This window comes from Balaenoptera acutorostrata, chromosome 7, assembly GCF_949987535.1.
Source record: "Balaenoptera acutorostrata chromosome 7, mBalAcu1.1, whole genome shotgun sequence".
NCBI lineage: Eukaryota > Metazoa > Chordata > Mammalia > Artiodactyla > Balaenopteridae > Balaenoptera > Balaenoptera acutorostrata.
Genome location: NC_080070.1, coordinates 59,674,912 through 59,807,469, shown reverse-complemented (window position 1 = coordinate 59,807,469; position 132,558 = coordinate 59,674,912). Strand labels below are relative to the sequence as shown.

The window sequence follows — 132,558 nt, the reverse complement described above, 5'->3', positions numbered from 1 at the left end:
GAAAGAAAGAAAGAAAACGAAAGAAAGCTGAATAAGCTATTAGCAAAATATCTTGATCAAGGAGCAGTGCTGGATTTTGTATAGTATTATTGACATACAATGTTTAAAGGCAATTACTATCACTTGTATTTATTAGCTGACATTTCAGTCTGCAGTGAGATGAAATCATTGACTTACAGCATACAAGTCGACTTGTGGTATACATGAGATTCATGTATAAGGAAGAATGGCTTGATGACTTTTTTGCTCCATCATTGGAGTCTCATGCTGTGAGAGGACTGATTTTCATTTAGGGAAAAATTATGTTGTGAGCTGTGTTGATGTGAAAAGTATATCCCTGAAATCACACTGGCTTAACACAATGAAAGTTTACTGCTCACTCATATCACAGTACAGTGCAACTATGTCAGCCTTCCTCCATCTTTTATGCTATATGATTTGGAATACATGATATCCAGGATTTCTATGGAAAAGGAAATTAAAGCTGAAAGGTCATGTTGGTTGTTTGTTTTTTTTTTTAATTTATTTATTTATTTATTCTTGGCTGCGTTGGGTCTTTGTTGCTGCGTGTGGGCTTTCTCTAGTTGTGTTCTCTAGTTGCTGCGAGCAGGGGCTACTCTTCGTTGCGGTGCACGGGCTTCTCATTGCGGTGGCTTCCCTTGTTGCAGAGTCTCGAGGTGTGCGGGCTTCAGTAGTTGTGGCTTGCGGGCTCTGGAGTGCAGGCTCAGCAGCTGTGGCGCATGGGCTTAGTTGCTCCGTGGCATGTGAGATCTTCCCGGACCAGGGCTCGAACCCATGTCCCCTGCATTGGCAGGTGGTTTCTCAACCACTGCACCACCAGGGAAGCCCATGTTGGTTGTTTTTAAGAGATGGGCTTGGAAATGGCATCTCTCACTCTTATCTACGCTCTGGTGGTTGGTAATGTCTTATTACCCAGACATAATTGCCATGGACGCTAGGAAATGTAGTCTTCCTGTGTACTCAGGAAGAAAAAGTGGTGAACACAAGCATTGTCCCACAGATGTGGACTGGACAAAACATGTGATTGGTGCTTGTGGACTAATAGCTGTATGTGAAAATGAAGGGCATAATTATGCAGATAAGTAGTTCTGCCATCCTCAATGACCTAAGTTGTCAGATAGTATTTTTAATTCAGTGGAATTAAAAACAAAAAAGAAAGTGCCTAGATATAATAATCGAGCTACATAAACACATTTTGGAGAAATGCTGCATTGAATTCTTGTAGAAAAATATATGATTTTAAGGTTACAGTCCCTTGTCTGCTATTTCCAAATCCAAAGGTCTCGATTTTTTTCACAGCTTCATAGAAAATCCATTTAATGATAGAATTTGACCTGAACAAAAATGAGGATACTTATATTATCCTTCTTAATCCTACTTGGTATGACTTTTTGCTATAGAAAGTTTAACATTTATTACAGGGTATTGCCCTTACCTTACTGAATATGTTATATAATATAAGGAACATACCTTACATTAATTGCACTTACAGAATCTTAAAACAATTGAGTATTAAAATATACCTGTTCTCAAGAGTTTTCAGTAATGTGTTGTGGACTTATGTTAGTAATTTTATAAATAATATATTTAATGACTTTTATATGACAAGCTTCTTTTTATTTACCTAAATTTGGGCATCCATGTGTGTGCCTAAAGCAAATTAAGTGCTAAAACAATGAGGTAAGATTGAGATAAATTGGTTTAACAGAATAATATATCCCGGTTCCTTTTTTTTCCCCAAACCATCTCAAAATTTCTTATTGGATTTAGTATCAGGTCATTTTATTCATTCATGCAGTGAATATTTATTTAGAACCTGTTATGTTCTAGGCACTGAATTACGTTTGGTAAATAAAACAGACATAATGTGTTATGAAAGACAATAAACAAAGTCTAGTACAATGTCTGGCACTAGTTGGCGCTAAATAAATATTTGTTGAAGGAATTAATCTAATGTCAATAAGTAAAGGCTGTGAAGGTTAAAGGAGTGTTGTAATAGGGACTGGAGAAGGGAGCTGCTTAGATTAAATGATCAGAATAGGTCTATCTTAAGAGAAAACACTTAAGATAAAATTGGAAAGATGATCACATGTCAGTCACCCTTAGCAATTTTGTCAGATGGAATAGCATGAGCGTGGACCCAAAACACCTTCTTGTGCCAGAAAATTTTTAAATGTCCAAAGAATAATGGAGGTTTACCAAAAGAATTCAGGAGCCAGCTAGAAGGGGCTCACACTGGCCAAATATAAGACAATTTGGGTAACAAAATAAGTATAGTAATGTATTATAAACTGTAGATAAGAGTCCCTGAATCTATACTGATATAAATGAATGAATGCATGCATGCATGAATGAATAAATGCTTCCTTACAGTAGGATATCAACTAATGTAGAAGATATGATGGAATTAGCAAATCATCATTTTGCAACCACCATGGAGAAAACTGTTTAACACAAGAATCATAAATAGATAATTAAGTAGGAACTAAGATCTGGGTACTAGATATTCTAGAGTGTCATTGCTTCTAAGTCCTCCCAATGAACAGAGCTAGAAAATATATAGATGTATATATGTATACACACACATCTTCTATCTCTACAGTAATATAGGATATTTACATAGACTCAAAATATCTCTGTACAGTGTAATGATTAATTACTGTTTTAGTTTCCTAAAGCTGCTATAATAAGATATCATAATCTGGGTGGCTTAAAACAACAGAATTTACTGTCTCACAGTTCTGGAAGCTAGCAGTCTGAAATCAACATGTCAGCAGGGCCCTGCTTTCTCTACAACCTTAGAGGAGAATCCTTCCTTGTCTTTTCCTAGTTTCTGGGGGTTTGCTGGGCATCTTGGCATTCCTTCGCTTGCAGTGGCAGCCCTTCTATCTCTGTCATCACATGGCCTTCTCTCCCTATGTGTCTGTGTCTCTGTATCTCTTCTATTCTTAAGGGCTGACTCTATTTCAGTGTGACTTCTTAACTATTACAACAACCTTATTTCCAAATAAATTAACTTCTGTGGTACTGGGAGTTAGGACTTCAACATATCCTTTTATTTCCCCATGTTTAATGTATTTATATTGCCAAAATACTTTCAAAGAAGGTAATGTTTTCAATTTACACCCTAACCTATGCAAAGACAGGTTGTCAAAGATGACAAAAGTAATAATATTCATCGCTGGTACTGGTGGTTCTATTTAATACTTCTTTGATTATCACTAAAGATGAACATTTTTTACATAGTGTTGTGGCCATCCTGTTTTTTCTTCTTACTGCGGTAACAAAAACTACACATAACGTCAAATTTACCATCTTAACCATATGTAAGTGTACAGTTCAGTAATGTTAACTGTATTCACGTTGTTGTGCAACAGATCTCTAGAACTTTGTCATCTTGCAAAATTGAAACTGTATACTTGTTAAACACTAATTTCTCCTCCCCCTTGTCTCAGTCCTTGGCATCTACCTTTCTACTTTCTGTTTCTATGATTTTTGACTACTTCAGCTACTTCATGTGAGTGGAATCATATAGGATCTGTCCTTTTATAACTGGCTTATTTCAATTAGCATAATGTCCTTGAAGTTCATCCATGTGGTAGCATATGACAGGATTTCCTTTTTTTAAGGTGGCGTAATATTTCATTGTGTATCTATATCACATTCCTTTATCCATTCATCTGTTGATAGACATTTGGTTTGCTTCTACCCCTTGGCTATTGTAAATAATGAAGCAGTGAACATGGGTGTGTAAATATCTCTTCAACATCCTGCTTTGATCAACATATCTTAACAATTACCTTGGCGAAAAACAGTAACTTTACTGTAAAGAAACCTGGAAAACACTACTTTAACCAAGCAATCAAAGGTGCCATCAGTAATGGGACAAGTTGATGCTACATGCCTCCTGTTGTAATGCATCAAACGAACCACCATTTCTGTGATATTTCTGCCAAAAATGCATATCCTAAATCAAACAAGAAGAAACATTTGATAATACCAAACTCAGAGACATTCTACAAAATAACTGGCCTTATTTTTCAAAAACATCAAGCTCATGGAGCTATAGACTGAGGAACTACAGATTAAAAGAAACTAGAGACATTACAACCAAATGCAATGTGTGACCTTGAGCTGGAATTCTCAGCTCTTTTAGAAATAAATTGTATACATAGAGAGATAGATATATAGATAGAAATAAAAAATCAAGTGTGATAAAATATTAACATTTGATAACTTTAAGTATATGGTACTAGTTGTACTATATTTAAAACGTTTTGCAAGTCTGAAATTATCTCAAAATAAAAATTCTTAAAAATAGCACTCTAACAAAAATATTAAGAATGGATAAAAGTGCAAGGAGTTAATGCAGAGGAAAGAAGAGCAACTTTTGAGAAATAGGATGAGGAAGAAAAAACGGATAGAACTATTTGTCTTTGAGAAATATTTTGTACATAAAATTGATAGGATTTGTTGATGGCTTGGAAATGTGGGGAAAGGAGGAATGAAAATAATTTCCAGAGTTATGGCCTTAGTTCCTGGGTATATTTTTGATCTATTTACTGAGTTTGAGAAGGCTGAGCAAAGAATATATATCAAGGATAAAACCAAGAATTTAGTTCTGAACTTTTTTTTTCCTAGTTACAAAGGCCAACTCTTACTAGGGCAAACAGCAAGGTAGACGTGCAATCTGAGGAATTTTCTATGCCATTTGCCAAATTTTCGTGTATATAAGTTTGTGGTAAGCCTCTGAAACAAATTTTATTGGCTCCAACAGACAGTATTAGTAAAACGTTAACTGGACATGTATACTAATGCGTGGTAATGTCTATATCAGTGCAGAGTGTTCAAAGGTTCTGTCATGGATACAGATAATGAAGTCCAGGGTTCTTGTTTCAGGTGAATGTGTAACACAGGGCTATCTTAGACAAACCTAAAGGAGAACAAACACATTTCAAAATACAGTTATGGCCTAACTTATCTGTGGTGATTCCTCATCCCTGAAAATTATTGAAAAATTGAAATGAATAATTAAAATTGCTTCCTCCTGTGTTTAGAGATCTGAATGTTGAGATTGTGAACTCCCAGGCCAAGCCAAATAGTCAGGGTCATTGAGATAGAAGAATTCTTTATTGACTGCACATGGAATTTCTAGTGAGACATAACAGTGTCATTGGTGCTACATCTTTATAGTTGATAATCATGGATTAGACATGTGAGGTCTTTCTTAAAATAGCTTGGATCTATTTTGTTGACAAATTCTGCATCAGAGTGACTCACAAGCCTACTTGGTGAGAAATATTCTATTTTGTGAGAAATGCCAAGTGCCTAAAAATTTTTAAATTGGATGGAAGATGTATCCTTCAACTAGATTATGCTAAGCAGCTTATGTCTTGATGTGTCATTTATCTACTGCTACAGTTCTGCTGTGTAACAAATTACCCCCAAAATAATAAGCATTTTTTAGCTCACTTTGGGTCAACCATTTAAGCTGGGTTTTATTAGAAGTTTCTTTCAGTCTCAGTTAAATTTCCTCATGTGTCGTGGAGTTGACTAACTACTGATCTAGGGTGGCCTCAACTGGTATGGTGGGAAAACGTGGTTTCCTCCAGGTTTATTTCATTTAATTGGGCTGGCATGGGCATGTTCTCATAGCATGGCAGAAACACAAAAGGGTTATCAGAAAATGTGCATCTTCTTTCAAGCCACTCTTTGTGACACCGTTGCTAATATGTCATTGATCAAAACAAGTAAACTGACTGAGCCCTAAATCAGAGTAGGAGAAGAATATAAGATTACAGGCATACTAAATATGGGGCAGCTATTAACTGGGGCCATTAATTCAATCAATCTACCATAGTCTGCACACTGGCCCTGATTGTTTATGTTCCTTCCACATGCAAAATACACTAAACCCCTTTCAAGACTCCAAATTCTCATCCAAACACAGCAACAGACTTAAAGTACAAGATTTTATGATCTACATCAAGTTCAGATGCTTCTCTTTGTGTATGGTCTCTCTTGATATGGAGACTTATACTAAACTATGAGTAATTTGCCTCATTCCCACAATTCCACATAGAATGATGAGATAGGTACTTGTTAAATAAATAGATACTTTTTAAAAGAGGGAAGCATTGGAGATGTATAACAGTCATTGATTTGTTTTCAATTGCTATATAGAAATTATCACAAACTTAACAGCTTAGAACAACACAAATGTGTTATCTCACAGTTTCCATGGGTCAAGTGTCTGGGTATGGATTAAGTGAGTCCTCTGTGTAGGGTCTCACCAGGCTGAAGTCAAGGTGTTGGCCTGAGCTATGATCTCATTTGAGACTCAGAGTGCTATTCCGAGCTCACTGGTTGTTGGAAGAATTCAATTCCTTGTGGTTATAGTACTGAAGTCCCTGCTCTCTTGGTGGCTATAGGCTGGAGACAATTCTCACTTCCTAGACATTGCTCTCAGTTCCTTGCCGTGTAGCCTCTTGCATAGTTCACAGCGTGGTATCTCCTTTTTCAAGGTCAGCAGGAGAATTTCTCTCATTTTGAATCTCTCCCTTTAGGAATGGTTCAGTCACTCTTTTAAGGGTTTACTTAATTAGGCCAGACTTGGGGACAATCATTTTAATGAACTCGAAGTCAACTGATTAATAACCTAATCACACCCTTTTCTTAGTCCCTTCTATACTCAATGAGAGGGGGTTATACAGGGTATAATTATACCAAAAGTTTGAATAGTGGAAGCTATCTCAGAATTCTGCCTATCACAGTCCTTCCTCTGATTCCCAAAGATTCACGTCCTTTCCAAACATTTGCCCCTTTCCTAGGGGCAATGTTCCCAGGAGTATCATCCTATTATGGCATCTGCTCAAAGTAAAAAAATCTCATCATCTAAGTTTGAATTTCATGATATTATCGGCTCGAAGTCCAAAACCTCATTGTCAAACATTATTTAAATCAGATGCAGATAAGGCTCCTGGATGTCATCTGTTAAGTGAAGTTCATGAAGTCTGATTTCTCTTAACCTGTGAACCTGTGATACTAAAGAACAAGTTTTTCCCCCCAACATACCTTGGCTACAATGGTGAGAGAAGTATAGGATAATAGTTATAAACATTCTGGTTCAAAAGGGGGAGAAAATGGTAGATAAGAAGGAAACATTGATCCATAACAGCTCTGAAATCCAGTTGGGCAACTGTTTTTTTCCTAGATTAGGTTTCAAGGCTTGGGAATAATCTTACGTGACTCTTGGTTCCATCCTCTGAGTCATTCTTTCTTTTTCATGAAAGGTAGCATGTATTATCATCCTGCTTCCTGCCAGTAGATTTTGGGGGTGGGTGAGAGGTATTAAACAACTTCCTTTAATTTGTACGTTTGTCATCATTTTCAGTCCCAGCTGGCAGAGTTTCCACTGGAATGATTTTCTCAAGAACTTAATGGGCTTTCCATGGATCTCACTGAGATCAACTTCAGTAGACAAAAGCCACATCTCTAGATTTTTTGGAGATAATTCCTTCTCTGTCTTTGCCTCCTGCTGAGATGGCAGAGGGACAGCACCTTTATGTTTCTTAGAGACCCTCTGGTTTGATTGGGAAGATCTGGGAGGCACACCCTTAATCTCTTGCCATGGTCATTCATGTGACTGAATAAATTAAATTTAAAAATTTTTATTTATTTATTTATTTATTTTAGGATAGCAAAGGGAGGCGGTGTACTGTGTAGGAGAGCACAAGACTTGGAAGTAGACACATGAGTTTAACTCTTTTTGTTTTTGGCCCACCCCGTCACTAGCTGTGTGAGCTTCTGTGAAATAGGCTGTGGGTCTCTGTGTCCTCAGCTGTAAAAGGGGCAGGATGAGCATCCTCTAGGGTGAGGAGGGAGGATGATTTCATGTAGTGGTTAAGAGTATAGACACTGGAACCTGGTTCCCTGAGCTCATATCCCAGCTCAGCCACCTATTAGCCATGTGACCTCAGTTTTCTTACCTGAAGGGACAAATTCCAACAAACAAAAGCCCAGGACCAGATGGCTTCACAGGCGAAATCTATCAAACATTTAGAGAAGAGCTAACACCTATCCTTCTCAAACTCTTCCAAAATATAGCAGAGGGAGGAACACTCCCAAACTCATTCTACGAGGCCACCATCACCCTGATACCAAAACCAGACAAAGATGTCACAAAAAAAGAAAACTGCAGGCCAATATCACTGATGAACATAGATGCAAAAATCCTCAACAAAATACTAGCAAACAGAATCCAACAGCACATTAAAAGGATCATACACTATGATCAAGTGGGGTTTATCCCAGGAATACAAGGATTCAATATATGCAAATCAAATCAATCAACGTGATACACCATATTACCAAACTGAAGGAGAAAAACCATATGATCATCTCAATAGATGCAGAAAAAGCTTTCGACAAAATTCAACACCAATTTATGATAAAAACTCTCCAGAAAGTAGGCATAGAGGGAACTTACCTCAACATAATAAAGGCCATGTATGACAAACCCACAGCCAACATTGTTCTCAATGGTGAAAAACTGAAAAAATTTCCTCTAAAATCAGTAACAAGACAAGGATGCCCACTCTCACCACTGTTATTCAACATAGTTTTGGAAGTTTTAGTCACAGCAATTAGAGAAGAAAAAGAAATAAAAGGAATCCAAATCAGAAAAGAAGAAGTAAAGCTGTCACTGTTTGCAGATGACATGATACTATACATACAGAATCCTAAAGATGCTACCAGAAAACTACTAGAGCTAATCAATGAATTTGGTAAAGTAGCAGGATACAAAATTAATGCACAGAAATCTCTTGCATTCCTATACACTAACGATGAAAAATCTGAAAGAGAAATTAAGGAAACACTCCTATTTACCATTGCAACAAAAAGAATAAAATACCTAGGAATAAACCTACCTAAGGAGACAAAAGACCTGTATGCAGAAAACCATAAGACACTGAGGAAAGAAATTAAAGATGATACAAATAGATGGAGAGATATACCATGTTCTTAGATTGGAAGAATCAACATTGTGAAAATGACTATACTACCCAAAGCAATCTACAGATTCAGTGCAATCCCTATCAAACTACCAATGGCATTTTTCACAGAACTAGAACAAAAAATCTCACAATTTGTATGGAAACGCAAAAGACCCTGAATAGCCAAAGCAATCTTGAGAAAGAAAAACAGAGCTGGAGGAATCAGGCTCCCTGACTTCAGACTATCCTACAGACTACAGTGATCAAGACAGTATGGTGGGGCTTCCCTGGTGGCGCAGTGGTTGAGAATCTGCCTGCTAATGCAGGGGACACGGGTTCGAGCCCTGGTCTGGGAAGATCCCACATGCCACGGAGCAGCTGGGCCCGTGAGCCACAATTGCTGAGCCTGCGCGTCTGGAGCCTGTGCCCCGCGACGGGAGGGGCTGCGATAGAGAAAGGCCCGCGCACCGCGATGAAGAGCGGTCCCCGCACCGCGATGAAGAGTGGCCCCCGCTTGCCGCAACTGGAGATAGCCCTCGCACGAACCAAAGACCCAACACAGCCAAAAATAAATAAATAAATAAATAAATAAATAAATAAGAAAATCCTTTAAAAAAAAAAAAAAGACAGTATGGTACTAGCACAAAAACAGAAGTACAGATCAATGGAACAGGATAGAAAGCCCAGAGATAAACCCACGCACATATGGTCACCTTATCTTTGATAAAGGAGGCAAGAATTATACAATGGAGAAAAGACAGCCTCTTCAATAAGTGGTGCTGGGAAAAACGGACAGCTACATGTAAAAGAATGAAATTAGAACACTTCCTAACACCATACACAAAAATAAACTCAAAATGGATTAAAGACCTAAATGTAAGGCCAGACACTATAAAACTCTTAGAGGAAAACATAGGCAGAACACTCTTGGACATAAATCACTGCAAGATCCTTTTTGATCCACCTCCTAGAGAGTTGGAAATAAAAACAAAAATAAACAAATGGGACCTAATGAAACTTAAAAGCTTTTGCACAGCAAAGGAAACCATAAACAAGATGAAAAGACAACCCTCAGAATGGGAGAAAATATTTGCAAACGAAGCAACTGCCAAAGGATTAATGTCCAAAATATACAAGCAGCTCAAACAGCTCTATATCAAAAACACAAACAACCCAATCCAAAAAGTCAGAAGATCTAAATAGACATTTCTCCAAAGAAGATATACAGATTGCCAACAAACACATGAAAGGCTGCTCAACATCACTAATCATTAGAGAAATGCAAATCAAAACTACAATGTGGTATCACCTCACACCAGTCAGAATGGCCATCAGCAAAAAATCTACAAATGATAAATGCTGGAGAGGGTGTGGAGAAAAGGGAACTGTTGGTGGGAATGTAAATTGATACAGCCACTATGGAGAACAGTATGGAGGTTCCTTAAAAAACTAAAAATAGAACTACCATATGACCCAGGAATCCCACTACTGGGCATATACCCTGAGAAAACCATAATTCAAAAAGAGACATGCACCACAATGTTCATTGCAGTTCTATTTACAATAGCCAGGACATGGAAGCAACCTAGGTGTCCATTGACAGATGAATGAATAAAGAAGATGTGGCACATATATACAATGGAATATTACTGAGCCATAAAAAGAAACGAAATTGAGTTATTTGTAGTGACGTGGATAAACCTAGAGTCTGTCATACTGAGTGAAGGAAGTCAGAAAGAGAAAAACAAATATCGTATAGTAACACATATATATGGAATGTTAAAAAAAAAAAAAAGGGTCTGATGAACCTAGGGGCAGGACAGGAATAAAGACGCAGATGTAGAGAATGGACTTGAGGACATGGGGAGGGGGAAGGGTAGCCTGGGACGAAGCGAGAGAGTAGCATTAACATATATACACTACCAAATGTAAAATAGATAGCTAGTGGGAAGCAGCTGCATAGCACAGGGAGATCAGCTCGGTGCTTTGTGACCACCTAGAGGGGTGGGATAGGGAGGGTGGGAGGGAGACACAAGAGGGAGGGGATATGGGGATATAAGTATACGTATAGCTGATTCACTTTGTTATACAGCAGAAATGAACACAACATTATAAAGCAATTATACTCCAATAAAGATGTTAAAAAAATCCAGAAGTCATAAAGGAAAAGACTGACAAAATCTTATATGTATATAAAACATCTACAAAGCAAAAACACCATAAGGAAAGCAAGAGACAGACTGAGAAAAAGTATCTGTATCTTATAGAAAAGGGCTACTCTCCCAAACGTGTAAAGAATTCCTTGAAGTCGGTAAGAAAAGGACCAACAATAGATAAATGAGCAAATAGTATAGGCAAAGTATTCACAGAAATGGAATTAGTAACTGCTTTTAAATATATGACAGGATGCAATCTGATAACACACTCCATCGGGGGTGTGGGCTGTAGGAGACAAGCACTGATGCATTGTTGGTTGGAAGTATAAATTGCTAGGATCCCTAAGGAAAGCAATCTTGCTGTAAATATGAAAATTAAAAATGCCTATACCCTATGACCCAGTAATCCCACATCTGGGAACTTATATATAGATTCATACTGGTGGAAAATGACCTTATAAATAAGTCTATTCACTGTAGTAGTATTTGTAATAGCAATTGGTTGGAACAAATTAATAAGAGAATGGTGGATCAATATGGGAATCAATAAAGGAATGGTAGATTGCTGTTGCCATATAACCCTATTCAGGAGTAATAAACAGTGGGGAAACTATACACTGATAGGGAAAGATCTCCAAGGAATATTGCTAAGTGAAAAAAAAAGTACAGAAACCTGGATAGGGTAGTATATTTTACGTTAAAGAAATGGGAATATATATTTCTTTGTGCTGTATAAAGGGACTTTGTAAGAATACATGAAAAGCTAGTGAAAGCGGCTACATGTACTGGGGGAGTAGCAGTCATGAGAATTAGGCAGATGACAGACTGTGGAGGAAAAATAAAACTTTTAATATTTTTTGATTTTTGAACCATCTAAATATGTTCCCTATTCAAAAATAAATACATGAAAATAAATAATGAACGAAGTTGACCTTGAGAGAAGATGCTAGAGGACACGGCTGGCACCAGTATACATTCCTATTTCTGTTATCTCCACATATCTCCCCTGGTATTTTAAAGACGAGCAGAATGCTGAGAGAGAGGCTTACCAATCCTCTGGTGTCTTCTTTCTGATCTCTCCTTATAACTCCATTGGTATTTTCAAAGCTAGCACCTTGCCAAAAATGAAGTGTACACATGCTTCATGCGGGAAGTGATGGGCAATTTTAATTTTTGTTCCAATAATATGCCTGTTCCTTTTACATGTCCCCACTCAGATAAAATTAGAACTCTGAGGAAAGAAAGATAACCACGGGTCTGGTAAAAGCAGGATATCAAAGGTTTAAATCTGTAGAAAAGAAAAAAAAAATTGGACGACTGCCATATGTTAGAAAAGAAAAATCAATCACAGCAATAAAGAGTAATAAAATAATATAAAACAGGATAGAAGTAGTAAGACTAAAATTACAGTTAGCAGAATAAATAGGAAAGTGTAAAACCCCTCTGGCAATATCTGGCGTACAGCTATTCTGTCTGGTTAATTCAGAGTGCAAATTTAAATAGTAACTGGCAGGGGACAGTGGGTTAAGGGAAACATTCTCTCTGCATCTTGAAAACCAGAAGAACCATCGTCGTGCCGCACCAGGATGAGCGGTGTGTGAGGGGTAGAGACCGGCCAAGGTGCTCCTCAGGAACAAACTTGGAATTTGCTCTTAATCACAAACAGATGGGACATTGAGGACCCAAGTTTCTGCTCCATATAGCACAGACTCAATAATTTTATTCTGTAGAATGTTTAAGGAAGGCGTAACCAAAAGCCCACTGTGGCACGTTGGAAAAAAAACAAAAAGGAAAAACCCAATAAAGCTCCCGTAGAATGACCTGCTTTGAGCACTGTTGCTTCCTGATGTACCCTCCAAGTTAAACTATTTATGTAATGTAGCCAAAGTAACGGAATGTAGTGATGTGCTACATGAAATCGTAAACTACAGACCAGCCATCAGTTGGAGGAAACCTTGCTTTAAAAAGATAAAATTGTAAAAGTTTTTTATATAAGAATATTAAAAACAGGTCTAGTCATTTTTAAAATATTTTTTCAATTTGCCTTTTAATTTATTTATGGCATTTCTTTTGACCAAGAGAAATACTTCTTTTTTATAAATGAGTATCCCAACCCTATGCATTTTGTTTTTTCTTCTTTTGGGTATATGTTTAAGCTATTCTTTCTGTATCAGAGATTAGATTAAAATTAAGTTGTATTTTTTCCCCTCCTTTCCTTGCTGATTTAAAATTCTGTGTTCACTATATTATGAATTGTCCTGTATATAAGACTCTATTCCCAACTTTTTCTTCTGCTCCTTTGATGTAGCCCGTGAATTTAGTTGTAATTTTCTGGGTTTCTTTATTACCGTTGAGTACAACTACTTCCCTCATTATTCTTTGTGGTGGCCACGGAGGTGTGCCGCTCAGATCTCCCCTCAAAACACATGAACCAGCATGGAAGAAGAGGAGTCACCATTTTGGAAGGGACAGAGGATCCGAATCAGCAATAGGAGGTGGGGCCGCTTTTACACAATGGCGGATGGAAAGAATGTGTGTGCAACCCAGCCTAATAAGAGTATGATTACCAAGAACGCAGACCCTTCCAGAAGGAGAGTTTGGATCACAACTCCAGGTAAGCCACGGAGAGCTGCATGGCTGGGGGCAAAAGGGATTTAGAATTGGCAGCGGAGGAGGGAGGTGTGAGCACCAGTTGTGGCCCGAAGGCTAACTGCAGATGCAAGGACTGTATTTTGTCCTATTCACCTCTCTTTTGAAAATTTATCTTTAGAAAAAGTGGCCCGTGGAAATCATGTAGGACAAATTTCCTGGAAATGTGTGGATATGGATTCATGTCCAACACCAGGGGTGAACTGTGATGGCTGTGGAGGTGCCCTGTTCACATCTCCCTTCAAGAGAGCCTGAGGTGAAGAAGGCCATAGTGGACAGTCTGCAGATACGGCACCTTTGCACCTGCCTCATTGTTCAGGCTGAGGTCTCCATCTCCCTGGGCTGCCCCCAGCCAACAACAAGCATGGTGGGTGTCCATTAGCAGAGCTATTCCCCTGACACAGGACTCCTCTGAATGGGTGATCCTTGCTCCCGGCCTCCTCAACAGCCTGCCTGAGACTTCTCAGGGTTTCATGCACTCCGCAGCTCCTCTTACCCAAATTTCTATCCTTTCCCCTTTCCTTTCACAGGTATCACAAATGCATCATGGTTTGAGGGAAAGAGATTAATAAAAATGACATAAATTTTGAGCTTGAACATTTTTATGTAAAAAATTATAATCAGTCAAAATAGAAGACAAATGGCAACCAGGGAAAGTATTGCAAAACTAGACAAAGGGTTGTCATCCTATTATACAATGAATGCTTACAGATTACCGAGAGAAAGGCAAGCTTTTAGTTCCATATGGTTAAAGGAAAAGAATAGGCACTTTATTAAGAAAAAAATTGAAAACTGAAAATAAATAATTATGACTTGATTCTCTTATCGGCCCAACCATCAAAAAAAAAAAAAAAAAAAAAACAACCCAACAAAAACACCTTCCCCCAAAGAATTCTTTAGCTATATATGAGTTTACCAGAGCTTAAATATGATCTTCTCAGAGAGGCCTTTTCTGACCTTTGTATGGAAGAGGCCTCTTTAACACTGACTCCTTTTAAAAAATATGGAAAAGGGAATAAGGAGGGAAGTAGTGTAACCTCCTATCTTGAGTGGTCTACTCAACACCTCCTCCAAGGGCCAGGTTCCTCTTACTCCTCTCTTCTCTGCCAAGGGTCACTCCTCACTTTGACACGGACTACGGATTGGGAATTCATGGGTTGGAGTTCCTCTAAAGATAATACTGCTATTTCTCTCAAGGCCCCTGTGTGTAGGGTGGGGGTTGAGCATGGGGCAGACCTTACTCTCCTTTCAGTCAACATCATATCAGGTCGTTAGGGTGTCTTAAATTTTTCTGAAGGGCCAGGAAAACTAAAGCCACAAGAAACAGAGGAATCTTCCTGAATCCTCCAGCATCCTCTGGGATACAGGAAAAAGGGGGCAGTTGAGACTACATTCTAGTGGGGAGACAGCATCTGATTTATGGTTTACACCTGGCCGGGGCCAGATGCTGTCAGGGCAGTAGCATAACGATGTTACAGTGAGAAACAAGTATCCACAGAAGAGGTCAAGCAAGTACCCACAGAAGAGGTCACTGCCCTTTCCTGAGGGCAAATGTGTACCAACATCTTGAGGCTGTGGCCTGGCATCTGGTCCTCAGAGCAGTAACCTCCAGAAGGGAAACAGAACTGGGAGTTAGGAAAGGAACCAGCACAGATACCACTAGAATTTTTGGTAATTAAAAAAAAAAAGAAACAGTATTGGCTGAGGAAGAAGAAATAATGTAGAGGGAACAGGAGGAGAACTCTCAGCCTTGTTTTTATGAAGCGTTAGACGGAGAGCTGTGAACGTTTTGTGGAACATTTTATGAGCTACACTGGGTATGCCTCTATTGCTATCCTGGGTGGTATGGTCTGAAGACAGTTATGACCACCACACTGCCTTGTTCGAAGAAAGGACATAGGATGGCTTACAGGGCTGGGCAAAGTATAGTCAGATAACATCATTTGAAGTAGATGAGAGGGAAAAAGGGGCCAAGAATGAGGCTAATATAGATAACGGAGACCAAAGTGACCTGTATTCTGGGATGGAGCACAAATTTAGCTCTAGTTTTTTATCAGCATATTTGAAAAGCCAACTCACAGTGTCCATAAGATAGTAGCAAATGAACTAACTGTTCAGGAGAAGCACAAACATCCACTGCTGAGGCCAGAATGAAATAACTCTTGAGAGTCCATATAAAGAGGCCATTGTGTAACGTAATCAACAACATTCTTACAGTGACATGATGATAAATTTCATGTAATGGTTTTGTAGAGTGTCCTGCAATGCTGACCAAGGGCTTCAAACCAGAGACAAATCCTGGGGGTACAGAAGGAGGATACTGCACCGGTGGTCTTTGCTGGGTGCTTGCCTGACTTAATTCTGAGGTACATTTTAAAGGATCTGAGGAAGTGGTAAAAACCAAGTCTTTAATATTCCTTTACACATTTGGCCCAAGCCAAACCCATAGCTGATAGATATTAGATAGCTGAAAGTTCAAAACTGATATCCTACACCTGGAGTTCTACTATTCCAGAGATCTAGGGAAAAAGTAGTAGCACAATAGGGTATCGAGTAAGTGTAGGAGCGACACCTTTTGGGATAATTTAAGAGTCTAATAATCAGGAGTTTCTGAGGGAGTACTCTAAAGCTTGGCCAAGATTCTCTTTAGAAAAGAAGAATGGAATATGTATTCTCAGACAGATGGGCCATTTAGGTTCCAAATTTCTGCTCAATATAACCTAGTCTTAATTAATATTAGTCTGGAAAATGTGTAAGAAAGGCAAACTAAATATAGTGGCCATTAAAATTAATCCTCTCCTCCCTTAACTCCCAAAAAACATCCATAGAAAGCCTAGCTTTGAGTACTCTGATTTCCTGATGTTCTTCCAGGTTAAATTGTTTGCGTAATGTACATCAAGGTATCTGAACGAAGTGACCTTCTGTCTAGAATTAATCAGGAACCAACTGAAATTTGGAAAATATCTTGGTTTTTCAAAACTTTAAGAGCTCTATATATACACAGGACATTAAATTTTTGTCAAATACTCATGTTCTAAAATTTTCTGGCTTGTATTTTTTCTATTAATATCTTTTGGCATATTGGTTTTAAATTTTTATGTAATGGGATGTAACAATTCTATTTTGTCTTTTGCTTCGTTCTTAGTAGATCTTTTCTCATCTTGAAATATTTACTTGTAATAGGGAAGAACCTTTGTATTCTATTACAAGTGAATCACTAAAGGGATGTTGCCTATAAGCTTAAATTATACATAATGGCCCATATCTGGGAACCCTGCCTCCCAGGTAATACGCATTTAGCTAAAATACCTTTGTTTATTAGCTCAAAGGAAACATCCTGACCAGGCCCACCTGTGAACAGCTGCAGGAAGGAATAAATTAACACCTGTCCTCTGGGTTCTGGCTGGAACCAGGACTTTAACCCCTCCCCTTTCAGTATAAAAGAAGCCTGAATTCTGACTTGGGGAAGATGGTTCTTTGGGACACTAGCCCACCATGTTCTCTGTCTGCTGGCGTTCCAAAAATTTCGCCATTCCTTGCCCCAAGAGCTCATCTCTTGACTTATTGGCCGGTCGTGCGGTGAGCAGCACAAGCTTGGACTTAGTTAACAAATTTTGACAAAGCTAGCCAGGAGCCTTGCTGCTGGTGGGCAGCAATCCCCAGTTGGGGAATTTTCAGGTAAGGCCCTAGCAGCTGCCAGGACCACTTGTCCTGAGGGTCTTCCCTTCAAAATTCCCCGAAATGGAACTGGCTGACCCAGGGCTTGGCAGTTGGAGTAAGGAATCGACATCTGGAAGCTGATGGGCTCAGTACAGTAGGGTAAGTCACTCTGGTTTGTACAGCCGGAAACTCTTTTTCCTCTATTTGGGGCTTTTTCCTCTGGAATGAGCCAATTTGTTTTGTATTTGAGTGAAGTACCCTGTTGGAGAGAGAAAATAGTTCTTGGACTTTTACCCGATTTGTGAACAAGTTTGTTTGTTTCTTTGAATGCTAGCATCTGTGTGCACCGTTTGTGTTTTGTTTGTCTTGTATTTCTGTCTTTAAAAAATGGGGAATGTTTTAACTATTCCTAAAGCAAGTTCTCTGAAGCACGTTTTGGATAAGTGATGTGATTACAGCTCTGAACCCATGACTGAGAGGAAGATTTTTTATTGTAACGATGTGTGGCCACAGTACCTGTTAGGATCTCCACAAGGGGTTCAGGCTGGGTTACCTTGGGACCCTGTGCACCATGTGCTGTCACCCTTGTTGTGTCAAGTACGTCGTTTGTGGTCTCCTGTGTTGTTGGTCTGGATCCAACAGCTCTCCAAGGAGTCACATTGCCTTGGGCTTAAGTTGATGTTTCTTGTGATATGTAAAACCCCGAGACCAAACTTGAGGGTTTGTTTAGGGTTTTCTGTTTGTTTTTCTGGTTTTTCATTTCATTTTGTCTTGGTACTGTTTCTCTATTTACAGACTGATGTCAATGGAGGAAAGGAGCAACAACAAAAAACCTGCCTGTTCTTGTCTGAAAGTGGGATATTCTCAGGGACAAAAAGTTTCCACTGGGTTCCTAAAATCACCATTCCAAAATTCAGCCTGGTTGGCTCATGTCAAGGGAAAAGGGCATTCTTTTAACGGTTGGAGGTGATCAATTGCTATTTATGGTTTTACGGTGGACTTTGAATGGCTCTATAGCTGTTCTGTGAGGGAGCGGGGAAGAATGATGATCCCCTGTGTGCAGCATTTGTGCTGTTACATCAGGGTGAGGAAAAGGCAGACAGTTGTCACCTTTATGGTAAAAGGAACCAAGGGAAAATCTGTCATACAGGACGAAAAGAAAGGGAATGAGGCTGAGGATATGTTGCCCCAACCTCTGGCGGAGTTGACTGTCCCAGCTGCTCCAGCCGTTATACTAATATATCCACCCCTTCCACCGCCTCCTGTTCCGACGCAGCCCCAGTTCCCGATGCTGGGGATCAGGAAGTGGTCAGACTGGCGCCACCTCCTTACAGGGGCAACTAGAAAATCCTGCGTTAGTTCCTTGGGCACAGGGACCTAGTCTGGTGTTCCCAGCTAAGACCTCCACAAGGCACTCAGTTTGAACCAGGAGCCACTTCTGGAGCAGGGCAATTTCCCTTGTGCCTATATCCTGTAGGAGGCCTTAATGCAGATGGCAACCAGCTGGGTTTCCATGGATCCGTAGTCCTTTCTCCACCTCAGACTTGTTTAACTGGAAAGATCGCAACCCTCCTTAGAGGGAGGATATGCTTACAGGAGATGAAAGAAGAATGGTGGTCATTGTTAAGGCCAGGGAAGAAGAGTACCATCTCCACCTAATAGACTCAAATGGTACACCTGAAGCCCACTTGGCAGTACCCACAGCTGAGCCAAATTGGGACCCCAGTGAGTGAGGAATGCTCTTATATGAGCTCTACCATAAGTGGATCTTGGCAGGGCTTTGGAAAGGGGTACCAAAGCAAGAGTTTGAACAAAACTCAAGAAATTCAGCAAAAACCAAATGAAGACTCCTCTTTTTTTTTTTTTTTTGAGAAAAGCCAGCATAAAAGCACTTGTATTGCAATAATAAAACTTGAAACATATGTAGTGCAGGGGGTGGGGATGGGGGTGGGGGAATAGGCATCAATTTCTCTCACCAAATCACTACACAGGGCAGCAAAGGTGAGAGGGGGGAAGGAGAGGCCAGGAAACTCTGAGATCAGCAGGGGGAGCTGAGCATTAAAAACCAGGAGATGCTGAAGCTGTGATGGCCAACATCACTTTCTTAAGACGACGGGATTTGTCATGATGGCTGGGCTTCCGTGGGTGTTAACTGTCTACAAACAGCATCCTCAATTTAACTTTCAATTACAGTTTTTAAAATTTAGAAAGTGGAGCTTGTATAGCTGTGAGATTACAAGAGTCCTGAATATCCATTAGAAAAATCACAGGATGGGGAAAAAAAAAAAAAAAAAGCCAGGCCATGAAGAAGGTTTCAGAGGTCCCTGATGGCCTGGGGACAGATACCTGTAGTGTCCACCATCTCAGTGAAAACGATCTGCTGTCAAAAGGCAGAGGGTTTAAGGGGAGGGCAGGGGTGGGGCAGTGGAGGCATTGGGCATCCCATTTTAGTTTTGGGTAGGGCTTCTAATTCAACCCAAGGACATCTCTCAACTTGGAGAATAATTCGGCCCTTAAAAGCACCTCAAATCTGGCATGGCTTTGCAGCGCAGCAGCAGCAAGAAGGTTTAATATATAAGAGATAAAACTTTCATCCAAAAAATAAAATAGATTCTTGCACACACCCCACCCCCACCCCATGCACCAATTCCTGTTCTAAAGTTAATCCATAACTTGTGCTGTTAATACTTGACAAATACTTAAGTGGAAACCTAGATCCAAACGACTGAAACTCAATCTTCACCCCAAAACGAAAACAAACTAAAATGAGTAACTTGAGGTTTATGGCATATAGTTCAGGTCAACGTACATGCGAGGAGAAAAGGGAAGAGCAAAGCCGGTGACAGAACACATTCAGTCAGGGAAGGTGTTTATACAAAGAGTGTAGTGGAACATCAGGAAAAGCTCCCTGCAGACTCACTGTGTGCCTCTGGAGGCACCAGATCCTTCCAGGGCACATCCAAGGATGGGGAGCCATTCCTGTCATTCCAGTTTTAGAGGCTCCACTGGCACCGTAGGCATAGTCTGGGGAGATAGCTTGGCTCTGTGACCCACACTCACCTGGGCAACCCCTTCTTCCCAGCCTCAGACCACCTCCTGCTTGCCCAGCACAAACTTAAAGGGCTTGTTTCTGTCCCGGGAGGAATCGAATTTCTTTCCATCTTCAAGCATCCCTGTGTCATGCACCATGCAGGTCTGGCTGCACTTCAGGAAGGTGCGCCGGACCCTGGGGGAGATGGTCTCCACCTGCGCTCCCACGGCAGCGGGGCGGCAGACACTGGGCGGGTGGCCGGCGTCACGGGCTGTGTGGACCGAGTGAGATGGCAGCGGTTCCACTGGTCTGCCTCTCTGAATTTCTGGAAAGGATTTATCAGGCCTACGGACGCTATACTGATGCAGATCCCAAGGCCCCTGAAAATATGAGAATGGTAAATTTGATCTTTTTTGGGGCAAAGTGCCTCAGATATCAGGAGAAATTTGCAAAAATTAAATGGTGCATTTGGAGTGAACACTTCTCAATTGGTAGATGTTGCTTTTAAAGTGTTCAACAACAGGGAACAATGACAGAAAAAGGAAATCGCAAAGTGAAATGCCACTTTTCTTTTTCTTTTTTCCTGTTACTTTTTAAAATTGAAGTACACTTGGTTTACAGTGTTGTAAATGTTTTCAGGTGTACAGCAGTGATTCAGTTATACTTCTATATATCTATTCTTTTTCAGATTCTTTTCCCTTGTAGGTTATTACAAAATATTAAGTATAGTTCCCTGTACTATACAGTAGGTCCTTGTTGGTTATCTGTTATATATAGTAGTGTGTATATGTTAATTCCATCCTCCTAATTTATCCCTCCCCCTCCCCTTTCCCTTTGGTAACCATAAGTTTGTTTTCTATGTCTGTGGGTCTATTTCTGTGTTGTATATAAGTTCATTTGCATCTTTTTTTTTCAGATTCTACATATAAGTGATATCATATGATATTTGTCTTTCTCTGTTTTACATCACGTAGTATGATAATCTCTAGGTCCTTCCATGTTGCCGCAAATGGCATTATTTCATTGTTTTTTTATGGCTGAGTAACAGTCCATTGTGTATATATATCACAACTACTTTATTCATTCATCTGTCAATGGGCATTTAGGTTGCTTCCATGTCCTGGCTATTGTAAATAGTGCTGCAGTGAACACTGGGGTGCATGTATCTTTTCGAATTATAGTTTTCTCAGGATATATGCCCAGGAGTGGGATTGCAGAATCATATGGTAGTTCTATTTTTAGTTTTTTAAGGAACCTCCATACTGTTCTCTACAGTGGCTATACCAATTTGCATTCCCACCAACAGTTGTAGGAGGGTTCTTTTTTTCTCCACACCCTCTCCAGCATTTATTATTTGTAGACTTTTCAATGATGGCCATTCTGACCAGTGTGAGGTGATGCCTCATTATAGTTTTGATTTGCATTTCTCTAAGACTTAGCAAATTTGAGCATGTTTTCATGTGCCTTTTGGCCATCTGTATATCTTCTTTGGCAAAATGTCTTTTTAGGTCTTCTGCCCATTTTTTTTTTTTGCAATTGACAAAGAAATTTAGTTATTTCTGAGATATACATTTTAAAGTAATAACTAGAATTATGACTTATAACATTATACCAGAACATATAAGGTTTTTAGAAATTTCATGTAACGTCTGAAACATTTATATTAACATATTTCCATACAAATAACCCAATGAAAGTTTAGTATTAGTTGTTTTGTTTGTTTTTTTATACTGCAGATTCTTATTAGGCATCAATTTTATACACATCAGTGTATACATGTCAATCCCAATCGCCCAATTCAGCACACCACCATCCCCACCCCACCACAGTTTTCCCCCCTTGGTGTCCATATGTCTGTTCTCTACATCTGTGTCTCAACTTCTGCCCTGCAAACTGGCTCACCTGTACCATTTTTCTAGGTTCCACATATATGCGTTAATATACGGTATTTGTTTTTCTCTTTCTGACTTACTTCACTCTGTATGACAGTCTCTAGATCCATTCACGTCTCAACAAATGACTCAATTTCGTTCCTTTTTATGGCTGAGTAATATTCCATTGTATATATGTGCCACAACTTCTTTATCCATTCGTCTGTTGCTGGGCATTTAGGTTGCTTCCATGACCTGGCTATTGTAAATAGTGCTGCAATGAACATTGGGGTGCATGTGTCTTTTTGAATTATCGTTTTCTCTGGGTATACGCCCAGTAGTGGGATTGCTGGATCATATGGTAAATCTATATTTAGTTTTTTAAGGAACCTCCATACTGTTCTCCATAGTGGCTGTATCAATTTACATTCCCACCAACAGTGCAAGAGGGTTCCCTTTTCTCCACACCCTCTCCAGCATTTGTTGTCTGTAGATTTTCTGATGATGCCCATTCTAATGGGTGTGAGGTGATACCTCATTGTAGTTTTGATTTGCATTTCTCTAATGATTAGTGATGTTGAGCAGCTTTTCATGTGCTTCTTGGCCATCTGTATGTCTTCTTTGGAGAAATGTCTATTTAGGTCTTCTGCCCATTTTTGGATTGGGTTGTTTGTTTCTTTAATATTGAGCTGAATGAGCTGTTTATATATTTTGGAGATTAATCCTTTGTCCATTGATTCGTTTGCAAATATTTTCTCCCATTCTGAGGGTTGTCTTTTCGTCTTGTTTATGGTTTCCTTTGCTGTGCAAAAGCTTTGAAGTTTCATTAGGTCCCATTTGTTTATTTTTGTTTTTATTTCCATTACTCTAGGAGGTGGATCAAAAAAGATCTTGCTGTGATTTATGTCAAAGAGTGTCCTTCCTATGTTTTCCTCTGATTTATAGTGTCCAGTCTTGCATTTAGGTCTCGAATCCATTTTGAGTTTATTTTTGTGTATGGTGTTAGGGAGTGTTCTGATTTCATTCTTTTACATGTAGCTGTCCAGTTTTCCCGGCACCACTTATTGAAGAGACTGTCTTTTCTGCATTGTATATCTTTGCCTCATTTGTCATAGATTAGTTGACATTTTTTGATTGGGTTTTCTTGTTTAGTTGTATGAGCTGCTTGTGTGTTTTGGAAATATATCATTTGCAAATATTTTCTCCCAGTCCACAGGTTGTCTTTTAGTTTTGTTTGTAGTTTCCTTTGCTGTGCAAAAGCTTATAAGCTTGATTAGGTCCCATTTGTTTATTTTTACTTTTATTTTTATTGTCTTTGGAGACTGACTGACCTAAGAAAACATTGGTATGATTTATGTCATAATGTTTTGCCTATGTTCTCTTCTAGGAGTTTTATGTTGTCATGTCTTATATTTAAGTCTTTAAGCCATTTTGAGTTTATTTTTGTATATGGTGTGAGGGTGTGTTCTAACTTCATTGATTTACCTGTGGCTGTCTAGCTTTTCCAACACCACTTGCTGAAGAGACCCTTTTTTCTCCATTGTCTATTCTTGCCACCTTTGTTGAAGATTAGTTGACTGTAGGTGTGTTGGTTTATTTCTGGGCTCTCTATTCTGTTCCATTGATCCATATGTCTGTTTTTGTCCAGTACAATGCTGTTTTGATTACTGTAGCTTTGTGCTATTGTCTGAAGTCTGGGAGGGTTATGCCTCCTGCTTTGTTCTTTTTCCTCAGGATTGCTTTGGTAGTTCTGGGTCTTTTACGGTTCCATGTAAATTTTAGTATCCTAGTTCTGTGAAAAACGTCATGGGTAATTTGCTAGAGCTCACATTAAATCTGTAGATTGCTTTGGGTAGTATGGCCAATTTAACAATATTATTTCTTCCAATCCAAGAGCATGGGATATCTTTCCATTTCTTGGAATTATCTTCAGTTTCCTTACTGTTTTACAGTTCTCAACATATAAATCTTTCCCCTCCTTGGTCAGGTTTATTCCTAAGTATTTTATTTTTTTGACGTGATTTTAAAAGGAATTTTTGTTTGTTTGTTTGTTTGTTTTACTTTCCCTTTCTGATATTTCATTGTTAGTGTAAAGAAATGCAACCGATTTCTGTATGTTAATCTTGTATCCTGCTACCTTGCTGAGTTTGTTTATCAGTTCTAGTAGTTTTTGTGTGGAGTCTTTAGGGTTTTCTATATATAATACCATGTCATCTGCATATAAGGACAATTTTACCTCTTCTCTTCCAGTTTGGATATGTTTTTATTTCTTGTCTGTTTGCTGTGACTAGGACTTCCAATATTATGTTGAATAGAAGTGATGAGAGTGGGCATCTTTGTCTTGTTCCAGATTTTAGCAAGAAGGCTTTCAGCTTTCCACCACTGAGTATTATGTTGGCTGTGGGTTTGTTATAAATGGCCTTTATTATGTTGAGATATGTTCCCTCTATAAGGAGGGAAGAGCTTTTTTTTTTTCTTTAATCATAAATGGATGTTGAATTTTATCAAATGCTTTTTCTGCATCTATTGAGATAATCATGTGGTTTTTTGTCTTTTCTTTTGTTGATGTGGGGTAGCACATTGATTTATGTTGAACCATCCTTGTGGCGCTGGGATGAATCCAACTTGATTGTGGTGTATGATTTTTATGTGTTGTTGGATTTGGTTTGCTAATAGTTTGTTGAGAATTTTTGCATCTATATTCATCAAAGATATTGGCTTGTAATTTTCTTTTTTGGTATTGGTTGTCTGGTTTTTGTATCAGGGTGATGGTGGCTTCATAGAATGACTTTGGGAGTGTTCCCTCTTCAATCTTTAGGAAGAGTTCGAGAAGGCTCAGCATAAGTTCTTTGTATGTTTAGTAGAATTCCCCAGTGAAGCCATCTGGTCCTGGACTTTTGTTTACAGGGAGTTTTTTTTTTTTTTTTTTAAACTACAGATTGTATTTCACTTCTAGTGATAGATCTGTTCAAATTATCTATTTCTTTTTGATTCAGTTTTGATGAGCTGTGTGTTTCTAGAAACTTATCCATTTCTCCTAGACTGTCCGACTTCTTGGCATATAATTGTTCAAAATTTTTCATAGTATTCTGTTATTTCTCTTTTTTTTTGTATTTCTATGGTATCGGTTATTTCTCCTCTTTCATTTCTTACTTTGTTTATTTGGGTCCTCTTTTCTTCTTGGTGAGTCTGGCCAGAGGTTTGTCGATTTTTGTTTACCCTTTCAAGGAACTAGCTCTTGATTTTATGGATTTTTTTTCTATTTTTAAATCTCTATTTTATTTCCTCTCTGATTTTTATTTCCTTCCTTTTGTTTACTTTAGAAAAGGAGTGACAAAACCTAATTCTTTTAGGTGGTAGCTTAGGTTGTTTACTTGAGATTTTTCTTGTTTTTTGAAGAATGCCTGCATTGCTATTAACTTCCCTCTTAGGACTGCTTTTGCTGCATCCCATAGGCTTTTTATTGTTGTGTTTTCATTGTAATTTGTCTAAAGGTATTTTTACATTTCCTCTTTGATTTCATCACTGAGCCATTGGTTTTTTTAGTAGCATGTTGTTTGGTTTCCATGTAATTATTTTTTTCCTCATTTATCTTTCTGTGGTTGATTTCTAGTTTCATGCCATTGTGTTCAGAAAAGATGCTTGAAATAATTTCTATCCTTAATTTGTTGAGGCTTGTTTTGTGTCCTAGTATGTGGTCAATCCTAGAGAATGTTTCATATGCATTTGAAAAGAATGTGTATATATCCAAAAAAATCTGAAATGTCTTAATTGATATTTTTAAGTCTAACTATTCTATTGTGTAATTTAATATCTTTGTTGCCTTATGGGTTTTCTGTCTGGAAGATCTGTCCATTGATGTGAGTAGGGTGTTAAAGTCTCCTATATTATTGTATTCCTGTCAACTTCTCCCTTTATGTTTGTTAATCTTGCTGGATAGAGTATTAATAAATATTATCATTTAGAATAGAAAGTGAGGATTTCTCAGACAAGCAAGAATTAAAAGAATACAACAATACTAAACATATCCTAAAGGACATATTGAAAGGTCTTCTCTAAATAGAAAAGAAGCAAGAACCTATAGGAAAGAGAAAATAACAATTGGAAAGTAAATCACTTAAATAAGCCAGTATACATATTTAAAAAGAAAATCAAAAAAGTTTTTGTGGAAGCAATGATAACTACAATGAAGAGCAAAAGGAAAACATGAAAATGTAAAAGAGGACAGCAAAATCATAAAATGTGGGGGAGGAGAGTAAGAAAATGTACTTTTTTTTTTTTAGAATGTGTTTGAGCCTATAGGACTACCAGTCTAAAGCAAATAGATATAGTAATGGGTTAACATACTTGAAAAACAGGGTTACCACAAATCAAAAACATACAATAGATTCACAAAAACTGAAAAGAAAACACAAGCATAATACAAAAGAAAACCATCAAACCACAAAAGGGAAAACAAAGAAAGGAACAAAGAAGAAATACAAAATCAACTGGAAAACAAGATATATATTTATTGCCATTTTAAATCTATCAGTAATTACTTTAAATGTCAATAGACTAAATGCTCCAATCAAGAGTGGCAGATTTGATTAAAAAAAATAAAACAGGAGCCTACAATATGCTGCTTACAAGAGACCCACTTTAGGGCAAAGGACACTCATAGATTGAAGGTGAGGGGGTAGAAAAAGATATTTCAGGCAAACAAATGACAAGAAAGCGGGGGTAGCGACACTCATATCAGACAAAATAGACTTTAAAACAAAGGCCGTAAAGAAAGATAAAGAAGGACACTATAATGATAAAAGGATCAATACAAGAAGAGGATATTACATTCATTAACATATGCACCCAACATAGGAGCACCTAAATACATACAACAAATATTAACAGAAATGCCACTCTTCTGGTAGTGGCATTGGATTCCTGGGAGGTGAGTAACCTGAAGAGAGGTAAGCCACCACTGGGGAAGGAACAATGCGCTTACTGTAAGGAGGAAGGACATTGGATTGCCATAGGCTAAAACATAAGAACAATAAAAGATGGGAGCCTCTCATATGGTAGAAAGAGAGAGACACTCTGATGAATGAAGAGGCCCAGGGGCTCCCTTGGACTTGAGGCACCTAATTCCAATTTCACGATAGGAGTCCTGGGGAATGAGCTGATTGACTTTCTGATAGATACGGGTGTAACATACTCTGTGGTAGACATCAAAGTGGCACAGAAAACATCTCAATCCGTTCTGGTCATGGGAGTATCTGGAGGAGTACGAAATCATTCATTCTTACAACCTCTAGAATGCCAACTAGGGGACCTCACCCCGAAACAAAAATTCTTATATATGTCAGAGTTTCCAATCCCTCTTTTGGGCCAAGATCTCCTTTGTAGAAAAGGACAAAGAGAGGGCCAAAGAATGGGCTTTCACTCTTGATCACACCTTGCTTGGCTGGAAATGTAGTGCACGAGGAATTGTTTTGATCCCTGAGACACTCTTGGACACTGTGCTGCAGCACATTCATAATAGTACCCATTATGAGAGAGATGCCACCTTACAACGGACTAAAAAGTATATAATGGGGTCTAACCTACAAAAGATCATCCAGCAAGTCACTCAAAGTTGTATGATTTGTGCTTAAAAATAACCCGAAGACTGCTGTCAGACCTCCCCAGATGGGGACTCAACACAAAGGAACCTGCCTCACCGAGGATTGGCAGATAGACTTTACTCAAATGCCTTGAGCTGCAGGAAATTTCAGATACCTGCTAGTGTTTGGATACTTTTTCAGGATGGGTGGAGGCATATCCCACCCAGACAGAAAAAGCCTCCGAAGTGGTTAAAGTCCTCCTTACGGAAATTATTCCCTGATTTAGATTCCCTAACACCCTTCAAAGTGACAATAGGACTGCTTTTGTCTCCAGTATAATCAAACAGATATCTAAAGCATTGCAAATTAATTGGAAACTATGTTCATCCTGGAGGCCACAATCAATAGGAAAAACCGAGAAATTGAATCATCCATTAAAAAGGAGCATTGCTAAGATGTCAAGAGACTAATTTAACTTGGGATAAGGCCTTGGCAGTTGCCCTGATATGGATCAGAGTGGCTCCCAGAAGCAGGCTTAAATTAAGCCCCCTTGAAATATTGTATGGTAGACCATTCCAGGTGTCTGCTGGGTGGGAGAATCTATAAATGCTCTAAAGACCTAGCAGTTGTCTATTATGTTAAAACTTTGGGCACTATACTAACCCCTGTTCATGAATTTGCCTCCAACCGGTCTGCCTATCCAACTGAAGTAGCCTTACATCCTTTCCAACCTGGAGACTGAGTCCTCCTTAAAACCTGGAGAGAACAATGGCCTGAACATCAGCTGGCTGCAAGGTGGACAGGGCCACACGTGGTATTACTTACCACACATTCATCTGTCAAGTTAGCTGGAGTACCACACATTCATCTGTCAAGTTAGCTGGAGTAAAACCATGGATTCATCACACTCAGATAAAAGCAGCACCACTATCATCCGAAAATGACCCAACTTCTGAGAGGCCTGGAGAGCAATGGGTTTGTGAGCTCTTAGAAGACTTAAGGTTGCTCTTTAAAAAAAGAGAAGTATTGATTATAATTTCACTGTTGCTAGGGAAGGGTCAGCCCATTTAATTTTGTCCAAATAAATAGCACAGGAATTTATACGTATTGGGAACAGGAACCAAAACCCCAAGTTCAATTAAATTAGACAATAAAGTGCAAAGGGGTTTAATCGGTTTCAAATAATTGTAGATAAAAAAGGAAGGAGGATCGTACTACTGACTAAAAGACTCTAAGGAATATTTCCCGTCCAAGGTTCATCAATTCCATTTTGTAATCACCTCTTTGTCACCCCTGTTCAACAGCAATTAGAGAGGTCTTCGTCCCTTTCCCCCCAGGATTGGGGAATGGACCATTGACAGTGGGAAATTGTAATAGGGAAGAACCTTTGTATTCTATTACAAGTTATTCACTAGAGGGATATTGCCTATAAGCTTAAATTACACATAATGGCCTATCTCTGGGAACCCTGCCTCCCAGGTAATGAGCATTAAACTAATATACCTTTGTTTAGCTTACAGGAAACATCCTGACTAGGCCCACCTGCGAACAGCTGCAGGAAGGAAGGAAGTAACACATCCCTTCCAGAGTCTGGCCAGAACCAGGATTTTACCGCCCCCCCCCACCCCTTTTAGTACTGATATAAAAGAAGCCTGAATTCTAACTCAGAGAATGTGGTTCTTTGGGACACTAGTTCATCATCATCTCAGTCTTCTCAGTCTTTCTGAATAAACTCGTTATTCCTTGCCCTGAGTCGCCCTGTTGTGCAGTGAGTAGTATGAGCTTGGACTTGGTAATACACAAGTTCTTATTTCTAGTTCTTATTTTGAATGTCCTTAAACCCTTTAACCATCTTAAATATCTTTTAGTATATGGAGTAAGAAAGGGAATTTACTGCCCCCACTCCCATAATTAAGCAATTGTCTGAGGACCATTTAAAGACTATGTCTGTCTTTCCTTAGTAATGTGAAATCAAATATTAACTTACTCTAATTGTTGGAATTTAAATGTTTTTGTTTCATATTCAGTCAATCTATATATTCTTGCATCTATCCCACACTGATAACTGTAGCTTAATGTGTCTATACATCCAATTGTACAAGTCCTACCCCTTTCATTACTCTATTTAAATTCTTTTTTGGATAGCCGTGCCCATGTATTACTTCTCTATAGTTTCCATTTAAAATTTTGTAGTCTCTAAGTGCTCCAGCTCTGTGTCCCTTGTGTGTGAATGTGTTTTGAAAGTGCTGGACCCCTTGGCCTTCAACTAAATGTTTTTCCATCATTTTTTTCTCTCTTAGTGATAGTGTTCCTAGCTGGGGGTGAGATGGAAGGAGGTGAGGTAAGGAAAATGTGGGTTCTTAGTTCTAGTTTACTCTTTCTATACCAGAGATGGCTGTCATGATTTTTCTCCTGAATTACTTAATTAAAACTAATCTTGCCATCCAAACATTAATATCTAATCTAGTCTCATAGAGGAGAGTCTAATCCTTTTATTAGCAGGACCTTGACCCTATGACTTATCAGGCAAAACAAAACATACTGACCTAGTTATGAAAAAGCTATGGTCAAAAGTCAAGAACTTTGACTAGATAGAAAGTAGAATAAAGAAGGTTAAGAATAAAAAAAAAAAAAAACCAAAAAAACCCCCAAAAAACACAACTGCCAGATAGAGAATCAAACCTTTTTATTTTTAATATATGAGGGCATAAGCCTTTAATATAACATAAACATTTATAATATCGGAGATATTTTAAATTAGAAAATGGAAAATTTTTTCTTTCTTGGTTTACCTTGAATTTGGAAAAAGAATCTTGGGTACTGTTCTTTACTAAGATGTAAAGTGTCAGATATTTCCATTATGATGCTCAGTAAAATTTTATCTTTGAATCCTTTAAAGACAAAGTATTTCATTTTATCCTGTTTCATAGTCCCCAAAATTCTTCCTAATGGATAAAATACCTGTATAATAGCTTTTATATTTTAGAACAACTATTCCTAGTGTTACATAGAATTCAGGTATTCCAAAATTTTGTCATATTTAGATTCTGGTACTGTATTGAATGGCAGCCATATAAATTCCACTTTTTTCTCATATCTCATTTTTAATATCACTATTAACATGAAAAGGTAAAACATATAGCACTTTTACATTTTATAAGATTTAAAACCAGAAAAAGTTTTCTAGAATTTAGTCGTCAACCCTATAATTTTGGGAATGTAGTTGCCAATCGTTCCTTCTCTGGAAACCATTTTTAGCATAAGAAAATGAACCAGAATAAACGTTGCCAAATACATTTCCCCAAATCACAATTATCCTGAGAATGAACAAATTGAGTCATATATTCAATCAATTTTGAATGTCTTTGCAGAAAAATGTTCAAATTGGTAAGACAGATTGAACTGCCAGTCAAAATTGACCATCTTTATTTCAGTCTTTGAAATTAGGCTAATGGTCATTTTCTCTTGAATTATGTAAAAAATTTAATCTCTTTCAATAGTTCTAAAGATCTCTAAGTACAATGCCATCTAACCTCCTGTCATATAGCAGGCTCCCATATGGTACATCCAATCTATCAAACAAAACACTGACCTGTCTATAAGATAACCCACAAAACACTTCCAGTTTATGATATCAATGGCTGTATCCAGAATGTATTCTATTTTAAAAATTTAGCATAAAGCCATTACCAGGGAATGAAATGAGTGGACTTAAGTTCCATGCTCTAGCAAAACATCATTAATTTTAGTCTCATTTTGTAAGTCCACGGATCATCACAATAGCACTTTCTGTTATCATACTAATTAACTTTATTAATATTAGCCTATATCAAACTTTAAGATCTCCTCAATCAAATGAGTAAATCATTTTCTTATAATGAACATGACATAGGTATGTTTCTGAGTCCGTTACATTAGAATTCTCAGTGTAAGCAAAATATAATTAACTAGGTGGTTTGCTGATATCTGGGCTCTCAACTGCAATAGAAAATGTCACAAATTACACTTTTCATAAACTTCCTCTATAAGTTCTCAGCCATATCTTGATATACCAAGGGAGATAAGTTTTCCTAGTTAGCCTTCTATTTTCAAAAGCTTATTTTTTTGGCATGTAATTTCTGCTATATTCAATGGATATGCTTTTAAAACTTACCATCTGTTAAATGTTCTGGTGCAATTTTTTCACTTAATATATATCTGAATTTCACAGCATTATTATTTAAAAAATTTTCATTAAAGTCCTGTTGAAATTACAGGTTTTCATTTAATTAATTAATCTGATTTTACTTATACTGGCACTCATATATACATTTCTAGGTACTGGCAATAGTTTTTAATATAGTTTATTTCATAACGGTTTAAGTAGTATTTTTAAGTAGTATTTTATGACATAGTCACATTTTGTCTGAACACAGGAGAATATTTTTGACTTCCACAAAAAGCACAATCTTTTTAAAAAATACATGGCTTCCTTAGTTTATCTTTTCATTTTCCACTTTTGATAGAGATAGGATTCCAAAGAAATAATTCTCTCTACTATAACAAATATAATAGTATAAGTACAATGACAAATTGCAGTTGACATTTCCCCCCAGCATAAAGCAAAAAAATGAAGAATGGTAGGACTCACAGCGAGTAAAAGCTTATGTTCTAGCTGGTATGGCAAGCACTCAGGTCTGCAAGTAGTTTGCATCCAGAACAGAAAAACTCTTACCCTGCTGCAGAGTCACAGGTTATGTGCCATGTGACTATTTAAACTCACTCTTTATCTGGCCGCATAAGTGGGTTAAATTTTTTATAACATTATTCAAATCAACATCCTAAAAGCCAAATAAAGTATATCTTTAGCCTCCTGTCCAAATCACTAAGAAGGCAGTTGGGAAAATAATTTTCCTTTTCATCATTTGCAGGGCTGCCCACCTGCCTTGTATGGGGTTAGTACTTGACACAGTTTCTGTAGCATTTATTAATTAGTTCATTCAGCAAATAATTGAGAGGTATTGTTCTAGGAGCTGCGGATACCATAGAGAGTAAAACAGAAAAATCCCTGTCCTCATAAAGACTACATTCTAATTGGGGGAGATGGAAGAATAAAAAAAATAGGAAAGTAAAAAGTGTAAGTATGTTGGAACTACAGAGAAAATGAAGCTGACTAGTACCATAATCCAGGAAAGAGCTGGTAGACTTCTGGAACAAGGTGATCACATAGGGGATGATGAAAAGTGGTTGAATTATTGAACTATGGATATAGTTTGAAGATAAAGCTGACAAGTTTTACTAAAATATAAGACAAAAAGTATGAGTTAAAAATTTTTTATTTGAGCACCTGAAGAATGTAGTTGCCATTTACTGAGAAAAAGACTGTGGGTGTTTTTGTTTGTGGCCAGTAGTGGGGAAGCTTAGTTTTGTTTTAGACTTGTTAAGTTTGAGATGTCTTTTAGATATTCAAATGGAGATGTTAAAGTACGCAGGTAGGTATCTGGATTTGAATTTTCGGGAAGAAGTTCAGACTAAAGACAAATTTGGTAGACATCAAAATGTAGATTATGTTTAAAGCCACGTGACTATTCATACTCACTCCTTAAGTAATATCAGCTAAAGTTCTGAGAACTGACCTCTGGGAAATTGCAGTTTAGAGACTGAGGGTGTGAAGAGGATCCAGTATCCAGGACTGTGAAGGAATGGCTACTGAGGTAGGGAGAAAACAGGAAATGGTGATGTCTTGGAAGCATAGTGAAGGAGATGGTTGAAAAGGGAGGCATTAAATCAACTGTGTCAAATACTGCCCATAGGTCAAGTAGGATGAAAACTCCGAACTAATCAATGGATTTAGCAATATGGAAGCTCTTGCTGATCTTGACAAGAACTGTTCAGGTCTGGAGGAGAAGATAAACGAAGCAGTAGCTTTGGGAATTCTAGAGATAGAGGAATTTTGTTTCTAAGATGGGAGAAGATAAAGCCAGAATCTGTTAGCTGATGGTCAAGCCTCTCTATACCTCCTTTGTGTATAGCACGTTACCATATCCATCTTGACTCAGGAGTTACAGTCTTACTGAAGGAATGGAAGAAATGACAACATAATGGCATCAGGTAACTAATGCTAGAATAGTTTAAAAGAAGATAAAGTATTGGTGTCACAGAAAAGGTGGAGTTTAAATTCTATGTTAAAGAAGTTGGATCTAGGTAGATGAAGAGTGGGAACAAAGGAATAGTATATTTGGGGGACAGTAAGATTGGTCTGGCTGGAATTCATATTAAAAAGACATAAACATGGAGAACTTTTACCATCCGCTAAATTCTAGTTTATTATTTTGGAAGTGGAGATTAAAAGAATTAAATAATCCATCTGTGGTAGCTATAGAATTAAAAAAAATTTTAAGTTTTATGATCCTTTTAAGTGATTTTCATTATTAAAAAATTCTCTCAAATGTCTTCTATATAATAGGACCACTAGGTATTAGTGAAGTAAATGCTAATACAATCAGCTGAATTTAAAAAATATCATAATAGTTACTTTTAAGGATGAAGATTTTGCCTGCACATGACAAACACTTCTAGGTAAGCATAAATTTCCTTTTAAAATGTTGATCTACCCCCCTTTTTATGCTTTGGAATGGTATTTTAAAAAGTAGTTTGTAAATAATTGTGTACAGTATCATGTCAACTGCAAACAATGACAGTTTTACTTCTTTTTTAATTTGGATCCCTTTTGTTTCTTCTTCTCTGATTGCTGTGGCTAGAACTTCCAGAACTATGTTGAATAAAAGTGACAAGCGTGAACATCCTTGTTTTGTTCCTGATCTTAGAGGGAATGCTTTCAGCTTTTCACCACTGAGTATGATGTTAGCTGTGGGTTTGTCATATATGGCCTTTATTATGTTGAGGTAGGTTCCCTTCATGCCCACTTTCTGGAGAGTTTTTATCATAAATGGGTGTTGAATTTTCTCAAAAGCTTTTTCTGCATCTATTGAGATGATCATATGGCTTTTATTCTTCAATTTGTTAATGTGGTGTATCACATTGATTGATTTGCATATACTGAAGAATCCTTGCATGCCTGGGGTAAATCCCACTTGATCCTGGTTTATGATCCCTTTACTATGTTCTTGGATTCGGTTTGCTAGTATTTTGTTGAGGATTTTTGTTTCTATGTTCATCAGTGATACTGGCCTGTAATTTTTTTTTTTTGTGGTGTGTTTGTCTGGTTTTGGTATCAGGGTGATGGTGGCCTCGTAGAATGAGCTTGGGAGTGTTCCTTCCCTTGTAATTTCCGGGAAGTTTCAGAAGGATAGGTGTTAACTCTTCTCTAAATGTTTGCTAGAATTCGCCTGTGAAGCCATCTGGTCCTGGACTTTTGTTTGTTGGAAGTTTTTTAATCACAGAAATTTAAGTCTATTTCTTAATTTATTAGATGTATTATAGCTCATAATATATTCAACTCTACTTTTGGAAAATAGTCTCATTTATACTACCTTATGGATCTTTTATGGAAGTTTTATAATTCTAATTCATATAATACAAGATGCTAGGAGGGATTTCATTAAAAGACCAATACGGATTTAAACGTGCTTTTCAAGCATGAGTATCTTAATATTTAGGATTTCTGAAGTTGTCAAGATCAATTCTGCAGGAAACTACCCAAGTTCTTGTTGATGTTTTAATCAAGGGAAGCTGTTAGGTTGAGCCCTATGAAACTGCCATTTCTGTAGGTCAAATTGATAGCATATTAGCGGTTTAATACAGTTCAACATAAAAATTCCAACTTGGCTCTCAAGTTTACTAGATTGTCCCTCCTCCTCTTATCAATCTAAAGGGGGAGAGGCATTCTCGTAGAAATTGCATGTTCTTTGACAAACTGTTTTTATTGAGTCTGTTTTATGAAGGTTCTGCCCTAGGTCCTATGGTTTATTTGTTTAGGCTTAATAGTTGATATACATATTTTTACAAGCTAGTAAAAAATATACATAATCAAACACAGACATGCTTATCATTAAAGTTAATTTTACCAAGCTTAAAAGCTTCCTATGCTTACTAACATTTGAAATAATATTCACCCATCTTTAAAATTTTAACTGGTCAACTTATCTTACAATGGAATGGTAGGATATAAATGTTATCTTATACCAGCACCTAAAGCAAATAATAGGATCCAGTTCATAGGTACAGAAAATGGTTTTAGGTGAAGGCTCTGAATTTTTAATGCTATGTTGGCTATCCATAAAAATGGGATGGTTTGACAAGGGAAACGGGGAAGGACTGGGGTAGACTGAGTCAAGCAAGTACCTTTTGGGGCCAGATGACAGATTTTTCAACATGATTTATATTATAGAAAATTTGAGTTTTAGAGAACCTGTGGTTTTATCTAAATTTTAGCATATCTAAATATTCTGTTAAACATCTTTTTTCTGAAGAATGGTATGATTGAGTAATGCAAATAATCACTATGTGAGTCAATGCAGAAAAAATATTAAAACATACCATAGATGCTATCATTGTGGTAACTTATACCACAATAACCTCTTATCCATAAAGACTCATTAAGAAAATCAAATATAAATAGAATGTATTTTAATGACAAATGCATATTTTAATTTTTATGTGCCACTGTTTTATTTTATACATATAAATTAAATGAGAACACGTGATAAAGAAATAGGGCTTACCAGTTCCAGGAAAAAACTTTTCACTTGGCTATCACTATTAGAAGACATAAGTACTTCTATAACACAAATAATGGTCATCTTTCTTTTTCAATTGTTTCATCAGGAGGAATCTTTCTCAGATGATAAAACTTACAAGCTAAATTAAAATGCACTCTACTCATTGGCAAGCCACACCAGCAAGAATAATGTGATCACAGTACTTGGAAGTTTTTGATTTATAACTATACTATTCTCTACTTATAAGCCTGCAGTCTAGGAGGCAGAGCAATGAATCATTACAATTGTCTATCTGGGAAATGTCAAAAGATTAAGTAAGGGCAGAAGAAGAGAGGAAAAAGAAAGACCACACATCTGTTTGAGAAATATTCCTCAACTAATGGAAATGTATCACTAGCACATAAATCCAGTGCTAAAGAAATAAATTTAACGAATCTTTAAGTAACATTACTAATAAAACAATGTTTTAACTCATGGGCAGAAAGGCAGATTATCCTCTGAAGCACTGACAACTAAATTATTCTTTAACTATCACAGTGACTTACCCATATACGCTAAGAGATTGAAAAAGTAAATTTAAGCTGAGGAAATGAATTAGACATTTGAACCAATCATTAATGGATCCAGCTTTAAAAAAAAAACATAGTTTAATTGATACTTTACAATACAAAAATAAGCATCCACAGAATGTTTATTTACTGTTTAAATTACTCCATATTTTCATATACCATGAACAAAAAATATTTTACCCCATACACAGTAACAGCAAACAAGTGCAATCTTTCAAACATTAAAATTTATAATCAAATCTGTACAACAGATAAATAAATTTATACCTCTAACAATTAGCTTGTAACAAAACCAAAAACATACACTGCCCAAGGTCACCGGTTTACTTAAAATTCTACTTATGGTTATACATCTCAAACATAACTTGAATCTTTACTACACTGCACAAGTTTAGATTGATAAATATTTTTTTAAAAATAGGAGGGAGTAATAGGAAATACCAAAATGGTTATAAAGAGCTTCCAAACATTGGAAATAATATACAAAATTAATTAGATGGGGGAAAGCATATTCAATGGATCCACAGGGTAACTGGTATTACACTGGTATAGCTTAAAGAAAGAAAACAGGTGAATGTTTGGACTAGAAAGAAAATTTGGCCTTTTTATAAAAAGCTACAACAGTATCAATGACAAAACCCTGTCATGGAGCCTAGAACAACTTTGAGACAAAGTGTACAAAGATTTTAGGCTTATATACCTGAAAACCATAGTTAGGAAGAAAACTCATGTCAGGAAACATAACAATCAGAACATGAACACAGAAGACATACTGTTTGTTTGTCATTCCACATCATTGCACATATAAGAAAACAATACTGCAGTCTTTCTTGAGTAAGAAAGTTTTCAACGAAATAGGAAGTTCCATGATGAATATAGGTGCATACAATTTTATTACCACAAATTTAGTAAATATCAAAACACTCAGTGGTGTCACTAAGCTAATTATCTGTATTTTTTACTGGAAAGGTAATTATTTCCCTGCCTTCATATGTTAACTTAAAATCACTTATAAAAGGAAATACAGATCCAGTAGAAAAGACTTTTCACATGCAGTCCTATACAATGCACTCTGCTTCATCAATTTTCTTCAGTATTTCACATCGTATATGTACATTTCCAAAATATACAACCACACATGTTCAACAGACGTCACTGAGCTATCTTCTTGTCACACAAATTTTTATTTACATATACATTTGTATCTTCAGATAGATGCTGTTCTCCTGCAGGTAGACACAAAGTTAATCTGAAGAGTTTAAGGTTTTAGTATCCTAATGTCTTGATTTATCTTGAACAGATGATAAGATGAGGAGTCCACAAAAAAATGCAGCTATACATGCCAATCTTTTCAACAGAGATGAGTTATCTTTAGGAATAATAATCTGTGCAAGATCATTAGTGATCTGAGAAATTTCATGTGCCACACAAACAAATATGAAAGTGCTGACAATGATGTTGAGCATAGGGTTTCCAGGTATGAGTACCAAGATACCCCTTGTGTCTGCTGCCAGCCATATGTGATACTGGCAAATAAATAGCTGAAAGGAAAAATATGTCAAGTTAGATATGTTCAGAGGGTCCATAAATATATTACAGATTTTCCTAATTTAAACATATGATAGCATAATTATGTCAGAAGGCTTTTCCAAAACCATTTAATTATGTTTCACTGTTGGCCTTAAAGTCTATTGCAGTCTAGTGTCCAGAACTCCTAATTGCTGAAGCACTGCTTCAAAGTCCCCAAGAAATGAACCACAGGAACCTTCTAACTTTAAAAACATTTCTTTGTCAGCTGTCTTCTATATCATGCAATGATATATGGACTTTTGTATTCAGACTCCAAATAAAGGATTACTGTGTGTGTGTGTGTGTGTGTGTGTGTATACACGTCTGTACTGCATATGTATATCTGTGAATATACTTATGTATATATGAGTGGGAAATGGCATGTTTTTTAAGATGTCCTCGTGTTTGTTCTGCACCAGACAAATGTCTTGAATTGCATTTGAATGTTTCAAAAGTGTATTTCAACTTCTATGTGAGTATACATATTAGAGGACACAATTACTACTTTTGATTGTGATTAAATGTGGTTCTACCATCACATTGCTTCAAAATATCAAAGATTAGGAAAATGCTTAAGCTACTTCAACAAATATCAACATGATGAAGAATGCTAAATTCTATACAATCTCTCTGTTAAAGGAGACTTAAAAAATAGGACATTCAGAGACAAGATGGCAGAGCAGAAGTACCTTGCTCTCAGGAAAACATCAAAATCACAACTAACTGCTGAACAACTATCAATTAAAAAAAAGACTGGAATCTTCCAAAAAAAGATATTCTGTATCCAAAGACATAAAGAAGAAACCATGAGATAGTAGGAGGGGCGCTCTCATGATATAATCAAGTCCCATACCACCTGGGTGGGAGAACCACAAACTGGAGAATAATTATATCACAGAAGTTTTCCCACAGGAGTGAGAGCTCTGAGCTCCACACTATGCCTAGGGGTTCAGCATCAGGAGGAGGAGTACCCACAGCAATTGACTTTGAAGGCCAGTGGGGCTCGACTGCAGGAGCTCCACAGGATTGGGGGAAACAGAGACTTCACTCTTGGAGGGCGCACACCAGGACCCAGGGCAAAAGCGGAGACTCCACAGGAGCCTGGGCCAGAATTACCTGCTGGTCTTGGAAGGTCTCCTGTGGAGGGGGTGCCGTGGAGGCTCTCTCTGGGGTCATAAAAGCTGGTGGCAGGCATAGCCGGAACCTACGTGAACTTTGGCTAGAGGCAGACATCTTGGGTCCTTTGACTGAGACCTGGTCGCAGCCAACTGCCTATAAGCTTCAGGGCTGGGACACCTCAAGCCAAAAACCAAAAGGGCAGGAACACAGACCCACCCACCAGCAGCCAGGCTGCCTAAAGACTTCTTGAGCCCACAGCCACCTCTAGACATGCCCCTTGACATGGCCCTGCCCACAAGAGGGCCAACACCCGGCTCCACCCACCAAGGGAAGGCACTGGCCCTGCCCCCCCCGAAAGCCTGCACAAGCATCTAGACTGGACTAACACACCAGAGGGGAGACACCAGAAGCAAGAAAACTATGATCCAGCAGCCTGTGGAACTGAGTCCGAAAACAGGTCAGAACTACCCTGGGACCAGCTGGTCCCTGGCCCTTGGGTGACGAGAGGGGAGTGTACTGCTGGGACATACAGGACATCCCCTATAGACGGCCACTTCTCCAAGGTCAAGAAACATAACTACAACATATATAAAAACACAAATAGAAAATTAAAATGAGATGGCAAAGGAATATGTTCCAGATGAAGGAACAAGATAAAAATCCCAGAACAACAACTAAGTGAAGTAGCAATAACCAATCTACCCAAGAAAGAGTTGAGAGTAATAATGGTAAAGACGATCCAAGAACTTGGGAAAAGAATGATGTACAGAGTGAGAAGTTACAAGAAGTTTTTAGCAAAGAGTTAGAAAGTATAAAGAACAACCAAACAGAATCAAAGAATACAATAACTGCAATGAAAAATACACTAGAAGGAATCAATAGTAGAATAAATGAGGCAGAGGAACGAATCAGTGAGCTGGAAGACAGAGTGGTGGAAATCATTGGCATGGAACAAAATAAAGAAGAAAGAATAAAATGAGTACAATTTAAGAAACCTCTGGGACAATGTCAAACACACCAACATTTGCAATAGAGGGGTCCCAGAAGGAGAAGAGGGAGAGAAAGGACCTGAGATAATACTTGAAGAGATAATAGCTGAAAACTTCCCAAACATGGGAAAGGAAACAGTCACCCAAGTCCAGGAAATTCACAGACCCATACAGGATTAACCCAAGGAGGAACATGCTGAGACAATAGTAATCAAATTGACAAAAATTAAAGATAATGAAAAAATATTTTTTAAAAAAAAGAAAAAGCAACAAATAACATACAAGGGAATCCCCGCAGGAGTATCAGCTGATTTTTCAGCAGAAACTCTGTAGGCCAGAAGGGTGTGGCACAATATAAAGTGATAAAGGGAAAAACCTCAATGAAAAATACTCTACCAAGCAAGGCCCTCGTTCAGATTAGATGGAGAAATCAAAAGCTCTACAGACAAGCAAAACTAAAAGAATTCAGCACCACCAAACCAGCTTTACAACAAATGGTAAAGGAACTTCTCTAGGCAGAAAAGGCCACAACTAAAACAAGAACATTATGAAATGGGAAAGCTCAGCAGTAAAGGCAAACATACAGGAAACATAGGAAATCATCTACACACGAACATGATATCTAAACCAGTAACTGTGAGAGGAGGAAACTACAGGAAAGTAATGCAGGATATTTGAAATGCATTTGATATTAAGATATCAGAAACTTAAAACAATCATGTATAGACATGTAGAGACAGGTATATCAAAACCTCATGGTAACCACAAACCAAAAAGCCATAATAGATATACACACAAATAAGAAAAAGAAATCCAAACATAACACTATAAAAATAGTCATCAAATCACAAGAGAACAAATGAGGAAAGGAAGAAAAAAGACCTACAAAAACAAATTCAAAACAACAAATATAATGGCAATAAGGACGTACATACTGATAATTACCTTAAATGTAAGCAGAGTAATTGCTCCAAACAAAGACATAGATTGGCTGAATGGATACAAACACAAGACCAGTATATATGCTGTCTACAAGAGACCCATGTCAGACTTACAGACACATACAACTGAAAGTGAGGTGATGGAAAAAGGTATTCCATACAAATGGGAATCAAAAGAAAGATGAAGTAGCAATACTCATATCAGACAAAACAGACTTTAAAATAAAGACTGTTACAAGAGACAAAGAAGGACACTACAGAATGATCAAGGGATCAATCCAAGAAGAAGACAGAACAACTGTAAATACATATGCACCCAACACAGGAGCACCTCAATATACAAGGCAAATGTTAACAGACATAAAAGGAGAAATTGACAGTAACACAATAATAGTGGGAGACTTTAACACCCCACTTACATCAATGGACAGATCATCCAGACAGAAAATCAATAAGGAAACACAGGCCTTAAATGACACATTAGCCCAGAAGGACTTAAATGCTATTTATAGAGTGTTCCAATTGAAAGAGCAGTAGAATATACATTCTTTTCAAGTGCACATGGAGCATTCTCCAGCATAGATCACATGCTGGACCATAAGCAAGCCTGGGTAAATTTACGAAAATTGAAATCATATCAAGCATCTTTTCTGACCACAACACTATGAGATTAGAAATCAATTACAGGAAAAAAGCTGTAAAAAACACAAACATGTGGAGGCTGAACAATATGGTACTAAACAACCAATGGATCACTGAAGAAATCAAAGAGGAAATAAATACCTAGAGGCAAATGAAAAATGAAAACACAACAATCCAAAACCTATGGGAGGCAGAAAAAGCAGTTCTAAGAGGGAAGTTTATAGGAATACAATCTTACCTCAGGAAACAAGAAAAATCTCAAACAACCTAACTTTACACTTGAAGCAACTAGAGAAAGAACAAAACAAAACCCAAAGGTAGAAGAAAGAAAGAAATCATAAAGATCAGAGCAGAAATAAATGAAATAGAGATGAAGAAAACAATAGAAAAAAATCAATGAAACTAAAAGCTGGTTCTTTAAAAAGATAAACAAAATTGATAAACCTTTAGCTAGACTCATCAAGAAAAAAGGGAGAGGGCTCAAATCCATAAAATTAGAAATGAGAAAGGAGAAGTTACAACGGACATCACAGAAATACAACAGATCAGAAGAGACTACTACAAATAACTATATGCCAATAAAATGGATGACCTAGAAGAAATGGACAAATTCTTAGAAAGGTACAATTTCCTAAAACTGAACCAGGAAGAAATGGAAAATATGAACAGACCAATCACAAGCACTGAAATTGAAACTGTGATTTAAAAACTCTCAACAAACAAAAGTCCAGGACCAGGTGGCTTCACAGAATTCTAGCAAACATTTAGAGAAGAGTTAACACCTATCCTTCTGAAACTATTCCAAAAAATTGCAGAGGAAGGAACACTTCCAAACTCATTCTATGAGGCTACCATCACCCTGATACCAAAACCAGACAAAGATACCACAAAAAAGAAAATTACAGGCCAACACAAGTGATGAACAAAGACAAAAAAATACTCAACAAAATACTACCAAATCAAATCCAACAATACATTAAAAGGATCACAGAATCATGATCAGGTTGGGATTTAGCTCAGGGAGGCGAGGAGTCTTTGATATCCGTAAATAAATCAGTGTGATACACCACATTAACAAATTGAAAAATAAAAACTATATGATCATCTCAATAAGTGCAGAAACAGCTTTTGATAAAATTCACCATCCATTTATGATTAAAAACTCTCCAGAAAGGGGGCATAGAGGGAATCTACCTCAACATAATAAAGGCCATATATGACAAACCCACAGCTAACATCATTCGCAAAGGTGAAAAGCTGAAAGCATTTCCTGTAAGATCAGAAACAAGAAAAGGATGTCCACTATCAGCACTTTTATTCAACATAGTTTTGGACATTCTAGCCATGGCAATGAGAAGAAAAAGAAATAAAGGGATCCAAATTGGTAAAGAAGTAAAGCTGTCCCTGTTTGGAGAGGACATGATAGTGTACATAGAAAATGCTAAAGATGCTACCAGAAAACTACTAGAGCTCATCCATGAATTCAGTAAAGTTTCAGGATACAAAATTAATACACAGAAATCTCTTGCATTCCTATGCTCTAACAACAAAAGATCAGAAAGAGAAATTAAGGAAACTATCCCATTTACTACTGCAACAAAAAGAATAAAATACCTAGGAATAAACCAACCTAGGGAGGCAAAACATCTGTATTTTGAAAACTATAAGATGCTGATGAAAGAAATCAAAGATGATACACACAGATAGAAGGATATACTGTGTTCTTGGATTAGAAGAATATTGTTAAAATGCCTATACTACCCAAGGTAATCTAGATTCGATGCAATACCTATCAAGTTACCAATGGCATTTTTTGCAGATCTAGAACAAAAAAATGTTAAAATTTGTATGGAAACACAAAGGACCCCGAATAGCCAAAGCAATCTTGAGAAAGAAAGTGGAGCTGGAGGAATCAGGATCCCTGACTTCAGACTATACTACAATGCTACAGTCATCAAAACAATACGGTACTGGCACAAAAACAGAAATATAGATCAATGGAACAGGATAAAAATCCCAGAAATAAACCCACACACCTATGGCAAATTAATCTACAACAAAGGAGGCAAGAATATACAATGGAGAAAAGACAGTCTCTTCAATAAGTGGTGCTGGGAAAACTGGACAGCTACATGTAAAAGAATGAAATTAAAACATTCTCTAACATCATATACAAAAACAAACCCAAAATGGATTAAAGACCTAAATGTAAGAACGGATACTATAAAATTCTTAGTGGAAAATACAGGCAGGACACTGTTTGACATATATCACAGCAAGATCTTTTTGGATCTGTCTCCTAGAGTAATGGAAGTAATTACTGAATTAAATAAATGCTTTTGCACAGCAAAGGAAACCATACACCAAACGAAAAGACAACCTGTAGAATTGGAGAAAATATTTGCAAACAATGTGACTGACAAGGGATTAATCTCCAAAATATACAGCCAGCTCATACAGCTCAATATCAAAAAACAAAGAATGACTTCCCTAACATGGGAAAGGAAACAGTCACCCAAGTCCAGGAAGCGCAGAGTCCCATACAGGATAAACCCAAGGGGGAACACTCCAAGACAAATATTAATCAAAGTAACAAATATTAAATACAAAGAAAAAATATTAAAAGCAACAAAGGAAAAGCAATAAATAATATACAAGGGCATCCCTATAAGGTTATCAGCTGATTTTTTGGCAGAAACCCTGCAGGCCAGAAGGGAGTGGCATGATATATTTAACATGATGAAAGGGAAAAACCAACAACCAAGAATACTCTACCTAGCAAGGCCCTCATTCAGATTTGACAGAGAAATCGAAAGCTTTACAGACAAGCAAAAGCTAAGAGAATTCAGCATCACCAGACCAGCTTTACAACAAATGCTAAAGGAGCTTCCCAAGGCAGGAAACATAAGAGAAGAGAAAAAATGAGAAAGGGAAGAAAAAAGACCAATAAAAACAAACCCAAAACAATTAAGAAAATGGAAATAGGAATATACATATCAATATCAATAATTACCTTAAATGTAAATGGATTAAATGCTCCAACCAAAAGACACAGAGTGGTGGAATGCTTACAAAAACAAGACCCATATATATGCTATCTACAAGAGACCCACTTCAGACCTAAGGACACATATAGACTGAAAGTAAGGGGATGGAAAAAGATATGCAAATGGAAATCAAAAGAAAGCTGGAGTAGCAATACTCATATCAAAGTAGACTTTAAAGACAGTTACAAGAGACAAGGAAGGACACTACATAATGATCAAAGGATCAAGCCAAGAAGAAGATAGAACAATTCTAAATATATATGTACCCAATATAGGACCCCTCAATATGTAAGGCAAATGCTATCAGCCATAAACGGGGAAAACGACAGTAACACAATAATAGTGGGGGACTTTAACACCCCACTTACACCAATGGACAGATTATCCAAACAGAAAATTAATAAGGAAACACGAACCTTAAATGACATGTTAGACCAGATAAATGTAATTGATATTTATAGAACGTTCCATCCAAAAGCAGCAGAATACACTTCCTTCTCAAGTGCTCATGGAACATTCTCCAGGATGGATCATATGCTGGGTCACAAATCAAGCCTTGATAAATTTAAGAAAACTGAAGTCATATCAAGCACCTTTTCTGACCACACCGCTATGAAATTAGAAATCAATTATAGGAAAAAAACTGTAAAAAACACAAACACATGGAGGCTAAAGAACGTTACTAAATAACCAATGGATCACTGAAGAAACCAAAGAGGAAATCAAAAAATACCTAAAGACAAATGAGAACGGAAACAAGATGATCCAAAACCTATGGGATGCAGCAGTTCTAAGAGGGACGTTTACAGCAATACAGTCTAACCTCAAGAATCAAGAAAAATCTCAAACAACCTAACCTTACACCTAAAGCAATCAGAGAAAGAAGAACAAACAAAACCCAAAGTTAGTAGAAGGAAAGAAATCATAAAGATCAGAGCAGAAATAAATGAAATAGAGACAAAGAAAACAATAGCAAAAATCAATGAAAGTAAAAGCTGGTTCTTTGAGAAGATAAACAAAATTGATAAACTTTCAGCCAGACTCATCAAGAAAAAACGGGAGAGTACTCAAATCAATAAAATTGGAAATGAAAAAGGAGAAATGACAACAGACACCACAGAAATACAAAGGATCATAAGAGACTACTAAAAGCAACTATCCATCAATAAAATGAACAACCTAGAAGAGATGGAAAAATTATTAGAAAGGTACAACCTTCCAAGACTGAACCAGGAAGAAATAGAAAATATGAACAGACTAATCACAAGCACTGAAAATGTAACTGTGATTAAAAATCTTCCACCAAACAGAAGTCCAGGACCAGATGGCTTCACAGAATTCTAGCAAACATTTAGAGAAGACTGAATATCTATCCTTCTAAAACTCTTCCAAAAAATCACAGAGGAAGGTACACTCCCAAGCTTACTCTATGAGGCCACCATCACTCTGATAACAAAACCAGAAAAAGATATCACAAAAAGAGAAAATTACAGGCCAATATCACTGATGAACGTAGACACAAAAATCCTCAACAAAATACTAGCAAACAGAATGCAACAACACGTTAAAAGGATCATACACCATGATCAAGTGGGATTTATCCCAGGGATGCAAAGACTTTTCAATATCTGCAAATCAGTGTGATACACCACATCAACAAACTTAGGAATAAAAACCATATGATCATCTCAATAGATGCAGAAAAAGCTTCTGACAAAATTTAACACTGATTTATGATAAAAACTCTACAGAAAGTCAGCATAGAGGGAACCTACCTCAACATAATAAAGGCCATATATGACAAACCCACAGCCAACATCATTCTCAATGGTGAAAAACTGAAAGAATTTCCTCTAAGATCAGGAATAAGACAAGGATGTCCACTCTCACCACTACTACTCAACATAGTTTTGGAAGTCCTAGCTATGGCAATCAGAAAAGAAAAAGAAATAAAAGGAATCCAAATTGGAAAAGAAGTAAAACTGTCACTGTCTGCAGATGACATGATACTATACATAGAAAAACCTAAAGATGCTACCAGAAAACTACTAGAGCTCATCAATAAATCTGGTAAAGTTGCAGGATGCAAAATTAATACACAGAAATCTCTTGCATTCCTATACACGAACAATGAAAGATCATAAAGAGAAATCAAGGAAATAATCCCATTTACCATTGCATCAAAAAGAATAAAATATCTAGAAATAAACCTACCCAAGGAGGTAAAAGATCTGTACTTCGAAAACTCTAAGATACTGATGAAAGAAATCAAAGATGACACAAACAGATGGAGAGATATACCATATTCTTGGATTGGAAGAATAGATATTGTGAAAATGACTATACTACCCAAAGCAATCTACAGATTCAATGCAATCCCTATCAAATTACCAATGGCATTTTTCACAGAATTAGAACAAATTTTACAATTTGTATGGAAACACAAAAGAACCCAAATAGCCAAAGCAATCTTGAAAAAGAAAAATGGAACTGGAGGAATCAGGCTCTGTGACTTCAGACTATACTACAAAGCTACAGTAATCAAAACGGTATGATAGGGCTTCCCTGGTGGCGCAGTGGTTAAGAATCCGCCTGCCAATGCAGGGGACATGGGTTTGAGCCCTGGTCCAGGAAGATCCCACATGCTGCAGAGCAACTAAGCCCGTGCACCACAACTACTGAGCCTGCGTGCCACAACTATTGAAGCACGTGCGCCTAGAGCCTGTGCTCTGCAACAAGAGAAGACACCACAACAAGAAGCTGATGCACCGCAACAAAAAGTGGCCCCTGCTCGCCACAACTAGAGAAAGCCCATGTGCAGCAACAAAGACACATTGCAGCCAAAAAAAAAAAAAAGTCCCATAAAAAAAACCAGTATGATAGTGGCACAAAAACAGAAAAATAGATCAATGGAACAGGATCGACAGTCCAGAGATAAACCCACGTACCCACGGTCACCTAATCTATGACAAAGGAGGCAAGAATATACAATGGAGAAAAGACAGCCTCTTCAATAAGTGGTGCTGGGAAAACGGAATGGCTACATGTAAAAGAATGAAATTAGAACACTCCCTAACACCATACACAAAAATAAACTCAAAACAGATTAAAGACCTAAATGTAAGACCAGATACTATAAAACTCTTAGGGGAGAACACTCTTTGACATAATTGCAGCAAAGATCTTTTTTGACCCACCTCCTAGGGTAATGAAAATAAAAACAAAAATAAACAAATGGGACCTAATGAAACTTAAATGCTTTTGCACAGCAAAGGAAACCATAAACAAAATAAAAAGACAACTGACAGAATGGGAGAAAATATTTGTAAATGAAGCAACCAACAAGGGATTAATCTCCAAAATATACAAACAGCTCATGGAGCTCAATATCAAAAAAACGAACAATCCAATCAAAAAATGGGCAGAAGATCTAAATACACATTTCTCCAAAAAATACATACAGATGGCTAAAAAGCGCATGAAAAGATGCTCAACATCACTCATTATTAAAGAAATGGAAATCAAAACTACAATGAGGTATCACCTCACAATGGTCAGAATGACCATCATCAAAAAATCTATAAACAATAAATGCTTGGAAAGGGTGTAGAGAAAAGGGAACCCTCCTACACTGTTGGTGGGAATGTAAACTGGTACAGCCACTATGGAGAACGGTATGAAGGTTCCTTAAAAAACTAAAAGTAGGGCTACCATATGATCCAGCAATCCCACTCCTGGGCATATATCTGCAGAAAACCGTAATTCAAAAAGATACATGCACCCCAAGGTTCACTGCAGCAGTATTTAGAACAGGCAGGACATGGAAGCAACCTAAATGTCCATCAACAGAGGAATGGATAAAGAAGATGTGGTACATATATACAATGGAATATTACTCAGCCATGAAAAAGAATGAAATAATGCCACTTGCTGCAACATGGATGGACCTAGAGACTGTCATACAGAGTGAAGTAAGTCAGAAAGAGAAAGACAAATATCATATGATATCGCTTATATGTGGAATCTAAAAAAAAGGGTACAAATGAACTTAATCTACAAAACAGAAATAGAGTTACAGATGTAGAAAACAAACTTATAGTTACCAGGGGCAAGGGAGGCGTAGGGATAAATTGCAAGATTGGTGTTGACATACACACACTACTATATATAAAATAGATAGCTGATAAGGACCTACTGTATAGCACAGGGAACTCTACTCAATACTCTGTAATGGCCTATATGGAAAAAGAATCTAAAAAAGAGTGGATATATGTATATGTATAACTGATTCACTTTGCTGTACCCCTGAAACTAACACAACACTGTAAATCAAATATACTCCAATAAAAATAAAAAACACACCCATAAACGACCCAATGAAAAAATGGGAAGAAGATCTAAATAGATGTTTCTCCAAAGAAGACTTACAGATAGCCAAAAAGCACATGAAAAGATGCCTAACATCACAATTAGAGAAATGCAAATCAAAACTACAATGAGGTAGACCTGGGGAGAGGACTGGGGTTAGCTGCACAGAGACAGCCGAAAGGGGCTGGAGTGTGGTATGGCTGCAGTAGTGGGTGTTTGAGGAAGATGCTTGGGCCTGCCATAGAAACAAAGGGCTATTGTTAAGTGGTGTGTGAAGGATGGGGCCACCATAGCAGCTCATGTGCTGGCCCCTGCCTCACCTCATTGGCCTCCAGGAGAGCGTGTCTCAGCCGCCGCTGCCTTGGCAGGCTCCCACACCAACCACCACCTTGGCAGGCCCTGGGAGGAGATGTCATTGTGTTGCCCACATGCAGAAGTGGGGCTGAAACCACAGCTGAGCCCCAGGGGCCATGCAACTTAGGAAGCAGGGCTGAAATCTCTCCCCATGGCTGTGTGAGCCATGGATTTACACCTCTGCCACCGGCCTTGTAAATTCAGTGCCTGCGGGACATCTGAACAGATAACAGGTGCCCTGTGGCTGGGAGGTATCTGGCCTTAGCAGCTGTGTGGTGGGTGGGTGGGTGGGTGGGTGTGTGGGTGGGTGGGTGTGTGTGTGTGTGTGTGTGTGTGTGTGTGTGTGTGTGTGTGTGTGTGTGAGTGAGGGTTTGGCCGGGCCAGGGTGTGAACCGCCTCCATAGCTCCCACAGTGGATTCAGATGTGCGAGTACTGTGGTCCTGGGACCTGACTTCAGTCAATCTGCACTGGTGGCCTTGTGAAAACAACACCTGTGGGACACCAGGGCTGACTGATGGTATTCCCAGCATTGAGGAGGGGCCAAGGGCAGCACCAACAACAGTTTCCTCTGTGAGCCCACACAGTAGGTGAAAGGTGACACAACAGAGCACATTCACTGGTGAACTGCTCCAGCGGCCGCAGAGGAAAACTCAGTGGCTCCTCTCCCAGTGGGAGTGCTCCAATACTGACTATCTTGCACTGTAGCTCAGAAATGCAGGTCAGAAAAGGATCTGGGGGCTTCTACTCCCAACAACTAGGGAGTAGACCTTGTCCCAAACAGGGCTGTAGCAACCACAGAGCAAAGAGGAGGCCCACTCAATATCCAGTGCAGGCTCTGGTCACCACAACATCAGTCACACCTCCTATCAAAGGGATAATGGCCAGCATACACTGAGGAAAGAGACAGCAGGCATCCATACTGAAAAGAGCCCTTGTACCAAAAAATATTAAACCCATGCAGGCTACACAGGGATGTTCCCACATAAAAATAGCCCTCCAAGACCAGAGCAGATAATTGTTTCTCCTAAACTCATAGAGCAAGAGAAATATAAGTAAAATGAAGAAGCAGAGGAACCACTCCCAATTAAAAGATCAAGAGAATTCCCCTGAAAGAACAAGCAATAAAATAGACCTCTTCAGTTAAATAGACACTGAGTTCAAAAAGGAGATAATGAAAATACTGAAGGAATTAAGAAAGGCTCTCAACAGAAATGCAGATTACTGTAAAAAGGAATTAGAAACTAAAAGGAGGAGCCAAGAAAAATTAGAAAATTCATTTGCAGAGACAAAAGCTGAACTAAAGGCAATGAAGAGCAGAATGAATAATGCAGAAGAATGAATAAAGGATCTGGAAGACAGAATAATGGAAATCACCCAATTAGAAAAACAGACAGAAAGCCAAATGAAAAAAAATGAAAGCAATGTAAGAGACCAATGGGATAATATAAAGCATGCCAATCCACACATAATAGGGATCCCAGAAGGAGAAGAAAGAGAAAAGGGGATTGAAAATGTATTTGTATTGAATGTATTCTGAAAAATTTCAGAAACTATGGCTGAAAATTTCCCAAACGTAAAGAAGGAAGCAGATATCCAGGTACAGGAAGCACAAAGAGTCCCAAACAAGATAAACCCAAACAGACCTACACCAAGACATATAATTAAAATGGCAAAAGTTAAAGATAAAGAGAGGATTCTAAAGGCAGTAAGAGAAAAACAAAGAGTTAATTACAAGGGAACACCCAAAAGGCTGTCAGCTGATTTCTCTGCAGAAATGTTGCAGGCCAGAAGGGAGTGGCAAGGTATATTCAAAGTCCTGAAAGGGAAAAATCTATAACCTAGGATACTCTGCCCAGCAAGATCATCATTTAGAATAAAAGGAGAGATAAAGAATTTCTCAGACAAGCAAAAACTAAAAGAATACAGCAATACTATACCTATCCTAAAGGAAATATTGAAAGGTCTTCTCTAAATAGAAAAGAAGTAAGAATCTGTAGGAAAGAAATAATCACAATTGGAAAGTAAATCTCTTAAATAAGCCTGGACACAGATTAAAAAAAGAAATTAAAAAATTTCTGAGAAAGCAATGATAACCACAATGAGCAGCAAAAGGATGAACATGAAGATGTGAAAGAGGACATCAGAATCATAACATATGGTAGAGGACAGTAAGAAAATGTAGACTTTTTTTATAATGTGTTTGAGCCTATATGACTACCTGTCTAAAGCAAGTAGATACAGGAAGGGGTTAACATACTTGAGAAACAGGACAATAGCAAATCAAAAACATACAACAGATTCACAAAAAACAAAAAGAAGAGAACATAAGTATAATACAAAAGAAAACCATCAAACCACAAAAGGAAAAACAAAAAGAAAAAGAAAGGGACAAAGAAGAAACATAAAACCAACAAGAAAACAAAGTTTAAAATGGCAATAAATATGTATCTATCAATAGTTACCTTAAATGTTAATGGACTAAATGTTCTAATCAAGACACAGAGTGGCAGATTGAATAAAAAAAGAAGAGCCTACAATATGCTGTCTACAAGAGACCCACTCTAGGGCAAAGGACACTCATAGATTGAAAGTGAGGGGATGGAAAAAGATATTTCACGCAAACAGAAATGAGAAGAGAGCAGGGGTCGCAATACTCATATGAGACAAAATAGGCTTTAAAACAAAGGACATAAAGAAAGATAAAGAAGGACACCATATAATGATAAAAGGATCAATACAAGGAGAGGATATTACACTTGTCAACATATATGCACCCAATATAGGAGCACTCAAATACATAAAACAAATACTAACAGACATAAAGGGAGAAATCGAAGGGAATACAATAATAGTAGGAGACTTTAACACCCCACGCATATCAATGGACAGATCTTCGAGACAAAAAGTCAATAAGGCAACAGAGATCCTAAATGATACGATAGAACAGTTAGACTTAATTGATATTTTCAGGACATTACATCCCAAAAAAGCAGACTACACATTCTTTTTGAGTGCCCATATGATCCTGCAATCCCACTCCTCAGCTTATATCTGCAGAAAACCAGAGAAGATACATCCACCCCAAAGTTCATTGCAGCACTGTTTACAATAGCCAAGACATGGAAGCAACCTAAATGTCCATCGATAGGTGAATGGATAAAGAAGATGGTGTGTGTGTGTGTGTGTGTGTGTGTGTGTGTGTGTGTGTGTGTGTGTGTGTGTGTGTGTGTGTGTGTGTAATGGAATATTAGTCATAAAAAAGGATGAAATAATGCCATATACAGCAACATGGATGGACCTAGAGATTATACTAAGTGAAGTAAGCCAGACAGAGAAAGACAAGTATCATATATCACTTATATGTGGAATCTTAAAAAAAATGATCTAAAACAGAAAGAGACTCACAGATATAGAAAACAAACATGGTTACCAAAGGGGAAAGGGGGTGGAGTGATAAATTAGGAGGTTGGGATTAACACACTACTATATATAAAATACATAACCAACAATGACCTACTAAATAGCACAAGAAGCTATACTAAATATTTTGTAATAACCTATAAGGGAAGAGAATCTGAAAAAGAATGTGTGTGTGTGTGTGTGTGTGTGTGTGTGTGTAACAATCGCAGAGAAATTTTCCCCATTTTAAAGACAACTTAATAAATATTATAACTCTAAAATGTATCTTTTATGATTATAGTATGAATTCTGTTTTAAAATGTTCTATTTCAAATAATAAAACTCAGAATACTCAGAATGTATTTCATAACCTACTTTAAACTGATTCTGTAGATAATTTCATATTAGGTATTGCACACAAAATAATGAGTTTAAAAATTTTCCCCAAACTTCCAATCATAAGAGTGAATTTTTTTATAAGCATCAATAAACTAAATTCCAGTAATATAATATTTAATTATGAACAAATCAAAATCCTCTCAACTTGATTTCATTTATGTCTATTTACAAATTTCATTTGTATCTATTTCATTTTTTTCTCTTCTGATCTCAGCATCTTGTTGTACTTGAAAGCTTAAGACAATGTAAAGAATATTTCAAAGTCATCTATGTCTAGCCATTTAAATAAGTCTTTAAATAATGTAATGTCTAGCCATTACATTCTATAATACTGCTGTTGAAGTTCTAAATTTCTTCCCTATAATTTCATAAATAACATAGCTTTGGTTGAAAAAAAATGTCAGACTTACACACCTATATACTCATTCACATACACACCTGCATATAACACTTGGTTGTGTAAGACAGACCAAAATATTAATGTACCAACCTCTAATGAAATTTTTCCAAACCAAGCAAAAAATGAACTGTAAACTGAACGGGCATATCCAGGGATATTCCTTATTAGGATGAAGGCTAAAATCTAAAGAAAAAACACAGAGGCAAATATTAATAATCTGCTTATTAAAAGAATTTTGCTTTCTTTCAAATAATAACTTTATTCTTTGTTATTGAACTTGATACATCGACACAATGGTTTTCTTCAACAGATAAATGGTTTTTTTCAAGTTATTTTTGATCCAGAGTCTACTCAAATTGGATTTCTCAGCATGTGGTCTGTATACTGCAAACAAGTGCAGGTTATACATAGTACATGGCTGAACAGTTTTATTTTATGTATATTAGAAAAAATATAAACTCATCTTAAGGCCCTTTGTGTAGAAAGAAATGATATATTTATGTAGCAAAATTTAATAAAATTCCATGATACAATTTTGCTTCTTCCATAAAGTATTTGCTTTTTTGGGAGCCGCCCACCCCCATCTTTTTGCTCTCTTCAAAAGTCTCCTTCTACTGGCAGCAACGTAAACGTGGGAAAAGAATAACTAAGGAAAGATGAGCATGTGAAGTGGAGTGACTAGGAGAAAAGGTGGTGAAGGCTCAGGAGTGCTTGTGTTAGTGTTACTCTATGTGCAGCCACTCCCTTCCTTAGCTCCCCTTATATTGTTCAGTATTAGTGCACTGTTAGTGGAACAACCCCCTTCCTTTCATGTCATTACAAAAATGACATTAGATATGATATACAAAGTGTTATATCTGGTTGTCTTCAGAAGTCATGAAAATGTTATATGAATACAGTACAATGTTTAAAATGTCATTATCAATTGTGTTTGGAGAGTCTGTCATATGCTTGGTTCTACTGACTATATAGAGGTTTAAGAGGGATAAAAGAGTTTCTTCATTGAAGAGAACTTAAAACCTAAAAGTAGATCCTCCAGAAATCCTCCCTGTTTCTCTTTGTTGAACTACTCATTTTTTAGGCCTCGGCTTAGACGTACTTTCTCCAAGAACCCTGCTCTGGTATCAAGATGGGTTAGGAAGAAATCCCATGTGTTTCCCAAGTACCCTGTACTTGACCATCACTACACTAATCACAATACCCCATGATTAACCAGAGGTATCTCTGTAAAAGGTAAATCTGATTTGGGTTGCCCCTAGCCTCCGCCCACCTCCCAGGCACTGCGACATACTTCTCTTGACCCTGGGTCTCTGAGCTCTAGCCCCAACGGCCTTCATTGAGTTCCTTGAATGTGAATATGCTCTTTTCTACCACAGGGCCTAAGTTCTCACTGCCTGCCTTCATTCCTCCATTCTCAGCTTAATTTTATGAGGGAAATCATCTCTGAACCTTAACTACCTTCACTCCAACTCCAACTAGGTCATATCCCGTATTATATTCCCTTGTAGCATCATGTACTTCTATTTATAATTACATGGTGATTATATGATTACTATCTCTAACAGAAGAATATAGGCTCTGTGAGGGTAGGGACCATGTCTGATTTGGTCACCACTATATCCCCCAGCATAATATCTAGCACATAGTAAGTATCACATATTTGTTAAATGAATTTTAAAAATTGTTAAATGAATGAATGAATGTTTACCGATCCATATCTCTATTAGACTGTAAGTTCTGTGAGGGCAGAAGCTACATGTACTTTTTACATGTAGTAGCATGGTTCTTAACACATAGTCATAGTTTTTAATGATCTTCTAAGTAAAAAAGTAAATGAAGAAATTTGAATAAATAAATGATGAAAAAGCAAACAGGAGAAAAGAATTAACATTTTCTAAGTGCTTATTAAGCGACAGACACTGATCATTTCCATACATTTAATAACCACCCTTTAAAAGAGATTTTAATATCTCTGTTACAGTAGAGGAAGGTAGGCCTTAGAAAGATTAAGTAATATACTACATTTAATAGAGTTTAATCTCAAATCTCGCTGCCTCTAAAGACTGTTCTTTTCAAAAATTAAGAAGAAAAATTTCTCTAAATAAAGATAATTACCTGTACCACAGAAACAGATGGGTGGAGTTCATTGCACTCTGCTTTGTTTTTACAACTGCTAGCCCAGATGGAATAGGTCTAAAATAAAAAATATATGCATCAGTTCACAAAAATATATATGCCTTAAAGAGGCAGCACTCAACTTTAAAAATAGTTTTCTTTATTTATAACATTATACTTCATTATGCTATTAAAAAAGCTTCAGTAAAAACTGTCCACAGGTTTGCTCATCACTCTTTTTGGTGTGCTCAAATACCAGAAAGTAGAGAGAGGGGAGCATAAGTCTGTGATTTTCTGGAAATACTGATCATAAGGCAGTGATGGCTCTTCCTGTCAAACACCTTATATTTTTTCCCAAACTTATTACAACTTTTAAAATTCCTATTTCACTGAGATCTCAGTTATTCTTCATATTTAACATATATATATATTTATATTCTCTTTAGAATTTATGTTCAATTAAAAAATAAGGAGAAAAAGAATTTCAAAAGTAAAGATTTTATTTATTAAAAACAAATGATTAAACTCCTATCTCTTAGAAGTTAATTTCCTGTACCATGGATTTTGGAAGTTTAGAAAATTACATTTTGAAACTTACCAAGAAAGAAACTACTGAAATAAATAATAGAAAATTTGAAACTTTGTTTGAAAAAAGAGGTTCACCCTTTCCTTCAGAGAGTACTTGGCGCTTCTGTAAAGCCAGATAAATGAAAGCAAATAACATTCCATGAAAGACTACCTAAAAAATAAGGAGAGAAAACCTGTTTTAAACAGCTACTTTTCAACAAATAGCAAATGTAATTGGTAAAGGAGAACAATATGTATAAAAGTATGTAGGTAAAAAGCTTAAAGGTCCAAAGTTTCTATGAAGAGCTTAAACTTCAAGAAATGAAGTCAACGACTGTTGGAAACAATTTGTAATAGACAAGCAAACATCTCTTGCAATGACACAAGATAAGCTGGTTTACTCCAAGCAGTCTCAGCAGCAAGTGAAGAAATAAAGACAATTTATATATCTGGAGAAAACCATAATTCGAAAAGATACATGCACCCCAACGTTCATTGCAGCATTATTTACAATAGCCAGGACATGGAAGCAACCATCAATGGGTGAATGGATAACAAGATGTGGTACATATATACTGTGGAATATTACTCAGCCATAAAAAAAGAACAAAATAATGCCATTTGCAGCAACATAGATGGACCTAGAGATTGTCACACTGAGTGAACTAAGTCAGACAGAGAAAGACAAATATCATATGATATCACTTATACATGGAATCTAAAAAAATGATACAAATGAACTTATTTACAAAACAGAAATAGAGTCACAGATATAGAAAACAAATTTATGGTTGCCATGGGGGAAGAGGGGGAGGGATAAATTGGGAGATTGGGATTGACATATATACACTACTATATATAAAATAGATAACTGGTACTTCCCTGGTGGTGCAGTGGTTAAGAATCCACCTGCCAATGCAGGGGACATGGGTTCGAGCCCTGGTCCGGGAAGATCCCACATGCCATGGGGCAACTAAGCCCATGTGCCACAACTACTGAGCTTGTGCTCTAGAGCCCACGAGCCACAACTACTGAGCCCACACGCCACAACTACTGAAGCCCACGTGCCTAGAGCCTGTGCTCCTTAGCAAGAGAAGCCTCCGCAATGAGAAGCCTGCACACCACAACAAAGAGTAGCCCCCACTCGCCACAACTAGAGAAAGCCTGCATGCAGCAATGAAGACCCAACGCAGCCAAAAATAAAATAAATTAATTTAAAAAAAAATAAAATAAAATTGATAACTAATAAGAACCTACTGTATAGCACAGGGAACTCTACTCAGTACTCTGTAATGACCTATATGGGAAAAGAATCTAAAAAAGAGTGGATATATGTATATGTATAACTGATTCACTTTGCTGTACAGCAGAAACTAACACAACATTGTAAACCAACTATACTTCAATAAAAATTAATTAAAAGATAAAAATAATGATAAAAACTATTCTGAAGACACATGATAAAATTTAAATGTACTCAACCAAGATAAAATATATTTTATATTGGTACTTCCAAGCAAATAAAACAGTAACACTACCAAGAGCATACTTTTAAAAAGCAGTATATGCACATAAGAATGAAAAAAAAAAAGGTGGATTAGAAAGCACAATAGCTTTCTTTTCTTTTTTTAAATTAATTAATTAATTAATTTTTGGCCACATTGGGTCTTCATTGCAACGCGCAGGCTTTCTCTAGTTGCGGCGAGTGGGGGCTACTCTTCATTGCGGTGCACGGGCTTCTCATTGTGGTGGCTTCTCGTTGCAGACCACGGGCTCCAGGCACACGGGCTTCAGTAGTTGTGGCACACAGGCCTAGTTGCTCCGTGGCATGTGGGATCTTCCCAGACCAGGGATCGAACCCATGTCCCCTGCACTGGCAGGCGGATTCTTAACCACTGCACTACCAGGGAAGTCCCAGCTTTCCTTTTTAAATAAACACTTAACATGAGCTATCATAGTAGACTGCTCTAATGAGAAAGTTGAGAATTTAAAATTATTTTATGGCAAGGCTTTAACAAAACTTTTTATTCACATATGGTTTTGAAATGCAATGTTCAATTAGAAAAATAAAGAGAAAAAGAATTTTAAAAATAAATATTTTATTTATTAAGAATAACTGGAAAGTGCATAGGTATTAGAAACCAGGAATGGCACAGAAAAGGCACTAAGAAAATATTTGTTGAATGAAAAAAGGGAAGAGTAAAAAATGGAAGTTAAAGGGAAAGAGTGAAGAGGGGTAATTAATATTTATTCAGTGTCTATTATTTTCCAAATACTGTGCTAGATGTTTTACATTTTCTTGGCCAATTAAATCCTAACCAGCCTTCAAGATAAAATTCATGGAATAATCCATGACACTGCTCTCTTTTCTTTGCACACTTCTATTACAGAATCCATACTGCAGAGTTTAGCACTAATTATAAGTAGTAATCCAGAGTTTTTTTGTTTTTGTTTTTTTTTAGTAATCCAGAGTTTTAAACTAGATTATAAGGTTTAGAAGCCTGGTGGTATGTCTTCTTTCTCTAAAATATATCCCTCATAACAACAACATCTAGAGCATATATTGGAGCTTAATAAGTATTGTGTTGAACGGCTGAAGTATATATATGAGAGATCATCTCTAAATCAATATTATGACTCAAATAAAGGTCACTTTATAGATAACATTTTTATAGTATTTTCCTACTGATATATGTACACATGCATACCCTTTCTCCACTATAAAAACAGGGGAGGGCTGGATTGCTTTGATTTACCAAATCAACATGTTTCCTCATGCCAAAACTAAATAAAAATAGATTAAAATTTTCCAAATAATTTTTAAAAGTATAATTTGAAATAGCAAAAGATCACAAGGTAAATACATACGTAACGGTCTAACCTCCATCTGAACCACCATTCATATACATTGCCTTTCAGTTCGAAACACTTGGACAATGGCCAAAGAGAAAAGATCTTCTCAAATGCACCCTGAGAAGAGGAATCCAGAAAATAAATTAAGATGGTACAAGTGAATACTTGCCTTGCAATTCTATTATAAACTGTCATTTTCTAAAGTTAAGATTATATAAGGGTCATACACAATTTTAAAATCCTACTTAAATATTTCATTTGAAAATGTCATTTCATTTGAAATTCATTTGAAAATAAATATATTCTACTAAAGGCTAATAAAGATGATTTAAAACATTTTTGTTAACTTACTTTCACTGCATATGAAAGGCTACTGAGACTGCAAAATAAAACAAACAAACAAACAAACAAAATCCAAGCTGGTAATTGGAAAATTATTCCATTTAAGGTTTTTAATCTAGTATACAAAAGAGCTAATATTTACTGATCAAAACACAAAAATACAAAATACTTCAGCCAACACAGTATGAATAACCTAAAGGATGATGGTTAAAGTTATAGTTTTTCTTTATCTAAATGTCCTTAATAATCTATAATGAACCATTTGAGTTAAAAAAATCCTCTGAATTAGTCACCTTACTCAATCAACCATACCCAAATTCCATTACTAGCCTTTGAAACAAAGTTTACAATTTTACTCTGGTCGAGTTAGTGAATGTACCCCCTTATTAATCTGACAGCCTGGAAAATCTGGGAATGAAGGGGCAGAAGTCTTGGGTACATTCCTGCACATTAATGAAGTCTTTCAAAAAAGAGAACAAAACCCTCAATTTCCAGACTAAAGAATGAAGACAAACTCTATTAAGGAAACTCCATTATTAGACATAATGCCATAGGATAAAAAAATGTGTAACATCACAATTTTTAAAAAGGCTAATAAAAATCAAAGCAAAATATGAAAATAGTATTATATTTTAGGTAATACCAAATCTTTAGGTCAGAAGAACTTTATTATTTTAACAAAATGCAATATTCTCCATTTAACTGCAGAATTTAAAATGCTAATAGCTTATAAAAATAGGTTCTATCAAAGCCTTTGCCTCAGAAAATTAAAGATGATTATTACCAAGACTTGCAATGTAAGGTATATACCTATTATATCATATTTCTATATTTTATCTATATATATTAGAGATACATGGCACTGTAGATCATATATCACATATATGATGTATTTATAATTAAAAAATTTATTTCTCATTAAAAATTTATTTTTTGTATGATTAATAAGCAAGTATTTAATGAGCACCCATTTTGTGAAAGACACTGGGCTATGTACTTTTTTTTCTTGTCCAGTGGTCAATACTGTTCCAAAGCTGGGGAAATCTTCTTAATTCTTTCTATTGAACTGCTGGTCTGTGCTCCTTTCTCTCCCTCAGATGAACCAGGGAGTGTTGGGAATTTTAATGAATAATTATCAAGTAATGTGGCAGTTACCTGGCTATTTCTTTATACATTTGCCTATTGCTTCCTTATTATTTTATATATTTCCTGCAAAAAACCTTGGAAGTCAGGCAGAAATAAATATGCTTTATTTCTAAGTATAAAAATAAGTAGGAAAGCCTATAAAACAAACAAAAAAACCCAGCTTTATAGGACTACACACACACACACACACACACACACAAACACACACACACACAATGCTTATATGGCATTTTTACCTGGCACAGCCAGATACAAGACAGAGAGTGTTGGAGATGGGAGTAAACTACAGAGTATGTCACAACTATAGGCATTCAAATTAAAATATTTTGTTATAAATATCATGCTGACCAAATAATATGTCTGTCTGATGGACTGACCAGCAGGTAGCAATTTGCCATCCTGCTAAAATAGCTGAGAAAATCTCAACCATCATAATAGGGGGATAAAAGGGTAGAGATAAGAAAATGACCAAAAGTTTTATTAAGTTAAACGTACTACATATATACAAACCCCTTTGCTCTGAAGCTGGTTTTATTAACAGCCAAAATTTTACTCTATGCCGTTATGGAAAAATCAAGCTACATTTCGGTGCCACGAATAATGCACAAACCAAGTTGCAAATTCTGTCAAGAGAATTTTGATCTTCACTTAGAGTAGTGTCTTATAAGAGGCATTCAATAAAAGTTTGATTGATCAAAGTCAACTAAAATGGATTTTGAACAATTGCCAGAGGAAGAGCTTTAAATTGCTCTTAAAACAAAAACAGTGGTAACAAAAGTAGATAGGTCTCAAAAGAACCACACTGAGTAGTCAGCTACAGAGTGACACTTTTATTACAGTCATTAAAAAATGAGGCTTAAAATGAGGCTGACTCTTCTCTCATACTTTAATAGATTTGAACTTTACAATAAAATAGAACAAAATATAAACCAAAAAGACTATACAAACCTGAGAATATGCCAAAAAACATATACATAACAGCAAGAAGGCTAGTTTCAACAGTAAGCCAAAATGCCAGAAACAATTTCCTAAGAGAGAAAATGTTTAATTTACTAAGAAATGTAAACTTACATTAGAAAACACATTAAATACTCTCTATTTAACATATTAATACCCTGCATAGCTCTTAAAAATAATTTAAGGCTGCCTACAGGATACAAAAAATATATCTAAGTAGTATAAATTACAAGTAGGACACAAAGGAAGAAAAGGTGGAGGGTCCTTACTAGGAATGAGGCTACAACATTAATCTGATACCCCATATACCTGCTATTTATCCACTACAAATATAATTTGAAAATACCTCCTAGATTCAATTATACTATTCATTATTGAAAGTTACAACAAAATTTGGAACAATAGGTTCAATGTAACTCTAACAAACACTCACATTTAATATAACTTAGGTAATACTGCTTAAACATTACAGTTCTAAGGAGAGAGCTTAAGAACTCCCTAGTGGACTAATTTAACCATAAGATGTATTTTAACATATGCATATTTTAAATTATGTGTTCACAGTTTATACATACTGATTATCATTTTATTAATATGCTGGGTTTGTGTTGAGGAATGAAACTACAGAGCCTGTCCAAAGACACAAATGGACATTATTGAACCCTTTCCTGAAGAATTATTTGATATTATAATAGAAGTCAACAGAAAATATTTTTTGATATACAATATTTGGTTGAAAGAGTTAAGTTAAATACATTATTAAAGATAAAAAATTTTCTTTTTCCAAAAAAGGGAGGCTTTTATTTTAATGACATGATCTTGAGGGGAAAAAGCATTAAGATAAACGACTGTGACCTCACTCCGAACATTATCAGACCTGGCTATGTGAAATTTGAAGATGACACCTTCTTAGGGCACTTAGGTTTCCTTAAACGAAAAACAGGTTTATAATAACTGCTTAAAGGGTTGTCTAGAATATAAACTATATTAGTGATTTTTAAGCTTGTTTGACATAATGTTTACTCAAAATCTCAATATATATAAGAAATCAGATTGCCAAGATTGAAGCAGGATGTATGGCCCTGGAGCCCTGTTTGGCTTTCCTGTCTTCTGGCTCTCTCCATTCTGACTCCATACAAGATAGTTTGAAAACGGTTGCACTAGTAGATATGTAAAATGGCTTTGAAAATTTAACTTTAAAAAAAGAGAAAACACATACAATATAAATGCAAACTATTGTTCTGCACTGTTATACTACTTGAACTACTTAACTGTAAAATTTTAAAAACATAATTTAAGAACGAAATGTCAAAATGTCAATGCTACACATAAATTTAAACTGTCAACATGTCTCAATAAAAATAATAGCCGTTAGCAACTGAAAAGGAACTTACATTGAAAGAATATATTCATTAACATTAGTAAGAGAGTATATTTACCGTTTGCTTTTTTTTGGATTATCTGTGGCCACAGTGCTAAAGTAACATATATGACCATGAACCATACAGTGACCAAGGGGACAAAGTAATAGAATTGATAAGGCCGATCCATTACTATACATAACACCACTACCAGGAAATTGAGACGAAATAAGACCTATTAAAAAGGAGGAGAAAATGGTTTTCATTCCAGGTATGCAAGAAAAGCAGACAGATTCTGACAGAGTATAAATGTTTATTTAAGACTAAAATAATAACTGTACAAGTATGTTTTACTAATCCCTAAAATCACATTTATTTTAAAATCATTGTAAAGAGTTGAATATAAAATATTTATGCATCATTATATTAACTGAATCCCAGCAAAGCACCAACCTGAGCTGTCCTCTGGCTACAACTGCCATCTTGTTAAATGCAGCAAAAGAATTATAAACCTCCTTCCTAGAGCTACAGGTCATAAACAGAGATTAGATTACCTCAACAAAAGGGTGTCCATTTCATCTCTGTTTGATGCTGATTTACCTCATTTGGTATTAAATTGAACATTTTAATAGATACAAGATAATATTACTCAAATTAAAAACTGTCTTTGAAAATCAAAAGTATCTTTGGGACTTTTGTAACAGTCATTTTAGACAGTGTGATGTCAAAGAACACAGAATTTGAGCAGATTAATATTAGAGCTTTATCACTTACAGTGTGACCTTAGGTAAATTATTTAACCTCTCTGAGCCTCAGTGTCCTTGTCTGTAAACATAAAGATCACAACTCAGGGTTGTAATGAAGGGTAAATAAAATAATGTTTACAAACTTCCTAGCACAAGGTAGAAACAAAAAATATTAATCCTCTTCTTAGAGAGAGAAAACATAGCATGTTATAACAATCCCATGTAACTGTACATTTCTACAAAACTAAAGTGAATCAGCAATGTTCTCCCTTTTGCTTTTATTATACATTCATCTAAATTCTATTTTTTCATCCCTCAGTAATAAATTATTTATCTTGATTATTAACCATAGAACATGGAAATAACAAAACTTTAAAGTGCTATTTCATAAATTCAAATTATCCATGGCCTTAAAATAGACAACATATTTATAGTTTCTCAACAGTTAGGCACAAAAGCATGTTGAAATGAAAGAAAACAAATAACAGTGCATTCCTACCTGACATACTCTATGGATTCCAAAGTCTCCTTTGATCCAAAAGTATGAGAAATGCCCATACCCTGTCTGAAATAGATACGCAGCAACCAGAACCCGAATGTGCATGTACACAGGCAAAAACTGTTGACAAAAATAAACAGGTGAAATACATGCTGACACTAACTATACCTAAATTATCATAACCAGTAAATTTAACCAAGATAGTGGAGCATCATTATCATTCAGCATTAGCTCAATGAAAAGATTTATTCTCAAAAATTAAGCCTTGTACCAGGGGTTAAAAAAAGTAGACTTTGGAATCAGAGACCTAGATTCAAATTCTGGTTCTGCCACTTATTAGCTATGTGACTTGAAACTTAAATTTGAGTTTCTAAACTGCAAAATGAGACTATCTTCTCCTTCCTCAAACGGTCTTGTGAGGAATGAATGAGTTAATAAATGTGAGGCGCTTTGTACATTTCATCCAATTTGAATTAAATATATGATATCCATAATTATTAATCACCATATATATGCTGAATACAAGGTCACTCTGGAGTTCACATTTTCTCAATAAGATAAAAAACAAAACAAAGGGCTTCCCTGGTGGCACAGTTGTTAAGAATCTGCCTGCCAATGCAGGGGACGTGGGTTCAAGCCCTGGTCGGGGAAGATCCCACATGCCCCGGAGCAACTAAACCTGTGCGCCACAACTACTGAGCCTGCGCTCTAGAGCCTGCAAGCCACAACTACTGGGCCCACAAGCCACAACTACTGAAGTCCGCATGCCTAGAGCCCGTGCTCTGCAACAAGAGAAGCCACCGCAATGAAAAGCCCGCACACCACAACGAAGAGTAGCCCCCGCTCGCCACAACTAGAGAAAGCCCACGCGCAGCAACAAAGACCCAGTGCAGCCAAAAAAAACCCCCCCAAAAACCCCCCAAATCCTACAATTTTGGCCCCCCTAAATATACACAATTTAGACTTGTAAATAAAATTGTCACATCACTATTTAAAATATTTGATTATTTAGCAAAAATTACATTTAAAAAACATATGCAAACATAATTCAGAAATATTATTTCCCTTCTAATCTTATTTTATAAAACAATTTTATTTTACACTCCTGTATCAATGTTTCATCTTTACCATGAGTTTTCAGAGCATCACATCTTCACTTCTGTCTAAGGTGAAAGAAATATAACATATTTCTAATCTCTATTTTATGGGAGTCACTGGAAATATTATTTCATTTACAAGTCCTAACTCTCTTAACCTTAGAACACTGTCAGGTGTTCTCCCCATCACCTATTAGTCCTTTAGGTGTATAGTCACGATCTCTAAAACACAGGTAGTGTACTGTTTTTTAAAATGATCTTTAAAAGGCTTGTTTAGTGACATCTAACCTATGTAATTATAAGGCCATTCTTTTAGGAATAATTACTAAATCTATGTACACATTTTTTTGGCTTCTATTTTATAGACTCATCTGATCACCTCTGTAATTATCCAGCATTAACACTGGTTAGGGCCATTTTAGTTTAACATGTCTTCCCCAAGTGATATTTTGTAGGATAAAATAAGATAATTGAGCAGACACCTTAAACAGATTTTATAAGGCCTCGAACATATGCATCTTTTGTATATATCCTTGAATGCATCCTTGAACACATCTTTTTCTTTTCTGAGGGATAACATTTTTTTCTGGAAGGAAAACCCCCCTGAATTATAATGTCATAAATTCTTCAACATAGTCTCCACTCTAGCCAAACTGTTAGATTCTCTGTCTCCTAAACTGGTCTTTCTTGTACTTTCCTGTCACCTCTCCTTTGTTTACCTGTTCTTTCTACCCTGGAATGTTCTCCTAACCACATTTTGTTTATACAAATCCTATTCTTCTTTAGAGCCCTGGTCAAATTTTCCAATCTTTTACTCTCAGATGAAAGTCATTTCTCCTTCTTTTGAGTTCCTTTAGCACCAACAATCTATATATTAGAGTTTATATTTATTGCTTTTCATCATTAGTTCTTTTTAAATGTCGTATCATTAGATCAGGAATTTTCAATGAAGGTGTAACATATTAGAATCACTGGGATGAAGGTGGGAATACAGTATTGAAATAGCCTCAAAACTTATCTAACCTAAACCTGTATCTTTACCTCATTCTTGAATGCACTCTAAAATATTCCCTTCAAGTATTTGAGCACTTTTTAATAGCAGAAAACACACAAATTCCCAAGGCAATCCATTCCATTTTCAGATGGTCATTAATTGCTATAAAGTTCCTTTCCATGAAAAGTTGAAATCAAACTCTATGTAAAAGCTACCAAATTAAGCTCTCTAGGGCAGTGCTGTGTGATGAAAATAAAATGTGAGCCACATGGTAAATTTTTAATGTGGCTGCCAGACACTTAAACAGTTAAAAGAAATAAGTGAAATTAATTTTAATAAACATTTTATTTAATTCAATATATCCAAAATACTATCATTCCAACATATACCATGATATTTCATATTTTTTCATACTAAGCTTTTGAACTTTGTATGCATTTATCATAATTAATCATACTTAATCTGATATATATTTCACATTTACAGCACATCTCAATTCCGACTAGCTACATTTCAAGTGCTCAATGGCCACGTGTGGCTAGTGGCCACCAAGATGGACAGTCTAACTCTAGAGCCATATGCACGCACTTAATCACTTTTACATCTGATAGTTCTATGAGTATTTGAAAACAGATGTCAAACCGAGGCTAACCATTCCCAATTACTTCAACCATTCTCCATAACACATGCTTTCGAATCCCCTCAAGACTGGGTCTAGGCCTACAATGTTTAGACTTGGTTATATTTAAACAGTAAATACAACCATTTAAATTGAATTAAACACTATCACAACAATTTGCCAAGTTTCTACCAATGTTGGATTATTACAAATTTCATGTAATACTTCTCCCAACTTTTTAAGATATTTTAAACCAACAGAAAAGTTGCAAGAATAGTACAACGAACAACTATTTACCATGCTGAACTATTCAAAAGTATTTGTAGACCATGTGACATCATCCCTAAATATTTTAGCAAGTATCGCCTAAGAAAGAATAGTTTCTTGTAAGAAAAGTTTCTTACATAGTTTCTTATATTATAATACCCATGAAATTTAATATAAATATAATAGTATCTACCGTACAATCCATATATGAGTTTCCTTGATTGTCCCAGTGATATCCATTATGATTAAAAAAATTTTTTTTTGATTTAGGAACATTGAACCAAGAATCACACATTGCATTTAGTTTTCATTCCTCTTTAGTCTCCTTTAATTCGAACTGTTTTCCTTTTTGTCTTTCAGGAGTCAAGTATTACTTACAACAAAATTTTAGTATTAAAAGTGTATTGAGAATCCTATTTCATTAAATTAATAGGCTGACTGCTGGTTCTCTTCTTTTTCTAGCCCCACAAATTTTCCCTTAAGACCTTTTATTCAGGTCCCTGAGTTTGGAAGTTATTTACAGACTCTCAAAGGAGAAAAAGCCACAGTGGAACACAAAATCATCTACTGTATATACCTAACTTGCTGCACTCTCTGTATTTCATTCACAATATTTTATCCATATCAGATATAAGTTATGTTTAAAAGAATGTTTACACCAACAGTTGCAATCTGCCAGACCATCTGGATTATTTTAATAACTCTCTGTAATTTTTGACATAGTTTCTATTTTACTATAAAAACATGGCACAACTAAAGTCTGACACATTTTACTCAAAATAAAAAGCATTAAGGTTAGGTAATTAAAATAATCATGACCATTAAAAAGCTTTTAATGAGGGTAATCCCACAAATATCCAAGAATCAAGTCCCCAAATACATTATAACCCATGCTAATAATGCTTTGCCAGTGTAGATACAAGTAATTTTTAACCACAAAATTCTATATAAATGAACAGGGATATGTTAATTAATCATAACAACTGATCTGTTAATGAAAAGTATGTCCTTCCAGAATATAGATGTTTTTAAATTGTAACTTAGAATGTATTGGGATATAGTCTAAGATGTATTAGAATGCTAGCTTGGCAAATAATTATAATAGAATGCCAAATTGCTTTCATCCTTTGATGATCCAAATCCTTTCTGGAATCAATGAATTGAAGAACTGAATCTGCCATTAATTCTTTCTATCTGATATATATATATATTTTTACACAGTACTATTACCCTTTATATGTCAGCAATTAATTATGTCTTAAGTGGCATTTTCTTAAAACAAAACCCTCTCCCCACCCCACTCAAATTAAACTAATCTTTCTTCATATGTCAGAGATATTTCTATGATTCAATATTCATCTTTACTTTTTAGAAAATTTGCTAAATTTATCCTACAAATTCTGAACTGGGCTTATGAACTAATTCTTACTATCTTCATCTCTCCTTGCTTTGGATCTCTTTTATTGTCTTGGTTCTTCCACAGTTACTTGAATTCACTAGGTCCCCTTCAGCTGCAGTGTCACAGGAGTTTTACTGCTGTCACAAATATACATATCATAGCCATACAATTTCAGTAAAAATTATACTTCTTCCTCTGCCTTTTGCCCTTCAAACAAGCCATCCATAAAATCACCAGTAATTTTTGAAAATAATAAAGAGACTTAATGAAGAATAACATTAGTATTTCTAATTGTTAGAGATACCTGAAAAACCCTAGTATTATTTATCTTCTTAAATGCTGCAATGGAAATTTCAAAATACTCCTTTCTGGGCAACACTCCCCTATTATCTCAACTTAACATTGACTCAGTGTTAAATGGAATCACTGATTCTATGTTAAGTTACTGTTTACAGACGTGTGCTTTATATAAGCAAATAAAGCAATAAAAACCAGTTCAGTAGTTCCCAAATTATGAAAGAATTTGTTAAATTTTTAAAACATATTTTATAGAAATCAGTTTGTACCTTCCCTATAAAAACTTGTGTGAAAGTGGTTATTAGATACCTAGGTTTACTCTTAAAAGCTTGTTTTAAATGTATGTTAACTGTAATGTTACAATTCTGAACACATTTTTTTCTACCCCTACCAAATCCAAGATGTCCCCACATCATGAGAATCCTAAGTCTAAACGATATAAAAAGACACCTACGAATAAGGGAAAAATGATTTTGTCCAGGTACAGAGGGCACTAGGTGAGCAAAGGAAGGGTCTTCCATCTCATGGAGGTGGTAACACTTATGAAGTATGGCACATAATACATGGTCAACAACAGCAGACCATCGGTATCTGAGTACTCTGAATACTGGGGCAAGACAGTCCTAAGTTTTTAAACTTTAAAAATATAAAAATGATTGGTCAAACTTCCTGACACACAGTGAAGGATAGAATATAAAATATAATCATCTAATTTGATTTCTCTTAATAGTAACTTGCCTATTCTAAATCCTTTGCAATTAAGTATCATCTAGAAAGTTTCTTGATAACTTTAGTTGTTCAGCAGGACATGAAACAATACCCTTAGATTATTAGCTGTTCCTACTACATTAAAATTAAGGCAAAGTAAATACAAATGATTGCTTTATCTTTTAAAAAATAATTATTTTGCTTTTAAGACTATACATTCTCAAAGAGTCAGATGGTAGGAGAAAAATGGGAAGACAGAAAAATTGGGTGGGAAATAAGAAGGGTCTCCAAATGGTAGAGAATATAAAACACAAAAGAATTGGTGCCCTTAAGGAAACATTAAAGTGACATTATTTCCTATATTTTCAGAACTTAAATTCAAAATACTTACTGTACTTGCTCCAGAGATATGATAAATCAAAATCACAAGTTGCATCCAGCCTTTCCATTCATCTGTTTGTTCTCTATTTAACACTTTAGTCTGTGTAAAAGAATCAAAATCTGTTTTAAAATTCATCATGAAGCTATTATTTGGACAGTATACATTAAATATGTTAACATTTTTCTCATAGGATATAAAGCTAATGCTTCTTTCAAAAGAACCCTGGGGGAAAAACAGTTAAAGACTGTCATTTTATTTCTCGATAAAAGAGATAATAAAACTATTTAAAGTATAATATGAATTTGAAAATGAATATAAAAGAGACTTTAAATATTTAAGTTGATACTTATGGTTTTATATTAAGATTACTTTTAAACTATGACAGGTGTGTTTGTAAATCTAAAAAAATGTCATTTTATAATTTTCTTTAAGAAAATCTTAGAATTTCAGTTAGAAAAGATCTTACAGTTCTTTTATACTTTATTGTGAAAAAAAAAAGCTCCTTTATTATACTTTATTTTCTCTAGAATATTCCCACTGGAAATGAAGAACTGATTAATCATCCTCATATGAAAGTTATGTCTTACAATAGAATTTATTAATTCAAATAAATCATGACTTATAAAGGAGTTACATTAATATTCTGAGCAATTACAGCAATACTAAAATAGGAATTCAGAAGATTGTGAACAGTGCCCACATTATTATGTAAGTTCTAATTTGTGTGTACATGTCTGACTATATACACATATAAATATAACAAGTGTTTATTAGTATAATTATATGTTTTTAACTTATAAAAGATAATAGTATCTCATGTTTGAAGACCACTACAAAATTGGGAGCACCTCAACTTTCTCCATCCTCAAGCAGGCAAAATGACACCAAATCATGATATCTTTTTCACAGGTCATTATTTTCCAACTTTTCAACAATCTTTATGAAACTCTGAACTTTCTCTAAACTGTTTCAAAAAAGCAACAGTTAAGAGTCCACTAAGTGAAGTACAGCTGCAATATTCCTTCATCCTCTTCTATATATGTAAATGTTTGTATATTATGGCATGATAAATGATATTATTTCTTTAATCTACACTTTGTAATGAGATGAAAAGGATAACATGAACTAAAAAGAAAATGACTCTTACCTCCTTAGTATTTTCATTGTAAAATACTCCCAAAACCAAGATGTAGATAATTGGAATAAAGAAAGTTGAATGTGTATAAAATTTGTTTTCCTTCATAAATAGATTTGCACGGTCACATATATAGAAATAAGCCATGATCAGGCCAAGTTTGCAGAAAGACTGTAAAAGTATTCCTAATGGAGACACTGGGGGATTGATAATATTTTTCTTTTCTTCTCCACTTTCCAAATCAGTACAAGGCTTATTCTTCCGATGAGCATTACGATGAATTATATAAAAAATTAAATATCCAATAATAGATAAAGTGAAAAAACAAGCAGCTAGCTTCTGTAGGAGAGTAAGAGGAGGCCGGGGTTGACAACAGGAACCATCTACAGGCTTCAAAATCTTATTGCAATACACGTTCATAAGAATCATTGCACTCTGTGAACAAATCAAGTTATTTCATTATTATCTTGTCAGTAATGTATTTCCCATTAGATTTTCTCCTGTGGATACTACCGTTTCAGCACTGAAACCAAAATGCTTTTGTACTTTTTGCTACGATTTCCCAAACACTCATGTAAATAATGGTATTCCTTCAATCTGTAAATAACTAGTTCAGGGTTTTTCCAACTTCTTGGGTTATTAACCATAATGAAAAATTCATTTTAGAATGTGACTCAGAACACATATATGGGAAACAATACCTATCCTTACTACTTGGAATGCATCTGACTTTTTTCCATTCTATTCTTTAAAAAAAGAAAAAAATGCTGATTTCATGGCTGTTAATGGGCTGTGACCTTTGGTTACAAAAATACTGACAGATGTCAAGGACCAAAGAAATTTAATTAGCAGATTTTCAATACAAAAGATACCAAGATACTTAAGATAGAGTCCCAGTCTTTAGATGTGAAAAAAGAATATAAAATAACTGCCACCAAAAATAATTAATTCTTAGCTAACAATATTTATAATATGCCCTTCATTTGGTTTACAGTTTATGGATCACTTAGGATTCAACAGTTTTAAGATTTCTAATTTTAAATAAAGTGTAGAATCTTCAACATGGTTTCATTATAATAAAAATATTCTAGGCAAGCTGTTAAGTATTTCTAGTTGAAGGTTCAGTCAAATCTAGTTTATGAAAACTTTATAGTTTAGGTACCCCTAGAACTCTTAAGATGATTATATTATTTAAGCCTAAAACATTCAAAGTACTCAGTTATTTAGAAAATCTCATTCTCTTAGCTCTGAGACTTCAGGAGACTCTGAGCCTGGAACTCTTGCAGATACTAGCCTACAAACTCCATCCCAAGGTTCTTAACCAGTTCCAGGGAGTCCACAAAGCCCCTGAAAAAATATGGAGAACCGTGTGTGTGTGTATGCAGACATGTATTTTTCTTCAGAAGAGGAATAGAACCATTACTTTTTATCAGATACAGGGTTATGTGATCCTCAAAAAGGTTAAGAACCACTGCTTTATAAGAAAACAATAACTCTAAATAATATCTATTGTACTATGTGTGAAAATTTATAATTATGCAGTTCTCTTTTGTACTTAACCTAAAATCCTTTTCCACCCATCAATCTGGATTTGTTCAGTATCTACTTTGTACATTGAATCATGCTTAGGGTATCAGAACTAGAAGGAAATAATAAAAATCATTCTATATATTAAAAAAATGTGCTCTTCACAGAAGTTTAATCTTGTAAATTTAAGGTTCAAGGCAAAGAGAATATAAAGCAGTAGTTTTCAAACATGAGTGTGCTGAGAACTTATAAGCTTTATATGAAACAAGGGATATTAAGAGTAACTAGCACTCCTAAATGAAGTCGCATTTCCTCCCTTCCATAACTTTCTCCCTTAGAGTATACTAAAACTCTCACTTATATATTCAGCTAGGTGATGGAAAGCACAATTATTTCTAGATCTATGTTTAGATAGAATAACTGCAAGTAATTAAGACTGCAATTAAATTATTTATTACCACGTTATAGTGACATATAGCCATAACCAATTAGATATTACAGTCTGTACTGACAGATACAAGAATTCTTACAGTTTCTCTGCTTGATTCAGGAAGATGTAAGCCATCCAAAGATTCCATGATGGTTTCTTGAGCAATTAATTTGGAAACACTGAACATCTTAACATTCGATTTAGAATTTCTGGTGCTGCTATTCAAAATACTGATTGCAGCTTCATTGTAGGCATCTATCTTCTCATTAGTGATCATTTTCCTATTTTCACTTAATAGATCTTCATAAACAGGATCTGCACATGAAACATATTTTAAAAAATACACTTAAAAATCCCTACTGGTAGAAATTATAATCATGCAAGTTAGTTAACTGCATTTCATATTTTGTTGTTAAAGTTCAGAGAATTCCAAGCACTTAATAATTCTTTTTAAAATAAAGTTGGCCAAGGTTTACAATAGATTTCCTATCCTGTATTCAATTTTTGAATCAATCCATAACCCTCTTAAAGTTAAAGAACTTTTATACCTCTTCTCTCTTAGGTACACAGCTTTCAGGAAACACTTTTATGTTCTAGCATGTCTTAAGAGTTTAAAAATTTTGTATGCTGGGTTATAGCAGGTAACCGGAGTTTAAAACTGGATTATGGAAGATGGCCTAATTAAGAATAGCAGCCAATCTTTTTTTCCTCCTGTTGCTGATTCATTTTGCAAACTTTGTTCACACAATTAGGAGGTAATATTATTAAGGATCGAGGTCTTTTATCACTTACCATAAATCATTTAAATTTAACTTTTTCCTCACTTTAGTAATAGAAAGGTTAACAATGAGTCTGTAAATGAAATAGGGATTTTGGAAGAGATTATCACCACCGTGTTGTTTCTCTCAGCTTGACATTAAACTTGGAAACAATCATAAGAGTTTCTGACAAACAACTTGAATTGCTAAAATACCCAAGGCATTTCATATTGTGCTAGGCATTAAATAATGGACATTCAATAAACTCCTGAAATGAGTTGATCTAATGTCAACTTTCTCTTAAAGAATTTCATTACCAAGTATAAACTAGCTGGTTTGAATTTAAATATATTGTCGATTCCAAAGAATATTTACTTCCAATGAACATAATATTATGAACCAGACAATTTTTTCTCTATTTCCCAATCACAATAAATATACTTGGTAAGAAATTAAAAAATCAGAGGCAAACATCTTATTTGCCTTTAGGACTTATTCTCTTTGTTATATTCTGCAGCTGTTCTACCTGCTAAGGTTCCTTGGAGAACCTCTTTATTTAATTTTTTTTTACTTATTATATTTATTAGTCTGTCTATTCCTTAAGTTCAAAACAGGAAAGCAAATAGCTCAAATTTATTCTAATTTTTCAAACCTTATTTCAAAATTTATTCTCATAAAGTAGTAATTCTGCTTCTTGAAATAGAAGATAATAGAAACCTATGTCTCAAAATATATACAAAATGACATTTTTTTCATTACTTATCCCTTACCTTGTAAGACCCAATAAACATCACTAGTCTTTGCCAATTTTTCTAAAAGTGGTGCTATGGAGGTAATGTTCATTTTATATTGGGAAAGTGCTTCGTTGCTGCCATTGTGAATTTTAATAGACCACTAAGAGGAAGTAAAAATTACGCATTAATTCAGTATTTGTCACAGAAAAATTAAAGTATATAATTTCCTCTATTGTAACAAAGGTTATTATTTTAAGATAATTCCCATTCTTATTCAATATTAGAATAAAGTATGGTCAAATTATTTCATGAAATGTATGAAGGCAGTTATAAAAAGCTGATATAAAATTAGACTTTCAATGTATAACATTCAAGAAGAACGTAATTTTAGATATAAAATAATATTGACATTTACCATCAAATTTCCTAAGTTCATTCAGATCTTTTAAAAAAATTATCCATCTAACTAATTAATAGAAATAGGAATTAAAATATAAGTATAATCAAGAATTCTATATAACATCAGTTAATTTTTTCTTAGCATGTTCTTAAGTATGAAACAAAACTCATTATGTAAGAATACAGATAATAACTTACTGTGGCAGCTCCTGCTACAACCACATGGGGCTTTGCAACAGAATCCTGAAGAAAGAAAAATCTTTATAATAGTGTTATATTCAGTTCAGGAAATTAACGCAAGTAATATCCCTTAATTTTTTCCCTTAAATTTAAGTTCTTCTTCTATTTAAATGCATTTTAATTTTCTAGGGTTCCTTATCAGATTCTTGTTACAATAAGATGGACACCCCATGCCTAAAACCTTACATGGTTATATGACTATACAGGATGGCATGAGGCTTGTATGGCTAATTCTTTGGTGTTCTTTAAAACAAAAACAAAGACAAAAAAACACTACTGAAATCTAACACAGCCTAATATTATTCTGAATTCTGAGTAAACTGTGTAAAGCTCTAGTATATTATGTCAGCCAATTAAAAAGTATTCTTGGAAGCCTACAGGGTATACAGTTTAAGTGTTAAATAAAATGCAGTGCTCTAAAGAAACATGATCTTTTGGGAAAGCCAATCTAGTATGTATTTAACAAAGTAAACTGATAATTATTATAGACCATAATGTGGAAAAAAACCGAGTAATTTGGTAGAGATCCTCACCTAGTGCAAATTATACTATTAATAATACTACCAGTTATATAGTACTTAGTAATTTACTAAGTATTTCTCTTAAATTAGCTCATTTTAATATAGATTCTTGCCACTTGTTAGATAGGCAGGAAGATATTATACATATCTTATAAAAAAAGGCTATAGGGACTTCCCTGGTGGCGCAGTGGTTAAGAATCCGCCTGCCAATGCAAGGGACCATGGGTTTGAGCCCTGGTCTGGGAAGATCCCACATGCTGCGGAGCAACTAAGCCCGTGCACCACAGCTACTGAGCATGCGCTCTAGAGCCCTCGAGCCACAACTACTGAGCCCATGTGCCACAACTACTGAAGCCCAGGCACCTAGAGCCCGTGCTCCGCAACAAGAGAAGCCACCACAATGAGAAGCCTGAGCACCGCAATTAAGGGTAGCCCCCGCTTGCCCCAACTAGAGAAAGCCTGTGCGCAGCAACGAAGACCCAACACAGCCTAAATAAATAAATAAATAAAATTTAAAAAAACAACAACAAAGGCTATAGACTCAGAAAGGTTTATAGCTATTGCTGAGGCCTGGCAGGGACAAAGCCAGAACTTAAGTCTTCTGACTACTGGGTTCAATGCATCTTCCACAACATAGAAGATCTGATAATACAATCATGTGCACAAGAAACAATTAAAAACAAGAAATCAGAAAAAGTCCAACCCATATATAAAAATAGAAATGACAGTCACTGTCTCATTATGAAGGTAAAACATGCTCAGTGGAGAAAACTATGAAAGCAGAGAAAAGTAATAACAAAATTAATCTATTTCTCGTCAGAGATAGTCCAGTTTCCAGTCTAGCATGCTCCATCTTACATTGCTACTTCAGTGAAACTTCTTCCTCATCCGTAGGTGGCTCCCTTTCTCACTCTTCACAGTGGTTATCCCAAATCATTTTTCCCTTACACAGGTCCCTCCTGTCCTCCTCCTCACTTTCGGCATAAAGCCTAATTCTCAAACTTCACAGAGAAAACAGAATTCATCTGGCTTGTGTGCTCTTGCCTTCCTTCCTTCCTCCATTCTTACAACTTTGTCCATATGCTCACCCAGTCTACCTTCCTCTGACAGGAGAGTAAACAAAATATGTTCCTATTCTGCTTAATGGCTAGCCCATTGCTCTGCGTTTATATCTCCTCGCTTTTTACTTCTGGAGCTATATCCATAAGTTATCTCCTCAGACTCCTCAATTATCCATTTCATCCTTCTCTACTCTTCTTTCTTCCCTCAATCCACAAAATGTTAAATCATCTTTATCCTCAAAAAATGCTCCTTCAATCCTGTCTCACTCTCAAATTCTTCCCATTCACACTCTTGACCAACAGATTACTTGGAAGAGCATTCCGCTTTCACTATGCTAATTTCTGTATCTCTCATTTATGCCTCAACTTATCATGTTTTGATTTTGAATTAACCATCCATTAAAACTGCCCTCAGAGCCCATTAATGAACTCTGAATTGCCAAGTCCTGTAGTTTCATTCTACCCTATATAGTTCCTAAAGTGACACTACTATCCACTTTTTAAAACTCTTTCCTTCCCTGTGTGTGATATTACAGTTATTCTTCTTCTGCTTTTCCTCTTACCCCTTTTACTACCTCCTCTCATAATCTTTTTTATAGTTCCATTCCTACACTCTCTTATTTAATCTATACTTGCTGCCTATTCAATTATTTCTATTCAAGTCACCTCAAATATCAACTCACTCCATACCAAGACTCCCCAAATCCATCTAAGTAGCTCAGACTTAATGACTACCATTCACCGACAGAATTAAATCTAAGTTGCTGGTTTCCTTAATTACTTATATCTGTCACTCACCTAGAAGCTCTTTGAGGAGAGGAACTCTGTTATGTTAACCAGGGTATCAACAGTGTTTAGCCTGGTGCCTAAAATATGGCAGCTGATTTATAAATATCTGTTGGATAACAGTAGAGTTGTTTAAATTCAACTTTGCTTTTATGCCTGTAAGTATCTGTAAGGCTGTTTCATTTCATAAGTATATCTTTCTAATCCACTGTTCTTCTAGAAATATTATCTCCTCTGTAAAGCTTTCTTAGATCCTCACTACTCTAAACAACCCTCATTCTAAGTGCCTCTCTCCATGGTGCTTTCATAGTTCTTTGCGCTCAATTCTACTGTTACCCTTCATATTATCATACCTTTATTCATAAGAAAGTCACTATCTACTAGACTGCACATTCCTCAAGGCCTGAGACTGGGGCTAATTCCCAGTCACATTCCTAGTACCTAGAACAAAGCTAGTAATAGTACATACATAATAAAAATACAGAACTTTGTATTCTCAGGATCTAGCAGCTTATTATGGAAATATTAAAAAATAAATACATAAATACATGCATACATACATACTCTTTGATTGAAACCAATGAACTAATCAATCTCAGGTAATTACATGGCCATCTATCCAAATAAGTTGAATCTTTCCTCTCCCCCAATAATCATAAGGAGTTTTACAACAGAATCTAAAGCTCTAAAAACTAGTGTTAGCAAAGTATAAGAACAGAAGATCTGAATATGCAATATATCTCCAGGTTAGTAAATAACAAAGGTTTTTTGTGATCTTGCCTGACTTATAAATTATGTTACACTGATGTTTGTTTAACTGTGAATTTCTACTACTTTAATGGATATACTTTCAGGTCCAGCACAAGGTAAAACACATGTTTAAATCATCTGAAATATACTCATAACATTATACTTCTGGACATTTAAAAACACATCAATAAAAACAAAACAAAATTATGTGAGATCCCAATTTTCCAGAAAGTTGAATTCTAGAAGTTGTCTGCATGTTTGTTTTTTGAAAACTTAAACATTTTCTTAAAGAAACAAAGTTAAAAATGTTGACTAGGTTCTCACTGGATCCTACCAAAGTCTATTTGGTTGCCGTACTAAACACTTATTGTGAAAAGAAGCAAAGAAAAATATCACTGCAACACAAGTAATTAAGCAAAACAAGGTCAACAAAATTGAATATTGTTTTACCAATCCCAAATGCAAATACCTCTGGAAAAGAATACAGGTTTAATTAAAGGACTGACAAGGAGCTATATGGAGAGACTATGGAAGTTCTAAAGTGGACTTGTGAGAAGTTAGGGGTTTTCTGAGGTTAACAGCATACTTGCCTTATATCTAATTTATCTCCAAACATTACGAGCCAAAACACATTAGGCTCGACTTTTAGGTCACAAATATAATGATAAAAGGGAAAAAAACAGGATATTAAAAAAAAAAAGCTTCCTGAAGTATCAGGACATGAGTTTGAAGAACAAAGTGGACAAATGCTCAAGAGAATGTGTATAGTGCTAGAAAGATTATCTGAGTTTGAATTAACCGAGCTACAACAGTAACAGAAAATTTTAAATCAGTAAAGTGTGGTATAAGCATAATCACCATAGGGTTAGAATGGTGATAACAGAGGTATTAGATCAAAACTTTGTTCTCTCAGTAAAGTGATAATCAACCCAGCATGGTCGAAATCAAAAAGGTTGGTATAAAGTACAGGAGAATGGGACAGGTGAGTATGGGAGAATGAGCTTTCAAAATCTGATTGCTCAAAACCAGCAAGGCCTATATTTTCAAATACAGACCTCAGTCCACACTTTGATACACTGTTTCATAGAACCATTAACCTCTGGATGCCACAGAAAATCCTAAAAGAGAAATGTAAGAAAAGAAGTCAAAGAAAATATTGTATCCACCATTCAAAATAAACTTTAACATATCTCTTATAGAGTACTTAAAAGTAAAACACTACCTTATCTACAATATCTTCATCTCTCATCTCATTTTGGTAAGAATCTCACAATAGTTCTCCTTACGTCCACTTGTTGCTTTTCTCTAAAATATTCCCCACATTTTAGTCAGAGTAATGTTTTAAAATTTTAAATCTGATCTTACCACATCCCTGCTTAAGTATTCAAGGACGTTCAATCAGTTGCCCTGAGAATAAATTCCAAAGTCCTTAAAATTCCTAAGAAGCTGCAGGATCTGGCCTCAACCTAGACATTCTGTCTTTTCTCCTGCCATTTCCCCCGTGCTAAGTGTCCTGTTGGTTCTCATTCAGCTCCTGCAATGCTCTATGCGTCCTTTTTCTCCAGGGCTTTGTTCCAGTTCCTTCTGCCTACAATGTTCATAAATTCTCCCCCTAAGCCTAACTAGCTTGAGGCCTCAGTTAAAACATTATTTCCTCAAGGAGGAAAACTACTTTTAATAATTCCTTGTTCTATACATTTCTATTGCCCCACTTTTTCCTTTTTGCCATCCTTATCCCATGTTTAATTGCACATAGAAAACTATAATGACTCATCAACTCCATTAGATCTAGGACATTGTTGTCTTGATCCCCATCTGGATTCTCAGTATCTAGAAGTCACCTGTGACTGGGAATTCAAGAAATTAATATATGTTCTTTTATGAACTTTGATCCTAAATACATACTGGTTTCAAATTAACGTACAAGATTATTTTTTTCCTGGATAAAAATCTGAGAGACCAAATTTTCTATGTTATTACACAAAATAGTGCACACATTTATTAAATTATCTTACTCTACTTATCTGCTCTCAATACACTGAAATACATTTAGCATGTTCAAAGCATTAGCTGATCTGCAAATAAATTAACCAATGAATAGTTTCAACATTATAACATTTAGCTTACTGTTATATGAACTTACCACTTTAACTGATGCAGTCTTGTCTTCAAAAGGAATGTTTTCATGCTGCCATAAAAAAGGGGGAGAGACAACAGAGAAATATTAATGTGTAGATTAACTGTATGTAAATAATTCCTCCTTTAGCTGCTTTTGTTGACTCATTTGTACACCATATCCCAATTAACTACATTCAACCTGAAGGGGAAAAGACCTGCATAGACTACCAAAAAATAAGTGATATTAAACTGTTTATATGTGATCTTCAACATCTAAAATGTAGTTTAAAGATAAAACTCCAACCATGAATAAGCAGGTATGTGAACACGCCTATATAAATTATCTTTTTGCCAAGCTTCCCATGATTCAAATTTAGTCCTAGTATTATTATCTATGGTAGAGACCGATTGCTGCCAATATAATATGGCTAGATGTAATATGGGTCATTTCCAGGCTGAAGTTCCCAGGGCAATTCTAGTCTCTGCCTTAACCTGATACAGAGACTGACGAGGTTGAATGTCCCAAATGGCACAACTAGAAAATAGTAAAAATTCCAATAGCAAAAATCCCTGAATGACTGCATGGAGCAAAGCCCCTTGCCAAACCACTTAGGACAAGCAGTGCTAAGTATTAAGATTGTAGCATGGTTTGTTGCTGCAGCAACATCTAGTCTCTTCTCACCAATATACTAGTACAGGCCCTGTCTAAACAGGAATGGACATATATGACTCTAGGTTATTGTAGATTTCACTTAGAAGGCAGTAAATAAATAGTCCAGTTGTAGAAAAAAATTAAAATCCAGAGACTACAACTTCTTGTAACTAAGTGTTCCATAAAAAGAATAAAAATCCCTTCATAGTTAAATATACAGGATGGAACAAGGGTGGTTAATAAGAAGCTAATTCTCTTCCTAAAACCAAGGTTGAAATGTTTTCATTAATTTACCCAGACAGTATTTGTTTTTATAATGAAATAAAGTTTGCTTTTATCAACAAGTTAAATTTAAAAATTCTTATTAGTCCTGCTTAAGCATCTTTTCCCAAAATGACTTTTTAAAAAAAAATTTTTATTGGAGTATAGTTGATTTACAATGTTGTGTTAGTTTCAGGTGTACAGCAAAGTGAATCAGTTATACATATACATATATCCATTCTTTTCCCATATAGGCCATTACAGAGTATTGAGTAGAGTTCCCTGTGCTATACAGTAGGTTCTTATTAGTTATCTATTTTATATATAGTAGTGTGTATATGTCAATCCCAATCTCCCAATTTATCCCTCCCCACCCTATCCCCTGGTAACCATAAGTTTGTTTTCTATATCCGTGACTCTACTTCTGTTTTGTAAATAAGTTCATTTGTACCCTTTTCCCCCAAAAGGACTCTTGAGGCCATTAATTCAACAGAACTTCAAGGTATGATATATGAAAAGAGTTTTCTTGGTCAAATAAGTCTGGGAAATACTGGGACAGAGAAAATTATATAGGTGTTCTCCTCCTACTCCATCCTAACCTTTAACAAATTCTTACTCAGAGAAATCGTGTGTCATGAAATTTCTTTTTCCTTTTTGCATAGCACAGTTAATTCAATCAATTCAATCTTTGTTTCATTATTTTAATATAACATTTGCTATATACAAAATAATATATCACATATATGTAAGTCACAAGGCATAGTAAAAATAAGCACTTGTGAATCCATGGCACAAATCAGAATATTACCAACACATGGAATGACCTATGTGGCCCTCTCCCTCTCAAATTCCTTGCTTTGCCCAAAAAGAACAACCATCTTGAATTTTATTTTGCTTTCTTTTTTATTATACAGTTTTGTCACATGTATATTCATCCTCAAATGATATACTGTTCCGTTTTGTTGGCTTTCACTCCAACTTTTAATTTTGAAAAATTTCAGACTTACTATAGCAAAGTTAATACCCTTTACCAATGGTTAATATTTTCTACACTAGCTTCACGTGTCTCTACACACCACATGTATTGGGTGGGCCAAAAGGTTACTTCTGTTTTTTCCGTTAGGTGGCTCTAGTAGCACTTAGTTGTCTTTAACTTCATTCGAAACAATTTTGTTAGATTGTATGTGACAGCTATCATATCAGCGTGCATTTAAAAAAAGACATCAAAATTGGTGAATTTTTGTGTAGCCATTTTAATATTGAAGATGGAAGAAAAAAGCGACGTTTTTGGCATATTATGCTTCATTATTTCAAAAAGCAAGTGAAATGCAAAAAAAGATTTGTGCAGCGTATGGAGAAGGTGTTGTGACTGATCAAACATGTCAAAAGTGGTTTGTGAAGTTTCATGCTGGAGATTTCTTGCTGGACGATGCTCCACGGTCAGGTAAACGAGTTGAAGTTGATAGCAATCAAATCAAAACAGTAATTGAGAACAATCAGTATTATACCACACAGGAGATAGCTGACATACTCAAAATATCCAAATCAAGCTTTGAAAATCATTTGCACCAGCCTGGTTATGTGAATCACTTTGATGTTTAGGTTCTATGTAAGTTAAGAGAAAAAGACCTTCTTTACCGTATCTCCGCATGCGATTCTCTACTGAAATGTAATGAAAATGTTCTGTTTTTAAAACAAATTGTGACAGGCGATGAAAAGTGGATACTGTACAACAATGTGGAATGGAAGAGATCGTGCGACAAGCGAAATGAACCACCACCAACCACACCAAAGGCCGGTCTTCATCCAAAGAAGGTGATGTTGTGTATATGGTGGGATTGGAAGGGAGTTCTCTATGATGAGCTCCTTCAGGAAAACCAAATGATTAATTCCAACAAGTACTGCTCCCAATTAGACCAACTGAAAGTGGCACTTGACGAAAAGCGTCCCGAATTAGTCAACAGAAAAATGCATTATCTTCCATCACGCTAACACAAGATCACGTTTCTTTGATGACCTGGCAAAAACTGTTACAGCTTGGCTAGGAAGTTCTGATTCATCCGCTGTATTCACCAGACATTGCACCTTTGGATTTCCATTTATTTAGGTCTTTACAAATTCTCTTAATGGAAAAAAATTCAATTCCCGAGAAGCCTGTAAAAGGCACCTGGAACAGTTCTTTGCTCAAAAAGCTAAAAAGTTTTGGGAAGATGGAATTATGAAGTTGCCTGAAAAATCGCAGAAGGTAGTGGAACAAAAGGGTGAACACATTGTTCAATAACATTCTTGGTGAAAATGAAAAATGTGTCTTTTATTTTTACTTAAAAAACCGAAGGCAGTTTTTGGCCCACTCTATACATAGCTCTTCTTTGCTGAACCATATGAAAGTAAACTGCAGACATAATAACAATTTCACCCTTAAATACTTAAGTACACATCTCCAAAGAATATGTACATTCTCTTACATAACTGCAATACTACAGTCCCACCTAAGAATCTGACATTGATAAAATATTATCTAATTTAATATACAGTGCATGGTCAACTTTCCCTAATTTCCCAATAATGTCTTCTCTATAGTTCTTATATTTTAATCTAGAATTCAATTAAAACCAGGTATTGTGTACCCGACTGGAGACAAGATGGTGGAGAAAAAGGACCTTGAGTCACCTCCTCTCACGAGAACATCAAAATCACAACTAACTGCTGAACAACCATGGATTAAAAAAAGACTGGAACCTACCAGAAAAGATATTCTACATCCAAAAACATAAAGAAGAAACCCAACAAGACAGTAGGAGAGGCACAGTCATGATATAATCAAATTCCATATCCTGGGTGGGTGACCCACATGGAGAATAATTATATCACAGAAGTTCTCCCACAGGAGTGAGAGTTCTGAGCTCCATGTCAGGCCCCCAGCCTGGGGGTCCGGCATCGAGAGGAGGAACCCCCAGAGCATTTAGCTTTGAAGGCCAGTGGGGCTTGACTGCAGTAGCTCCACAGGAATGGGGGAAATAGAGGGCACACATAAGGTCTTGTGAGCACCAGGACCCAGGGCAAAAACAGTGACTTCATAAGAGACTGGACTGGACCTACGTGCTGGTCTTGGAGGGTCTCCTGGGAGGCTTGGGCAGCTGTGGCTCTCTCTGGGGTCATAAAAGCTGGTGGTGTAATATTGGGGAGTGTTCCTCTACTTCAACTCTTGCTGGAGACAGACATCTTTCTTGGGTAATTAGTATCAAGACCAGGTCCCACCTAACAGCCTGTAGGCTCCAAGACTGGAACACCTCAGGCCAAACAATCAACAGGCTGGGAACACAGCCCCACTCATCAGCAGACAGGCTGCCTAAAGACTTCCTAAGCCCATAGCCACCTCTAGACATGCCCCTTGACATAGCCCTGCCCACCAGAGGGCCAAGACCCAGCTCCATTTACCAGTGGGCAAGCACCAGCCTCTCCCACCAGAAGTCTGCACAAGCTTCTAGACCAGATTAACCCACCGTAAGGCAGACACCAGAAGCAAGAAAACTACGATCTGGCAGCCTGCGGAACCAAGTCTGCAAACGCAGGTCAGAACCTACCCTGGGACCAGCTGGTCACTGGACCTTGGGTAATGAGAGGGAAAGTGTACTGCTGGGACACACAGGACATCCCCTATAGGGGGCCACTTCTCCAAGGTCGAGAAACATAACTAAACTTCCACATACATAAAAATACAAATAGAAATTCAGACAAAATGTGATGGCAGAGGAATATGTTCCAGATGAAGGAAAAAGAAAAAAACCCAGAAGAACTAAGTGATGTGGAGACAGGCAATCTACCTGAGAAAGAGTTAAGAGTAATGATTGTAAAGATCATCCAAGAAATCAGGAAAAGCATGGATGCACAGAGCAAGAAGGTACAAGAAGTTTATAGCAACGAGTCAGAAAATGTAAGAGCAACCAAACAGAGATGAGGAATACAGTAATTGAAATGAAAAATACACTAGAAAGAATCAACAACAGAATAAATGAGGCAGAAGAATGGATAATTAGGTAAGTGAGCTGGAAGACAGAGTGCTGGAAATCACTGCTGTGGAAAAGAATAAAGAAAAAAGAACGAAAAAAAACAAGGACAGTTTAAGAGACATCTGGGACAATGTCTAATGCACCAACAGTCACATGATAGGGTCCCAGAAGGAGAAGAGAGAGAGAAAGGTCCTGAGAAAATATTTGAAGAGATAATAGCTGAAAATTTCCCTAACATGGGAAAGGAAACAGTCACCCAAGTCCAGGAAGCACAGAGAGTCCCATATAAGATTAACCCAAGGAGGAACATGCCCAGAAACACAGTAATCAAACTGACAGAAATTAAAAACAAAGAGAAAATATTAAAAGCAACAAGGGAAAAGCAACAAATAACATACAAGGGAATCCCCATAAGACTATAGGCTGATTTTTCAGCAGAAACTGTACAGGCCAGAAAGGAATGGCATGATATATTTAAAGTGATGAAAGGGAAACACCTGCAATGAATACTCTACCCAGCATAGCTCTCATTCAGATTTGACAGAGAAATCAAAAACTTTACAGACAAGCAAAAACTAAAAGAATTCAGTACCACCAAACCAGCTTTACAACAAATGCTAAAGGAATTTCTTTAGATGGAAAGAAAGGCAACAATTAGAAATAATAAAATTATGAAATGGGAAAACTCACCAGTTAAGGCAAACATAGAATAAAGGTAGCAAAACACCCACATGCAAATATAATACCAAAACCAGTAACTGTGAGAGAAGGAAAGTACAAATGCAGGATATTTGAAATGCATTTGAAATTAAGATATCAGCAACTTAAAACAATCATGTATATATATAGACTGCTATCAAAACCTCATGATAACCACAAACCAAAAAACTATAATAGATATACATCCAAAAAAGAAAAAGGAATCCAAACACAACACTAAGGATAGTCATCAAATCAGAAAAGAAGAGAACAAAAGAGGGAAGGAAGAAAATAGACCTATAAACACAAATCCAAAACAATGGCAATAAGAACATACATATCGATAATTACCTTAAATGTAAACAGAGTAACTGCTCCAACCAAAAGACACAGACTGGTTGAATGGATACAAAAACAAGACCCGTATATAGGCTGTCTAAAAGAGACCCACTTCAGATCTAGAGACACATACAGAATGAAAGTGAGGGGATGGAAAAAGGTATTCCAAACAAATGGAAATTAAAAGAAAGCTGGAGTAGCAAGACTCATATCAGACAAAATAGACTTTAAAATAAAGAATGTTACAAGAGACAAAGAAGAACACTACAGAATGATCAAGGGATCAATCCAAGAAGAGAAGATAACAATTGTAAATATATATGCACCCAACATAGGAGCACCTCAATATATAAGACAAATGTTAACAGACATAAAAGGAGAAACTGACAGTAACACAGTAATGGGGAGACTTTAACACCCCACGTACATCAATGGAAAAATCATCCAGACAGAAAATTAATAAGGAAACACAGGCCTTAAATGACACATAGACCATTGGATTTAATTGATATTTATAGAGCATTCCATCTGAAAGCAGAAGAATGCACATTCTTTTCAAGTGAACATGGAACATTCTCCAGGACAGATCACATGCTGGGCCACAAAGCAAGCCTGGGTAAATGTAAGAAAACTGAAATCATAACAAGCATCTTTTCCAACCACAATGCTATGAGATTAGAAATCAACTAACAAGAAAAAAAGTATAAAAAAACACAAACACGTGGAGGCTAAACAATATGCTACGAAACAACCAATGGATCAATGAAGAAAACAAAGCAGAAATCAAAAAATACCTAGAGACAAGTGAAAATGAAATCACGACGATCCAAAAACCTATGGGATGCAGCAAAAGCTGTTCTAAGAGGGAAGTTTATAGCAATACAAGCTTACCTCAGGAAACAAGAAAGATCTCAAATGAACAACCTAACCTTATACCTAAAGCAACTAGAGAAAGAAGAATAAACAAAACACAAAGTTAGCAGAAGGAAAGAAATCATAAAGATCAGATCAGAAATAAATGAAATAGAGACAAAGAAAACAATAAAAAAGATCAATGAAACTAAAAGGTGGTTCTTTGAAAAGATAAACAAAATTGATAAATCTTTAGCCAGGCTCATTAAGAAAAAAAGGGAGAGGGCTCAAATCAATAAAATTAGAAATGAAAAAGGATAACTTAACAACGGACACCACAGAAATACAAAGGATCATAAAAGACTACTGAAAGCAACTATACGCCAATAAAATGGACAACCTAGAAGAAATGGACAAATTCTTAGAAAGGTACAATTTCCCAAAGCTGAACCACGAAGAAATGGAAAATATGAACAGACCAATCACAAGCACTGAAACTGAAACTATGACTAAAAACTCCCAACAAAATCTAGGACCAGATGGCTTCACAGGTGAATTCTATCAAACATTTAGAGAGGAGTTAACACCTATTCTTCTGCACCTCTTCCAAAAATTGCAGAGGAAGGAACACTCCCAAAATCATTCTATGAGACCACGATCACCCTGACACCAAAACCAGACAAAGATACCACAAAAAAAGAAAATTACAGGCCAATATCACTGATGAACATAGACGCAAAAATACTTAACAAAATGCTAGCGAACTGAATCCAACAATACATTAAAAGGATCATACACCATGATAAAGTGATATTTATCCCAGGGATGCAAGGACTGTCCAATATCCACAAATCAATCAGTGTGATATACCACATCAACAAATTTAGGAATAAAAACCATATGATCATCTCAATAGATGCAGAAAAAGCTTTTGATAAAATTCAACACCCATTTATGATAAAAACTCTCCCGAAAGTAGGCACAGACAGAACCTACCTCAACATAATAAAGGCCTTATATGACAAATGCACAGCTAACATCATACTCAATGGTAAAAAGCTGAAAGCATTTCCTCTAAGATCAGCAAACAAGACAAGGATGTCCACTCTTGCCACTTTTATTCAATATAGTTCTGGAAGTCCTAGCCACGGCAATCGGAGAAGAAAAAGAAATAAAAGGGATCCAAATTTTAAAAAAAAGCAGTAAAACTGACACTGTTTGCAAATGACGTGATACTACACATAGAAAATCCTAAAGATGCTACCAGAAAACTACTAGAGCTCATCCATGAATTTGGTAAAGTTGCAGGATACAAAATTAATACACAGAAATCTCTTGCATTCCTATGCACTAACAACAAAAAATCTGAAAGAGAAATTATGGAAACAATCCCATTTACCATCACATCAGAAAGAATAAACGTACCTAAGGAGGCAAAAGATCTGTACTTCGAAAACTGTAAGACACTGATGAAAGAAATCGAAGATGACACAAACAGATGGAAAGATATATTGTACCATGTTCTTGGATAGGAAGAATCAACATCTTCAAAATGACTATAATACCCAAGGTAATCTACAGATTCAATGCAACCCCTATGAAATTACCAATGGCATTTTTTGCAGATCTAGAACAAAAAAATCTTAAAATTTGAGTGGAAACACAAAAGACCCCAAATAGCCAAAGCAATCTTGAGAAAGAAAAATGGAGCGGGAGGAATCAGGTGCCCTGACTTCAGACTATACAACAAAACTACAGTTATCAAAACAGCATGGTACTGCCACAAAACAGAAATACAGATCAATGGAACAGGCTGGAAAGCCCAGAAATAAATGCAGCATCCATGGTCAATTAATCTACGACAAAGGAGGCAAGGATATATGATGGAAAAAAGACAGTCTCTTCAGTAAGTGCTGCTGGGAAAACTGGACAGCCACATGTTAAAGAATGAAAGTAGAACATTCTCTAACACCAAACACAAAAGTAAATTTAAAATGGATTAAAGAACTAAATGTAAGACCGAATACTAATAGCTCTTAGAGGAAAACATAGGCAGAACACTCTTTGACATAAAATGCAGCAATATCTTTTGGATTCACCTCCTAGAGTAATGAAAACAAAAATCAACAAATGGGACCTAATTAAACTTAAAAGCTTTTGCACTGCAAAGGAAGCCATAAACAAAATAAAAAGACAACACACAGAATGGGAGAAAATATTTGCAAATGATGCAACGGACAAGGAATTAACCTCCAAAATATACAAACAGCTCATGCACCTCAATATAAAAAAAAAAAACCCAATCAAAAAATGGGCAGAAGATCTAAACAGACATTTCTCCAAAGATACACGGATGGCCAAAAAGCACATGAAAAGATGCTCAACATTGCTAATTGTTAGAGAAGTGCAAATCAAAACTACAATGAGGTATCATCTCACACCAGTCAGAATGGCCATCATCAAAAAGTTTACAAACAATAAATGCTGGAGAACGTGTGGAGAAAACGGAACCCTCTTATACTGTTGGTGGGAATGTAATTTGGTATAGCCACTATGCAGGTTCCTTAACAAACTAAAAATAGAGCTACCATATGATCCAGCAATCCCACTCCTGGGCATATATCCAGAGAAAACCATAATTTGTAAAGATACATGCACCCAGTGTTCATTGTAGCACTATTTACAATAGCCAACACATGGAAGCAACCTAAATGTCCACTGACAAAGCGGTAGATAAAGAAGATGTGGTACATATATTCAATGGAATATTACTCAGCCATAAAAAATAATGAAATAATGCCATTTGCAGCAACATGGATGGATCTTGAGATTAGTATTCTAAGTGATGTGAACCAGACAAAGACAAATATCATATGATATCACTTATATGTGGAATTAAAAAAGTGATACAAATGAACTTATATACAAAACAGAAACAGACCCACAGGCATAGAAAACATACTTAATGTTACCAAAGGAAAAGTGGGGGGAGGGATAAATTAGGAGTTTGGGATTAACATATACACAGTATTATATATAAAATAGATAACCAACAAGAACCTACTGTATAGCACAGAGAACTATACTCAGTATTTTTTAATAACCTGTAATGGAAAAGAATTCTGAAAAATAATATATATATATACTCACTTTGCTATACACCTGAAACTTACACAACATTGTAAATCAACTATACTTCAATAAAAAAAAGAAAAAACAGGTATTGCATTTAGTTGTCATGTCTCTAGTTTCGTTTTATATATCAATTTATCAATACACATCAAATATTATATTCATTATTTTTTTAGAATCTAGGTTAATTGATACAATGCACCAAATCTAGATTATAAACAGCACCGATAGTTACCTTCTTGAACATCTCTTTACATGAGACACTTTCTGTAATAGTTCTAAATGTTCATAGACTATACAAATGTTCACCCTCACATAATAATGCAAATTATTTTTTGAAGTGTTTGTAACAATGTACCCTCACCAGTGGTTTGAGACACAGCCTCTCTAATACATCGTTAGAGTTCATATTTTTTGCCATTGTCAAGCTTAATTTTGGCACTAAAGTAGGTACAAAATGCTATCTCACTATGGTCTTAATTTGCATTTCTCTAATTACTAATGAGGTTAAACATCTTTTAGATTTACACTGGGATTTATGTTTCCTCTTCTGTGAAATGCCTGATCATGCCTTTCCTCTTTTTATTCTACTGAGTTGTCTTTTTTATTAATTGGTTCCTTTTATCTCTTGGATATATGCAACAAATATCATCTCCCAGTTTATAGTTGTCTTTTTTCTTTAAGGTATCTTTTGATGAACACGTAATCTTAATCCTAAAGAATGTGAATTTATTCATCTTTTATTTTATGGTTAGCATTTTTTGTTTCTTATGTACGAAACTTATCCCTACCTGAGGTACCAAAGATATTCTATATTTTTTTCTAAAGGTTTCAAAGTTTTGACTTTCACATTTAAGTCTAAATTCACCTAGAAATGATTATACTTGATGGTGTGAGGTAAGGGTCCAATTTCACTTTTTTCCGTTATATAACCAATTGACAGCATCATTAATTGAAAGACTTTCCTATCCCTACGGATCTTCAACGGCATATCTGTTAGGTTTTTTTTGTATATGATTGTGTCTATTTTAGAGTTGTATATTCTGCTCCATTGGTTTCTTTGTTTAGCTCTCCCAATACCACATTTTCTTAATTAAAAGATGTCTAGTTAAAATAGGTCTTGATATTGGAGAAGTCCTTTCTACCTTGTTCTTTAGATCTCTTGCAGTTATTTTTGGTCCACTGCCCTCCATATAAAATTTGGAATGAACTGGTAAAGTTCTACAACAAATCCTGTTAGAATTGTTTGAACCTATAGATTAATTTGAGAATAACTGACATGTTTACAATATTGAGTCTTCCCATTCCAGAATACAGTACATACTTTCCATTTAATTATATTTAAATTGCCTTTTAATAAAATTTCATGAGTTTTCTGCATATACACCTTCCTTAGTTACTATGTTTATTCCTATGTACTATGTGCTTTTTGTTATTATTGCACACAGAATATTTTAAATAACATTTTTGAACTCTATATTCCTGACAAGTAGATATGCAATTAATTTTTAACAGCTTTATTGAATTACAATTAATTTTCATATATTTACCTTATAATCAGCTATATTATTAAAATTTTTATTACATCTAGTAAATTTTCTATAGATTCTTTGGGATTTTCTGTGTAGATAACTGTATTATAAAATATCAAGTTTATTTCTTTCCAATCCTTGTATCTTTAAATTATCTTTCTTTGGCTAAGGATCTCTAATACAATATTGAATAGAAGCAGCAATAATGGACTTCCTTGTTTTCTTCCTGAGTTTAATGGAAATGTGTCTAACATTTTACCATTGGAACATTTACTGTAGGATTCTAGAATTTTTATCAGAATAAGTTAGAATACAAAGGAACTTACCTAACAGAGAGAGAATGATACCAATTCTCTGATATTGTCAGGACTTGGTTAATGGCCCAATATGTGATCAAAAAAAGATTTCATGTGTGCTTTGAAAAAATATATTCTGTGATATCTTAGTGTATGCTTTAAGTATTGAACTATAAGTTCGTAAAATCAGCATGTTAACAGTCTACTCTATGTTTACTTATTTGCTTGCACTATTATTAATTGCATGAGCAGTGAGTAATTCTCCCACTGTGGTAGAGAATCTGTCAACTTCTCACTGTAATCATGTTAACTTTTGCTTTATATATTTTAGGGCTAATTTACTAAATGCCTACCATTCAAAATCTTCCTAGTGATTTGAATCTTTTGTCACTAAAAAGTATCCCCAATAATGCTTTTTGCCTCTTAATCTATTTTGTCTTATATTAATACAACTTATCTTTTTTAATAAATATTTGTCTGATAAATCTCTTCTCATTTTAAATTAAATCCTTCCTATGTCCTTTTGTTTTAGGTATCTTTCTAAGCAGCAGAAAATTCTTTTTAAAATCAATCTGAAAATCTGTGTTTAGCTGACAAGTGTAGACTACTTACATTTATTTTGATTATAAATGTTTCTATTATCTTACTTTTTGATTTCTAGCTCCCTAACACATACACATATTTTTATATACATATGAAATGTAAACACTGATTTTTACATGTACATATAAATGTTCATATATATATAGATATATGTATACGTGTGTGTGTATCAGAGTATATATATGCACGTGTGCATGTGTATGTGCATGTGTGCATTATATTTGGTATTAGATGAGTTTGGTTTTAATTTTTTTCTTCTTCTGGTTTGGAATTACCCATTTTAATTCTATCCTTTTAGTCCTTGCCCTTGGACTAAAGGGCATCATTAACTTAAGTTCTAAAGTAAGATAATACCTGGGGACTTCCCTGGTGGTCCAGTGGTAAAGAATCCGCCTTCCAGTGCAGGGGATGCGGGTTAGATCCCTGGTCAGGGAACTAAGATCCCACATGCCACAGGGCAACTAAGCCTGCGTGCCACAACTACTGAGCCCATGCGCTCTGGAGCCCGTGCGCCACAACTAGAGAGAAGCCCGCACGCCACAACTAGAGAGAAGCCCATGTGTTGCAAGGAAGAGCCCGTGCACAACAAAAAAAGATCCCGCATGCCGCAATGAAGATCCCACACGCCACAACGAAGACCTGATGCAGCCAAAAATAAAAATAAATAAATAAATAAAAATAAATAAACATTAAAGTGTATTGTGTAGTTTGTTGATGAATTATAAAAAAAAAAGATAATACCTTAAAGAGTAAAGAGGACATTAGAACACTAATTGTGGTCATCTCTCATTTATATGCTATTGTACTGTCTTTTTGTAAAGTGTAAAAAGACATTATTATTTTACAGACACTGTTTAGATTTATATACAAGTTTACTATTTTCTTTAACCATTGTTTCAGATCATTTTTTTTTCTGAATTATTTCTCTCCTTCTTGAAGTTTATTCTTTAGAAAACCCTTTAATATAAGTTTAATGTGGCAGTAAACCCTCATAGTTTTTGTTTGTCTGAAAAATGTCCTATATTTCAAGAACAGAGGAATCTGTATGCTAGGGATACAATTCTAGGTTGAAACTTACTTTCTATGAGAACTTTAAAGTTATTAGTCTACCGTCCTCTGGCTCCCAATATTACTATTGAGAAATATGCTGGCTCAAAGCTTAGTTTTCTACATATAGGGTATTGCAGCCACTGGCATCTGTCTTTAGGGCAACCTGAATCTCTATTGCACGCCTACTGTTATTGTTCCCATCTCTGGTTTTGCCTCACAGTTTGTTCCTTTTTGGGGGTGTGTCTCCCATTTCAAAGTTTAGAAATACATCAACAAGTATTTTTTTAATCTAGGATCTAGTTGGTTTGAAGTGGAAGAGGCCCCCAGAGTATTTACCTTGCCCTCTGGCTGGAAGTAACACAAACAGGTTTCTTTACAGCAAGACTTCTCAAGTTTTTAATATCCTAGCCTAAATTAAAACCATCTAAGAGGGGGATATGATATCTGGCTCTGCCCAAACTTATTTGACCAGAGCTTCGTACAGAACTAGTCTTCCACAAAATATAATTTGAAAAAAAAGAATCCTGCTCTAAAGCTTCCTTTTTAAAAAATTTGCCCCAATACAGAAAAGCAATAAATTCAAAAAAATATTATCTTCAATACTGCTAATTCCACCTAAAGAATCCCATTACCAAGGCTAAAAAAAAAAAAAAAAAAAAAAAATTAATCAACTTCACAACATGCCAGGCACAAGAAACGTATTCAAAAAATAATGATGATACACAATCTCTGTCCTCAAGGTGTTCAGAGACAAGAGGATAAGTAAAATACAACTTGGCAAATGTTCCACTAGCAGTTTAATCTAAATAGTTTCACAATAACTGTCTCTTTAAGACTGTGACAAACTGTCTTTCTTTTTAAAATGCATATAAAATAAAATGTATCTTGTCTGATAATTGTGGGATAACTAGGAACCTCTAGAAAATAAAAATTGGAAACCTAGAGCTCAGAAACAATCTACCATATTGTACCTACTTTTGGCTATAGACTAAACCATTACAGATTTTTTTCAACTGTTGCCAAATACATTATTCCAATTTTCAAGAGTCACACTATTCTAGGCCTAGAAATACTAAAAATGTTTTTTTAATCAGACATCTGTTTTTTAAATGTTTACTAAGTTTTTTACTTTAAACTGTAAGAATCTCAGGTCATTAAATACTTTGAACTCTTCTGTATAATTTTGAATGTATAAATACAAATGGAAAATACATTTATAGATACCAAATAAAATGAAAGGTTGACTTTGTTATTTTCTATTATTCAGCTTTAAAATCTATACTAGCTTTTCCTGGTAGACAAAATCTCTAATAGCCTATGGCCTCTTCTCACAAGGAGTAGTTCCTAAAGACTTAGTATCTATTACCATCATCACTGTGAAACTAGCTACTTAAGCTGTTAAGTCCCTGATTTTTCAACTCCTTGCCGCTGGGCAAGTTGATGTGTACAGGGAGATTTTCATCATAAATTCATGAGCTATTACCCCTACAATTCTGAACTTTTTGTACTTTACTTTTTCCTTCTTGCCATTACCCACTCCCAACCACATGCAACTGAAGGCAGGGACTAGAACCTTAGATCACTTAAAAATGTACAAACAGAAAGATATGATGAGATAATTCCCCCCAAATTAACTAATTAACAACTTGATTAATTAACAGAAAGATGTTCATCCTTGTTAGCTTTTAAAAAAAGACATATTTTTAAAATGAGAAATTAAAAAGAGCAGAATTTTGTTACACTGTCATTTTAACTATATAGCATGAATGCCTAGTGCCAGAAAGGTTACAGAAAATTAGGTCCCAATGTACATTGCTACTTACAGTATAGATTGAAACAGTTTAACAATATAATCAATAATTTTAAAAGTATTTATATTCTTCAACCTAGTATTTGCATTGTAAAGATTCCATCCTAAGGAAATAATTTAAAAAGCAAAGTTTTCACACAAAAATGTAATAAAAATGTCCTTTTTTAAATTGTAAACTAAAAAACATTAGAAAATACAAAAAGTCAAGAAAAGGGAAGATTTATATAAAATCACATTATATCCATTCAATAATATGTTGCCATTATGAAGATGCGTACATTGATTGTATAATATGGTAAATTGTGATAAGTGGTGGGGATAGAAGCAAGATATAAAATTGTACATGCTAAACTATTACAATTTTGTTTTCAAAAAAGAGTCTGAAAAGAAATATGTCAAAATATTAAAAGGAGGATAAGGCATATTTCTTCTTTGTTCTTTCTAAAATTTTTTAAAATGTTTTCCATGGAAAGAATTTTAATATTTCTGAAAATGAAATGTTTAAGTCAATAAAAAGCTTGCCAATACCTTACCCACCACTTCTTTTTCTTATGTTCGCATTATGGCAAATTGTCCCTGTTTTCCCCCTCCACCTTTCCCAAAACCAAAGTAAAATTTTATAGTTCCTTTTGTTAATGTGAAAGGGCACATTCCTCCTATTAACTATTCAGTTGGCTAACTTCTAAAACAATACGCTAATGAAATGAATAGACAAAATTTACCTTATTTCCTTCTTCTTTAAATTGGGGATTAATTATTTTTACAAAAGAATAAAACAATTGACGAATTCTGGAATCTCCAATAAATGCAATATGTTTATCTACAAGGCAGTTCTTCGCTTCACTGAAATCAACAAAGACATCAATTAGAATAAGGAATATCGGCATACTGGCACTTTTCAAAGCACATCATTTGTGAAGAAAGTAGTACAGCATTATTACATACACAGTTATGTTGCTTTAGAAATAGGTGACCAGGTTTGTTCAACCTTCCAGTCCGTGTATGATCGACTAACTCTCAATAATAACAGCCCTCATCCTAATAAGTGTTTCAGATGTACTCTAACCATAGTAAGTGCTTTATATCCGTTGTCTCAGAATAACTCCATGAGGTAGCTATCCAAGTCCCAAAGCAAGAGTCCTTCATTCACGGGCTATTGCCCTGGGCCTGGTTATCGCTCACCTGAGATAAAGCAGATTGGTCCAAAGCTTTCCCTAATGCTTTAGAACGAGACTATTCCTTTGGACTCACTCCCAACTCCTACCCTGTCAGCAATTCTCTACCATCACATAGAGAAGTACCATCTATCACTTTCCCTGATTCACCAACACTTTTCTACCAGATATTAAGACCCATCTTAGAAAAGAAAACAAACAACAAAATGAAGAAACTACCTGATTTTGTACTTATGCATCATACAGCTGTGAGGTTGCCAAACTTTCTCTCCAAGAAATCTGCCACTTGAGAGAAGGTATTCACATGAATCATTTCCTATAGTAATTAAACACAATAATGTTGTAAACAATAGTTAAATTCTTGTATGTTGGTTATTTGATCCCATTTAAGCCTTTGAGATGAGGGGGTACAGAGTTTTCTATACTTCACTATACCTTCTAGGTACATATCACTCATCCATGAGAAGCAAATATTAATATATTAATATTCAAGAGGATAAGAGCCACTAATGACAGATACTTTACCTAGAAAATACTTCATCCCCACTGCTACATTCACTGCTTTGGTAGTTCCTTCTGCTTCAGGTTTTCCTTCCAAGGACATCACCTTGCCTCAAACTAGCCTTTATATCTGTTTCTCACTCCTACTTCTAGTTGGGAAAGAAAAGTTTAAGGGATAAAAGAGAAGACTTTGGAAATGACTTCCCATTCGACTATAATAGTACTCAGTGCATCAGCATACCTGGAAACCTAGTAAATACTGAAGTATTTTATAAATCTACTCCCTAATTTTCACAGCTTCCCTGGAAGTGGGGTATCCCTATTCTGTAAATGTGCAAAGGAAGACTTATGCAAGAACTTCTGAAAAAGCTTAATAAAATTTCATCCTTTTGCAATCTCACAAAGATAAGACTTAAAACTGTTAGTCAAATGGTGGCTGAAGATACACATGATCAGTATCAGTAATGAATGCTGTTGTTAATATTTAGCCCCTCCACTTCTCTCGATCGTCTCTTGCCTCCGTTAGGATGACCAGCCAACTCCTCCCAGTGTGGTTGGGACTACCACAGTTTTAAACAGAAAATTCCACATCTGCAAAACCCCTCAGTCCTGTGTAAACTAGGACAGATGGTTACCCTGCTTCCTTTGGCCATTTTACCGTACATTAGCTTAATGTACATGGTCAATGTACGTGGTTAAAAAGGGGATTGGAGGGCTTCCCTGGTGGCGCAGTGGTTGAGAGTCTGCCTGCCAATGCAGGGGACATGGGTTTGAGCCCTGGTCTGGGAAGATCCCACATGCCACGGAGCGGCTGGGCCCGTGAGCCACAATTACTGAGCCTGCGTGTCTGGAGCCTGTGCTCCGCAACAGGAGAGACCGTGATAGTGAGAGGCCCGCGCACCGCGATGAAGAGTGGCCCCCGCTTGCCACAACTGGAGAGAGCCCTCGGACAGAAACGAAGACCCAACACAGCCATAAATAAATAAATAAATAAAATTTAAAAAAAAAAAAAAAAAAAAGGGGATTGGAGACATTAAAAAAGTTCAAATATGTCAAACGGATGAGGGAAAAACGAAATGTGTACATTAACTGTGGGGTTATGATAAAATACATGTGTTTTTAAATTTCATCTCTAGTTCTCTATTAACAGTCAACAGCGATCTCTATTTGTTTTACAAATAGTTAAGGTCAGGATAGGGCATCTGGTAAAAAGAATACTACAGAACAAAATGGTGGGGATAGGGAAGACCCAAAGATTTTTAAAGTAGAAGAACACATCTCTTTTCTCAATTCAGTTATCCATTTATCTGGTCAACATACAGATAACGGTGATACAAATACAAGACATGTATGCATAAATAATGAAAGTGTTGATACCACAGTGTCATAAATTCTAAAACAGAACAGGAAGGAAAAGTGAAAATACTGCATTATTCTGTTGGTGAAAACCTGGATAAGGAAAGTAGAATACCAATTATTACATTTTTGCAGTTACATATGTAGCCTGAGCAGTTTTTTCTGTATTTGAAAGATTTTTTAATAACATCTAAGGAAACTATAAATAATCAGTTCTTAATTCTTTCCAATTATTTAAAATTAATTCTAGTTCTAAAAAATTACGCTATATGAACAATCAAGGAGTAAAAAAAAAAAAGGACTAAAGGAACACACAATTATTTCCTAAAAACAGCACTCCTGCTGCATTCTTTTATAATGGCCATATAGTAAAATCCTATTAAAAATCTAGTAAATGTTTAAAATTAGGATGAAAATTCCATATTTATAGCACTTCTACCTCTTTAAATACATCTATTAAACCAAGTGAAAAGTTAGTAACCCACCTATTTTCTAAAAAAGTTATAAGAAGTTGTAAATAACTGGTATTAATTCTGTGAAGTTTTTCTTCCTTTTCTTTCTTCTTTATCCCTTCCTTTTGTTGTTGTTGTTGTTGTTGTTACTTGATTTTTGTTTTTTAATAGAAGCCTAAACAGGAACACACCTTGATCAGTCTTCAATGTGTGGGACTATGCTCTTTGTTAACCATGTCTATGGGTTATCAATATGATTTTGTGGAGACTGAAGTACCATACCAACGTCTTAAAATAACCAATTTTCTCCAGCAGAAAATGTGTTTTAAAATGCCAAACTCTTCCTCCTCTCTTCAATATTACTACTCAGACATTATTTTTCAGTAGTTCAGCTAGTAGAAAACAAAAGAACTCTAATCTCAAGAACCCACATTAGAAAAACCTCATAGCAAAACAGATTTGAAGTTGTCACTAACTAAAAGACACTATAAACACAGTATTGTAGAGACTACTGGTCTTTCCAGGGAAGAAATTCTTAACCTGGTAATGAATGCTAGTTAATGGTGACTCTTCATAATATATTTTATGATGCAAATTTAAAAAAAATAATCCTTGTATCTGAAATTAATGGTCTCTGTATCACATCAGTTAAGGTCCATTCAAAAGACAGAAACTACACCAGCTATTTTAATAGAGAGAATGTTAATATGACGAATTGTTAGGAAAGTAAAAGAATTGCTAATTAGATAACTGACAAGGCAAGAGGAGACTGGCTTTTATATATTTGTCAGCAAAATAATGAAAGTAGTATTAATAATAAATACTATTGTAATCTGATTTTAAAAAATTAACCGGATCTAAAAAAGAAAACTCCATAAAATTCTATACTCTAAAACTAGTTCTCTTTTCTTGGGAAGGAAATAGTTTTAAAATCAAATCACTAAATGTAAATCTAAATGTTAAAATAAGTTAATGTGCCACATTTTTTTTATGTATACTAACTACATGTAACCATCTGCTGGCACATTATTTTCCTTTCAAAATTTACCCAGAAGAACCCCAAACAAAAGAAAACAAAAAAACCGCAGTCATTATTTTCAGTTGCTTCATATAATTTTGATAGCTACTTTAATACAACCAGCGTGAAATGAAAGTTGCCAAGTGCTCAGATAAATCAAGCTAGGAACACAATTTAAAAAAAAAACAAGCAACTAAAGGGATGGAATTATCTACTTCAGCTATCTCCAATACAAAGATTATCTAGATGAATAGCTGTCTCCTCTTCATTCTGTTATCTTAAGCATAAGCATTCTGGTTTGTCAATCTAAAGTCTCAGGTTTTCATGCATGATTTTTCTATAATAGAAAAATACTAAGAGCAAACAAAATAAGTAAAAAGACAAACAAGTTTAAAAAAACCTGAAAAACAAAATAGAACAACTAAAGAAAACATCTGATGTGCTAAATAAACCATAGCTTTTATTTTCCTTTGAATAGAATACCTCTGGCACATTGAAACTTTAGACTTAATCATCCTGCCAAGGCTGTGCGTTTCTTACTATCCACCATGAAAATACCAGATCATAGAGTTTACAATATGATCTGCAGAATATTTTATTTGCCTGAAATTCAGCAAGTTATACTTTCGTCTGTGCTGAAAAATCACAATTTACATTTTTCTTTAGATAAGTTAGGAGTGCATTACAAGTGGTGTCATGTAGATCAGGATCTTTCTAGCAGTCAAAGAAAGAAAAGGCTGAGAGACCTAGAGCTGCTTCTTTCCTGCTTTAACTTCTGAAGTTTTGAACTTATTTTTCTCCAAAACATGCAATAATATTTAACATTTGCATTTAATATGCCTAGTGATAGAAAGGAATTAGATTTCAACAAAATTAAGACGTTTGAAGCAAGTTAACTTTATCAATTAAAAAATTTAAATTTATCCAGGTTGGAACTACCCTTAAGGCACAGATACTGGCTTCTTGTCACAGAAATGATGTTTTTAGTCTGTAATCACAGTATTAATGGACATTTTGTGATTCAGTAATGTTAAAATATAGAAAAAATAAAATTAAAAGAATATTTTTTAAAAGGTCATTCTATTATATTTTGTGAAAATAATATTAAGAATGCAAAAACCCCCCACAAAACTCTACCTTCTAAAGTTGAGATCAGAACATGCTATTAAAACACGAAATTAAATTAAAACCAAAAGAATGAAATGCAAGGAGGAAAAGAGAAGGAAATAAGGACTTTGAAAATCTATTTACTCAATAATTGTTTATGGCGTTCCTACTGTGTGTTAAGCTCTGATGATTTAAAAGATGAATGAAATACCCTTGGAAGCTCAAAGTTTGTGTGGGGCTGTCAGATACAAATTATTATAATACAAAATGATAAGTATGTACTAGTTACTGTAGAAACACTGAATTCCTAATTCCTACTTCTGTGCTGGTGACATCCGAACCAGGACTTGAAAGAAAAATCTGTACTTTCTTTCAAGGAGAGAGACAGGTCATTGCAGGCAGAGAAAATCAGATATCTGTGAGATATGCAAAAGGGCAAAGCATATTTGGACTGTGAGCCTGGAGTTTAGGAAGAGGAAAAAAGATAAACATAGGTAATAAAAAGTAAGCTTTACACACGCAACTTTCAGAAAATCACCATTTACTGGAAAAAGAATAAGAAAACTCTTGGCTGGCACTCTAAGGCTGAATTGGTATTTTTAAGTGGTTTAACCCATGTCCCACTGGAAAATGCTTTCTCACTCCACCTTTTATACATCACCACTGTCTAAGAGGCTCTGAGAAAGGCAGAATATAACATAATGGCATGGCGCAGACTAACCGGGTTTTAAATCCTAGCTCAGTTAGACTAACTGTATCTTTAGGCAACTTAACCTCTCATGCCTCATTTTTAAAATGTAAATAATACTGTAATTCACTTAATCTAAGACCACTGATTATAAAATACCATTATTTTATAGAACAGTAGGAAAAAATGTTATCAATTAAACTTTGACATGCAATCAAAGTTTTAAAAACTCATCTTGATTACAGAGATATTAAAAATGGTGGGGGAAAGCAGAGGGGAGGATGAAATCTGGTAATTGTATCTACCTCATAGACTGGTTGTAAAGACAAAATGAGTTAAAAGATGTAAAACCTTTAGTAGAAGAGCACCTGGCATATAATAAGTGCTCAATGATAGCATGTAGTTTTGCCAAGCCTTACTTCCTGCAGTGTGTAATGTTTTACTTTCTGTAGTTTGTAAAGCAAGAGATACTGAATATGTATATTCCAACTGCATTCACTCTACCTTGCCTGAGGCAAACTCATAAGCATGCATTGAAGATTTTAATATATAGCCTAAACCTCTATATCTAATATAAGGTCCTTTCTTATTCTAAAGATTTATGATACTGTGATTCAAGCATATGGTTATCCTTGTGTGAAAGGCACTGCATCTGACTCAGTTTCACACTGCCAAAGCATGAGGTTGGCTAAAAAGTTCCTGGTAAGATCGTTATTTTTCCCAAACAGTCTCTGGCTCAAGTTCTTGACATTCAGTATGGGCATGTACACACACCAGGTGTACTGCTTCACACTCAAGACACTAAAGCACCTACGAAAGCTGATGACTAGCTTCTGGAGGAGGCTTTATAAACAATCCCAGATTGCTACACTGACTCATAAGGTTCCATCTGACATTCTATTTTCCCTGCTGATGAGAGAACTTGAAAGGATGAAATATATAAATACAATAATTAGGGTCCAAGCTTATCAAAAGATAAAAGCACAGTTTTAAAAAGGGAGCTGAGGGGCACTAGATGTTTACATTTAGGACCATAGCATCACAGTTATAAAATTTATCTCCACTATCACATACATAAAATTGAGTTAGATTACTGTGGTCTCATACCAAAATAGCATAAAATGATAGCAGTCAGAAAATTTTCTTTAAAATTACCACAAATTAATGCATCAAATTGCTAGCTTTATTTTGTATATGGAAGTGTTGGACTTCTGTTACAGCAACTGAAGATGAAACAAAGTCTTGCCAGGTTATGTGGCGGTGATCTATAGGAGGCTGGAGGAGAAAGGCCAAAAGGGTATAAATAATTTATCTTTTTCAATCGATTTAGTGTATTTCTATAAAGGGCTATTCATCCAGTACAGTACTAGAGTATAAGAATTTTAATTCTCAAGCATTGCAGAAACAAAACAGCAGAATTGATCAAAATGTCCTTCACTTTGAAAGATTCCCTAAAATGAGAAGAGAGTTCAGATTCCAGCGCCCCCTTTACTGGATATTTTGCCAAAGTAGGTGTGAAGTTAAAAGGGAAATGCGTTAAATGCGCACCTATTACACATTACATCTTGACCAATTAATCTCACAATCACCAAGAGCTGTCCAGATAATGGCTTCGATAACACTAAGAGCCACAAATAAAAGATCCTATCGTTATTAATTTCCCTCAGCCTGTCAACCTCTAACCTAGTAGCATTTTTACAGAGAAAATGAAGAAAAAAATCAAACAAGGACAAGTAAATGCCCCTTGATGACTGAAGAATAATTCTTTCTGAAACAAGGTCATATTTCTTTTCGTCTTTACACCAATCTCAAAATCCACAGCGAAGACCTCCTCTCAAACTGCTTCCAACTTGTTTTCATTGCCCAACTCAACTCCTGTCAACCTGTAACTTCTTTTCAAATATCTGCCCCAGTGGCTTTACTTTGTAAAAAGTGTGCAACCAGAACGCTTTAAACGTTTCTGAATCACAAAGCCTGGGTGACACCTCCTCCACTTGGCCAAGAGCATCTTTTGCCAGCTGTCACCCCGGCGGTAAAGGAAAATGGGGCGGCCCATGCCGCTGTCAAACAGCTTGGCCCCGCTGTTCCAGGGTAGAGGCCGGATAAAACAAAAGCTAAAGAGCTGAACCCCTAGGGCGCCGAATGGGCGACCCTACTTGGGGCGGAGGTGCCCCCTTGAAGGGAGGCCTTGGCCTTCACGCGCCCGGGGCTGGCCCCTGAGAGCCGCCTGCACGCCTCCTGCACGCGAGCCCCGGGCCTGGCGCGTCTCCCCCGCGGCAGCCCGCGCAGGAGCCGGGACCACGGCAGCCCCTGGGCCAAGCCCGGGTAAGCGTCCCCGACCCCAGCGCAGGCTGCTCGGGGGGCGCAGGACCATGGGCTCTCGACCCGTGGCCGCCTGTACTGGGGTCCGCTCGGTCGGTCGGGGGCGCCTGGCCCGCCGCCCGGGCCACCTGGGGGCACCTCCTCCCCCGCGGGCTGGGCGCGCCGGCGGGCGGCCGCGTGAGCGTGGGCGTGTGTCGAGCGAGGGGGGCTGCCTCCAGCCTCCGCGTCGCCTCCTCCCCCAGCCGGCCCGGGCAGGGGGAGGGCCCGCTCACCTCGGTAGCGGCGGGAGGCGAGGTGGCACAGTGCGAGCAGCAGCACGGCCACCAGCGCCAGCACCTTGGCGCTCCTCACGCTGAAGTAGTGGTTGATCTCCCGCTTGCCCAGGTTGTAGGCCAGAGCCGCCATCTTGGTTCCTCCATGACAACAGCGCGCGGCGGAGCGGGGAAGGGGCGCCGCACAGGGGCAGCACTGGAGCTGCCGCCGCAGCAGCCAGGCGAGGAGCCGCCGCCAGCCCCCGCGGCCGCCACCTGCGCCGCCCGCCGGGGAGCCTGACCCCGCGGTGCCCCCGGCCTCTGCCTGCCCCTCCTCGGCCGCGACCGCCTCAGCGGCCTCCCCCCAGCCCCGCCGCCGCTGCTCCGCCGTGCCGTTTCCCCAGGCGCCCTGGACGCCTGTCTCCTCCCCTTCCTCCTCCTCCCCTTTAGCCTCCTGTCTTAATAGCGGCTGCGCCTGCGAGGGGCGTCCGGATGCCCGGTGCTCCGGGGTCAGGGGCCCCAGACGGCCCTCCGGGGTCACCGGGTCACGGGCGGCGGCGGTGGCGGCAGAGGCATGGGGATGTGAGGAGAGGAGAGCAGGGTTCCACGCCGACCCGAGCGCGAGCCTGGGGCTTCAATTAGCTTACTGGCCGCTACCTGAGCCCAGGTGGGAGCAATAGAAGTACTGTTCCGGAAGAAAAGTACACTTCACTCCACTCCCTCCTTCCGCAACACACCTTTTCGTGAGCTTTCTACTCCCCGAACCTGCCCAGCAGGATGCGAAGGCCACCCCAGTGTCACCGGAGCTTATCGTCAGGCTATCTGGTCAGTCTGGCTGCCCCCCGATGCTTGCCAGGTGTAGAGACTGCTGGTAGCCTTAGCACCCAACCCACGGGTAAGACCAGTCTTAGCTCTTAACTCGTTGCTTTGAAGCCCATTTCTCTTGCAACTTGAAAAAAGTCCTCGGTTTGCCCAGTTCCAGTGGGTGAAACTCTACCAAAGTACAGAGTAGAAGGTACAAAGAGTACAGAGTAGAAGCTTAGCTTAGTGTAGGTGTTGGTGAGAAAAGAGCCCCACTCTTAATTTTTATTTACACAAGGGTTGGCTAGGATGGGCCAAACATGAAAAAGCGTCTCAGAATAGTCATTCCTGCTCCCGAAGTTGGTTAGAAGTTGGTTAATGTTGCGTGGTTATCAAAACAGGGAGCACTCCTTTGCCTTGGTTAAGAGCTTGTTATTCCCCCATGTTTTGTTTTCTCCTTTTGGTTTCGCCTTTGCTGCCTTCCAGGTGGGAATGGTTATTTACATTGCTTCCCTTTCTACTTGCCTTGTTTAGAGTGAGTTATTGATTAGTTAGGGTGTTTTCAGGTGTTCTTTGCAACTTTCCCATTTAGCCATTCCTGAACTTGTGTTTATAGGCCCCTCTTAAAATGATAGAATGTTAGATATGAAGGGACTGTACAGATCTTGTCATCCCAATTCTTTTCATCCAAGGACTCTTTTTATTATGTTTTTATCCATGGACCCCATATCTTGAAAGATTTTGTCACTTAAATGAAACCACATACATCACTGTCATGGATGTAATGCTAATAAGCAATAAAGCTAAATAAGTGTACAAACACTAGGCACTGTTCCCTGGAAATGGTCGCTTAATTTTGGCTGTCATTCTTCTGATCCAAGGTTCCACATGCTGGAAGAATTAAATCTGATATTGTAAAAAACAGATAAATAACTCTGCTAACAGTATATGGTCTACCAATCACATCCTAGAAATTTCTATGATGTCATCAACAGCAAATTAGAATTTCTGATCAGTATACGATAACCAATGTTAGCCTGCAGGGTTGATTTAATGCCTGCCAAAAGTAAAGAAACTTGACATTTTATTTAATTGCAATTTCCAGAAGGCTTTCTGAAATGTTGTAAATAGCTTGTGGACCTCCTTCCTTCCCACTAGTTTAAAGCTAATCCCTCTCCTCTGCTCTGAATCTCTTTCTGTCCCCCTTTCTTGGGGGTGTTGATGACTCCATCAGTTATCCCTATGTCAATCATCCTCTCTCTGTGTCTTCTTTAAACTTTCCCTTTCTCTTGGATGTTTCCCTTCCACCAATAATTTTATCTTGTTAGTGAAGCTCATCCATGGACTGTGTTTCTGTGTGTTTACCCCTCCATCTCTTTCCTTCTCTGACAAGTTCTAGAAAGAATAGTGTTGTCTTTTCAGCCTTCACTTGCTCCACTTCCATTCTCCCTTCTAAATAACTCTCAAATATGTTGCCTCCTCTCCATTCCCTTGTTGTTGCCTTGGTGAAGGCATGATTTCTTGCCTGAATTTTTTTATCCCTTAAACTCATCTTCCTCATGTTTGGCTCAAAAATTCAATCTTACAGCTCCCTGCCATTCTCTAACCAGACGGAACTTTCTTAAACTCAAATATGATGATGCTAAAAACTAGTTAGTGGCTCCACATTTATTTGTCTATCCCTAAACCGTCCAGAATGTTAACTAATGCTCAGCAGGTTACGTCAACCCTAATAATCGGATAAAAAGAGAAACCATTTGATAGGAACTCTTTCAACCATGCATTACTTAAAACAAAACAAACAAACAAAAAAACCTGACTACACTTTATTCCTTCCCTTCTTCTTTTTCTTTTTTAACCAAACATCTATTTCCTATTGTACCACAGGAGGTCATGGGGATAAAGAAGACAGGAAAAAGGACTGAAAAGGACCAGCCAGCACAATAGGAGGAGCACAGTTTTGAGGTGAGAATCTTTTGGTATAAACTGTTCGTGCTCCACTGTGTCCATTTCATTACTGTTTATACTGATGGGATTTTAAAATTTGGGTATAATTGACATATAATATTACATTAATTTCAGGTATACAATGTGATTTGATATTTGTATATATTGCAAAACGATCATCACAGTAACTAGTTAACATTGGTCACCATGCATACATATCTAGTTACAGAATTTTTTTCTTATGATGAGAACTTTTAAAATCTACTCTCTTAGCAGCTTTTGAATAAGCAATACGGTATAATTAAGTGTAGTTCCTTTCCGACTTGAAAAATTCTTCCTCTTCTTTCCCAAAGCTGTCTCTTTCATCTGTGTCCTTGATTGTGTCAATAAAATTTCATTTGAGAACCTGGTATCATAAGTTTCCCTTCTTTATTCCTACCTTCAATTTCTCCCTCTTCACTGTTTGCCCAACAGGTAAGCTCAAATGCTTCCTATTTAAAGCACCTTCCTTAATTCACCACACAATCTGTCTTCTCCTTTAACTATTCAGACTTCTTGGAGGAACAGTCTATGGTTACTGTTCCGATTTTTTTTGTTTTTTTCATTACTTATTGGTTCTTTAAATACTTGAAAACTGACTTCTGCTCCTATTCCGTTACCTAAACCACTGTTTCAAATGTCAACCACATCCTAAATTACCATATCCAATGTCTTTATCTTAGCTTTATCCTTCTTGACTGTGCAGCATTGTTGAAATATTTGCTTTCTTAAAATCTTCTCTTTTGACTTCCATACCACTACACCCTCTAGCTCTCTGTTTTTCTTTCCCATGCATCTCCAAGAAGAGTCCTCTTGCTTTTTCAAACCCTTATATGAAAGTGTTTGCCTCCTTTTCTTCTTGGGAAACCTACACTACAGCTATCACACTGCATCCATGCATGTAACCTGGATTCCTCTTATGTGCTCCAGACCTCTTTCACGTACCTCAGAAACTGCTTCGTTGAGTGTCTCATGGTACCTCACACTCAGTGTGTTGGAAACCAGTTTTATTTTCCTTCCAAAACCATTCATCTTGTTATGTTTACCATTTCATTCCTTGCCACCACTATCCTTCAAGTCATTTCTGCTACTCTGACTCATCTTCTTTCTCCTCTGCCATATCTAAAGTATGGGTTTCAGTGGGGAGCTGTGTTCATAAGGTAAGCCAGTGGATAGTGAGAACAAATTACCAAAGCTTCTATTTATAGTTAATTCCTGTTAAAAAATGATTAAAGAAGACATTTTAGGTGATACAAACTTTAGTTAACACTTCATCAAGTGGATAGTCTCCTTTCAGAGAACAGTAAAATGGGGTGGAAGCTTTTATAGGGTAAAGAATAAAGAACAAGGAAGAGAAAAATAGAAAATATCTGGTTGGCTGGGGCCACATAGTCAACCTTGTTTGGGATGAGAAGAAACAAGGAAATAAGGATAGAGCGTAGAGTTGGCTTGCTGTTTGGGGGTTGGCTGACTGGATATACTGCATTTCTGCTCAAGCAGAGCATTTATAGAGATATGAACGTTTTCTAAGTTTTGGTTTGCCGACATGGCATGGCTAAGCAGGAGCAGATCCATCGTGAGCCTAGCAAGTTATTTCAGCATTCCTAGATACAATAAAATAAGGCTTCATTAATATTTACTATAAGGACTTCCCCTGGTACTCTGAGTTGGTCTATATGTAGAGTCATGTCAAGTGCACTTGAAGAGGAATTCTGAGGGGAGAGTGGGAATTCACACATGGGGGAGAGAGATGGACAAGAGCTCCCTTATTTGTTGACTCTCAGCATACTGTGCCTATGAGCCTATCAAATGGATTCACAGATTGTATTATCTACTCTTACTTCAACTCACAAAATGGAAAGTGGCTTTAAAAATCCCCATGGGAATGTGAATTGAAGATGATTCTAACCATATAAGCACTATCAAACAAGAAGAATATACAGCATGGAATCTTCTCCTAATGTAAACTCTTCATCAGCTGCATTACATGGTTAAAAAAAAGAAATATGTGTGTATATCATAATATATACCTGACACAGATTATATACAGAGTATATAACATATAAATATCACACCTACATATACATATATGAACAACTTAAATCTGTAATAAATCAGGAAAAATTATGAAATTTTCAAGATTATTTGAAATAAGAATTTACATCCACTCATAAACCACAGATCTTGCTTGTAAGTGTATGGTGCTTTGAGATGAGAGTTACGACAGATATGAAGCCATCAAAATTAACAAGCCATTTATAAATTAAGCATCTGAACATGAATTAAACCTCTCTCTCTTTGAGAGAAAAAAATTTGTGAATATGTATGACTGTTTCAGATTACATGGATTAGTTCATTGGTAGAGCAGTGCATATTTTATAACTAAATAAATATGCTCTAATTTTTAACTGGTATGAGTGCACAGTCAAAAGCCTAGAATCACTTAGTGAATAACTGTACTCTGTTCGTTAACTCTTTCCTCAAAACTCTTTCCTTCTGCCCAGAATGCTCTGGTTTAGGCTCCAACCTGATCATTGCAACACTTTCTACTGGCCTCCTTACCTTTAATTTCTCACTTTTTCAATCCCTTTTTAACCAATTGCCTCTAGAATTATTTGTCTAAGGCTTATATTTGATCTTGTCATTTCCCTGCTTGAAAACTTTGGTGGTTCTCTATTGCAACAAAATGAATTCCCAGCCTCTTAATACGTGTAAGGTTGTCTGTGATTTGGCCTAAATCTCCATTTCTTCTCTTTAGTTCTCATTTTATCCAGCCATGCTAGAGTACAAGCCAGGAACATTATATATCTGTTGCTTTTTTCTTACTATTCCCTTAGCTTGAATACTTTCCCCCCTGTACCTCATATGCTGCTTACTTAAAATCTTTCTTCTTTTTTTTCCCCCTCCAGCCTTAATAAGGTATAATTGACAAATAAATTGTTTATAGTGTACAACGTGATGATTTTTCACATATACCTATACTTTGTGAAATGGTTACCACCATCAGAAAAACTTTCTCCTTTAAAGACCTGCTACATTTTGCCTCTTCCATGAACTAAGCCCCATGGCTCCTTGTGGGAATGTAACTCTTTCCCTCCTCTGATTTGTCACAGTACTTTGTTTCTGTCTATGCTAAGTATGCCTTCAGCACAAGGCAGCACCCAATCAGAACAGATATCTTCCTTCCTTGTGCATATTGTGTGTATTGGGAAACTATCAGTTCTTTTGGGACATAGCCCACTGTGCCTTGTAATCTACTCAGTTATTATGTTTATCTTCCTCTTCTTCATTCCTCTCCCTCCAGATTTTATGCACTGGGGCACAGGGAATTAATACTTTTTATATTATTTGTAGGGAAAACTTGTGAAAGACTTAGAAATAGACCAAGATATTATGGTTGTCTTCAGTGGGAAACTGGGCATTGTCCAGATTATCCGATTCTATCGGGTCTCTGAATCTTTTATTGTCTTTGAGTTATTTTACATTGCTGTAAGTTATATAATACTTATAGTAATGCAAATGATTCTTGTCCGTAGAAATGCAAATTGTATCTCATTGGGATTCAGTTGATTATTGCTCTATGGATACTGAGCAGTTTTGAAGTTTTACATTTGTTAAGCAAATTTATTTCACCAGTCCCAATGCCCATATATATGTGATTCTTTGAATTCTCCTTTGAACCAGTTGTAATATCTTTCTGGTTCCCTCATTAATTAATGAATTAAATAAAAGCTTTGACACATGTTCATTTTATATCTGTATGAAAGTCATGCTATATCCTCTTCTAAAAATTATCTTTTAATACATGAATATGCCTTGAACTGAATAAATATTAATATTTCTTAAGTTCAGATTAAAGATCATTTAATGAAAAACACGGAGAAAATTGAGACACTTTTCTTCCTAGAATTTTTAAGATTGTGGGATAGAGAAATATTTTCCAAAGTGAATTTGGCTTGTTTGAACAAGTGAACAATTTCCTCTACAAGACTGAAAAAACTTGTTTTTATCACCATGAATTTGAATATTGGCCTTTGGATTTTTTGATCAAGCATACCCAAAACAAAACAAAACAAAAGCCAAATATCTGATTTGTATGTACTCAAATGTCAAAAAAACTGATACAAAAGAGTAAGAAATTATAAAGTATTACTCAGTTATTTTATTATATGCTTTTAGTTTTTAGTTTAGTTTTTTTTTTTTTTTAATCTGGAAGATTTCACTTTAAAACATGATACAGAAATCTCAGTAATCATTTGGAAGTTGTATAAAGTAAAAGTTTATACATGATATTATAGTCTTCAGTATAAGAAACACATCCTGAATTCACAGTCTGTCCACACCTGTCCTTCTTGTCTTCAGATTGGGAAACATTTGGGAGTCAACCTTAGGTCTCCCGTCCTTTCTGTCTAAATTCTCTGCTTATCCCAATTGTATTCTGCTTCTCCCACCTTTTCAGCTTCTCTTCTATCTTCTTTCCTTCTGCTACCAATTGTAGTTTTTCCCAAGTATCTGTACTTTTGAGAAAGCTCTTCACTCCCTACCCTCATTCACTTTACTGTTTGGACAAAGGTGAAAGCAGAAGAGATGGAAAGAAAAGTGGACAGATTAGAGACAGGTTTTAGTAATAAAATGGACAGAATATGCTGATGGAGTTGCATGTGGGAAGATAAGGGAGAAGAAGAATCAAGGGTGACTTCTGTTTCTGGCTTGAGCAACTGGTGGCTTCAGGGACTGCTTACTGACATGGGAAAGACTGGAGTGGGGGTAAGCTTGGGAAAGATTATCCTAACAGTTCTTCAGTTTCTTCTTGTTTACATCAACATATGTTTAAAAATTAAAGCCCAGACAATCTAATACATATTAAATTTTCACATGTGAAATTCTGCCCCACCCTGCCACCCTCAGTACCCTTTCTCCAGGACAGAAAAATGCATCTTCCACTTTATTCCCAAATTACACAGGTTTTTTTCAGGTGAAATCAACATTTCCTGTCAACAGTTAACAAATAAAGGGGGGAACGGAATAATAGTGTAGCAATTATTTTGCCCTGGGTCTTCCTCAACGGGTGAAACAAATTCTCCTTTCTGTAGAATAGTTGTTTTAAATTAGCTGGAAATTCACAGTTCACAGCTTTTAAAAAATCCCTTAGGGAAGGCAAATAGGAATATCTCCCATTGTTTCTAAGGTGAAGGATGTTAACCATTGATCAGATCAGAGTGGGGCAACTTGAAAGGGGGAAAAAAATTCTAAATGACCTGTCTGGTTTCACACAGCCCTCTGGCCCAAATGGTACTGACATTTTCGTTAAACAGGTTAAGGAAAACAATAGAGGTTAATTGACTTAGTGGTGTTTCAGCTGAAATGGCCAAAACTGCCCAAGGCTTCAGGTAAGTCTAATGCTGTTAGCAGCATCTTGGCCTTCCACTTTATACTCTGTCACCTTTGAATGATCGTAAACAAATTAGGATCGCTTTTTGTATAACACTGTGTAGCTCACAGGGATGTGTGAAAATGTATTAGGTAATGTCTGTAAAGCACTTTAAATGATTTATTCTTTAGCCAGTTTTTCCTGAGGGATACTTTGTCTCACACGCTTCTAATTGCCATCTAGCTAGATGATAAAGAGCAATCTTCAACTGAACACTTAGTGGGTTGCAGGAGATGACTCACAGATCTTTTACTCTATGCGCGCAGAACATACACTTACATTTCCCATTATGAAATTCTGCCTTTCTAACTAGCATATTTTTGGGGGGTGACATTTAGATATCATTTTCGGTTTGCAGAAGTGGCAGGTATAACTTTGTGGTCATTAGTAAAAAGTTTTTACTACGGGGGTAGAATATGTAGTAAAAAAAAAGCGTAGGCTTTGAAAGAACATTCGGGGTTTGACACCTGGATCCACCATTTACTAGCTAAATAATGTGGCAAATCGTTTCACCTGTTGAACTTCAGCTTTCTTACTTGTAAAATGAGGATAATAAGATCTATCACTCAAGGTTGTTTTTATGACTAAATGAGTAATGTATAGTTTTTGACACTTAGGTGATGCTTAATAAAAGATTCTTTTTTCCTGCGGAGTTCACAGTCACTGGTAAATTCACCAGAAGTTTTCTTAAATTTCCTCTCTACTGGTTTACATGTGTGTCATGGAGACTGGGTGTTTAATTAATAGAAAATAGCCAAGTCAAACATAGATACATTCCTTTAGATAATTAAATAATCCTTGGTTTAGTCTGTTAAACAATACTCTGGTATGATATTGAAATGTCCTGTCATCCACCTTTTGCCTTATTTACAAGTTTTAAATAATTTTGCTTAACAGTCCATTCTTTGATGGTAAATAATCTCTAGAGATTTATTTATTTATTTGTTTGTTTAAATTAAAAAATTTTTTGGCTGTGTTGGGTCTTCGTTGCGGTGCGTGGGCTTCTCATTGCGGTGGCTTCTCTTGTTGCGGAGCAGGGGCTCTAGGCACTCAGGCTTCAGTAGTTGTGGCTCGAAGGCTCTAGAGCGCAGGCTCAGTAGTTGTGGTGCACGGGCTTAGTTGCTCCACAGCATGTGGGATCTTCCTGGACCAGGGCTCGAACCCGTGTCTCCTGCATTGGCAGGTGGATTCTTAACCACTGCGCCACCAGGGAAGCCCCTCTAGAGATTTATTTTTGATCACACACACAAAAGGCTGGTTTCATTATGCTTTGGAGGGATTGTTTACACAGTTCAGCAAAAGTTATTAACCGTCTGGGGATGCCTCCTTGAGCATTCAGTACTGAGCAACTGTAGAGCCCAAAGAATTAAATTCTGCTGAGTATTGTCATTAAGAAGTATAAGATTCAATAATTTAAAAGGATCTATTATTTTTTTCTATCCCAAGATTAGGAAACCAAGCCCAAGAAAATCTATCCACCAGTATTTCATCTCATTTCTTATAGATTCTGGTGAACTCCTTTTCACTTCAAGTCCCCAATATGCTGAGGTTCCTGGCCAGCCAGTAAGTGATGTTGCTTTTGACCTGTGAGGCTTTAACCATAAAACAGGTACCAGGCTAGTTTTTTTAGGTGAGATTTGTAGGCATTTCACATATAAAATACAACACTTGCTTGTTAATGATGGGATTTCCTTATCTGATTAAATGTCATTTATTTTCAAATATGACTCCCAGGTGTAACCTTTTATGATGATGTCAAAATCTTCTCTGTTGGGGTGCAATACATAATTTTTTAAATAAGAATTTGATACCTGGTGAAAGGAAGACAGCTTCTTTTTAACCCTATGCAAGTAACTTTGGAGACTCCTTAAAGATATTTGGTTCTAAATTCTGAAGGAGACACTAAGAGTTAGGAGCCATTTTTTAAAATGTTTCATTTGTTGTTGAGAGTTACATTTGATGTTGAGAGTTAGAGATAAATTACCAAGTAGAGGACTTCTTCATCAAGCATCAGAAAATAGACAGTTCACAAATAAATGCCATCAGTATTCCAAACCAAATAACTATAATTAAATTTTCCTTATCAATTTATTCAGTTATTTATTTATTTGTTTATTTATTTTTGGCTGCGCACAGGCTTTCTCTAGTTGCGGCGAGTGGAGGCTACTCTTTGTTGCGGTGCGCAACGGGCTTCTCATTGCGGTGGCTTCTCTTGTTGCAGAGCATGGGCTCTAGGCACTCAGGCATCAGCAGTTGTGGCTTGCTGGCTCTGGAGCACAGGCTCAGTAGTTGTGGAGCACGGGCTTAGCTGCATGCGGGATCTTCCCGGACCAGGGCTCAAACCCGTGTCCCCTGCATTGGCAGGCGGATTCTTAACCACTGCACCACCAGGGAAGTCCCCATTCAGTTTTATGTATTTATTTCTTGTTCTACTGCATCTTGGGTCATCAGCCTTCTTTCACAAAGTCATCTCCTTCTGAACTAAGAAGAGTCCTGAAAATCCCAAGTCATTCCCAAATATATCTGACAATTGTGCAAGCAATGCCATCTTTATGCTCCGACGTTGTTACTCTTGAGCCTCTTCATTGAACTATCAACAATTAAGAGTACATGGTATGGTCCTTTCTATGAAATTCTGAGATTTTCCTTTGTAGAAGATGAAAATTTTAACCTATGAGCCTTTTGACAAGCATTAGAAGGTAACAGGAATCATCTGTCAATGAGACTAAATGATTACCGTTAATATATTGTGGTAACTAACGATGTCAAAGCTGAAGACAGTAAAATTCTCTATTGAATGCAGTACATAATTTTTTGTAAGAATTTGATCAATGTTTTTCCTGGGAGTAAGAAGATATTATGGACAATGAGAGCACTGACAAATCTCCAGGGCCTTCCAATTCATTTTTTAATGTGTACAATCTCCAAAACGTAAATGTGAATAATACTTTATCTATAAAATTTACCCTTTAATTTGACCACTCTTTTGATCAGTGCTTACCCTAGAGTTGAGCTAATCTAGAAATATAAAACATGTCAAGAAAACAGTTATTTGGGGCATCACCTCTTTTATAAGGCAAAAGAACAAATCTTCATGAATTTCCAGGGGCCTTAGGGGAATTTCAAAGAAGTTTTATGTGTAAAGAAAATCCTGAAAATTTTATTTTTCTGAATGTAAGATGTGATTGTGGAAAAGCAAAATCAAAAGAGTTAGAGTACTTTAGATCATTTATTAAGACAGGATAAGGTGTGCCTGAGAAACAGTAAATTGGCTACCTGTTAATCAAAGTGACAATACAGTATTCTAAATAAGAAGAAGGTAACAATTGAAAGGAATTGTAGCTTTTTCAGAAATGAGGAACTTTATGTTTTTGTTGCTTAATAATAAAGTGCTTGACAAAGTTGTCACAAAACACAGAAAACAGTTTTGTTAGGATATGGAATTTCCAACATGCAGACAGATCACACAGAATGTAAAAGAATAACTATTTACTACCCCTCGTTAAGAGAAGACAAATGAGTTCAAGATAAACTGTCATTTTAATATATAGAAAACCAAATTCTAGATTTGCATTAATATCACATTTAGCAGTAAAGGATTCATGAGGTCCCTGCCCTACTTTTAAAATTATCTTATAAATAAACCCATCAAAACTGAGTGAACGGTTTTCCTCAGAGCTGGAACTCCCGGCTCGGGCGGGGTCTCTTCCCTCCGCCTTCACGGAACTGCCCCGGAGCCCGAGGGGAGGGCGACCTCACTGAGGCTGCCGGCTCTGGAGGTGCCCCAGCGGCCGAAGCCGTGACAGTCGCGGGGACGGCGGGCCGGCCGTGTGGACGAAAGGCTCTTGGTGCTCCAGCCAGGCATCAGGGCCGTGCCTCTGAGGTGGGAGAGCCAACTTCAGGACACTGGTCCACAAGAGAGCTCCCAGCTCCACGTAATACCAAACGGCAAAAATCTCCCAGAGATCTCCATCTCAACATCAAGACCCAGCTTCACTCGACGACCAGCAAGCTACAGTGCTGGACATCCTATGCCAAACAACTAGCTAGACAGGAACACAACCCCATCCATTGGCAGAGAGGCTGCCTAAAATCATAATAAGGCCACAGACACCACAAAATACACCACCAGACGTGGACGTGCCCACCAGAAAGACAAGATCTAGCCTCATCCACCAGAACTCAGGCACTAGTTCCCTCCACCAGGAAGCCTACACAACCCACTGAACCAACCTTAGCCGCTGGGGACAGATACCAAAAACAACGGGAACTACGAACCTGCAGCCTGTGAAAAGGAGAACCCAAACACAGTAAGATAGGCAAAATGAGACGACAGAAAAACACACAGCAGATGAAGGAGCAGGCTCAAAACACACTGGACTTAACAAATGAAGAGGAAATAGGTAGTCTACCTGAAAAAGAATTCAGAATAATGATAGTAAGGATGATCCAAAATCTTGGAAACAGAATAGACAAAATGCAAGAAACATTTAACAAGGATGTAGAAGAACTAAAGAGGAACCAAGCAATGATGAAAAACACAATAAATGAAATTAAAAATACTCTAGATGGGATCAATAGTAGAATAACTGAGGCAGAAGAAAGGATAAGTGACCTGGAAGATAAAATGGTGGAAATAACTACTACAGAGCAGGATAAAGAAAAAAGAATGAAAAGAACTGAGGACAGTCTCAGGGACCTCTGGGACAACATTAAACGTGCCAACATTCGAATTATAGGGGTACCAGAAGAAGAAGAGAAAAAGAAAGGGACTGAGAAAATTTTTGAAGAGATTATAGTTGAAAACTTTCCTAATATGGGAAAGGAAATAGTTAATCAAGTCCTGGAAGCACAGAGAGTCCCATACAGGATAAACCCAAGGAGGAACACGCCAAGACACATATTAATCAAACTGTCAAAAATTAAATATAAGGAAAACATATTAAAGGTAGCAAGGGAAAAAAAACAAATAACACACAAGGGAATCCCCATAAGGTTAACATCTGATCTCTCAGCAGAAACTCTGCAAGCCAGAAGGGAGTGGCAGGATATACTTAAAGTCATGAAGGAGAAAAACCTACAACCAAGATTACTCTACCCAGCAAGGATCTCATTCAGATTCGATGGAGAAATTAAAACCTTTACAGACAAGCAAAAGCTGAGAGAGTTCAGCACCACCAAACCAGCTTTACAACAGATGCTAAAGGAAATTCTCTAGGCAAGGAACACAAGAGAAGGAAAACACCTACAATAACAAACCCAATACATTTAAGAAAATGGGAATAGGAACATACATATCGATAATTACCTTGAATGTAAATGGATTAAATGCTCCCACCAAAAGACACAGGCTGGCTGAATGGATACAAAAACAAGACCCATACATATGCTGTCTACAAGAGACCCACTTCAGACCTAGGGACACATACAGACTGAAAGTGAGGGGATGGAAAAAGATATTCCATGCAAATGGAAATCAAAAGAAAGCTGGAGTAGCAATTCTCATATCAGACAAAATAGACTTTAAAATAAAGACTATTACAAGAGACAAAGAAGGACACTATATAATGATCAAGGGATCGATCCAAGAGGAAGGTATAACAATTGTAAATATTTATGCACCCAACATAGGAGCACCTCAATACATAAGGCAAATACTAACAGCCATGAAAGGGGAAATTGACAGCAACACAATCATAGTAGGGGACTTTAACACCCCACTTTCACCAATGGACAGATCATCCAAAATGAAAATAAATAAGGAAACACAAGCTTTAAATGATACATTAAACAATATGGACTTAATTGATATTTATAGGACATTCCACCCAAAAACAACAGAATACACATTTTTCTCAAGTGCTCATGGAACATTCTCCAGGATAGATCATATCTTGGGTCACAAATCAAGCCTTGGTAAATTTAAGAAAATTGAAATCGTATCAAGTATCTTTTCCGACCACAACGCTATGAGACTAGATATCAATTACAGGAAAAGATCTGTAAAAAATACAAACACATGGAGGCTACACAATACATTACTTAATAACGAAGTGATTACTGAAGAAATCAAAGGGGAAATCAAAAAATACCTAGAAACAAATGACAATGGAGACACGACGACCCAAAACCTATGGGACACAGCAAAAGCAGTGCTAAGAGGGAAGTTTATAGCAATACAAGCCTACCTCAAGAAACAGGCAACATCTCGAATAAACAACCTAACCTTGCACCTAAAGCAATTAGAGAAAGAAGAACAAAAAAACCCCAAAGCCAGCAGAAGGAAAGAAATTATAAAGATCAGGTCAGAAATAAATGAAAAAGAAATGAAGGAAACAATAGCAAAAATCAATGAAACTAAAAGCTGGTTCTTTGAGAAGATAAACAAAATTGATAAACCATTAGCCAGACTCATCAAGAGAAAAAGGGAGAAGACTCAGATCAATAGAATTAGAAATGAAAAAGGAGAAGTAACCACTGACACTGCAGAAATACAAAAGATCATGAGAGATTACTACAAGCAACTATATGCCAATAAAATGGACAACCTGGAAGAAATGGACAGATTCTTAGAAATGCACAAACTGCCGAGACTGAACCAGGAAGAAATAGAAAATATGAACAGACCAATCACAAGCACTGAAATTGAAACTGTGATTAAAAACCTTCCAACAAACAAAAGCCCAGGACCAGATGGCTTCACAGGCGAATTCTATCAAACATTTAGAGAAGAGCTAACACCTATCCTTCTCAAACTCTTCCAAAATATTGCAGAGGGAGGAACACTCCCCAACTCATTCTACGAGGCCACCATCACCCTGATACCAAAACCAGACAAAGATGTCACAAAGAAAGAAAACTACAGGCCAATATCACTGATGAACATAGATGCAAAAATCCTCAACAAAATACTAGCAAACAGAATCCAACAGCACATTAAAAGGATCATACACCATGATCAAGTGGGGTTTATCCCAGGAATGCAAGGATTCTTCAATATACGCAAATCAATCAATGTGATACACCATATTAACAAATTGAAGGAGAAAAACCATATGATCATCTCAATAGATGCAGAGAAAGCTTTTGACAAAATTCAACACCCATTTATGATAAAAGCCCTGCAGAAAGTAGGCATAGAGGGAACTTTCCTCAACATAATAAAGGCCATATATGACAAACCCACAGCCAACATTGTCCTCAATGGTGAAAAACTGAAACCATTTCCACTAAGATCAGGAACAAGACAAGGTTGCCCACTCTCACCACTATTATTCAACATAGTTCTGGAAGTCCTAGCCACAGCAATCAGAGAAGACAAAGAAATAAAAGGAATCCAAATCGGAAAAGAAGAAGTAAAGCTGTCACTATTTGCAGATGACATGATACTATACATAGAGAATCCTAAAGATGCTATCAGAAAACTCCTAGAGCTAATCAATGAATTTGGTAAAGTAGCAGGATACAAAATTAATGCACAGAAATCTCTTGCATTTCTATACACTAATGACGAAAAATCTGAAAGTGAAATTAAGAAAACACTCCCATTTACCATTGCAACAAAAAGAATAAAATATCTAGGAATAAACCTACCTAAGGAGACAAAAGACCTGTATGCAGAAAATTATAAGACACTGATGAAAGAAATTAAAGATGATACAAATAGATGGAGAGATATACCATGTTCCTGGATTGGAAGAATCAACATTGTGAAAATGTCTCTACTACCCAAAGCAATCTACAGATTCAATGCAATCCCTATCAAACTACCACTGGCATTTTTCACAGAACTAGAACAAAAAATTTCACAATTTGTATGGAAACACAAAAGACCCCGAATAGCCAAAGCAATCTTGAGAACGAAAAATGGAGCTGGGGGAATCAGGCTCCCTGACTTCAGACTATATTACAAAGCTTCAGTAATCAAGACAGTTTGGTATTGGCACAAAAACAGAAATATAGATCAATGGAACAGGATAGAAAGCCCAGAGATAAACCCACACACATATGGTCAACTTATCTTTGATAAAGGAGGCAAGCATATACAGTGGAGAAAAGACAGCCTCTTCAATAAGTGGTGCTGGGAAAATTGGACAGGAACATGTAAAAGTATGAAATTAGAACACTCCCTGACACCATGCACAAAAATAAACTCAAAATGGATTAAAGACCTAAGTGTAAGGGCAGACACTATCAAACTCTTAGAGGAAAACATAGGCAGAACACTCTATGACATACATCACAGCAAGATTCTTTCTGACCCAGCTCCCAGAGAAATGGAAATAAGAACACAAATAAACAAATGGGACCTAATGAAACTGAAAAGCTTTTGCACAGCAAAGGAAACCATAAACAAGACCAAAAGACAACCCTCAGAATGGGAGAAAATATTTGCAAATGAAGCAACTGACAAAGGATTAATCTCCAAGATTTACAAGCAGCTCATGCAGCTCAATAACAAAAAAACGAACAACCCAATCCAAAAATGGGCAGAAGATCTAAATAGACATTTCTCCAAAGAAGATATACAGATGGCCTACAGACACATGAAAGAATGCTCAACATCATTAATCATTAGAGAAATGCAAATCAAAACTACAATGAGATATCATCTCACACCGGTCAGAATGGCCATCATCAAAAAATCTAGAAACAATAAATGCTGGAGAGGGTGTGGAGGAAAGGGAACACTCTTGCACTGTTGGTGGGAATGTAAATTGATACAGCCACTATGGAGAACAGTATGGAGGTTCCTTAAAAAACTACAAATAGAACTACCATACGACCCAGCAATCCCACTACTGGGCATATACCCTGAGAAAACCATAGGTCAAAAAGAGTCATGTACCAAAATGTTCATTGCAGCTCTATTTACAATAGCCAGGACATGGAAGCAACCTAAATGTCCATCGACAGATGAATGGATAAAGAAGATGTGGCACATATATACAATGGAATATTACTCAGCCATAAAAAGAAATGAAATGGAGGTATTTGTAATGAGGTGGATGGAGTTAGAGTCTGTCATACAGAGTGAAGTAAGTCAGAAAGAGAAAAACAAATACAGTATGCTAACACATATATATGGAATCTAAGGGAAAAAAAAAAAAAAAAAGGCCATGAAGAACCTAGTGGCAAGACGGGAATAAAGACACAGACCTACTAGAGAATGGACTTGAGGATATGGGGAGGGGGTGGGGTGAGATGTGACAGGGTAAGAGAGTGTCATGGACATATATACACTACCAAATGTAAAATAGATAGCTAGTGGGAAGCAGCCGCATAGCACAGGGAGATCAGCTCGGTGCTTTGTGACCACCTAGAGGGGTGGGATGGGGAGGGTGGGAGGGAGGGAGATGCAGGAGGGAAGAGAAATGGGAACATATTGTATATGTATAACAGATTCACTTTGTTATAAAGCAGATGCTAACACACTATTGTAAGGCAATTATACTTCAATAAAGATGTTTGGAAAAAAAAAAAAAACAAAAAAAAACAAAAAAAAAACTGAGTGAACTTTGTCAAAATTTGAATCCATCTCATTGCCTCTTTTCAGGCTTATTATTTATAGTTTGAGGCAAATACAATTTTTCCTGCCAATCTATAATTTTCTATATTTATTCAAGATTTGTCTTACACAATCCTTTTTCACATTCAGGAAAAACCAGAATCTTTAAGAAAAGACTACTCTCCTTTCCTTGAAAACAAAAACACATTCCATTATCTTGCATTCACCGTTGTACTTTTCTGCTACTATTGCTTTAGCAGTCTTTGATTACTGGTGTGATTAATAACTTTCAGTCAAATTAATTAACTTCTATTTCATAGAGAAAACTAGAAAGGAGTGTAGAAGAATCTGTCATACACAGAAAATTAACAAAACTCATAAATACACACATAAAACCCTCTATGGTCACATACATCCATTTTTCACCTTTTTAAGTTAGCAAAATGAATACAATCATTATCATGACCAATAATTATATCCACGATAAGAAACACACACACACACACACACACACACACACACACACATACACATACACATACACACATATATAAAATATGTTGGGTGACCACATTTCAGATTTATATTTCACTTAGAAATCATCTAGGTGTCCAAGGTTCTGCATTAAATAACTTGATTTAAGAATAGTCCAAGGCTTTACTACTAGAGCTAACCAATGAATTTGGTAAAGTTGCCAGATACAAAATTCATACACAGAAATCTCTTCCATTCCTATACACTAACAACAAAAAATCAGAAAGAGAAATTAAGGAAACAATCCCATTTACCATTGCAACAAAAAGAATAAAATATCTAGGAATAAACCTACCTAAGGAGGCAAAAGACCTGTACTCAGAAAACTGTCAGATCCTGGGGAAAGAAATCAAAGACGACACAAACAGATGGAGAGATATACCATGTTCTTGGATTGGAAGAATCAACATTGAGAAAATAACTACACTACCCAAAGCAATCTACAGATCCAGTGCAATCCCTATCAAATTACCAATGGCATTTTTCACAGAATTAGAACAAAACATTTTACAATTTGTATGGAAACACAAAAGACCCTGATTACCCAAAGCAATCTTGAGAAAGAAAAATAGAGCTGGAGGAATCAGGCTCCCTGACCTCAGGCTATACTACAAAGCTACGGTCATCAAGACAGTATGGTACTGGCACAAAAACAGAAATATAGATCAATGGAACAGGATAGAAAGCCCAGAGATAAACCCACTCACATATGGTCACCTTATCTTTGATAAAGGAGGCAAAAGTGTACAATGGAGAAAAGACAGCCTCTTCAATAAGTGGCGCTGGGAAAACTGGACAGCTACATATAAAAGAATGAAATTAGAACACTTCCTAACACCGTACACAAAAATAAACTCAAAATGGATTAAAGACCTAAATGTAAAACCAGGCACTGTAAAACTCTTACAAGAAAACATAGGCAGGACACTCTTTGACATAAATCGCAGCAAGATGTTTTTTGACCCACCTCCTAGAGAAATGGAAATAAAAGCAAAATCAACAAATGGGACCTAATGAAACTTAAAAGCTTTTGCACAGCAAAGGAAACCATAAACAAGATGAAGAGACAACTCTCAGAATGGGAGAAAATATTTGCAAATGAAGCAATGGACAAGAGATTAATCTTCAAAATATACAAACAGCTCAAGCAGCTCAATATCAAAAAAACAAACAACCCAATCAAAAAATGGGTCGAAGAACTAAATAGACATTTCTCCAAAGAAGATATACAGATTGCCAACAAACACATGAAAAGATACTCAACATCACTAATTATTAGAGAAATGCAAATCAAAACTACAGTGATGTATTACCTCACACCAGTCAGAATGGCTATTATCAAAAAATCTACAAACAATAAATGCTGGAGAGGGTGTGGAGAAAAGGGAACGCTCTTGCACTGTTGGTGGGAATGTAAATTGATACAGCCACTATGGAAAACAGTATGGAGGTTCTTTAAAAAACTAAAAATAGGACTACCATATGACCCAGCAATCCCATTACTGGACATATACCCTGAGAAAACCATAATTCAAAAAGACACATGCAGCCCAATGTTCATAGCAGCACTGTTTACAATAGCCAGGTCATGGAAGCAACCTAAATGTCCATCAACAGAGGAATGGATAAAGAAGATGTGGTATATATATATACAATGGAATATTACTCAGCCATAAAAAGGAATGAAATTGGGTCATTTGTAGAGATGTGGATGGGCCTAGAGACTATCATACACAGTGGAGTAAGTCAGAAAGAGAAAAATATCATATATTAACGCATACACATGGAATCTAGAAAAATGGTATAGATGACCTTATTTGCAAAGCAGAAATAGAGACACAGATGTAGAGAACAAATGTATGGATATCAAGCGGGAAAGGGGTGGAATGGGAGGAATTGGCAGATTGGGATTGACACATATACACTATTGATACTATGTATAAAATAGACAACTGATGGGAACATACTGTATAGCACAGGGAACTCTACTTAATGCACTGTGGTGACCTAAATGGGAGGGAAATCAAAAGGGAGGGGATATATGTATATGTATGGCTGATTCATTTTGCTGTGCAGTAGAAGCTAACACAACATTGTAAAGCAACTATACTCCAATAAAAATTAATTTAATAAAAGAGAAAAACAAATATAATATTGCTTATATGTGGAATCTAAAAAATCATACAGATGAACTTATTTACAAAGCAGAAATAGAGACACAGACATAGAGAACAAATGTATGGATACCAAGGGGGAAGGGGTGGGTGGGAATAATTGGGAGATTGGGATTGACATATATACACTTCTATGTATAAAATAGATAACTAATGAGAAACTACTGTATAGCATAGGGAACTCTACTCTCAATGCTCTGTGGTGACCCTTATGGGAAGGAAATCTAAAAAAGAGGGGATATATGTATACGTATAGCTGATTCACTTTGCTGTACAGCAGAAACTAACACAACATTATAAAGCAACTATACTCCAAAAAACATTAATTAAAAAAAAAAAGAATAGTCCAAGGTTTTAAAGTTAAATAAGGATCTTGGTTAAGTTGACATATAACAACTTAGAAAATCATTTATCAGAATTATAATTTAAGAATTTATTTAGACCATTTGTATTCACATAGCTTAATTATTGGGACTGAGAACTGAGATCCCCTGCATGAATTTGACTTAATATTTGTTCCAGGAAATTCTTGCCCAGGAATATAAAGCTGTAGCCAATCAACAATTTCACTATTTGCTTCAGGAAATTCCTGAAAAGCAATTTATCCATATAGTTTGTCCTTCTGGCCAAACAGCTCTATCTCCTGTCAAGATAATAGATTGTTCACGTGACTAAATAGGTAGCTTATTAAAAAATTTACTTATCAAGACTCGTGTCAAGAAGCTGACTTTGCTTTGTCCCTCAATCCTCAACTATTATGTCAAAGACTGTCCCCCATCACAATTAGTTTTCTTATCTTGACAAACCTACCTTCAACCACTTAAGCCCAGATCCCCAGGCCCTTCCCCAATCTCCCCATCTGAGACATTACTAGAATCTCTCAAGGTAGTGTTCTCCCTTAACTGCAGCAGGCCTAATAAAAGTAGCTTTGATTGATCAACAGAAACTCTGAGTTAATAAATGTGTATTGCTTTAAGCTGAGAAATTTGTGCAAATATTGTTATGCAGCAATAGTAAACTAATAGGACCACATTGATAAAACCAGGGAACAATCATTGCTGTCTTCAGACCAAAAGTTATTAAGCCAGCCTAGTTTGTAAGATTAAACTTTATTACATGAACTTATGTTTTCATACTGACCTGCTTCTGATCCTGAGCTTATGTTCAATTTCTTTATTTCCTGAGAAATTTGGGAATATTAGAGTTATATAAGTGCTTATTTTTCTTTATGAATCAGTTAGAATGGAGCTATTTGGATTTGAGAAACTATTTTATTTTATTTATTTATTTATTTATTTTGGCTGCGTCAGGTCTTAGCTGCAGCACGTGAGATCTTCATTGAGGCATGCGGGATCTTTTGTTCTGGTGCATGGGCTCTTCCTTGTGGCGCAGGGGCTTCTCTCTAGTTGTGGTGTGTGGGTTTTCCCTCCCTAGTTGTGGCACGTGGGCTCCAGAGTGCGAGGGCTCTGTAGTTTGCAGCACGCGGGCTCTCTCGTTGAGGCCTATGAGCTCCTTAGTTGTGGTGCGTGAGCTTAGTTGCCCCGTAGCATGTGGGATCTTAGTTCCCAGAACAGGGATCAAACCCACGTCCCCTGCATTGGAAGGCAGATTCTTTGCCACTGGACCACCAGGGAAGTCCCGAATTTGAGAGACTTTATAATTTAATTAATTTATATATTCTAGAGATAGGAAAACATCAAACACAATGAGGTAAATATTTTTCTCAATTACAGATACACAGACTTGCTAAGAGCTTGCAGCTTTAGTTCTACAACCTCAATCATAGATTAACATTAAATGCAGAGCCATAAACACTCACTAAAGCAGATCTCAGGGGATGTTCTACTTTCAGTGAGCATAAAGTGTTTTCTTGACTGAGTTGTGTTTACATATAGTCAAACAAACAAAGGCTAACAAACCAGATTCTCTATCATCTCTCACCTAACTGATCCCCATTATATTCTGACAGAGATCACCTAATGATTAGATCATAAAACCAGATTCCCAAATAGTCCTGTCACCAATGAGGAAAAAATTGTTGATTGTGCATAAATATACACAAGATGCCTTCCTGACTATGAAATCAAGACTGTCCTAGTGGTCCAGTGTATCCACTGGTCCATGGGTCCAGCTGTGGAGTTAGACAAGACATGAATAGATGAATAGACTTGGTGAAGAACCAGAAAAAAGAAACAAAAGCTTCTTTGGTTTACTCAGAGAACAATGATTTAGGCTGTTTTGGTATCAAAGAGTGGGGAGTAGGATGGCCAAAGGGGCCATATTAACTGATGACCTTGAATGTTAAAAAGTGCCATTGTGGGGAGGACCTTCAAGATGGGGGAGGAGTAAGACGTGGAGATCACCTTCCTCCACACAAATACATCAAAAATACATCTACATGTGGAACAGCTTCTACAGAACACCTCCTGAACGCTGGCAGAAGACCTCAGACTTCCCAAAAGGCAAAAAACTGCCCACTTACCTGGGTAGGGCAAAAGAAAAAACAGAGACAAAAGAATAGGAATGGGACCTGCACCTCTGGGAGGGAGCTGTGAAGGAGGAAAAGTTTCCACACACTAGGAAGCCCCTTCACTGGTCGAAACAGGAGGTGGGCAAGGGGGAAGCTTCAGAGCCACGGAGGAGAGTGCAGCGACGGGTGCAGAGGGCAAAGCAGAGAGATTCCCTCACAGAGGATCGGTGCCGACCAGCACTCACCAGCCCAAGAGGCTTGTCTGCTCACCTGCCAGGGTGGCTGGGGGCTGGGAGCTGAGGCTTGGGTTTCGGAGGTCAGATCCCAGGGAGAGGACTGGGGTTGGCTGTGTGAACACAGCCTGAAGGGGGCCAGTGCGCCACAGCTAACCGGGAGGGAGTCTGGGAAAAAGTTTGGAACTGCTTAAGAGTCAAGAGACCATTGTTTCGGGGTGTGCAAGGGGAGGAGATTTAGAACACCGCCTAAATGAGCTTCAGAGATGGGCACGAGCCGCGACTGTCAGCGTGGACACCAGAGATGGGCATGAAACACTAAGGCTGCTGCTGCAGCCACCAAGAATCCTGTGTGCAAGCACAAGTCACTATCCACACCTCCCCTCCCAGGAGCCTGTGCAGCCTGTCACTGCCAGGGTCCAGTGATCCAGGGACAAGTTCCCCGGGAGAACACACGGAATGCCTCAGGCTGTTGCAATGTCCTGCTGGCCTCTGCTGCTGTGGGCTTGCCCCACATTCTGTACCCCTCCCTACCCCTGGTCTGAGTGAGCTAGAGCCCCCAATCAGCTGCTCCTTTAACCCCATCTTGTCTGGGCAAAGAACAGACACCAGAGGGTGACCTACATGCAGAGGCAGGGCCAAATCCAAAGCTGAACCCCAGGAGCTGTGCAAACAAAGAAGAGAAAGGGAAATTACTCCATGCAGCCTCAGGAGCAGTGGATTAAATCCCCACAGTCAACTTGATGTACCTGCATCTGTGGAATACCTGAATAGACAATGAATCATCCCAAAATTGAGGAGGTGGACTCTGGGAGCAACTGTAGACATGGGGTTTGCTGTATGCGACTGACTAGTTTCTGATTTTTATGTTTATCTTAGTATAGTTTTTAGCACTTGTTATCATTGGTGGATTTGTTTATTGGTTTGGTTGCTCTCCTTTTTTTAATAACAATTTTAAAAAATTTTTATAATATATATATTTTTTTATTTTAATAACTTTATTTTATTTTATTTTATTCTTGCTTTCTTTTTTTCTCCCTTTTCTTCTGAGCTGTGTAGCTGAGAGAGTGTTGGTGCTCTGGCCGGGTGTCAGGCCTGAGCCTCTGAGGTAGGAGAGCCAAGTTAAGGACAATGGACCACCAGAGACCTCCCGGCCCCACCTAATATCAATCAGCAAGAGATCTCCCAGAGATCTCCGTCTCAATGCTAAGACCCAGCTCCACTCAACAACCAGCAAGCTCCAGTGCTGGACACCCCATGCCAAACAACTAGCAAGACAGGAACACAACCCACCCATGAGCGGAGAGGCTACCTAAAATCATAATAAGTTCACAGACACCCCAAAACACACCACCAGACATGGTACTGCCCACCAGAAAGACAAGATCCAGCCTCATCCATCAGAACACAGGCACTAGTCCCCTCCACCAGGAAGCCTACACAACCCACTGAACCAACCTTACCCACTGGGGGCAGACACCAAAAACAACAGGAACTATGAACCTGCAGCCTGTGAAAAGAAGACCTCAAACACAGTAAGTTAAGCAAAATGAGAAGACAGAGAAATACGCAGCAGATGAAGGAGCAAAGTAAAAACCCACCAGACCAAACAAATGAAGAGGAAATAGGCAGTCTACCTGAAAAAGAATTCAAAGTAATGATAGTAAAGATGATCTAAAATCTTGGAAATAGGATGGAGAAAATACAAGAAGCATTTAACAAGGACCTAGAAGAACTAAAGAGCAAACAAACAATGATGAACAGCACAATAAATGAAAATTAAAATTCTCTAGAAGGAATCACTAGCAGAATAACTGAGGCAGAAGAATGGATAAGTGACCTGGAAGATAAAATAGTGGAAATAACTACCACAGAGCAGAATAAAGAAAAAAGAATGAAAAGAATTGAGGACAGTCTCAGAGACCTCTGGGACAACATTAAACACACCAACATTTGAATTACAGGGGTCCCAGAAGAAGAAGAGAAAAAGAAAGGGACTGAGAAAATGTTTGAAGAGATTATGGTTGAAAACTTCCCTAATATGGGAAAGGAAATAGTCAATCAAGTCCAGGAAGCGCAAAGAGTACCGTACAGTATAAATCCAAGGGGAAACACGCCAATACACATATTACTCAAACTACCAAAAATTAAATACAAAGAAAAAATATTAAAAGCAGAAAGAGAAAAGGAACAAATAACGTACAAGGGAATCCCCATGAGGTTAACAGTTGATCTTTCAGCAGAAACTCTGCAAGCCAGAAGGGAGTGGCAGAACATATTTAAAGTGATGAAAGGGAATAACCTGCAACAAGATTACTCTACCCAGCAAGGATCTCATTCAGATTCGACGGAGAAATTAAAACCTTTACACACAAGCAAAAACTAAGAGAATTCAGGACCACCAAACCAGCTTTAGAACAAATGCTATAGGAACTTCTGTAGGCAGGAAACACAAGAGAAGGAAAAGACCTACAATAACAAACCAAAAACAATTAAGAAAATGGTAATAAGACCATACATATCGATAATTACCTTAAATGTAAATGGATTAAATGCTCCCACCAAAAGACATAGACTGGCTGAATGGATACAAAAACAAGACCTGTATATATGCTGTCTACAAGAGACCCACTTCAGACCTAGGGACACATACAGACTGAAAGTGAGAGGATGGAAAAAGATATTCCATGCAAATGGAAATCAAAAGAAAGCTGGAGTAGCAATTCTCATATCAGACAAAATAGACTTTAAAGACTATTACAAGGGACAAAGAAGGACACTACATAATGATCAAGAGATCAATCCAAGAAGAAGATATAACAGTTGTAAATATTTATGTACCCAACATAGGAGCACCTCAATACATAAGGCAAATGCTAACAGTCATAAAAGGGGAAATTGACAGTAACACAGTAATAGTAGAGGGGGCTTCTCTGGTGGCGCAGTGGTTAAGAATCCACCTGCCAAGCAGGGGACACGGGTTCAAGCCCTGGTCTGGGAAGATCCCACATGCCACGGAGCAACTAAGCCCGTGCGCCACAACTACTGATCCTGCGCTCTAGAGCCCAAGAGCCACAACTACTGAACCTGTGTGCCACAACTAGTGAAGGCCATGCACCTAGAGCCCATGCTCCACAACAAGAGACGCCACAGCAATGAGAAGCCTGCACACTTCAATGAAGAGTAGCCCCCACTCACCACAACTAGAGAAAGCCCATGTGCAGCAATGAAGACCCAACACAGCCAAAAATAAATAAATAACATAAATTATTAAAAAAATAGTAGGGGACTTTAACACCCCACTTTCACCAATGGACAGATCATTCAAAATGAAATAAACAAGGAAACACTAGCTTTAAATGATACATTAAACAAGATGGACTTAATTGATATTTATAGGACATTCCATCCAAAAACAACAGAATGCACTTTCTTCTCAAGTGCTCATGGAACACTCTCCACGATAGATCATATCTTGGGTCACAAATCAAGCCTTGGTAAATTTAAGAAAATTGAAATCGTATCAAGTATCTTTTCCGACCACAACGCTATGAGACTAGATATCAATTACAGGAAAAGATCTATAAAAAATACAAACACATGGAAGCTACACAATACACTACTAAATGACCAAGATATCACTGAAGAAATCAAAGAGGAAATCAAAAAATACCTAGAAACAAATGACAATGAAAACACGACGATCCAAAACCTTTGGGAAGCAGCAAAAGCAGTTCAAAGAGGGAAGTTTATAGCCATACAATCCTACCTCAAGAAACAAGAAAAATCTCAATTAAACAACCTAACCTTACACCTAAAGCAATTAGAGAAAGAAGAACCAAAAAAACCCAAAGTTAGCAGAAGGAAAGAAATCATAAAGATCAGAGCAGAAATAAATGAAAAAGAAATGAAGGAAGCAGTAGCAGAGATCAATAAAACTAAAAGCTGGTTCTTTGAGAAGATAAAAAAAATTGATAAGCCATTAGCCAGACTCATCAAGGAAAAAAGGGAAAGGACTTAAATCAACAGAATTAGAAATGGAAAAAGGAGAAGTAACAACTGACCCTGCAGAAATACAAAGGAT

The 132,558-nt window shown here is 36.6% G+C and overlaps 1 protein-coding gene across 4 annotated transcripts; it reads right to left on the bottom strand.

Annotated features, from left to right (window-relative positions):
• Window positions 1-36,528: 36,528 nt before the first annotated feature.
• CASD1 (CAS1 domain containing 1) lies at window positions 36,529-105,733 on the bottom strand. 4 transcript variants are annotated; one of them, XM_057550405.1, is made up of 19 exons: window positions 105,359-105,479; window positions 99,985-100,126; window positions 97,862-97,958; window positions 97,190-97,310; window positions 81,257-81,301; window positions 80,169-80,231; window positions 75,954-75,998; window positions 75,393-75,516; window positions 73,965-74,179; window positions 71,920-72,342; window positions 70,782-70,871; window positions 65,010-65,129; window positions 63,843-63,999; window positions 62,395-62,474; window positions 59,974-60,075; window positions 57,137-57,277; window positions 56,539-56,616; window positions 54,514-54,606; window positions 36,529-38,736 (listed from the first exon to the last, which is right to left on the bottom strand). In XM_057550405.1, exons 3-19 carry the CDS (start codon window positions 97,882-97,884, stop codon window positions 38,470-38,472), a joined length of 2,187 nt encoding a protein of 728 aa, XP_057406388.1. In that variant the 5' UTR covers window positions 97,885-97,958; window positions 99,985-100,126; window positions 105,359-105,479; the 3' UTR covers window positions 36,529-38,469. The 4 variants fall into 4 exon arrangements, with proteins under 4 accessions (XP_057406388.1, XP_057406387.1, XP_057406389.1 ...); XM_057550404.1 differs by lacking the exon at window positions 99,985-100,126 and having other exon boundaries at window positions 105,359-105,733; XM_057550406.1 differs by lacking the exons at window positions 71,920-72,342; window positions 99,985-100,126 and having other exon boundaries at window positions 105,359-105,733.
• Between the last annotated feature and the right edge of the window lie 26,825 nt (window positions 105,734-132,558).

What these genes read in the sequence shown, in the direction of transcription:
- CASD1 (XM_057550404.1), bottom strand. Translation starts at nt 105,491, where the DNA reads ATGGCGGCTCTGGCCTACAACCTGGGCAAGCGGGAGATCAACCACTAC. An exon ending in ATGCATAAGTACAAAATCAG is followed by an intron (nt 97,311 to 97,861) that starts GTAGTTTCTTCA and finishes TGTTGATTTCAG; the next exon opens with TGAAGCGAAGAACTGCCTTG. An exon ending in GTATCAAAGTGTGGACTGAG is followed by an intron (nt 75,999 to 80,168) that starts GTCTGTATTTGA and finishes TTCTTTCTTCAG; the next exon opens with GATTCTGTTGCAAAGCCCCA.